We start from the raw sequence: 126,781 nt of genomic DNA, 5'->3' as shown, positions 1-126,781 counted from the left end.
GATCCTGGGCTTCCTCTAGAGGTGGTAGGGGTTCAGTCCCTGCTCGGGAAACGAAGGTCCCGGGTGTTGCATGGAGTGGCCAAAGATGAAAATTTAATAATTAAGTGATTTTTTTTTATCTGGATTTTTTTTTAAGTATTTATCAATTGGTTGCAATCGGTCTTCTTTGCTGCATGTGATTTCTCTACTTATGGGCGTTGGGTCGGGGTGGCGCTCTTTAGTGATGCTTGGGCTTCACTGCGATGCTTGATGTCCCTGCGGTGTCTTCTCTTGTGAAGTCTGGGCTTGCAGGCTCAGTGGATGCGGCCAACAGGTGGACTTAGCTGCTTAGCAGCATGTGGGATCTTCCCAGACCCGGATGGAATCCTGCATTGGCAAGCGGATTCCTATCCACCGTAGGGACCAGGAAAGTCCCTTCATCTGGATTTGGCATTCATCCATAGAAGAGTAAAATTCACCACCCCAACATGTCTCTTTTGCACGTGCATTATTTCCATCTGAAAACAGTCACAGTCCAAAAGACATTGAAAGAGACTTGACCTTCCCCTTCTCTGTCTAGCAGAATGTAGCCAGAGGACCTGTTCTAGGAAGGGAGCTGTCACCAGAGATAACTATAGTATGAACTAGGTGTGGTGGACAAGAGGGAACCTACCAAAGTCTGTTAAAATTCTTCTCCGTGTCCTATTGTCTCTGAGGAACCCAGCAAGCATTTATTTGTTTACCAAACATTTGCTTTTTATCTCCATGTCAGTTGCCTTCCTGGCCTTTGAAGTCTCAAACCAGCGTGCAAAACAATTTTTTGTCTTTAGCTAAAGATGGTATTTGGACTCCCCACATGGCTCAGTGGTAAAGAATCCACCTGCCAATGCAGGAGACTTGGGTTCAGTCCCTAGGTCAGAAGATCCTCTGGAGTAGGAAATGGCAACCCACTCCAGTGTTCTTTTGGCCTTTTCATACTATTCTTGCAGGAGAAGAAGGAGGTGACAGGGATGGAATGGTTGGATGGCATCACCGACTCAGTGGACATGAATTTGAGCAAACTCTGGGAGATAGTGAAGGACAGGGAGATCTGGTGTGTTGCAGTCCATGGGGTCACAGAGAGTCAGACACGACTTAGTGACTGAACAACAACAAGCAGTATTCTTGCCTGGAAAATTCCATGGACAGAGGAGCCTGGTGTGTTACAGTCCATTGAGTCCCAAAGAATTGGACAGGACTTAGCAACTAAGCAGCAACAGCAATGATGGTATTTAAGGTGAGGGTTTCGACTGTTTTCCTGCGTTGTATTCATGTTCAGTTCAGTTCAGTTGCTCAGTCGTGTCCGACTCCTTACAACCCCATGAATTGCAGCATGCCAGGCCTCCCTGTCCATCATCAACTCCCGGAGTTCACCCATACTCACCTCCATCAAGTCGGTGATGCCATCCAGCCATCTCATCCTCTGTCATCCCCTTCTCCTCCTGCCCCTAATCCCTCCCAGCATCAGAGTCTTTTTCAATGAGTCAACTCTTTACATGAGATGGCCAACGTACTGTAGTTTCAGCTTTAGCATCATTCCCTCCAAAGAACAACCAGGACTGATCTCCTTTAGAATGGACTGGTTGGATCTCCTTGTCGTCCAAGGGACTCTCAGAAGTCTTCTCCAACACCACAGTTCAAAAGCATCAATTCTTTGGCGCTCAGCTTTCTTCACAGTCCAACTCTCACATCCATACATGACTACTGGAAAAACCATAGCCTTGACTAGACGGACCTTTGTTGGCAAGTAACGTCTCTGCCTTTGAATATGCTATCTAGGTTGGTCATAACTTTCCTTCCAAGGAGTAAGCGTCTTTTAATTTCATGGCTGCAGTCATCATCTGCAGTGATTTTAGAGCCCCCCAAAATATAATCTGACGCTGTTTCCACTATTTCCCCATCTATTTGCCATGACGTGATGGGACCAGATGCCATGATCCTAGTTTTCTGAATGTTGAGCTTTAAACCAACTTTTTCACTCTCCTCTTTCACTTTCATCAAGAGGCTCTTTAGTTCCTCTTCACTTTCTGCCATAAGAGTGGTGTCATCTACATATCTGAGGTTATTGAGATTTCTCCCGGCAATCTTGATTCCAGCTTGTGTTTCTTCCAGCCCAGCGTTTCTCATGATGTACTCTACATATAAGTTAAGTAAGCAGGGTGACAATATACAGCCTTGACGTGCTCCTTTTCCTATTTGGAACCAGTCTGTTGTTCCATGTCCAGTTCTAACTGTTGCTTCCTGACCTGCATATAGGTTTCTCAAGAGGCAGGTCAGGTGATCTGGTATTCCCATCTCTTTCAGAATTTTCCACAGTTTATTGTGATCCACATAGTCAAAGGCTTTGGCATAGTCAATAAAGCAGAAATAGATGTTTTTCTGGAACTCTCTTGCTTTTTCCATGATCCAGCGGATGTTGGCAATTTGATCTCTGGTTCCTCTGCCTTTTCTAAAACCAGCTTGAACATCTGGAAGTTCATGGTTCACATACTGCCGAAGCCTGGCTTGGAGAATTTTGAGCATTACTTTACTAGCGTGTGAGATGAGTGCAATTGTGCGATAATTTGAGCATTCTTTGGCATTGCCTTTCTTTGGGATTGGAATGAAAACTGACCTTTTCCAGTCCTGTGGCCACTGCTGAGTTTTCCAAATTTGCTGGCATATTGAGTGCAGCACTTTCACAGCATCATCTTTCAGGATTTTAAATAGCTCAACTGGAATTCCATCACCTCCACTAGCTTTGTTCGCAGTGATGTTTTCTAAGGCCCACTTGACTTCACATTCCAGGATGTCTGGCCCTAGGTGAGTGATCACACCATCGTGATTATCTGGGTCGTGAAGATCTATTTTGTACAGTTCTTCTGTGTATTCTTGCCATCTCTTCTTAATATCTTGTGCTTCTGTTAGTTCCATGCCATTTCTGTCCTTTATTGAGCCCATCTTTGCATGAAATGTTCCCGTGGTATCTCTAATTTTCTTGAAGAGATCTCTAGTCTTTCCCATTCTGTTGTTTTCCTCTATCTCTTTGCATTGATCGCTGAGGAAGGCTTTCTTATCTCTCCTTGCTATTCTTTGGAACTCTGCATTCAGATGCTTATATCTCCTTTTCACGTCTCTTTTCACAGCTATTTGTAAGGCCTCCTCAGACAGCCATTTTGCTTTTTTGCATTTCTTTTCCATGGGGATGGTCTTGATCCCTGTCTCCTGTAAAATGTCAAATTGCCAACATCCGCTGGATCATGGAAAAAGCAAGAGAGTTCCAGAAAAACATCTATTTCTGCTTTATTGACTATGCCAAAGCCTTTGACTGTGTGGATCACAATAAACTGTGGAAAATTCTTCAAGAGATGGGAATACCAGACCACCTGACCTGCCTCTTGAGAAACCTATATGCAGGTCAGGAAGCAACAGTTAGAACTGGACATGAACCTCCGTCCATAGTTCATCAGGCATTCAGTCTATCAGATCTAGGCCCTTAAATCTATTTCTCACTTCCACTGTGTAATCATAAGGGATTTGATTTAGGTCATACCTGAATGGTGTAGTGGTTTCATGTTAGTACACTTTTATTTGATTTTTCTCATATTAGTCTGTCTTATGTCAATTTAATTCTTAAACCAGCCAAAGGAACCTAGAAGGGTAGAGAAAGATTTTTTTCCTTCCTGGCAATTCCACTAAATAAGGATATTAAAAAAAAAAAAAGTCCTAAGAAAAAAAGAGGAAAAGTGATCAGGAATGAAGTGGATTTGAACGTGATATCTTATGAGATGGGTGTGTGGCAGTATTGACAGTCACACCCCCTCACTTATGTATCATTTTCAGAAGGTTCACAACCTTCTCTGCTGATCATCCAGTTACTTAGAGACCTGCCTTTACTGTTGCCTAGATCTGAGGACTTAGGAATTCTTGGAGTAGAATATTTTTCTCATTCTCCTATGCTTTCACTGTACTGAATAAATGCCTTTTTTTAGTAGATTTTTATTACCAAAATACACAAAATCCTACAAATAATAATCAATGTGGATGGCATGCTATGCTAGATGCCTATTCTTGGCAGTTTCCTTCAGGCACTGTTTTCCTTTTAAGTCACAATCTCTCAAGGCTAATTAAAATGTCATTTTTTAAAAAATAAAGCCCATAAAACTTCCTTTCTTTAAACTTGGGATGGGCTCCTTTTTAAAAATTAAAAAACTAATTTCTAAATTTTTAAAGGTTACTATGAAATACTGACTTTTATAATTGTTTGTAGTTTGCAGTTATTACAAAATATTGGTTATATTCCCCATGTTTTAAATGCATCCTTGTGCCTGTCTTACACCCAGTGGTTTGCGCCTCCCACTCCCCCACCCCTCTATTGTCCCCCATAACTGATACCCAGTAGTTTGTTCTCTCTCTCTGCTTCTTTTGTTACAGCTAGTTTGCTGTAGTTTTTAGAATAAACATAATACATATATAGGCAACATCATACGTATTTATCTTTCTCTGACTGATTTATTTCACTTAGCATAATGCCCCCCAAGTTCTTCCAAGTTGCTGCTAATGGCAAGGTTTCATTCTTTTTATGACTGCATGGTATTCTACTGTATGTGTTGATGGACATACACACACACACAATTTATCTGTTGATGAACCCTTAGGTTTTTTCCATGTGGTGTAGAGTCCTTTTGAACGTGTTCTTCACCCTGTTTTCTTTCTACCTCATTTATCATAGAGATTTTGTATTATGTATTTAGAAGTATAATAGTGTATTGAACTCATATATGTAAAACCCAGTGTCAACAATTCACACATGAACCATCATGTTTCAGCTACACCCTCACCATTTCCTCATCCTTGGATTACTTTGAAAGATTTGAAGTCAGTCCATGACAATTACCTCTGTGGGTTGTAATGTACTTGTCTGACCACCCCTTCCATCTAGATGTGATGACAAGTCTGGGGCTTAATTTATCTCTGGATTTCCTGGGCCTACCCCAGTGCCTGGCACATAGCACACTCTCGTAAAGATTTCTTGATTTAAAAATGTATCAATTGATCATTCCTCAACCTGACCCAAAGTCCTAGTTATTTGTTACCTACCTTTTGGCCTTTGGAATATTGAAAACAGCACAGCTCTCTGACAGATGATGGTTGTTTCAAACATGCCCAGTTATACACCTTGTCTCTGCAACAAGAAATGTCATAGCTTAGAGTCAGGAAACACACTTGAAGGAATGCAGTGCTTTCTGCCAGATAGAACAAGGTGTTCTCGGTCCTCCGTGCCAGGATGGTGCCCTCCCCGCAGTCACTGGCCTGAGGGTTCAATCCAGTGTTTTATAGGGTGGAACTACAAAGCAGGTGCTGCTTCTCAGGTGTTTCTAGTTTCATCTCTAACACAAATATCAGTCATTAGAGTGGGATGAACTTGAATGTAGTGCTTTATTCAATACCTATCCTTGGAGCTAAGAGCACAGACTTTAAAGCCAGACTGCCTGGATCCAAATTCTGGCCCTACCACTGACTACCTGGATAGAGACTGGAGAGAACAAGTTTTGTAATCTCTCTGCCTCTGTTTTCCTCATTTGAACAATGAGGATAATTATAGAATCTACCTCAGAGGGCTTGACATAAAGATAAAATGAGTGCATGCCATAAATCATTGAGTCCAGGATATCTATTACTTTGAAATCAGGATGTGTCTTGTGTGTCAAGCATATTTAATTGACAGTAATTTTTCTTCTAATAGTACATGGGATAATGGTGCATCTTATAGTTAATGAGCTTTTAGAGTCAATAAAATATATATGGGGCGCTTAGAACACTTCCTGACGTAGTAAGCCCTATGCTCTAGTTGTTATTATTAATGCTGGGGAACCAAAACATTAAAAACAGTTTAAGAAAAAAAAATCAAGTTGTAGACTCTAAATAACCTTAAATGCTGTGTTATTAGTTGCCATTCCAGAAACCTTCAAGCAGCCTTCAAGATCCCTCTCCCAATTCCTTACTTCCACAGCCCATTCATACCCAAATCCTTTTGATTCTACCTTTCAGATGTCGATTTCATTCTTCTGTGTTCTCACTGTGAGACGAGATCAAATCTCATCCTCTCCCACCTGGCCCAACAAAATCTTTTTGTTCTGATCTTCGTGCCTCAAATCTGACTCTCACAGGAGACAAAGTCATGTCTCTAATAGGCAAACCCAATCACGTTAACACTCCACCTCAAAACTTTTTAGTTCTCCGCAAACCTAGAAGAACACATATGAACAACCTGGCTGCCCCCTTCTGACTTGCCCAGCCACCGCACCTGGTGCTGGCCCCTCCCCAGCACCTCTCTTATCTGCACCCTCACTCCCTAGACTCTCCGGGCTGAAATACATACAGCTTGAAAAATATGAGACCCCCGAATGGGACTGACACACGTACACTATTGATATGATGGATAAAATAGACAGCTAACTAGAGCCTACTGTATAGCACAGGGAACTTTACTCATGGCTCTCTGGTGACCTAAAAGGGAGGGAAATCCAAAAAGGGCGGAATATATGTATATGTATAGCCGATTCAATGGCATCACTGACTCAATGGAGATGAGTTTGAGTAAACTCCGGGAGTTGGTGATGGACAGGGAGGCCCGGCGTGCTGCAGTCCATGGGGTTGCAAAGAGTCGGACACAACTGAGCGACTGAACTGAACTGAACTGGTAGCCGATTTGCTTTGTCATACAGTAGAAATTAACACTGCAAAGCAGCTCAACTCCAATAAAAAGTAGAAAAATGCGAGACCTTCTCTCACGCCTCCTTCAAGTCTTTGCACCTGCTCTTCTGACTACTTCCACCCCCTCCCCATGTACCTCAGTAACTCCCACTCAATCTCCTTCATCTCCAGGAGGCTTTAAATAATCTAGATTCTCATCATACATTATGTGTAACATCACTGCAGTGTTTTCTTAAACTAGGGCTTACAGATGTATTTGTAAAATAGCATCTCGGGTGGTTTTTTTTTTTTTTTTTTCTATTTCAACAATAACCTTTTAAACAGTTGATGTAAGCATATCTAATTCTCTGATTGGCATCTTCTGAAAAGTACTACTGCTCGTACCATCACCAGGTTTGTGTTTAAGTTTACAGTTCACTGGGTCCACCTGCCACTGCTTTTATTATCTCAGTTCAGTGGTTGGAAGGAGAGGCGATAGTGTGAAAAAATAGAGTAGGGGCGAGTCTGAGCCTACTGAAAACCCAATATGTCATGGCTTGCTGTGTGAAATAAGGTTTTGCAGTTGACCAAATAGATAACAGTGGTGGGAAGAAGTAAATAGGGTAGGGACAGAGAATGTGAAAGCCCTCAGGCCGTAGCAGTGCTGCATACTCATTTAGCAAAGCAACAATTGATTTTCGTTTAAAAAAATAATCATCATAGTAAATTAATTTGAGTTATATTGGTTTTAATTTTTTTTTCAGTTTTGCATGAAAATAACTTATGAGTTTGTTTTGGTGTACAGTAATACAAGAGCTAAAAGCCTAATAAACTTACAGCTGGGTTTACATTTGTGCATCCTTAAATAAAACACTAGAAAGAATTAAGTCCTAAATGCAACATGACAGTGTCCTGGATTCGATCTTGGAACAGACAGATGACGTTAGTGAAAAAACTGGTAAAATGTGAATGCAGTATGTAGTTTACTTAATAAAAACTGCACCAACGTTAATGTCTTCAGTTCAGTCGCACAGTCGTGTCCGACTCTTTGAGACCCCCATGGACCACAGCACGCCAGGCATCCCTGTCCATCACCAATTCCCAGAGTTTACTGAAACTCGTGTCCATCGAATCGGGGATGCCATCCAACCATCTCATCCTCTGTCCCCTACTGCTGCCCTCAATCTTTCCCAGCATCAGGGTCTTTTCAAATGAGTCAGCTCTTCACATCAGGTGGCCGAAGTATTGGAGTTTCAGCTTCAACATCAGTCCTTCCAATGAACACTCAGGACTGATCTCCTTTAGGATGGACTGGTTGAACCTCCTTGCCATCCAAGGAACTCTCAAGAGTCTTCTCTAACACCACAGTTCAAAAGCATCAATTCTTCAGCCCTCAGTTTTCTTTATAGTCCAACTCTCACATCCATACATGACCACTGGAAAAACCATAGCCTTGACTAGATGGAAGTTTGTTGGCAAAATAATGTCTCTGCTTTTGAATATGCTATCTAGGTTGGTCATAACTTTCCTTCCAAGGAGTATGCGTCTTTTAATTTCATGGTGGCAATCACCATCTGCAGTGATTTTGGAGCCCCAAAAAATAGTCAGCCACTGTTTCCCCATCTATTTCCCATGAAGTGATGGGACCAGATGCCATGATCTTCGTTTTCTGAATGTTGAGCTTTAAGCCAACATTTTCACTCTTCTCTTTGACTTTCAGCAAGAGGCTCTTTAGTTCTTCTTCTGCCATAAGAGTGGTGTCATCTGCATATCTGAGGTCATTGATATTTCTCCCGGCAATCTTGATTCCAGCTTGTGCTTCATCCAGTCTAGCGTTTTTCATGATGTACTCTGCATAGAAGTTAAAAAAGCAGGGTGACAGTATACAGCCTTGATGTGCTCCTTTCCCGATTTGGAACCAGTCTGTTGTTCCATGTCCAGTTCTAACTATTGCTTCCTGACCTGCATATAGGTTTCTCAAGAGGCAGGTCAGGTGGTCTGGTATTCCCATCTCTTTCAGAAGTTTCCAGTTTATTGTAATCCACACAGTGAAAGGCTTTGGCAGAGTCAATAAAGCAGAAATAGATGTTTTTCTGGAACTCTCTTGCTTTTTTGATGATCCAGGGGATGTTGGCAATTTGATCTCTGGTTACTCTGCCTTTTCTAAAACCAGCTTGAACATCTGGAAGTTCACGGTTCACTTATTGCTGAAGCCTGGCTTGGAGAATTTTGAGCATTACTCTACCAGTATGTCAGATGAATGCAATTGTGAGGTAGTTTGAGCATTTTTTGGCATTGCCTTTCTTTGGGATTGGAATGAAAACTGACCTCTTCCAGTCCTGTGGCCACTGCTGAGTTTTCCAAATTTGCTGGCATATTGAGGGCAGCACTTTCACAGCGTCATCTTTCAGGATTTGAAATAGCCCAACTGGAATTTCATCACCTCCACTAGCTTTGTTCATAGTGATGCTTCCTAAGGCCCACTTGACTTCACATTCCAGGATGTCTGGCTCTAGGTCAGTGATCACACCATCGTGATTATCTGGGTCGTGAAGATCTTTTTTGTACACTTTTTCTGTGTATTCTTGCCACCTCTTCTTAATATCTTCTGCTTCTGTTAGGTCCATACCATTTCTGCCCTTTATTGAGCCCATCTTTGCATGAAATGTTCTCTTGGTATCTCTAATTTTCTTGAAGAGATCTCTAGTCTTTCCCATTCTGTTGTTTTCCTCTATCTCTTTGCATTGATCACTGAAGAAGGCTTTCTTATCTCTCCTTGCTGTTCTTTGGAACTCTGCACTCAAATGGGTATATCTTTCCTTTTCTCCTTTGCTTTTTGCTTCCCTTCTTTTCACAGCTATTTGTAAGGCCTCCCCAGACAGCCATTTTGCTTTTTTGCATTTCTTTTCTATAGGGATGGTCTTGATCCCTGTCTCCTGTACAATGTCACACACCTCCGTCCATAGTTCATCAGGCACTCTGTCTATCAGATCTAGTCCCTTAAATCTATTTCTCACTTCCACTGTATAGTCATAAGGGATTTGATTTAGGTCATACCTGAATGGTCTAGTGGTTTTCTCCACTTTCTTCAATTTCAGTCTGAATTTGGCAATAAGCAGTTCATGATCCAAGCCACAGTCAGCTCCCAGTCTTGTTTTTGCTGACTGTATAGCGCTTCTCCATCTTTGGCTACAAAGAATATAATCAGTCTGATTTTGGTGTTGGCCATCTGGTGATGTCCATGTGTAAAGTCTTCTCTTGTGTTGTTGGAAGAGGGTGTTTGCTACGACCAGTGCGTTCTCTTGGCAGAACTCTATTAGCCTTTGCCCTGCTTCATTCTGTACTCCAAGGCAAAATTTGTCTGTTACTCCAGATGTTTCTTGACTTCCTACTTTTGCACTCCAGTCCCCTATAATGAAAACGACATCTTTTTTGGGTGTTCTAAAAGGTCTTGTAGGTCTGCATAGAACTGTTCAGCTTCTTCAGCGTTACTGGTCGGGGCATAGACTTGGATTACCATGATATTGAATGGTTTGCCTTGGAAACGAACAGAGATCATTCTTCGTTTTTGAGATTGCATCCAAGTACTGCATTTCAGACTCTTTTGTTGACTATGATGGCTACTCCATTTCTTCTAAGGGATTCCTGCCCACAGTAGTAGATAAAATGGTCATCTGAGTTAAATTCACCTCAAATTACTTCAGAATAAAAGTGTTTTATTTGCTTGCCTGCTTGTCTTTTAAGAATTGGCCGATATTGAGAGTCATCCTGCTAGGACCAGAATACTTTAAAAAAATTTATTTTTATTGATTTGTGGCTGGGCTGGGTCTTTGCTGCTGCGTGAGCTTTTCTCTAGTTGCGTTGAGCAGGGGCAACTCTCTAGTTGTGGTATGCATGCTTTTTTTTTTTCAATGACTCCTCTTGTGGAGCACAGGCTCTAGGGTGCAAGGGCTTTAGTAGTTGCTGCACGAGCTTAGTTGCTCTGAGATGTGCGGGGTCTTCCCTGATCAGGGATTGAACCCGTGTCTCCCATATTGGTAGGTGGATTCTTTACCACTGGGCTACCAGGGAGGCCCAAGAACGAGAACTCTTGATGCCTCTCACCCCTGGCCTCCCTGCTCTCACTCCTACCTGGACTCTTAGCCCTGAGAACAACCTTTTAGAAACACCACATCAGATGATTCCCTTCTCCTTCTTAGAACCCAGTGCACACACATTTAAATCCCAGCTCCTCCCTGATGCCGATGCGATCCTCCACCGCCTGTCTTCAGCCTACCTCCTTCTCTCCAGTGACTTGGCCACATTATTTACTTGCTTTTCTGACCTCAGGGTTTTTGCACTTGCTGTTCTCTCTGTCCAGAATGCTCTGACCTTACCATCTTGCCACTTTGCACCATCTGGATCTCATTTGAAATGTCCCTCCCCACCCCCGGATGCCTTCTTCGACCCCAGCAGTCCCACCCCTACCTGGCTGCCTCCTTCACATTCATGTGCTTCATTGTCTTTCTTGCATTTATTACCTGGAATGACTTTGCTCTCAGACACTGATAAAAGTTTTTTTATCCTCTGGTTCCTCCATGCTCACTAGCATGGAAGCCCCTTGAGAACAGGGACCTTATCCATCTGACTGGTATACATATATGTAATTACATGCAACACTGAGAATAGAACAAATATAAATTTGTTGAATGAAAGAGGACGATGTTATTCTAAGTGATTCCCAAAGATAATGCTCTGTCTTTCAGGCTCTTGCTGATGGCATGGTCTTCTTCCCGCCTGTCAGACCCCGTTTCAGAATACTGAAGTTCCTGGTGGCTGGCCACACCTTGCCCAGCCCAGGGTGCCAAGCCCACCTATTTCCCTGTTTCTCTAAATCATCGCTCGGGCTTCCCCGTAAACTGCACAGGAATTTCCCACACCTTAAAAATATCATCAACAACTGGATTGGTTTTCTGTTGCTAATAGGAAATTACCACAAACGTAGTGGCTTAAAGTGAAGTGAAATTTGCTCAGTCATGTCCGACTTTTTGTGACTCCATAGGCTGTAGCCTGCCAGGCTCCTTTGTCCATGGAATTCTCCAGGCCAGAAGGCTGGAGTGGGTAGCCATTCCCTTCTCCAGGGGCTGTAGTGGCTTAAAACAGTATCAATATTGACCCACAGCTCTGTCTGCCAGAAGACTAATATGGCATGGCTGGTTCTCTGGCAGAAACCATGGTGTCATCCAGTCTGGCTGGTCTGGAGGCTCTGGGGAGAAAGCGGCTTCCCAGATCATTCTTGCTTTTGGCAGAATTCAGTGTTCTGCAGTTGTAGAACTGAGATCCCTTATTATTTCCTTGCTGGCTGTCAGCCAGGGGCCACTCCTAGCTCCCAGAAGCTGATCACAGGTTCTTCCCCTGTGACCTCAGCTGCCCCTCCCGCCACAGGCAACTCGTGGAATAGACACTTGTAGTCTTTCAAGCCAGCCAAAGCAGGTCTCAGACTTCCCCTCTGCATCCAACAGAGAAGGACTCATGTGAGTGGGTGAGCCCTATCTTAAGATCAATTGATTAGTAACCTTAATTACATCTGCAAAACCTTTTTGTCATGTGATGTAACATAATATTTACAGAGGAGGGAATTATGCAAAGGTGAAGGACATTGGGTCATCCGGGAATTCTGCCTAACCATGTGCAGCTTGTATGGTCGTCACCATCACCATCACTGTCATCACAATCGGCATGGACAGGTTGTCTTTCCCACCCAGAGAAGAAGAGAATCCCTCCTGAGATACAGCGAGGATTTGAGAAACTAAATTAAGTACACGTGTATTCAGATTGAAATGCCTTTAGGACTTACCTATAAAATGTTTGTATTCTTTTAATACTTTGCTCTTGATTATGTGTCCTGTAACCATATTCACTCATATACTCATTCAGCAAATATCTATTGAGGGATGTTCCTGGTGGTCCAGTGGTTAAGAATCCACCTGCCAGTGCAAGGGACAAGAGTTTGATGCCTGGTCTGGGAAGATTCCACATGGTGCGGGGCAACTAAAGCCCACGTGCCACAGCTACTGAAACCTGCATGCTCTAGAGCCCGAGCTCCTCGACAGGAGAGTAGCCCCCACTCACCACAACTAGAGAAAACCCATGTGCAGCAGTGAAGACCCCGTGCAGCCAAAAAAAAAATGTAGCTTTTGAGTTACTACTATGTGTTCAGGTATTTGTCAATATGTCTGCTTCAGGTTGTTGGGTTCTAGAAGGCATATTTGAAGTGACATTACACCTATGAAAATGCTTTGCAGATGACATTATTATATGAAAATAAGATACTACCATGTAAGTCTTTCTCTGTGGGCTGAATTGGCACACAGATTCCAGAGTCAATATTACGAGATAATGTTCAAGTTTTCTGGAATGCACATGCAGTTTGCACATTGGTGCTGCCCTGCTTTTTCACATGGCCTTGTGTTATGCTTTTTGTCCATTTTATATAGCTTGGTCAAGAAAGAGAGAGAGAGGAATAGACTTAATATTTTTACTGTTAAAAAGATTTCCTTTTTAAGTATGTTAAATCCACAAATGGATGATGGTGAATTATAGAATGTTTGATCATGGAAATCTGTTCCCTAGGTAGACACATAATAAACAGTCCATGTCTGTTGAATAAATAAATGAACAACTAAATTAAAAAAGTCAAAGTTACATACATGTTATTAAGAAAACAACTTTCATAAATGTTATCGATATAAATCTATTATTGTTTCTGCTAGTTTTTAAATTTTTTTGTTTTCATTTGTATTACATATATGGGCATTTAGCTATCTTAAACCGAAATGAGTTATTACCTACATTATGGACAAACTTAAGCTGAACTTTAGATTAAGTAAGGCTGTGTTTTGCTTTATTGTCTGCTCTAGGTGGTGGTGGTAGGGGGTAATATAAGTTATCTTATTTCCACAAGATAATATAATCCAACCCTGAAATCTCCCCTCTGATTCTTTCCCTCTTTTTTTCCTCCCTTTATGTTCCATTCATTAGCCATTTACTGGACCTATTTCCAGACCTCATGCGTATTAGAGATAAAAGACTGCATAGAGCACAATCCATGCTGAAAAGGCGTCCAGAGCAGGAGAAACTAAGCCAGGGGAAGTAGCAGTAAGTCAGACTAGAAGGCTTCTTATACTTGACCGTGAAGACTCTCACTAGGACCTGAGAACAAAGCAGATCACAGCAAGCACCCCATACTTTGCCCCAGACTGTGGGATGCTACCTCGCTGCACATTTCCCCCTTCAATCACACACTTACACTTTGTGTAAATAACATTAGATACACATAGGCATGCATTTCCAGTCTATTTAAAGGAGCTTTTTTGGAAAGTTTAATGTATTTGTTGTTTAGTCACTAAGTCATGTCTGTTTCTTTTGTGATCCCATGGACTGTAGCCAGCCAGGCTCCTCTATCCATGGGATTTTTCAGGCAAGAATGTTGGAGTCTGTTGCCATTTCCTTCTCCAGGGGATTTTCCCAACCCAGGGATCGAACCCACCTCCTACATTGGCAGGCGGATTCATTACCACCGAGGCACCTGGAAAACCTGAGTTTCATGTGTAGAATCCTTTGCATAAGAACAGATGTTTACTGAGAATGAGCACAGGCTGGTTATACTACCCCAAAACTGGTGACTTCTGTGCCTGAAGGTTTATCACCATCCCCACCTTTGCAGTGGGGTCACTGGCTGACGACGAAACCACAGGCAAACTCATTTCATCTCGAAATACCCTGATCACAGCTGGCCTCATCAAACGTAATTATTTGTTGACTCAGTTGTCAGAATTAAGCAGCTAGACTATAATAGTAGCCAATGTTCTCTGATCTAAGAGCAATCAAAGTGATCACAAAGGAACAAAAGCCACTGGTTTTGGAAAAAAGCAACTCACTTCACAGATGACCTGCCCGGGCTCTTCAGAGCTCTAGGGCTTCCTGCTCCATAGAAACAGAGACACTGACAAGCATGGGATATGCAAAGGCCCAGTACAGTCATGAAGAGCCCTGTGCTCACAAGAGCCTCACTCACACCTGGTTTAAAACTCTGCTGTTGTATCTTGAAATTCTTAACAATTTTTGAGCAAGAGACCCTGCCTTATGTGCCCAGTCCCATGTACCGGGCATGATGGGTGCATCAACAAGGGGCCCCAACTCATTCAGGGGGTAGGGAGGCTTTCAGGAAAAGGAAGGGGCAGTGGATATTGGGAAATGCTGCCAAGAAGGTACAAAAGAGCCAGATAGTGAACTGGTATATGTCAAGTTAAGCCAACTGGAAATTCACCCTGAGCTAATGAGTGTCAAGCTAGATGGGTGGGGTCAGATTTGCAAAAGCAGCCTCTCAGGCTGATATGTGAGTTATATTTGCTGGGTCCAGCTATTAAGCAGTGATTGCAATTATCTGAGTGAGTAATGAGGAAGGCCTGCACATGGTACCACTAGAGACAAAGAGAAAAATCAGCAGACCTTCATGATTGTCGTTAGGGCTAAGGGAGAGGGCAAGGTTAAAGGTGCCTCCCAGTTTCAGGGTCAGGGATGATGGTAGATAACACAAGAGCAGGTCCTGGTGGTGGGGGAGGGGTGGAAGGTTGGGGAGATAAATAAATGAGAAGATGTTCATTCTCACCACCCTAATCTGTAGATTCAATGCAAAACATCAGCAGGCTTTTTTTTTTTTTTTGGTAGAAATTAACAAGCTGATTCTAAAATGTGTAGTCGTACAAAAATTATTTTCAAAACACTTTTAAAAAACCACAAAGTTAGAGACTATTTAAAGGCCTACTATAAAGTCACCGTAATCAAGATGGTGTGCTTCTGAAGGAAGAATCAACAAATATATCATGGAAAAGAAGACAGGGTCCAGAAACAGATCCCAATTTATATTGTCATCTGATTTTCATTACCACCCAAAGTTTGTAGTTTCTATTAGGTTTCATCCTTGGTATTCTATGGGTTTGGACAAAAATGTATAATGACATGTATTCATCATTGTAATAGCCTTGCTGCTAAGTCACTTCAGTCGTGTCCGACTCTGTGCAACCCCATAGGTAGCCTCCCACCAGGCTCCCCGTCCCTGGGATTCTCCAGGCAAGAACACTGGAGTGGGTTGCCATTTCCTTCTCCAATGCATGAAAGTGAAAAGTGAAAGTGAAGTCGCTCAGTCGTGTCCAACCCTCAGCGACTCCATGGACTGTAGCCTACCAAGGCTCCTCCATCCATGGGATTTTCCAGGCAAGAGTACTGGAGTAATAGCATTGGGTTGGCTCAAATTTAAATTTCAGTTTTCCCATTAGATGTTACAAAAACATTATATAATACAAAGTAGTTTCACTATCTTAAAAATCCTCTGTATTCTATCTACTCATCCCTTCCTCTCCACTACACTTGAATTTTTAAAAGTTATGAAGAACAAGTAGTTCCTGTGGAAGTGGATGAAATAACTCTGGGAAAGTGTATAGATAAGGCTTCTTAATCTGGAATCCAAGAGTCTAGGTGGACCCGCAAACCCCTGGATGATATCATATGAAAAGAAACCTATGTACAGGTAATATACACATATTTTTCCTGGGAGGAGAGATCAACAGAGGATCAAAGGGTTCTGTGAGCCCTCAAAAGCCATGAACCTCCAGTGTAGCTCAAGAGAGCAGTGGGTAATGAATGGAGACAACAAAAATAAAGGGAGGTCAGAGAAAAGACACACAGGAAGGAGCCTGAGTGACCACATAAGACAATGGACTCATGCAAGTCCCAAGAAGGGGTGATTCCAGAGGAGAGTGTTAAACGATTTGTGGTGCTAGAGAAGACTCTTGAGCGCCCCATGGACAGCAAGGAGATCAAACCAGTCAATCCCAAAGGGAATCAACCCTGACTATTCGTTGGGAGGACTGAGGCTAAAGCTGTCCAATACTTTGGCCACCTGATGCAAAGAGCTGACTCACCGGAAAAGATCCTGATGTTGGGAAAGATTGAAAGCAGGAGGAGAAGAGGGTGACAGAGGGTGAGATGGTTGGATGGCACCACTGAGTCAATGGACATGAATTTGAGCAAACTTTGGGGGATGGTGAAGGATAGGGGAGCCTGGCGTGCTGTACTCCATCGGGTCACAAAAGGTCGGATATGACTTGGTGACAGAACAACAACCTAGGTAGGGGAGCACTAATAAACATGACCACACCCGTTCCCTGGGCTGAAAAATGAGAGGAGGATTGTGTTTGAGGAAGTGGTGAGGACAGAGCCAGATGGGGGCGGCCTGCAGAGGGAACAGAGCCCACCTACACACACTCAGCTGGGAGATTCCTCCTACCAGGTGCGGCTCTTCCTGTCTCCATCCCTCATGAATCTGGGCCACTCTAAACTTTCAAGGCCCTGTCACTTCTCCAGGGAGAACCCTATTTGAAGTGGGTTTTCCCAGCTACTCTCAGTCTCATTCCCCCTTTTGATCTTCTTTGTAAGAACTTAAAAAAAAAATGTGAATTTCTTATTCTTATTTATCTGTTTAATTGCATCTGACCTGCTTTCCACACTAGAATGGAAGCTGCCTGAGGCCAGGGCCTGTGTCCCCTGTGGTTCCCCTAGCCATGAGCACAGGCTTGTACACACAGTAGGTCCTCCGCAGGCAGGGGAACACAGGTGTGCCTGGCGGTCGGGATGTGAACACAGCACTGGACATTTAGAATGAAGGAGAGAGACCCGGGGTGGGCGAGGGGGCAGTGGAGTAGGGCTCAAGGACCAAGGAAGGAGGTTTAAAGAGAGATGATGATTAAGGGAATTCCCTGGTGGTTCAGAGGTTCAGATTCAACACTCACCATGGTGACCCGGGTTCAATCCCCAGTCAGGTAACTAAGATCCTACAAGCTGCAAGGCACGGCCAACAATTAAAACAACAATCCAGAAAGAAAGAAGGCTGAGTTTGCACGCTGAGGGGAAGAATCGTAGAATGACGGTGTGCTGGATGCTGAAAGACAGCTAGGAGATAACTGACAGAGGAGATGGGGGAGACTTTGGTGATGAGCCGGGGAAGGGGTGCCAGCCTCAAAGAGGGGGACCTGTCACATCCTCTAAACAAGAAAAACAAGGCAGCAATGGGGTGAAGGACTACATAAGATGGTAAATCCATAGACTGGCAGAATTAGAAGCAACATTAACATCTGAGGGTATCACTTTCCTGGGGAGTGGGGGATGAGGTCATCTTCAGAATGAAGGCTGCAAAGCCTCCAGGAGAGACTGCAGCCGAGCAGCAAGGCAGACCTGGCTGAGTCACCACAATGGTCTTGGGTCAATTTACCGTGTCCCCCACGAGCAGGGAGGTCTATGAGAGCAGGACCAGAACTAGCTTTCACCACTCAGTCCCTGGCACCTTGAACAGTCCTGGCCTGCAGTCAGCGCTGAGTGCATATCTGTTGAAAGAACGGATGGGTGAGTGACGGAGGGAAGGGACAACCGGACAAGGAGCCCACGTGTGGAGCCGGGCAGCATGGGGGCGCCTCTCGGGCACTGCTGGGCTGCCCGGGGGGTGGGGGGACACTGAGCACCAAGGGTTTTGCTGAAATGAGGTGAGGTGGATTCACGGGAAGGGCAGGACGTAAGAGCATCAGAGGTGCTGATGAGAAGGCAGTTCAGACCGTTTACCTGGTATGAAAAGAAGCCACATTTGGAGGAGGTGACCAAGCAGGGGAAGGCAGAGGTGTGTACGTGTGTGTGTGTGTGGGCGCGCTGAGGGCAGTGCAGTGGGAGCTGGGTATGAGAGTGGGATACTGGTATTTAAGCTTTCCGGGGTGGGGTAGTTTCAGGTGATGACAAGGCGCAGGGTGCGGCTACAGGAGTGGGCAGCTGAAAAGACAGATGGAAGGTCCTTGGAGTGGAGGAGCTTTGGAGGCCGGGGATGGACATTGTCCATGGGACACTCAAGCCACCCCACTCGAGCTGAAGAGAACCACCATACCAAAGTCAGATGCTTGGGTCCTCACGGAGGAGGGGGGGAGGGGCTAGATGATGATATTTCACTCATTCATCTTCATTCATTCATTCAGGAAATACTCACTGTCAATTTGCTTTGCCTTCACAGGCAACCAGGCAGACAGGGGTCTTTCCCTGACCTACTCCACCATCTCCAAGGACCACGCGTCTCTGCTTTCCCCATCCCTTCCTGGGAGGAGGAAAGGGCGTTGCCCTGCTGGAGCTTTCGCCACAGGGGCTTCTCCACACACACAGAGGCCTCTGGTCTGGCCGCACTGGTTTCCCCTCCCCAGGTGTCCTCGAGGTGGGGTATCAGCACGAAGGAGGCAGGTTGACACGCAGCCAGTGTGTTTGTCCTGGAAGATGTCGCCAAGTTGCCTCCAGGCTCTGGGATCAGGGGGAGGACCTGGAGTACCCCGGGCAGGTGGGGAGTGAGGAGAGCAAGGCACAGAGAAGCAGCAAGTGCCCAAGGTGGGATGAGATGGGCTGGCCGAAGACATGAAGGTCCCCAAGGGCCTCCCAAACTCAGGCATGTGGCTCAGGGTCATCTCCCAACCCAGACCCATGGCAGTCTCCCAAGGGATTTCAGCAGCCAGTCTCACTAACATCTGGCAAGTCCTGCTTTGTGTGTTGCTTCATCAATCTGGTTGACTCTTCAGCAGGTTTCCAAAACACAGAGACTTGCGGAAAATTCATGCTGCTCCTCACGGCTGTTGCGTGTTGGGGACCCTCATTCCTCTGTGACATTCTTATTCAAAACTCCTTAGGAGCCCAGTGCTCATTTTCCAAATGGATACCATCCCGGTGTCACTGTCACCAGATAAACCTATGGAGAGAGAAGATGGTCAAAGGGACCTTGACAACCTCCCTTTAAAAACTGCCAGGCAGGAGCCTCCTCTGTAGAACCAGAGGAACGCCTACGCCGTCCTCCCCACAGGCCCAGCCAAGGGGCCGGCCGCAGGCTCTCAGTGGAATGCCAGGACGAGGAGGACAGGACCAGCCACTTCCTCCATCACTGTCACCTGCTGGCCAGGCGCAGGTCTCCAGGATCAGTTCGGGAAGAAGAGCTCACAGTGCCAGTCTTGGTGACTCAGATATAGGGTCTGGATGCACTAAATCATCTCCAGAGCTGGCTGCAGACTGAAGGCCGGAGAGGGGATGGAAGCACCTGGGCTGGGGCATTCCCACTCCAGCCATGAACCCAGCAACTTGCTCCGCAACCCAGCAAAATGTTGGCTGCACAGTGCTGAGATCAAAACAGAGTTCAAGCACTCCGGGAATCTGACATACTCGACCTCTGAGATTATTAAGCACAGCGTGCTTCTCAGAACCTCAGGTTCTGCAATGTTTATCAGATGCTGATGAAGCCAAGGTTCACGGCTATGAATATTTATTGATCAAACTATTAGCTATCTGTTTGTTCTGTTACAGAATGTATCAAGGTGATTATGAGAATTCACTCATTACACAGACCTTTACTGGCAGCCGTCCTTGTGAAGGTGGAGATGCGGACAAGAGTGAAGGCTGAGATGAGGACAGACAGACGGATAGCAGGCTCTTGGGCCACGGTTCTGAAAACCCTGAGAGAGGAACGAGTGGGAATCCAAACAAGGATTTAGAAAGGTTTCACTGGCAGGTCACGCTTGAGCGGCCTTGTTTGTTTTCGGTTACTTTTTTGGTAAATGGTATGTTTACCATTTAGAAACCATGGTTGGTTTCTATATTTTAACAGCTTTATTGAGAAATATTTCACATAGCATACAATTCATGCGTTAAATTACAATTCTGTTTTTACACAGTTGTGCAATCATCGCCACACTCAATCTCACCTTTGCGTCATCCCTCAGAGAAACTCTTAGCAGCCGCTTTCCATTTTCCTCTAACTCTTCCCCACCCCCTTGCTTTCCCCCAAACCCTACACAACTACTCATCTGCTTTCTGCCTTAATGAATTGGCCTATTTTGGATATTTCACCTAAAGTGAATCATGACAATTTATGGTCTTCAGTGACTGGCTTCAGTGTTGTCAAGGTTCATCCATATTGAAGCGAGTATCAGCGCCCCACTCCTTTCTGTTTGTTTTTTGCCTGGTTATCAGTTCCCTGACCTGGGACTGAACCCTGGCCACAACAATGAAAGCCCAGAATCCCAACCCCTAGTCCACCAGGGAACTCCCCACCCTTGCTCATTTTCATTGCCAAATAATATTCCATTGTGTGGATATGCCACATTTTATTTACCTGTTCATCAGTCGATAGACATTTGAATTGTTTTGGGGTATTATGACTGATGCTGTTCACATTTTTGTCCAAGTTTTTGTGCGTATGTAGTTTGGATTTCTTCACTGTATACCTGGGAGTGAGGTTGCTGGGTCATCCGGTAAATGTGTTTAACATTTAAGAAACTACCAAACCGTTTTCCAAGGTGGCTGAGCCATTTTTTATTGCCACCAACAGTGTATGACGGCCCCAACTCCTCTCATATCCTCATCAGCACTTGTTTTCCTTTTTAAATTATAGGTCTCTTGCTGAGTGTGAAGTGGCATCACATAGGGGCTCAACTTGGGTTCATGGTCATAAACTTAAAGTAGAATTGTAAGAGGGGAAAACTCTCTTCAATCGTATTTGGGTCTCCGGCTGGGCCTAAGAATTAAACTGACACAGAACAAATTAACAGGAGAAAAGCACACAATTTTTAAAAACAAGAGCAGGAAGCTTTTACATCTTTCAGACAAGCACACAAGGAATCTGTGACAAATGGAGAAGACAAAGGGGCTTATGTTGAGGGGTAGTAAATGGTGAAGAAGTAACCTTGGAAGATAAGGGTTAGTTTAACAAGGATGTTGGTACAGATCTTAGTCCCCAGCTCCCCCCAGCCCCACCCCCAACCCCGCCCATCTCTAGTGATAAGAAAGTCTTTCTTCCCCCTGGATCAAGGAGGACACTTTCATACGGGAGCTTTATCTCCTGCTTTCAGGAAAAAGAGCAAAATCAGTGTCCTTCTTGCCCCTGATGTGTCTCAAGTGCCTTTCATTCAAAGTAATCAATATGCCAAAGTGGCCTGTTTGGGGGTGAAATATTCCAGTCTCTGCCTCTATCTGCATGTCTTCTTGCCCATGTGTCTCTGTGTTGTCTCTTATGATAAATCCAGTATGATGTCATCCCAACATCCTTAACTAATTATATCTGCAAAGACCCTTTTCCTAAATAGTGTCCATCCCATAGACAGAAGAGTTGACAGCTACAGTCCATGGGGTCACAAAGAGTTGGACATGACTGAGCGAGCACGAAACTTCTGCACCTGAGATTCAGGGTGGATGTGTATTTCTAGTGGGGAGAACACTATTCCATCTGCTACAGGAGATGAGAGTAAAGATGATAATGACGTAGAAGAATCAAAAGAAAGAAGACAAGTAGGCAGATATAAGATATATTTTAATTTATTTATTTTTAAAATTTTTATTTGAGTATAGTTGATTTACAACGTTGCATTCATTTCAGGTGTACAGCAAATTGAATCAGTTATATTAATACATATACCCACTCTTTTCTTTTAGATTCTTTTCCCATATAGGCCATTACAGAGGACTGAGGACTGAATAGAGTTCCCTGTGCTACAGAGTAGAACATGTAAGATATGCTTTGGATTGGCTATTAGGAAGCTACTGAAATGAAGGAATGAAGAACAGAATGGAACACAAGAAAACATTCACTTCATGTTTTTCAAAGGTTGTAATAAAGCTAGGAAAGTCCTTTTGGGTTGCAACAGATGTTTATTTATTTCCACATCTAAACATTTGAATATTTGGCCAGGCCATTTTTGGGCTTCCCTCATGGCTCAAACGGTAAAGAACATGCCTGCAATGCCTGAGACCCAGGTTCGATCCCTGGGTTGGGAAGATCCCCTGGAGAAGGGAATGGCAACCCACTCCAGTATTCTTGCCTGGAGAATCCCATGGACAGAGGAGCCTGGTGGGCTACAGTCCATGAAGCCACAAAGAGTCAGACATGACTGAGTGACTAACGCACACACACACACACACAGGCCATTTTTATTTCCATTTTTATTGAACTTCTGGTAGCTCAATGGTAAAGAATCCACCTGCCAGTGCAGGAGATGAAAGAGACGTGGGCTCCATCCCTGGATTGGGAAGATCCCCTGGAAAGGAGAATGGCAACCCACTCCAGTAGTCTTGCTTGGAAAATTCCATGAACAGAGGAGTCTGGTGGGCTACAGAGCTGCTGCTACTGCTAAGTCACTTCAGTCTTGTCCGACTCTGTGTGACCCCATAGACGGCAGCCCACTAGGCTCCCCCGTCCCTGGGATTCTTCAGGCAAGAACACTGGAGTGGGTTGCCATTGCCTTCTCCAATGCATGAAAGTGAAAAGTGAAAGTGAAGTCGCTCAGTCGTGCCCGACTCTTAGTGACCCCATGGACTGCAGCCTTCCAGGCTCCTCCATCCATGGGATTTTCCAGGCAAGAGTACTGGAGTGGGGTGCCATTGCCTTCTCCGGGCTACAGAGCAGGGGGTTGCAAAGACTAGGGCACGACTGAGCAATGAAGCACATACACAAGGAAAACCACAGGACCTTGATGTCCCCATTTTATAGGCGAGGAAACCTGACTACAGGAGCTTGTACTTGGAAAGGGCACAGCTGATCCATGACAGAACTGGAGACTTGAGGTCAGATCCTCTCAAGTCCAAGGCAGAGCTTGAAACAATGGTGGGTTCTCTTTGCTGGAGCTGGGAGACTCCTCCTCAAGCACTGGCCACTCCTTCCTTCCTCCGGGATTAACTGCATCAAAGACATGTTAGAAGTGACTGAACGCAGGAGTGACAGATGGGTCACGTGTTTACAACTGGGCAGAATCAGGATCTTCCAAAAGAACCCAGGAGTGGGGGAAAGGAACTTGGAAATGAGAAACAAAAGGAGAAAAAGAGGCCAAGAAGAGAGAGGTGCTTTTTAAGGTGGCTGATACTCAGAGCACACCTTGAGCGATGACTGGTACGGACCAGTCGCTGAGCCCTATTGTTTAATCTTCAGAAAAAAGTTATAAAACAGGAACGATTATTATTCCCACTTTACAGCCCCCTGAGCCCTAACTGTGCAAGTTCACTTGGCTGATGAGTGGAAGAGCCAGGAATTGAACTCCACATAGTGTGTTAGAAGCTGCTTCTCTGGGCTGGAGGAGTCGTTTAGATATTGTGTAACACTCAGAAGAATGGAGTTCAGGTCCCAGGCCTGCCATTGACTGTGCTCTCAGTTGACTCACTTAATCTCCCTGGGCTTGTTTCCTCATCTGTAAAATGAGGATCATGGCACTTCTTGAATGTTTATATCTCATTTTTATGCATGTGCCACATCCTGCTCCGTGTTTTGTATTCATAGCTTCATGAGTTGGGACAGCTCGAAATTCTGTTTACCATGCTTGTTTTGCTCTACCACGGGTCTGAAAACTGATTTATTTTTGCAAACTCCACGGAGGCTGGAAGATACTGGAGAAAAAAATTAAAAAAAAACTTGTTAAATGAAATGAACACTTATCTCTGTGTACTTGAGTAAAGGAATCATGAGAATTCCTCGGCCTTATTTTCTTCAAGAAAAACAATGAACACCATCAGGATGCTGTCCTTAAAATCACAAGGGTATTGGCTATATGACAAAATGAAGATCAAAGTACTCTGAGTCCCTAGAGAAAAATGTTGGGCAATAACAAGGGATTCTTATACTATACAAACATAATGGCAAATAATATGCCAAACATAAACCCCTAGAGACCTTCTAAGAAAGCAGAGGGAGTGAGAGATGAAGGGAATGTTTACTGAGCACAGCTGGTTCTCAGGCTCCGACTGTGGTGCTTCGAACACTATTTTCTCTCATCCTCAGAGCAGGCCTGAAAGGCAAGCATAATTGCCCTCCTTTTTATTTTTATTTTTTTTTTTTGTTTGCCCTCATAGAAAAACTTTATTGGAAAGCAGGGAAAACTACCAAGATATGAATGAAGACAAAAAATAAAAAAAAAGTTCAGACATAAAGTGTACAACCTTGGTTTAAGTGGAAATGGAACCGTTTGGTGGTTTGTAGTTAGTGACCTATATTTTCACTTTGTGGCACTGCTGCTGCTGGCTAAGCTGCTTCAGTCGTGTCTGACTCTGTGCGACCTCATAGACAGCAGCCCACCAGGCTCCTCTGTCCCTGGGATTCTCCAGGCAAGAATACTGGAATGGGTTGCTATTACCTTCTCCAAGGCATGCATGCTAAGTCGCTTCCGTTGTGTCTGATTCTGTGCGACACTATGGACAGCAGCCCACCAGGCTCCTCTGTCCACAGGATTCTCTAGGCAAGAATACTGGAGTGGGTTGCCATTTCCTTCTCCATGCCCTCCTTTTTAAACATAGGAACCCTGTAGCTCAGCGAGGTTAAGCAGTTTATCAGATTATCTGATTCCAAAGCCTAATCTCTTCCTACAACACCATGCTGACACTCCAGGGACAATTGGGCTTGCATTTTTCTCCTCTAGAGACCTGTCCCTTCAGAAAAACTTCCCTGGATCCTTCTCAGCAAAGTCTAAAAAAATCACCCAAGCCGATTGCAGGTGGAATCATGCATCTTTGAGAAGGGTTGTCTCCATCCAGTAAGGAAGAGGGCACCGTGTGGGAGAGGCCAGTGGACAACAGACCAAAAAGACCAGCCTTGTCCTTCTAGTTCCCGAACCTGATGGGACTGTTCCCTTGTGCATGATTTAGCTGGCTCAGTGCACAGCCAGTGACAGCTGCAGAAATACTTCTGGAATATTTAGCCAAAGCCAAATTCATAATACGCTAGAGATGATTCAAGGCTGATGGCATTTCCTCCCCAGCCTTTTTTTTCCCAGGAAGAGATAGCATTCTTTAACCTGGGTTGCAACCTGGGTTCTTCCAGAACTGTGTCTATAAACCTATTTTTATTTTCGTAACCTGGGGGTATTTTATAAATGTTGGTCAAGGCACTTCAACTTAGTGCAGCTTTCAGAGACTTTGGGAGTGGGGGTGGAGAATTTGAACATGGGTGTTAAATGCTGCTTCAGGCTAATATATGGAAGGAAACCACTTTTGTTCTATTGATGTATGGGATGGGAATGCTGTTTTATATTCTCCTAATAATCTAATGGGGGCTTCCCTTGTGGCTCAGCTGGGAAAGAATCTGCCTGCAATGCGGGAGACCTGGGTTTGATCCCTGGGTTAGGAAGATCCTCTGGAGAAGGGAAAGGCTACCCACTCCAGTATTCTGGCCTGGAGAATTCCATGGACTGTATAGTCCATGGGGTCGCGAAGCGTCGGACACGACTGAGCGACTTTCACTTCACAATATCCTAAAGGATCAGGCTCTACAACTTTTGGTTGATGCCTCTCTCTTTCTGTTAAAAAGTGATCTCACTTTATAGAGAAACAGGAGAATAACACCTTGATTCAAAATGGATAAGTACATATACTGTCTTGAAAACTGTAAATCAAAAAGCCCTGGGCAAGACAAGAGTTGTTTCTGTCTCTGTCTTTCTCTCTTTTTTTTCTTTAAGATGTAAGTTGTTCAGCAAGATCTCTTTATTTGCCTTTGAAATCAAATGTATCTGACTCAAGTTCTGGTGTGGTAAATTAGTGATAACATAGACTGATAAATTTATTTTTATCTCCAAAAAGCAATCCATAGCAGGATGCCAAACTTTATGTATAACATATAACCTCTGTCATGTCCTAAAGCCCATATTTGTATATATGAATATACATTTAAAAAAATAACAGAGGCAATTTGAATGTTAACAGTGGTTATTTTTAAATTGTGGAAATATAGCCTTCGAGCTCTAGAGCCTGTACTTTCAACAAGAGAAGCCATGGCAATGAAAAGCCCAAGCACCACAACCAAGGATAGCCCCTGCTCTCTGTAACTAGAGAAAACCTTCGCAGCAACGAAGACCCAGCACAGCCAACAATAAATAATTAAGTGTTTTTTTTTTAAATAGATGCAAAAGACCAGAAAGATTGCAGATTCTGAGTAAGATGAGCAAGACTACAGTTCTTATTCTTTTCTTTATCAGATATCCTGGAGTTAATTCATGTCAGACTTTTATTTCACCAAAAAAGAGGAAATCAGATTTATAAAAAGAAAAGGATTCATAAGCAAAGTTGGGGACACTTCTAAACACGCTGCCCAATCTCTGAGAAGCCAGGTCTCTGAACAAGGAAGGATGGGAAAACCTGGACTGAGATGGAAAGCACAGGTTCTCACAGTGAGGACCAGGCTGCAGGCTTTCTGGGAGCAGTCGGAAGGACATGGGGTTTGGATCAGAGGCCTGAGTTCCACTCACAGCATTGCCACTTGTCAGTCACGTGACACCAGCAATTCCGGCAACATCTGTGGGCATTGATGCTGCTGTTCATAAAAGAGGTCTGCTCCCAACTCTGTGTGTTAGTTGCTCAGTCACGTCCAACTCTTTGCAACCTCATGGACTGAAGCCCACCAGGCTCCTTTGTCCATGGGATTCTCCAGGCAAGAATACTGGAGTGGGTTGCCATTCCCTTCTTCAGGGGATTTTTCTGACCCAGCGACCGAACCCAAGTCTTTTGCGTTGTAGGCAGATTCTATACTGTCTGAGCCACCAGGGGAGCCTGACTCGAAGGGATCTGTCTTCCCTGGCTGGAAAGAACGGCATTCCAGATAAAGTCCAAAATACTAGATCCCACGTCAATGTCCAACCAGGCCACTCCTTCCCTGGAATTGCCACTTAACCTTCCTGTACACACTGGGTTTCCTCATCCTTGGTTTCAGGTGTCCTCCCTTGGGAGGAAATGTCGCAAGGACTGACTAATGTGCCCACATGTCCCAATCACGATGATGCAGTGGACAGCTGCTGGGAGTTCCGACCTGCCATTCCCAGCTCCACAATAGGATTGCAGGGCCACCTGCTGTGACCTTAAAACTCACCTTTCCATCCTGCATCTGGGGCTCCTATGCCTTAGGCTTCTTTCCAGTGGTCTGAAAGCATTCCCTGTAGCAGGTGGCCAGTCTGGCTAACTTCAGGTGGCAAGGGGGAGCCCACACTCAGGGACACACTGAAATTTCTTCAACATCCTCTCCCCCCTAAAAAATAATTTGGAGATTTTAATCTTTCCCAGAAACCACTGAAAATACCATGCACGAAGAAGGATGCACTATAGTTTCCTCCTAGCCTCCAGAGAAAATGAATTCTTAGAGGTGTTTTTGTTTTTCTTTAAACATTCACACGTTAAGTTTTGGGGGGTTCCCTCTCTTGTTTTCAAACAGCACGGATTATGAGCTCAAGCCGCGGTACTACGCTGTAGTTTTATTGATAAATTCCTACTATAGTCACTGCAATTACAAAGGCGGTCAAGTCCGGTGGGCGCGCCCTGCGGTGGACAGTTTCCTTGGCAACCGAGGGCAAGCTCACGCCCACGTCCAGAGCAAGACTGTTCCTCTGCCCAGGTGAGTGTTCCAAAACATATACGAACCTGTCGTGGCGCTTTCCAGACACCAACAGACAGGTCAGTTCTGTCTCTTGGTGATCCCCCTTGAGACCCGGTCCCCGGTTGCTGTCCAGGGATGGAGTAGAGGGTGGAGAGACGCGGGGAGGGCAGGTGTCCGGGTCCCCAGCGCCTCCCGTGTTTCTCTCGGTCTTCCGCTCTGCTCCGTTGCGGGGTTGGGACCCCCGTCTGATGCTCTCCAGAATCCCGCCGGTCCCCAGCCCAAGGCGATCGGGGATCGGGGATCTGGCCAAGACGCGAAGGGAACATCCGCCTCTCCCTCGCGCGACACGGTGGCCCCAGCTGCCCCGCGCCCCCGGCCTCGGCGGCGGCTGGAGGCGGGCTGCCGGGTATGCAAATACCCGGCGGGGCGGGAGCCGCCTGCCGCTTGGATAAAAGCTCAGGGCGGGGCGCCGCGCAGAAGCCGCTGCCTCCCGGGAGCCGGCCGTGCGCTTCGGCCCCGTGCTCGCCCGCTGTGTGCTCGCGCGGCCCGCGGGCTCCCGGTAAGGACGCGCGGCGGCTCGGGGAGCCGAGGCGGCGAGGGGAGAGGGCGCGCGTCGCGACCCGGGGGACCAGAGCGCGCTGCCCGCGTCCCCTTGGTCCTTGGTCCCTGCTCCTCCTCGGCCCACGCGCGCCCTCCACGAGTTTTCTCCGTGGGAACCCGGGAGCTGGCGCCTCTGCTGTGCCCTCCCAGGGGCCAGGGCAGGTGGCATCTCCTCGGGGCCAGTTTGTCCCCAGGCCATCAGCGATCGAAAGCGAAAGGAACTGCGTTCGGTGTGCTCGAGGTTAGGAGGGGTGAAGATTGTCTTGGAGTGGAGGGAGACGGGGGTCGACCAGAAGAGCCTGCATGATGGGACTCTGGCTATTATTATCCAGGGGTTTTTCGTGGCCATCCCGGGAGCTGCTTTGGGAGGAGATGGAAGGGAAGAACAAGCCGAGGGGAGAAAGGTGTGGGTGTGCACACATTTGAATGAACAGAACGAATCGACTTTAGACGCTGGACAGAAACTTCCAACCAGACTCTCAGCATGTTACCCACCTCTGCAGAATAGACACCTAGTCTTGCGGAAAAATGACTTTAATAGTCCCCTCTCTTTCCCTCCCCCCCAACCTTAGTTTACAAAAAGAGAGGTTTTTCTGGAGTCTTTTTTTTTTTTTTTCGTATTTACTTGGCTATACTGGGTCTTAGATACAGCATAGTTCACCAGGCCCCTGGCCCACCCCCCTTCACTGGGAGCGTGAATCTTAGACACGGGACCACCAGAGAAGTCCCTTGAAGTCTTTTAAAACTAGCTTCAATGTCAAGGTTGATCCGTTAAGATCTGGGTTTGCCCAGGCTGCCCTTTGTGGAAGTGCCTCCTGTCTGGTTCCTGCATCCTTGCACACACACACGCAACCCCCACGGCCCCCCCTCCCATCCTGCATCCCAGGAAAGGGAGAAAAATAGTCCAGGAGGTGCCCAAACCCAGGCTACTGTCCCCGGCTTTGTGATATCTGGTGTGGGTCTTTCTCTGAAATAGGAGAGACAGAAACCGCAGTCCTCCTCCTCCTCCCCTCAAAACCAGTCAGAATCACCCGAGGGAAGGAGGATTTTTGGGAGTCTTTGTGAAGACCCGAGGGCTTTCCAGGTGGAGATAAGCCTGGGGCACATGGCTGTCCTTGGAGCTATAGAATCTAAACTGGAAGGTCAGAGAAGGAACAAATGGGAAGTGGGAAAAGCGGAGAGGATTAATTTTGAGGGAAGGGAGTGGTGAACTGGTAGAGATATTTGACTCTTGTTTCCTCCTCTTTCTGTTTATGTGTGTTGCTGTGGTCCTGGTTAGTAGCTGGATCAAAGAAGACTGGAAACATGTCGGAGTTTTGGTTAATTTCTGCCCCCAGAGATAAGGAAAATTTACAAGCCCTGGAGAGAATGAACACAGTAACCTCCAAGTCTAACCTGTCTTATAACACCAAATTCACGATTCCTGACTTCAAGGTACAATTTCCTGGGGAGGAGGAAGGAGGTCATGGGCTGGGGTGGGTGTCTTCTGGAAAGCCAAGAAGAAAAAATATATCAAAGCCAACAACGCTAAGGTTCAGCCTGGGTGTGAGGCTGGACAGGGGGGTCCGGATGGGACTGGCCTGGGTGGGGGCTTCACGAACAGTCCCAAATTAACTGTGGTAACTGTGGACACAGAGCCACGGACAGAATGAGCAGGAGACAAGGGTGTGGCTTGTCTTCAAAAGATAGAAAGGGTGTCTTACACACTTGGGTCCTCAGGAGTTGTTCTCAGATCCTTTCTGTCTTCAACATCTAAGAAAACCAACATGGTTTAAATGTGCAGGCTTGGAGATGTTCATCCTTGATTGCATTCTTGGGCTGGGAGCAAGATGGGCAATCCAGCATCCCTCTGGTTCTGGTGGAGAGAGAAGGAAGGAGGTTCAGCGATAACTGCGTAGATGGTGGAAAGAGATTTTAAAATGAAACAGACATGACAGGATCAAGATGTGAAATCGTAAAAAAAAATAAATTTGGTAATCCTTTAAAAATTTATTTATTTGGCTACGCTGTGGGATCTTTAGCAAACTCTTCAGTTCAGTCGCTTAGGCATGTCCGACTCTTTGCGACCCCATGGACTGCAGCACGCCAGACCTCCCTGTCCATCACCAACTCCCGGAGTTTACTCAAACTCATGTCCATTGAGTCATTGATGCCATCCAACCATTTCATCCTCTGTTGTCCCCTTCTCCTCCCACCTTCAGTCTTTCCCAGCATCAGGGTCTTTTTCAAATGAGCAAACTCTTAGATGTGGCAAATGGTATCTTAGTTCCGTGACCAAGGACTGAATCCAGGCCCCCTGCATTGGGAGCATGGAGTCTTAGTCACTGGACTACCAGGGAAGTCCCTGTGTAGTCTTCTTAACTTCAAAAAGAGTAGACTGTTTGCCATGCTTCCTCCAAGAGAAGAAGTGTAAGGCAGTCTTTCTGCCCTACAAATATCTCTTGGGGTCTGGAGTGCGTGTGTGCTAACAGTCAGTCCTGTCCGACTCTTTGCAACCCCATGAACTGTAGCCTGCCAGGCAAGAATGCTGGGGTGGGTTGCCATGTCCTCCTCCAGGGGATCTTCCCAACCCAGGGATCGCACCTGCATCTCTTATGTCTCCTGCATTGGCAGGCAGGTTCTTTACCACTAGCGACACCTGGGAAGCCCCAGGTTCTGGAGGGATGTTGCTAAGCTCCCAGAGGCAGTTCTTTTAGTGAATTGCTATATAATCCTCTTTTAAACCTCAGTTTGCCTGTCTGGTGAAAGAGCTGCATCCTTGTTGATGAGGCTACTGCATTTGCTAGAGTTTATGGAGCAGTACACTGGAGGCCTGGACACAACATCTTTAAGTGCATCGTCACCACTCCCACATTATAGATCAGGACGGGCTGAGGAAGGAGACTGGGGCTGTGGAACTGTTAAGCAGCAACATTGGCTTCTAAGCCCATTTCTTGCTGATTTTTCCAGCCTGCCATTGTTTGTCCATGGTCACATATGTGAAGCTTAGTAAATGAAGCATCCACTCATTGCTTACTTACTACATGTGAGGCATTGTATTAGTCCAAGGGTACAAAGATTTAAAAAAGACATGACTTCTGCCTAAAGTTACTTAAAATCAAGTCCTTTGAAAAGGAATAACACTTCTAGGAATATCCAGGCTTCATGGTTTCCTAATTACTTCTCAATGTCTGATGAGTGGTTGAGGATGTGAGAACGAACTGTTTCCTTCTGATTCTGTGAGTAGACCTTTAAACACAATTTTGGACACGGTAGCAATTTCCACATGAAGAAACAGGTCATCATAAGTAATCTATCCTGAAAAGAAAAGGACTTTCCTAAATGAGAGCGGGAGGAAAAGCTGGGCTTGCCCCAGAAAGGTCATTGTTAATAACAGCAGAGAGGGCCAGACAGAAGGCTTGGCCGTACTAACTTGGAGGAGAAAGGCTTTCAGAAATGGTAACTTCCTTGATTGGCTTTTTGTCACATCTTTTCCTCAGCTCTGAGGATTAATCCCCTGAAGAGCAGACTGTCTTTCTCTTTTTCTGTCTTTTTAAAAAAAATTTTATCCCACTCAGTTATGTGGGATCTTAGTTCCTCAACCAGGGTTCAGACCTGCGCCCCCAACATTGGAAGTGTGGAGTCTTAGCACTGGACTGCTAGGGGAGTCCCCCAGACTTCCATTCTTAGGGGACAGTTAGCTGAGACCAGGACACATAGTCACTCCTTCCTGTGGCTGAAATGACAGTTTATCCTCTTGGCCGAAAAATAAAATAATAGTAATAACAATAATATTCCCAAATCCACTGGTTTCTCTTGAGAGCCCTTCTCGGTTTCCAGTCTGACCATTGACCAAGGAAAACTAAGCCAGGATGGAAGTTAGAGAATTCCCTGCCCTGGAGTTGAAAGGGCACTCCCCCACCCCTCTGCTACAAAGTCTGAGCCCCTGACTGCTCTCCCATCTTTCTAGGTGGGGACCTTGGATTCCCTTGTCGGCCTCTCTGATGAGTTGGCGAAGCTTGATGTCTTTGCTGAAAGGTAAAATATTTCTTATTTACTACATACAAGTGAGAATGTGCCAATGTTGTCAGAAGACACAGTGCTTTTGCTTTGGCTGGCCCTGGACGTCACAGGAAGAGCTGGGTGGGTCTTCATGAGGGTGCTGGAGACCTTGAGGAGATTTGCTTGCTCAGGCAGCATGTTTTTTTAGGGGGCTGCCATTCAAAGGACTATGGAATAAGGTGCTGAAACACTTAGAAAAATATGATGCAGCTTACCCCCGCCAAAAGCTTTTTGGGTTTTGTTTTTTTTTTTTTTGGTTTGGGTTGGTTTTTGTAGGAACATATGCACATGCACATCATTAAAAATTCAAATTACAAAGAAAAGCTGTCCAGTAAAATCTGCTTTCTTCTCACCTGTTTTCCAGTTTCCTGTCCTCTTGTTTTCCCTTTTTTAAGGCAATATTATTATAATTTTTAGGAAAGGCTTCCAGAGACAGTCTGTACCTGTACCCATAAATATGAGCATATTCTTAAAAATAATTTTATACAAATGATAGCATATATCCTGCACCTTGTTTCCCCGCCCTGAATCCCATTTCTTAGAGATAATTTCATGTCAGCCCATAATTATTAAAAAAAAAAAAAATGGCTGTATTACCTTGACTAAATGTAACCTAATTTATTTGAATTTTCCTATTGATGGACATTTAAGTTTTCTAGTGTTTTGCTATTGTAAACAACGCTGTAATGACCCTCCTTTTTTGTACTTCTTTGTGTGCATGTAGGAGTGGGATAATTATTTTAGAACCTTAAAATCATTTATTTTAAAAAATTATTACAAATCTGGTACATAATCATTGGGAAATATTTTAGATCATTATTGTTGTTAATTCACTAAGTGACATCCAACTCTTTTTGACCCCATGGACGGTAGCCCACCAGGCTTCTCTGTCCATGGGATTCACACATTTTACATGCTTTTCCCTTTGTATGTTGTACTTTGGATCTCACCATTAACTAGTCCGCTATAATGTTACACCAGATGGAGTTGCCATAATTTATCTTTCAGGTAGGTTTTAAATAATAATACTACCTTGTCTTCGTGTAGATGAAACTCTGTGGTTTAACAACCGTTTGCACTTGGTTCTAAGAACAATACGGATGAAATGGGTGACAGAAGAGTCTTCAGGGGCCAGGGCGTACACCTACCACTCTGCATGTCCAAGGGAGACCAGGTTTTGGCTGCTTGATCCTCTGTAGAGGGTTTCCTTTTTTTTTTTTTTAATTTTATTTATTTTGGCTTGTGCTGGGTCTTCACTGCTGCGTGGGCTTTTCTCTACTTGCAGCTTGTCGGGTCTATTTTCTAGTTGCAGTGCAAGACCTTTTCATTGCCGTGGCTTCTCTTGTTTCGGAGCACAGGTTCTTCAGTACTTGCAGCGGGTAGGCTCGGTACTCATGGCACGGGGGCTTAGTTGCTCCCAGGCATGTGGGATCTTGCCGACCCAGGGATCAAACCCATGCCTCCAACATTGGCAGGTGGATTCTTTACCATTTAGCCACCCACAGTTGCCTATGTTCAGGGACTGTGGACATGTGCTTTTATTACCTTCTCAGGGGAATGGTGATTTGGATGCTATGGCCTTTTCTGATTCATTTTAATGGAAATTGAGAACTAGGATTTCTAGTGATCATACTAGAGGTTTCTGATCTGTAGCTTGGTGCCATGGGCTAGAAATTACATTTTCTGTGTTCTACTTCCTGTTCAGCCACCCATCACCTAAGAATAAAAAGAAGCCCTTTGTTAGTAACATCTTGCTCTGCGTGGGATGTTGGACTAACCACAAAAAGGCAATCCTAATCATCAGGCAGTTTGTAGCTCACAGTTCTCGAGAAAGAAAACCTTCACCTTCCTCATCTGTAAAATGGGATAGTAGTGATCATCTCTGTGCTTTCAGGGAAGAGTGAAGGGGAGTCAAATCATGTTGAATCAAGAGTGATCAAATCCCGGGACGTGTTCTAAGAATCACTGACATCCAAGAAACAAGTGGGTTGGTCCCTTAATATCGGCTCCTTTCGACGGCTGCTCCACCCCATGGGGAGGTGGGTCTAACAAATACTGAGGCGCCTGGCCCCCTCTCCTGGGCTGGCGATGCCTTTTATTGGCAGCCCTGACAAACAGCAGGATGCTGTGCAGTGAAGGTACAGCAGCATTGGCCTAAGGAGAGTAAATTGTTAAAAAAGAGAAAAAGAAAGGAAAAGTGTGAAATGTTCCTAGGCCTGCTACAGAAATGACAGCTAGTCAACATTTTAATTTTTCTAGACCTTTGCTACCAGTTTTCTTCCTTAAAAAGGTGCATGTCCTTAAGTTCTTCCTTATTCACCAGAGCCCCTTCTACCTCTCATAAAATTCTGTGACCTTAGATTATTATCACTTCCACTTTCCTTTTTTGTTTGTTTTTTGGTTTGGTTTTTTTCAGTAAGCATTAGAGTTTTATCCTGTGCCTATTGGTTACACAAATGACTTGTGTTTAAGAAAATAATGAGCAAGGCAGATTAAGGCTGTAATTGTGAAACAGCATCTGAATGAATGAAAGAGTTTTTTCATTTAATATATAAACAGAGTGAGGTATGGCAGAATGAAAATCACTGTGCCTTGTTGTATTTTTTTCCTTGTGGGTACATATTCCCAAGAGCCTTCCTATCAGGAGAAGAAAAGTGGTGTGGACTGAATACCCTGAAATTCTTATTTCTAGCATTCATCCAGTCTAGAGGTCAGATAACTTTTGTTTGGGGATTAATGCTGGAGCTTGGGGTAAAATAATGGGAAACACTGATAAAATACAAAGATCAGCTTCAGTCAGAAGGACGCAAGTATTATTAGATAAATAAAGGCTAGCCGGGAATGTAACCCAGGCAGCATGAACCCGTCAGCACTGCTTCTGGTTAGGAGAGCAGAGTAGGATCAGGAGTTTTCAAGGTGTACTGTTTCCACATCCTTTTATTATTTATTTACCTGGGGCACTAGAGTGTTTTTCCGTGTAGCTGGAAGGCAGCTTTTGCTTGCTTACTGGAGCCTTCCTTTTATTTTTGATTGATTGCCCCGTACCGTCTTTGGTAATTTACCCTGTGTTTACATTTTGATTCACGAACATTTGAGAAACCAAATGATTTTCCCTTTGAAAGAGCCCTCCTTCCTCCCCTCCCCTTTTTTTTTCCTTTTCTGTTTGAGGTCTTCTCAGTATCTTAGCCTGTTTTGTGGTGCTGGTTAAGGTATTACATTTCACTGGCACTTGGGCTGTCAGAGGCACCTCATGAGTTTCTTTGGTGCTTTGGTAACTGTCACCTGCCCCTGAGAGCATTACCTGGTCTGCAGAGTCACTGGTGGATTTTCTTTAACCACATGGTTCTGTGAAGCTGACTGTGCGGGCTGGCTGATGAAAGATTCCATATCCAAGTGTGGATGTCTGTTTAGTGATGCAGGTCTTAGAGAGTCAGCTCTTCAAAGGGCATTCTAGAGACAAACATGGAGAAGGCAATGGCACCCCACTCCAGTACTCTTGCCTGGAAAATCCCATGGACGGAGGAGCCTGGTAGGCTGCAGTCCATGGGGTCGCTGAGAGTTGGACACGACTCAGTGACTTCACTTTCACTTTTCACTTTCATGCATTGGAGAAGGAAATGGCAACCCACTCCAGTGTTCTTGCCTGGAGAATCCCAGGGACGGCAGAACCTGGTGGGCTGCCGTCTCTGGGGTCGCAGAGTCGGACATGACTGAAGCGACTTAGCAGCAGCAGCAGCAGAGACAAACAAAATATATTACCCAAACTTCTCTTCTCTGCCCCTGCAAGAATATCAGGTCAAGATTATCTGCATTGACGCAGCTTAGATTGGCTGGACAAATAACAGCTGAATGCCTGTTTATGCTTTCCTCAGGGCTCGGTCGTCCTACTGCATGTGAGCTGACTTCCTGCTCCCTGGAATGGCTAGCCTTCCCCACATTCTACTCTCCCTGTTATTGCCTGTTTCCCCCCTTTCAGCTCCCCCAGACTCATCTCCCAACCTCGGCCGCCACCTTCAGACTCTACTAGTATTGGGCTGGCCAAAAATTTCATTTGGGTTTTTCTGTAAGATGGTACAGAAAAACCCGAATGAGCTTCTTGGCCAACCCAGTACCAATGAGCACACCTGTCCCCTCCTTCATAACACCCTCCATGGCGCCCTTGTATATTTTCTTGTGGCATCATTGGAAGACTGTCTTCCCAGCTAGACTGTAAGCTCCTGAAAACCAGCTGAATGAATGAACAGAAGAAAGAATCCTGGAATATTAGAGCTGACAAGGTCTTTAGAGATCTAATCTAACTCTTTCATGTTCCAGATGAGGAAACATGCCCAGACAGAAGGTTCTGGAAAGAACTGGGTGGGCTGGGGGAGTAGAGGGGAATAGACCTTTGATCCAAATTCAACAACTCGCCCATTAATGGTCAGTCTGTTGATCTGTGTTTTGTTGTTTAGTCACTAAGTCATGTCCAACTCTTTGCGACCCCATGGACTGTAGCCTGCCAGGCTGCTCTGTCCATGGAATTTTTCAGGCAAGAATACTGGAGTGGGTTGCCATTTCCTTCTCCAGGGGATCTTCCCAATTCAGGATCAAACCTGTGTCTTCTACATTGGCAGGCAGATGCTTTACCACTGAGCCACCAGGGAAGTCCATAAAATATATTTTAAAAATCAATTTAGTTTCTTTTATTTTTTAAAATGTGGCTACTAGAAATTTTATATGGTACATCTGGTTCAGTTCTGTTTCTATTGCACAGCCCTGGCCTAGAGTTGTAGATGTGCTAAGTCGCTTCAGTCGTGTCCAGCTGTTTGCAACCGGATGGACTGTGGCCTACTAGGCTCCTCAGTCCGTGAGATTCTCCAGGCAAGAATACTGGAGTGGGTTGCCATGCCCTCCTTCAGGAAATCTTCCCAATCCAGGGATGGAACCCCCATCTCTTCGGTCTCCTGCACTGATAGGCAGGTTCTTTACCACTAGCACCACCTGGGAAGCTCAGACACCTGAGTCCCCTGGGGATCTTGGCAAAATGCAGAGTCCAACTCAGCATGGGCTGAGCCTAGGATTCTGCATTTTTTCCCAGCTCCCCAGTGATACTGGTGCTGCTGGAGACTACCCTGGGTGCAGCACATTTGAACAGGGGCTCTCAGAGTGCCGTGTGGGTCAGAATCATATGGAAGATTCTGGGCTTTCCTTCCAGAATTTCTGATTCAGTAGCTGTGATGCGGGACCTCAGAATCTGCATTTCTGCAAGTTCTCAGGTGATTCTGATGCTGCTGGTCTCGGTGCTGAGACTGAGAACTGTTGCTTTAAATGGTGACGGGATGATCCGTTTCTGGAAAGTTTAAAATACGTCACTCTGAGGTATTGGGGCTTACTGCACTTTTAGGAGTAGTTCTGTTCCTCCAAATTTCCATGATTTTCAAGTTTCCTCTTTGGGAGAAGTGTATCAATTTTGGTAAATTTTCATCTTCCTCAAAAATAATCCACATTGTTGACTTTTCCAAGTTATTTGCATAGAATCAGCTACTTTTGTGTTTTGTGATAGTCTCTGCTAATTTCTCTCTCTCTCTCTTTTTTTTTTTTTTTGGTGTTTTCTTTGATAAGGCCATCATCCAACAGTTTACCTATCTCACTCTTTATGAGAAGCAGCTTTTTTTCCTCAATTTTTAAAAATCAATCTTACACTCTTACGATTTCTAATTTTCACATTTCTGCATTTATCTTCCTTCCTCTTGTTTTGTTTGGGTTTGTTTTCTTGCTCTTTTCTGCAAACATAACTGGTTTATGTGCTGCGTTCATTTATGTTCTTTTTGTTTCATTCTGTGATGTTTAAGGTAATGGATTTTTCTCGGCATATTACATAATTGTTGGCATGTGGAATTTTCATTATCAATTTTTTTCTATGTGTTATGCAATATTATAAAATTTCTAGACTGTTGAGTTTTTTTGTTGCTGTTTCTGTTTTTGTTTTGTACTTTTGTTGCTTTGTTGTTAGAGAATAAAAAAATGAGATAAGTGCTACTTCTATCTTTGGAAATTTGAAGTTTTCTTTGCTGCTTTTTCTACGTGTTATATGGGTGCCTATATGGATGCCTTATACGGATGTTGTCTCTAGTTTTCCTTGTATAGAGTTGATATATATCTGTTGGTGCAACAGTATCAATGATTTCCATAACCGCTGTTTATGTTTCTAATCTTGGTGCACTTTGCTACTCTTATTGCTGAATCACAAAGGTCTGTGATGGTTATGACTCCCTGTGATGTTCTCTGGTGCTTCTGTTATATTGTTCTGGTCTTGAGTCCCCAGAGAAGTGTCTGGGGATGCTTCTGGTTGTCACTTCCCTGTTTTGCTAGGCTCCATGCTTTGAGTAATATTGCATAGGAACCTGGAATGTTAGGTCCACGAATCAAGGCAAATTAGAAGTGGTCAAACAGGAGATGGCAAGAGTGAACATCGACATTCTAGGAATTAGTGAACTAAGATGGACTGGAATGGGTGAATTTAACTCAGATGACCATTATATATACTACTGTGGGCAGGAATCCCTTAGAAGAAATGGAGTATCCATCATAGTCAACAAAAGAGTCCGAAATGCAATACTTGAATGCAATCTCAAAAACGACAGAATGATCTCTGTTCGTTTCCAAGGCAAACCATTCAATATTATGGTAATCCAAGTCTATGCCCCAACCAGTAATGCTGAAGAAGCTGAAATTGAACAGTTCTATGAAGACCTACAAGACCTTCTATAACTAACACCCCCAAAAGATGTCCTTTTCATTATAGGGGACTGGAATGCAAAAGTAGGAAGTCAAAGTCTGTTGCCTGGAGTAACAGGCAAATTTGGCCTTGGAGTACAGAATGAAGCAGGGCAAAGGCTAATAGAGTTCTGCCAAGAGAACGCACTGGTCGTAGCAAACACCCTCTTCCAACAACACAAGAGAAGACTCTACACATGGACGTCACCAGATGGTTGACACCGAAATCAGACTGATTATATTCTTTGTAGCCAAAGATGAAGAAGCGCTATACAGTCAGCAAAAACAAGACCGGGAGCTGACTGTAGCTCGGATAATGAACTGCTTATTGCCAAATTCAGACTGAAATTGAAGAAAGTGGAGAAAACCACTAGACCATTCAGGTATGACCTAAATCAAATCCCTTATGACTATACAGTGGAAGTGAGAAATAGATTTAAGGGACTAGATCTGATAGACAGAGTGCCTGATGAACTATGGACAGAGGTGTGTGACATTGTACAGGAGACAGGAATCAAGACCATCCCCAAGAAAAAGAAATGCAAAAAAGCAAAATGGCTGTCTGGGGAGGCCTTACATATAGCTGTGAAAAGAAGGGAAGCAAAAAGCAAAGGAGAAAAGGAAAGATATACCCATTTGAGTGTAGAGTTCCAAAGAATAGCAAGGAGAGATAAGAAAGCTTTCCTCAGCGATCAATGCAAAGAGATAGAGGAAAACAACAGAATGGGAAAGACTAGAGATCTCTTCAAGAAAATTAGAGATACCAAGAGAACATTTCATGCAAAGATGGGCTCAATAAAGGACAGAAATGGTATGGACCTAACAGAAGCAGAAGATATTAAGACGAGGTGACAAGAATACACAGAAGAACTGTACAAAAAAGATCTTCACAACCCAGAGCCAGACATCCTGGAATGTGAAGTCAAGTGGGCCTTAGGAAGCATCACTATGAACAAAGCTGGTGGAGGTGATGGAATTCCAGTTGGGCTATTTCAAATCCTGAAAGATGACGCTGTGAAAGTGCTGCCCTCAATATGCCAGCAAATTTGGAAAACTCAGCAGTGGCCACAGGACTGGAAAAGGTCAGTTTTCATTCCAATCCCAAAGAAAGGCAATGCCAAAGAATGCTCAAACTACCTCATAATTGCACTCATCTCACATGCTAGTAAAGTAATGCTCAGAATTCTCCAAGCCAGGCTTCAGCAATACGTGAACCGTGAACTTCCAGATGTTCAAGCTGGTTTTAGAAAAGGCAGAGGAACCAGAGATCAAATTGCCAACATCCGCTGGATCATCGAAAAAGCAGGAGAGTTCGAGAAAAACATCTATTTCTGCTTTATTGACTATGCCAAAGCCTTTGACTGTGTGGATCACAATAAACTGTGGAAAATTCTGAAAGAGATGGGGATAGCAGGCCACCCAACCTGCCTCTTGAGAAACCTATATGCAGGTCAGGAAACAACAGTTAGAACTGGACATGGAACAACAGACTGGTTCCAAATCAGTAAAGGAGTACGTCAAGGCTGTATATTGTCACCCTGCTTATTTAACTTATATGCAGAGTACATCATGAGAAACGCTGGGCTGGAAGAAGCACAAGCTGGAATCAAGATTGCCGGGAGAAATCTTAATAACCTCAGATATGCAGATGACACCACCCTTATGGCAGCAAGTGAAGAGGAACTAAAGAGCCTCTTGATGAAAGTGTAAGAAGAGAGTGAAAAAGTTGTCTTAAAGCTCAACATTCAGAAAACTAAGATCATGGCATCTGGTCCCATCACTTCATGGCAAATAGATGGGGAAACAGTGGAAACAGTGTCAGACTTTATTTTTTTGGGCTCCAAAAGCACTGCAGATGGTGATTGCAGCCGTGAAATTAAGAGATGCTTACTCCTTGGCAGGAAAGTTATGACCAACCTAGACAGCATATTAAAAAGCAGAGACATTACTTTGCCAACAAAGGTCCGTCTAGTCAAGGCTGTGGTGTTTCCAGTGGTCATGTATGGATGAGAGAGTTGGACTATAAAGAAACCTGAGCGCCGAAGAATTGATGCTTTTGAACTGTGGTTTTGAAGAAGACTCTTGAGAGTCCCTTGGACTGCAAGGAGATCCAACCAGTCCATCCTAAAGGAGATCAGTCCTGGGTGTTCATTGGAAGGACTGATGTTGAAGCTGAAACTCCAATCCTTTGGCCACCTCATGTGAAGAGCTGACTCATTTGAAAAGACCCTGATGCTGGGAAAGATTGACGTCAGGAGAAGAAGCAGATGACAGAGGATGAGATGGTTGGATGGCATCCCCGACTTGTTAGACATGGGTTTGGGTAGACTCTGGGAGTTGGTGATGGACAGGGAGGCCATGGGTCACAGGGGTCGCAGAGAGTCAGCCACGACTGAGCGACTGAGCTGAACTGAATGCTCTGGTTGCCTGTTGTATGCCATATGCCAGGCACTGTGTTAGGTGCCTTCCATTTCCCTGGTGGCTCAGTGGTAAAGGATCTGCCTGCCAATGAAGGAGATGCAGGTTCCCTCGCTGGGTTGAGGAGATGCCTTGAAGAAGAAAATGAAAAAAAAAAAAAAAAGAAGAAAATGACAACCCACTCCAGTGTTCCTGCTAGGAGAATCCCTTGGACAGAGGAGCCTGGTGGGCAACAGTCCATGGGGTCGTGAGAGTCGGACTCGACTTAGCAACTAAACCACCACCACCATTTCTGTGTTCCCTCATGGATCCTCACCATGTTCTAGATGAGAACCCTGATGTTCTCAGAGTTCAGCCACTTAGCTGATGAGCATCAGGCCTTCACCTGGTCAGTCTGCTTCTCTCTCTTCTGGGCAGATGGCGGTTAACTTCTTGCCTTCCTGCCCTGGCTCTCCCTCCTCCTTCAGGCCCTGCTGGGACAGTCGCTGCTTTGACAGCCCCCCAGCCAGCTCCCAGCAGCTCTCACCAAGCCAGAAGTCACCTGAAGGGAAGGAGGGTTGTTGATTTCTGTGTAGGAGGCGAGCGCCAGCCTCAAGCAACGCTGTGAAACTCACAGGGTGACTCTCTGGAGGGGAAATATAGCATCAGGCCCTTTCATTTTAGACCCGGGCCAGCTCCTGGGAGCCATGACGCAACGGTTCTCCAGACCTCAGCCCGGCCCTGTCCACATCACACTCTTCACGAGACTTGTTTTCAGGGGCTTCAGGGGCAGCTTTAAATGGTTCTTTTTTGGGCACTGGCTTCATGTCATTCTTGATGGACAGCTTATATATGTCCTTTCTCCTCTTTTGTGGTCTCTCTCACCTCAGTCAAAGGCTCCTGGGGTCCAGGCACCTGTATTCAAGCAAACAGTCTGGGCATCTCGTTTCTGACCATCCCCTTGAGACCCCAGTGAGGACTGAGCCCTATGGCCTACGCCTCCCAAACCTGTCCTGTATCCATCCACTGCTCTGCCTTCCTCCAGTTCACCTTCAACGCCTTCTGTGTTTTTGCAACAACCCCTTGATGTGTCTCCTGCCCGCTTTTCATCACTGCCCACACAGCAGCCCCAGTTATCTTTTTTAAAAAACAATATGTGACTTTTTTTTTTTTTTTGCTGGAAGACCCCTCGTGGTTTTCCAGTGCCCACAGTAGAAAACACATACACTTGACTGGCTCCCAGACCCCTAACTATCGGATCCTGGGTGTCCCCTTCAAGGTTCACTGGCCCAATCACCTCCCATGATGCTGGCTCCATCTGGTCTTGCACAACCCGTTCCCCCAGCCTACAAGGCCCCCACCTGCCACTCCACACTGAAGACGGTGCGGGGGGGGGGACCCTGACCTCATCCCATCTCAGTTAGAATGTCACCTCCTCCAGAGGCCGAGTCCCTCTAGGTCCTTTATTTTAATTCTCTGCCTTCCACGTGTGCATGCATGCTGTCACTTCCGTCGTGCCTGACTCTGTGCGACCCCATGGACTGTAGCCCACTAGGCTCCTCTGTCTGTGGGATTCTGCAGGCAAGAATACTGGAGTGGGTTGCTGTTTCCTTCTCCAGGGGATCTTCCCGATCTGGGGGTCGAACTTCCTGATCTGGGGATCGAACTTCCTGCATTGGTAAACAGGTTCTTTGCCATAAGCGCCACCTGGAAAGCACCACTATTTAATACTCTCCTTGTTTGTGTGTCTAATGGAATATCTGCCCTAAGGAAACAGGGGTGGTATTTCTGTGTGTATCTCCTAGAGCGGAGCCTGGCACAGAGCCGGTGCTGAGTCAATATTTACTGGGTACACGTCCATCTCACGGTAGTGGGCCATCTCTTCTAGCACCTGTTCTATCCGCTGGGGAACCTGAAAAATTTATGGGTCCTGGGGCACCACCTCCAGGGATGCTGATTAGGTTCATTTAGGGTAGGACCTAGGAATCTGCATTTTAAGGAAGTACTCATTGTAATCCTGAGTCAGGTGGGCTTCTGACTTTGAGGACCTGTGTTATCAATAGCATTTATATGGCTATTAGCCCATTGGATCCTGACATACTTCTAGGAAGTATTAAGGCCAGGGATTCTAAATTTATATTTAAAAGATAAAATATCTTTTAATATAAATATAGATATTTATATTTAAAACAACCTTTATAACAAGGTTGTTTTTGTTTTCTGAACAGGTAATACATTCACATGTATCAAAGGCAAAACAATATAAAAGGTTTTACATGAGAAGTCTCCCTTAAACCCTGCCCATCCAAGCCCTCCCCAGCCCCTGCTTAGGAAGCCGCTTGTATGAATTGCTTGGATACATTTCTGATGCTTCTTTATGCAAGTAGAGGCAAATTCCAGCATATATTTTTATTTTTTCCCTTTTCAAATACAATGGAGAAGGAAATGGCAACCCACTCCAGTATTCTTGCCTGGAGAATCCCATGGACAGAGGAGCCTGATGGGCCTGTGGGATCCATGGGGTCGCACAGAGTCAGACATGACTGAGTGACTAACACACTTTCAAATACAAAGTCATAATCCACATGTTTAGCATCTTGGTTCTTTTTCACTTAACAGTATATCCTGGGAGAGATTTCTCCATCAGTGTATAGAGAACCTTCTTGGTTTTAAACTACCATGCATTCCACGTGGGGGAGGTTTATTAGTCAGCCCTAGAGGTGGACACTTGGCTTATTCACTTTTATGGAGAAGGGGGCCTGTTACCAACAGTGCCGCAGGGTATAATCTTGCTCCTGCATCATTCCTTTGCACATACAATTATGCATGTGTATCTCCAGGATGAATTCTTGGAAGTAAATTGCTGGGTCCTGGGTCAGATGGCTCCGTAATTTTAATGGACGTTATCAGATTTCTCTGACCATTTTGAATTTCCATTAGCAGTGGAATTAAGAGTCCCCCATTTTCCTACAATCTTTCTAATGAAGTGTGCTGTCAAATTTTGGGATCGTTACGAACCTGGTAGGTAAGAAATGCTGCCTCAATGTAGTGTGGGCTTTTTTTTTTTTTTAAGTGGCTTTATTTAGACATAAATGATGTGCAATAAATGGCAGGTTTTTAAGCTGTACAGTTTGAATGAAGAGTTTTGACGTATATACACCAGTGAAGCCATCACCACAGTCAAGGTAATGAACATATCTGTTACCCTAAGAAGCTCTTTGCATCTCCTCCTTCAACACTAATCTGCTTTCTACCACCGTAAGAGTGCACACATATTTTAGACCTTGTGGAATAATATGGTGAGTATTCTTTTTTTGGTTTGGTTTTTCCACTCTGCTTCATTATTTGAGATTTTTCTGTGCTGCAGTATGTATATTAATGTTTCCTTTTTTTTTTTTTTTTACTCCTGAGTAGTATTCCATTTCATAGGTAAACCATAGTTTATTTATTTACCCATTGGAAGATTTCCAGTTTTGGACTGTTTAAGTTGTGAATACCCATGTATTATGTGCTATTTTTGTATTGACAAATTTTCATTTCTTTTGGGTAAATACTTACCCCTTGAGGCAGCTAGGATCTTGCTACCCAGACTGTGACCCTTAAACCTTTGCATCGTTTCCTGACCCTGGGGGATGGGTATGGTTTGGAGGAGGGCCAGATCAGATCCTGGAGTCCCAGGCCGTGGCCCCTTTGCTTGGACTAAGCTTGAAATAACAGCTGCATTGAATACTATTTTGTATAAATAAGGAATACTGATTTTCATTTTAATTTTTTTTTACCATGCCACAGCTTGCAGAATCTTAGTTCCCCAACCAGGGATCGAACCCTTTCCCCCTTATGTGGAAGTATGGAGGCAGTCCTCATCACTGGACCAGGGAATTCTCAAGAATACTGATTTTTTTTTTTTTTAAAGAAATGCTCATTCTTTGCAAAGGTCACATTCCGGGAGATGAGGTGAAGGAGTAAAGAGGCCATCTGGATCCTAGGTGGGACATGAGTGAAGCAGGAAAGACAGGGAGCCCTGTGGCTCTGAGGAGCGCTGGACTGATGTCCTGCTTCATATCCTCAGGCACTTGTCCAGCTGGGCAGCCAGGATCTGCTGGTCATCTGTGTGTTTTCTCGGAGCCCCTGTATTTTGCAGCAGCTGACGGTAGCGGGAGTAATAAACTTTCAGAGATCTCTTTGCTTAGTGGCGACCAGAGCACTTTTGCATGGTGATCATGTATATGGAGGAGGGAGGTTCCTGGTGTCAACCCCATGAGGACAGCAGCTGTGGTCTGTTTGTTCACTACTGTTTCCCGTAACAGTGCCTGGTGCTTAGCGGGCGCAGTATGTTTTTTTGCTGAGTGCAGAAAGCAACCAGTTTTGGGTGGGGGTGTTTGCCAATGCTGACTGTACTTGTTAGGGGTGCCTTGCCTTGAGGAAGGGGCACTTGGGCTGTTAGAAAGAGTTAGTAGCATCCAAGTGGCTCCAGAAGGCTGGCCTGGGAAGGGCAAGGGAGAGGAGGAGGGTGGAGAAAAAGGAGGCCAGACAGGGCGGGGTGTTCTTGTAAACTCTGCTAAGGAGTATGAACGTCAATATTTGAACTTCTTGGGAAATCACTGGTAGAGTTTAAGCAATACAATGGCATGCAAAGATGTGTATTTTTAGAGATCCCCCTGGCTGCCGTAGGAGGGATGGACACCTGGAGGCTGGGTTGGGAGAGGCAAAGAAAGCCCAGAGTTGGGTGCTGGAGGAAATCTGGACAAAGACAGCATGACCTGCCTAGGACAGTGACCCAGAGCCGGGCCTGGGCTGATTTCTGGTAGCTAAAATATAGTGGTGATGGGAAAGAAGAGGGTGGAGCCAAGGAACTCTGGGGAAGGTGACAATATCCAGCATAAGGGGCCAAACCAGTCCTTGACATTCTCCAGGCTGGGTCTCTACCCTGGAAGCCAAGAACAAGGCTGAGACTTTTTTTTTTTTAAATTGAGGTATAATTCACACACTGTTACATTCACTCCCTTAAGGTATGAAATTCATTCATCTCTAGTGTGTTTACAAGGTAGTCCAGCCATTGCATGCATGCTCAGTCTCTTCAGTCATGTCCCACTCTGCAACCCCATGGACTGTAGCCCACCAGGCTCCTCTGTCCATGGGAATTCTCCAGACAAGCATACCGGAGTGGGTTGCCATGCCCTCCTCCAGGGGCCCTTCCTGACCCAGGGATTGAACCATGTGTCTCCTGCATTACAGGTGCATTCTTTACCCACTGAGTCACCTGAGAAGCCCAGTCCAGCCATTGCCACCATCACATTCCAGAATGTTGTCTCAAAGAAAACCCAGTACCCATTGCAGTCCCCTCCCAGGGAGGATCAAGCTGTCCTAGAGGCCTTGTTTCTGTCCTGGTCAGTTCCCATGGAGCTGTGCAATCTTAGGCAAGTCCCTACCTCACCTTGGTCCCTAAAGGCCCTTCCAGCTGTGACTCCATGCAGTGATTCTGGGTGGGCAGATTATGTTATGGTCATACTCCCATGACTCTAATGTTAAGGATTTTTAATGGGGGAGGAGGGCTTGTTTCATTTTATTTTTTATGGTAATCAAGCACAGATGATTCTACTATAATTACCACCTTAATTAGCATCTTGGCATAAATCTCTGTCTTCATTTTTGGTTACCTCCTAAAGTTGCACTTCCAAAAGTGGAATTACTGATTCAGGGGATGGAGACATATTTAAAGTTGTTTGTATATATTGCTAAATTGTTTTCCAGAGAGGTTGCAAGAACAGGTCATTTCATCAGACCCTTGTCAATTGAGTGCCTTTAGAAACCATTGTTCATTTCCCTGGCAAAATGAAAATGATGTGCGATTGTTTGAGTATGGATTTATTCCATCACCAGCTTGAGTAAGCACACTTACAGGCAGTTCTGAGTCTTCTATCCTCCCATTTGTGATCTGCCCTTCTGCTGTCACCCTGGTGTCTTCTGGGAGGGCTGTGGGTTGCACCATTCTGGTGACACTCTTCACTTGTGAGTCCTGGGATCCCTGCGGTTGGGCACGATGACTGGGCTGCTTGATGGGTGACTTTCTAAAATGGTTTGAATTTATTTGTTTTTGCCTGCACTGGTCTTCACTGCTGCCTGGGCTTCTGTCGAGTTGCTGAGAGTGGGGGCTGTTTGTTGCAGCGTGGGCTTCTTATTGCAGTGGCTTCTCTTGTGGAGCACAAGCTCTGGAGTGCTTGGGCTCAGCTGTTGTGACTCCGGGCTCTAGGACACAGGTTCAGTAGTTGTGGCGCTCCGGCTTAGATGCTCCACAACATGTGGGATCTTCCCAGACCAGAGATCGAACTTGAGTCTCCTTCGTCTCTTGCGTGGGCTGGCAGATTGTTTAGCACTGAGCCACTAGGGAAGCCCTTAGTGGGGTTGACTTGTAGCAAACTCTCCAGAACTTAGACATCGTCAGGCCCCTCTGCCTATGGATGTCAGGCGAGTGTATTCTCCTTCTCCTCGGTTCTGTCTTGTCTCAACAAAAACTTGAAGCCATGAACGTTAGAGCCCACAGCGTGTCATAGCTCTCGGACAGACCCTGTTATAGCTCTCAGGTCTCGAACAGACTGTGTTATAGCTCTTAGACAGATCAGTGTTACAGGTCTGTGTTACAGCTCAATTTTATTTAGAAAATAGCAGGAAAATCCATCCTTGAGGCACGAGGGCATGCCGACCCAAAGACGCTCGAAGAGAAGAGAGGGGGTCCCTGGCCCTTTGGCTCCTCTTTTTATATGTTTTTTCCTCCCACCCTGGGCCTGCCCTATGTAAATTGGGCTAGCCAGGAGTGCTGTTTGTTCTACCTGAGGTCCTCACTCCTGTCTTCAGACCTTCTTTTGATCTATTTTCCAGGCTTTTTACTTCCTTGTCTTTTAGCCACGGCCATTCTGGACTCCTGTTTCCTATTCTAACTACCTAACAGTCTCTTGCGTTGGCCGGCAGATTCTTTAGCACTGAGCCACTAGGGAAGCCCTTGGTGGGTTGACTTGTAGCACTCTCCAGAACTTAGACATCATCAGCTAAGTATTAGCAGAACTGCCCAGTTACTCCTATAAGACCTCAGAGCATTTTAGCACCAATTCAGAACAAGGAGCCTTCCCCCTCCATGTTCCACTAGAAGGCAAATTTTCTCTGAGGGTAGGTTGGCTTTTTGAAGAGGACCAATAATTTCTTGATGGCTCAGCTGGTAAAGAATCTGCCTGTAATGCAGGAGACCTGGGTTCGATCCCTGGGTCAGGAAAAGCTTCTGGAGAAGGGAATGGCTACCCATTCCAGTATTACTGCCTGGAGAATTCCATGAACAGAGGAGCCTGGTGGGCTACAGTCCATGGGGTCGCAGAGTCCAACACAACTGGGTGACTAACACACACACTCACACACACACACAAAGAATGTCTATGCTGTGATGTGGGAGAATCAAGGTGCCCAAAGCTAGAGCAGGTTCTGGTTTGAGTGATGGGGGAGGGGATGGGTGACTCTGCTGAATGGAATTGCTCTAAAGATGGGAATATCCATCCATTATTGAAACTCAGAGTTTCTGTCAAGCAAGGATAGGATCCACAGTAAGCCGTAAATGGGGCCAGAGTCCCCAGAGCAGGGACCTCCCAGAGGCCTCACGGGGGATCTTTTGTTTCTAAAAACAAAGTCACTGAATTGCTCTGCTCACATTTTCCTGATGACTTTGCTGCGGGGCATGTCCCCTGACTGAGGAGGAAGTGGAGAGACAAAGGAGGGGGTGAGGTGCCCTGGGAGGGGGGCCCTGAGTCAGCAGCGGGGGGGCCCGCTTGAGTGGGAGCTTCTAGGCCTCTCTCTCCAGGGCCTCAGTCTGGCTGCAGGCAGTAGCTCTGTGTATGGGGAGGTTTGGGGTATGGGTCTTCCACAGAGGGTCCCGACAGCCCCTGGTGTGCTGACAGCAGCTGGTGTGGAGGAGGGAGGCTTGCTTTAGAGGCAGGGTGCAGGGTTGGTACGGCCACCAGTGAAGGGACCAGGGTGGGGAGGCTGGAAGCAGGCAGGGGGCGGGGCAGTTTTTAGCCTCCCTGAGCCTGTTTGCTCAGCTCCTGGGGCTTCCCCTCCTTTGTCCTGTGGAGCCAGGTGAATCTTACATGTGTCCTCTGAGTGGGCTTTAGTTTGGGACTTCAACCCATGTGGCTGGGACGCAAACCCAGCCAAAACCCACGGTACCTGGGTTTTCAGGACCTAATCAAGCTCTGATCCTTGATGTCTCATTGCAGAAAAAATTCAGTGAGAGATAAAGTGATAGGTACGAAGTGGATTTAATTCAGATTTGGAGAGAAGCACACTCCACAGACAGAGTGTGGGCTATCGCAGAGGGCGAGTCAGTTCAGTCACTCAGTCACATCCATCTCTTTGTGACCCCACGGACTGAAGCCTGTCAGGCTTCCCTGTCCATCACCAACTCCCAGAACTTGCTTAAACTCATGTCGATCGAGTTGGTGATGCCATCCAACCATCTCATCCTCTGTCATCCACTTCTCCTCAACCTTCAATCTTTCCCAGCATCAGGGTCTTTTCAAATGAGTCAGTTCTTCACATCAGGTGGCCAAAGTATTGGAGTTTAGCTTCAGCATCAGTCCTTCCAATGAATATTCAGGACTGATCTCCTTTAGAATGGACTGGTTGGATCTCTTTGCAGTCCAAGGGACTCTCAAGTGTCTTCTCCAACACCACAGTTCAAAAGCATCAATTCTTTGGTGCTAGCTTTCTTTATAGTCCAACTCTCACATCCATACATGATTACTGGAAAAACCTTGATTGAGGATCAAGGTCTAATTACAGTCAGCTTGTCTGCCATCTTGGACCCATTTGGTTCTAATCGGTTTATGTTGTCCCCTTGGGCTAGGTCATTCTTTCAGAAAGTTGTGCCCTGTCCCCCTCCCTCCTGTTACATGAGGACTCAGGACAGCTCGCTAGATGGAGCCACTGTTTTCCTCTGTGTCAGAGGCTATGGAAATGGCCTCTGCCCTCCCTGTTACCCGTTGGCCCTCTCCTCCCAGGCTTGGGGTCATTTCTGAAAACTAGACCAACCCTAGCCTGCACTGCCCGAATTATCCAGAAAACCCTGGAGTCGGGTGGATACCCTCTTTCGTGTCCCTGTAGACCTGTGCTCCTTACCTCGAAACCTGATAGCCACGCTGTCCCTACAAGGGAACTGGGTATAGGAGACCCAGTCCCTCCTTCAGAACAGGGGCGAGGCAGGTAGGTACAGATGGCCCAGCTGAGTGCCTGGATGGAAGCGTGGCCCACGGGGATGCTCTGCTATGCACGGTCTGTACTGGAGACGCCATTTAGGAAGCATCTCATCTGGGCTTGAGCCCCGGGGAGGGGGAGTGGGCTCAGGTGCATGGGGATCAGCGGCCTCCTCCACTTCTGTCTAGTGAGGCCAGCCTTCTCCCAACCACAGCCCCATGCCTGGAAGAGCCCTGGGACCCTGCATGCTGGTCAGTCAGATGAGTTCCAGGTTGCAGGAGGGTTAGTTGGTGGACACAGAAACCTCAGAACACCTGCCTGGCAGTGCTCCCAGCTCTTGAGCCACCATCCACCTGAAGGGGCAGCGGGAACTCTGGGTGCCCTTGGAGCCCAGAAATCAGCAATGCTAGGGGTGCCCCAGAGTGTTTGCAGAAAGGGAGGACAGGACGTGTCCGTCATACACCTGGACACAGGCAACTCCGTCTCTCCCGACTCTTATCCCTGCTGTTCCAGGTGTCCGGATTCTGCCTGCTCAGCTCCTGAAGACCCCCTCCCTTCTCTGTTCCCTCCCTGCCCTGCCTCACACCTGGAGGGAGAGGGGCTTGCAACAACACAACGCAGGGAGGTTGCAACAGGGGTGCCCACCCTCTTTGTCTGCACCTCTGGGATCAGAAGCAGCTATCAGAGCACAAATTCTTCGCTATTTGGAGGACAGTGTCCTTTGCCCACCCTGGCTCCCACAAACTGTGTGCAAATTGCTCCAGGAACACACAGATGCCTGCCTGTGGCTGCGGGTTCTGAGGGCTTGCTGCCACTGTGCTAAGAGCTGAAAGTGACCAAGATTAACTGCAGTTTTATGGTCCCCCTGGAAGTTGCTGGCCTTCAGTAGATTCCAGAGTTCCGAAATGGCTACATCAGACAGACTCGGCGAGTGTCCTTGTTGTCTAGGTGGGGAGACAGTTTCCTGGTGCTTGCGACACCTCTGTATGCCTAGAATTCTCTCCTATTTACAACCATATTAATCATTTTTTAAATAGTTCAGTGGCATTAAGTACATTCACATCGTTGTACAACTGTCATCACCACTTCAGAAGTCTTGCAAAACCGAAACTCTGTTAATCCATTATATATAACTCCTTATTCCCTCCTCCTCCAAGCTCCTGGAAACCATCATTTTACTTACTGCTTCTATGAATTTGATGCTGGCTACCTCATATAAACGGAATCATACCGTGTTTATCTTTTTATTTCACCTAGCATAATGACTTCAAGGTTCAGCCTTACTGTACCATGTGGCACACTTTCCTTTCTTTTAAAGCCTGAATAATATTCCACTATTGGGCTTCCCTGGTGGCTCAGCAGTAAAGAATTCACCTGCTATGCAGGAGATGCAGGGTCTATCCCTGGGTGGGGAAGATCCCCTGGATTAGGAAACGATTACCCACTCCAGTATCCTTGCCTGGGAAATCCCATGGACAGAGGAGCCTGGTGGGCTACACTCCATGGGGTTTCAAAGAGTCAGACATGACTTAGTGACTAAACCACGACAGCGATATTCCATTATATGAGTAATACTACATTTTATTTATCTATGCATCCATTGATGAGCACTTGGATTGGTTTTTTTTGGCAATTGTAAATAATGCTGCTATGTTTATTTATTTTCATTTATTTTTCTTTTGTTTTCTACTTACCAAAGTAATATACATCTTAATCACTTCAAGCATGACATTACAGAAATACATTTAAAGGGAAAGTCCCTGTTATTGTACACCTGAAAAAGAAAAGAAATAAAGAAAGTTTAGTTGCTCAGTCATGTCTGACTGTTTGCGACCCCATGGACTGTAGCCTGCCAGTCTCCTCCGTCCATGGGATTTTCCAGGCAAGAGTACTGGAGTGGGTTGCCATTTCCTTCTCCAGAGGATCTTCCCCACCTAGGGATCGAACCTGGGTCTTCCACATTGTAGGCAGGACACTTTACCGTCTTGAAGGGAACCAGTATTAACAGTTTCATATTACCAGAATCGTGTCAGGATTCTCATTTAGGTATATACTGACATATAATTTTTAAAAGTGGAATTAGGTACTGTACATGCTTAAATATTGTTTAATGTTTTATTCTGAGCTAATTTCCAATTTCCAGAAAAATTGCAAGACTATTCAAAGAATTTCTCTTTACCACATTTACTTTATCTTCTCTCACTTGTTTTTTCTGAAGTCTCCTGGCAGATATAATGTCCCTTTACTTCTAAATACTTTATATTTTCTAAAAACAAGGACTGCCACTAACATTGTCCCTTAATACAATGATCAAAATCAGGAATACAGTATTATTGTAATTTACTGATTTAGTTGGATATCACCAATTAGCCAATAGTGTCCTTAATAACAAAAGAAAATCTCATATTTTTCTTAGATAGTGGTAAACATTAAGTTGTCTCCCTGTTTTTCACAATTAATTGTCATGTCTTATTCGCCTTGTTTAAACTAGAATGGTTATTCAGGCTCTGACTTTTACGTTGAGTTGCTTTGACAAGTACAAGTTGGTTATTTTGTAAAATGCTTCTTAATTTAAACTCGTCTGATGTTTCCTCATGATGAGATACAGATTATGCACTTTTTTCAGGAATACCCCAGAAGTGAAGTTGTGTTCTTCTCAGTACATCATATCAAGAGACACATGCTATTCATCTTCCCATTACTGGTGACTTGAACAGATAGTATCTGTTGTAAATTTTCTTTCTTTTCTTTTTTTTAAGGTTGAAGTTTAATTTAAAATACTATGTTCATTTCAGGTGTACAGAAAAGTGGTTTGGATTACTTTCCATTATATGTTATTACAAGGTATTTAATGTAGTTCCCTGTGCTATATATTAGGTCCTTGTCATTTATAATTTTATATATAGAGGGGTGTATATCTTAGTCCCAAACTCCTAATTTATCCCTCCCCAACTCCCTCCTCCCTTGTGGTAAGCATAGGTTTGTTTTCTATGTCTGTGAGTTGGTTTCTGTTTTGTGAAGAAGTTCATTTGTATCACTTTTTAAAACAGTTTCCACATATAAGTGATATTATATCATATTTGTCTTTCTCTGTCTTCACTTAATACGATAATCTCTAGGTCCATCCGTGTTGCTGCAAACGGCGTTATTCCATTCTTTTTCGTGGCTGAGTAATATTCCAGCAGATATATATGGACCACACCTTTATGTATTCATCTTTTGGTGGACATTTAGGTTGCTTCCATGTCTTGGCTATTGAATAGTGCAAACACTGGGGTGAGTGTCTATGTTGAGTTAGAACTGTCTCCAGATATATGCCCAGGTGTGGGATTGCAGGATCATATGGTAACTATAATTTTTTTATTTTATTTTATTTTTTGCCTGTACTGGGGTCTTCACTGCTGTGTGCAGCTTTCTCTAATCACAGCAAGTGGGGCTACTCTAGTTGCAGTGCACAAGCTTCTCACTGTGGTGGCTTCTCCTGTTGTAGAATATGGGCTCTAGAGCGTACGGACTTCAGGAGTTTTGGTTCACAGTCTTTATTTATGTACTTGGCTGCAACAGGTCTTAGCTGCAGCATGTAGGGTCTTTAGTTCTGGCATGAAAACTCTTAAAGAATTTAGTTCCCTGACCAGGGATCGAACCAGGGCCCACCACATTGGAAGCAGGGAGTCCTCGTCACTGGACCACCAGGGAAGTCTATTGTAGACTTTATAACGATGGCCATGCTGACTGGTGTGAGATGATACCTCATTGTAGTTTTGATTTGCATTTTTCTAATAATTAGTGATATTGGGCATCTTTTCATGCTCACATGCGTTTCATGTGCCTGTTGGCGATCAAAACAATTTTTTAATCAGGTAAAATGTACATAGAGTGAAATGTGCACATCTTGAATTAACTGGTTGATGAATTTTGTTGGGTACGTCAGTTTAACCAACACCCCAGTCAAGTTATATACTGTTTGCAGTTTGTTTTTTTAATTAAGATATGATTCATACATCTTTGGAGAAGGCAATGGCAACCCACTCCAGTACTCTTGCTTGGAAAATCCCATGGACGGAGGAGCCTGGTGGGCTGCAGTCCATGGGGTCCCGAAGAGTCGGACACAACTGAGTGACTTCACTTTCACTTTTCACTTTCACTCATTGGAGAAGGAAATGGCAACCCACTCCAGTGTTCTTGCCTGGAGAATCCCAGGGATGGGGGAGCCTGGTGGCTGCCGTCTATGGGGTCACACAGAGTTGGACACAACTGAAGTGACTTAGCAGCAGCAGCAGCATATATCTTCCCTTATGGGTTAGAATAAGTTTTTGCCCAGTATTTTAGAGGAAGGAGCCAGAGTTTAGCTTTAGTTTAGTTTAGCCAGACTGCCACTAAAGAGCACGGCTTTAGAGTCATGTAGATTTAGGATCAATTTCTGCTCTGACACTTATAGTTCATATAAGGTGACTTTTAGCTCTCTAAGTATTAATTTTTTCATCTTTAAAATGGGGATGTTACCTAGCTCAAAACAGTGTCTCAAGAATTGAGTCCCTGAAACACCTAAGAGCCCTTATAAATAAGTTTTTTTAATGAAGAAACCAGTAGAAAAACCAACACAAGATATGAACACTCTATTAACAGAAGAAAACAGTCATTTGTAGAGTCAATAAACCTATCAAAAGCTGTCCAGCCACACCGATGATCAAACAGATGCAAGTCAGAGCAACAGTGACAGAATTTTTCAGCTGTCAGATTGGCAGGGATTAAAAAGGTACATAATCTGTCATGTTGGCAAGGGTTTAAGAGGTAGGCACTTGACAGTACATTCTACATATGTTGAGTTGCTAAGTCATATCTGACTCTTTGCAACCCCATGGACTGCAGCATGTCAGGCTTCCCTGTTCATCACTACCTCCTGGAATTTGCCCAAACTCATGTCCATTGTGTAGATGAGGCCACCCAACCATCTCATTCTCTGTCGTCCCCTTCTCCTCCTGCCCTCCATCTTTCCCAGCATCAGGGTCTTTTCCAGTGAGTCGACTCCATATCAGGTGGCCAAAGGATTGGAGCTTTAGCTTCCACATCAGTCCTTCCAGTGAATCTTCAGGACTGACTTCCTTTAGGATTGACTGGTTTGATCTCTTTGCTGTCCAAGGGACTCTCAAGAGTCTTCTCCAGCACCACAGTGCAAAAGTATCAATATGCTGGTGCTCAGCCTTCCTTATGGTCCACTCTCACATCCATACAAGACTACTAGAAAAACCATAGCTTTGTCTATATAGACCTTTGTGAGCAGAGAGATGTCTCTGCTTATGTGCCTGTACAAATGGGCAAAGTGTGTGTTTTGTTGCAAAATCCATCAAAGCATAAGCAACCCTCAATAGAGCAAATTAGTTATGACTCACGTTTGCAATGAAATACTATGCAGTTAATGAAAGGAATGAGGAAGCTCTAACATGACATGTTAAATTTTTACAATAAACTGTATAATGAAAAAAAAAATTTAAAACAGCATCTAGACTCTCATATTCCTTTCCATGAGAAAAGTGTTCTGATTTAGCAATACTCAGTTCACTGATGCCTGTGGTTAATGATCACAGCTAAGTCAGGGACATTTTTGTTAGGTGCAACAAGCAATTCTTCCAGCAGTTAAGCTTCGTCGGACCATGCTATTTTGAGATGTTCCGTGGTGGTGTACACGCCTGGGGGCAGGTGTGCCACCATACTTGTTATGGTTAAAAACTTCATAGAGGCTAGAATTGGAAACAGCAAATAGTCATTAACAGAGTGGCAAGTGGGTTCTCCTTTTAGGTCTACTGAGAAGGAGGCCCGTGTGTTATTTAGGTGCTCGAAGGCAATGGCACCCCACTCCTGGAAAATCCCATGGACGAAGGAGCCTGGGAGGCTGCAGCCCATGGGTTGCTACAAGTCCGACACGACTGAGCGACTTCACTTTCACGCATTGGAGAAGGAAATGGCAACCCACTCCAGTGTTCTTGCCTGGAGAATCCCAGGGATGGGGGAGCCTGGTGGGCTGCCGTCTATGGGGCTGCACAGAGTCGGACACGACTGAAGCGACTTAGCAGCTTAGCAGACATTCATTATTCATTCAACAAACATTTCCTGAACAGCTGCTATGCACCAAAATATTGCCCTTGGGGCTGGAGTTAGAACCCTCATGTAAGGACAATACTCAAAATATGACTGAGGATATGATAATAAAAGACAGCAACCTGCATTGTCACTATAATGATGATAAAGAGGAACCCTTGACAGCATCAGAAAGAAGTTCTCTGAGAGCAGGGGCTGTATTGTTCACAGCATCTGCATTCACAGCACTCTAGTCCGTGCTTGGCACATAGCTGGTTAATATCTGGAATTTGCTAAATGAATGAGTGAATGAACAAATGAATTGATAGAATCAGGGTTCTAACAAATAACAGAAGAGGGACTTCCCTGGTGGTACAGTGGATAAGAATCCACCTGCTTATACAAGGAACACAGGTTCGATCCCTGGTCTGGGAAGAGTCCAGGTGCCGCAGAGCAACTAAGCCTGTGCACCAGGGCGTCTGAACCTGTGTGCCTAGAGCCCGGGCTCCACAATAAGAGAAGCGACCACAATGAGAACCCTGCACCCTGCCACGAGGAGTAGGCCCCTCTCGCCACAACTGGAGAAAGCCTGCACACAGCCACCAAGACCCACTGCAACCAAAAATAAATACATTGTAAATAAATAACAGAAAACACACTCCAATTAGGATAATTTGAGGAAAGACTCTTCATGAAAGGGCATGTGAGTGCGTGAGGACTGTTGGAGAAGCACAGGGGATGGTACAGAAACCCAGGTAGACGGATGTTGTCACACCTGTAGGCTGTAGGAGGCGAGAGGAATTGGGTCACCGGAACTGGGAGGGAACCGGATTCACAGCCTCCTCAGCTCCTATTGAATCGCCTGGGGAGCCAGAGGGCAGGGAGCCTGAATGTCTCCATCAGGCTGCACACCTGAAGGTATTTATCACACACTCCCAGGGGCCTGGTTCTTTACACGCACTGTTCCAAACTCTGTGAGAGGAGGGGTGTCACGGCCATGTTGCCGAGGAAACAGGATGAGATTAGCTCGGTCCCTTGCCCCAGCTATGATTAGGAAGAGGCAGAACAACTATCCTAAGAAATGCCAACATCTGTGGAGATTTTAAACCCAGGTGGCCCAGAGCTGTGGGGCCCACAGACAGACTGGATAGTTGGGAGGCAAATTATTAATACTACTCTGGGCCTCAGTCTCCCCATCTGGAAAAGGGAATGATACCTATCTTCGAGAATTATTGAGATGATTCAATAACAGTGATATAGAAATTGGCACGTGGTCAACAAAAGGAAAATGTTGACGTGCAAAGAGTATGAAACATGGTTTTGGGTGGGAGAGTATGGTTGTTCATTTCTGGTTAATTACTTTATACTTGTATTCATCAGTTTTTTGGCCCCAAACAGATAATGGTTAGATACCAAAGCAAGTTGCTTTCCCCACTACTCTGTTCTTTTTTTCCCTCCCTCCTCTGTCTCTTCCTTTAACCTGGGGCCTTTCGGGGTCCTCTGCCTCAGTTTTGTGTGTTGGACCCTAGGCCCCTGGGCCATCCTCTGAGTGGCCACATGGCCAGTGCCTGCCACAGCTGGGGAGTCGTCCTCCACTTGGAATTCAGGGACCTCTTCCTCCTCCCTGCCTGCAGCCGCTCCCTCCTGGGAGCCAGGAGAACCAGGAGAGGGCCCGAGGCAAAGATGTGGATCCTCAATGCGACTGGCCTACTTCCTCCTGCAATTCTAACTGATGGGCTTCCAGAAGCGGACACTCTTTGCTATTTAGTCTATTAACATTTATAACAATTCCTCAAAATGGATATCATCCCATTTTACAAAGAAGGGAACTATGGATCACAGAGATTAAATAAATTTGGCCACAAATCATACATGTGGCAGAGCCACAGCAAATGGGAATGCCTCTGCATCTCCTGTCTTATCCTTTCTTAACCTTTCTGGAGCCTCCAGTATGTTTTCTGAAGACTTAAAGAGCTTTAATTTTCTAATTATAAAAGCAATTTGTTGTTGTTGTTTAGTCGCTGAGTCGTGTTTGACTCTTTTCTGACCCTATGGATTACAGCCCACCATGCTCCTCTGTCCACGGATTTTTGCACGCAAGAGTACTGGAGTGGGTTGCCATTTTCTTCTCAAGGGAATCTTCCTGACCCAAGGATAGAACCTACCTCTCCTGCATTGGCCGGCAGGTTCTTTACTACTGAGCCACCAGGGAAGCCCTATAAAAGCAATACTGGATTATAATAGAAAATATGTAAAGTACGAGGGACATTTTCACATAGCTGCAGCCGTACGGTCTGTATAAGTTTGCGGCTTTTTTTCATGTAACATTATAGTACATGCCTCGTTCCACAGTCCTAGAAATTCTTTGTAAACCTTATTTTCAGTTCAGTTCAGTTCAGTCGCTCAGTCGTGTCTGACTGTTTGCAACCCCATGGATCACAGCACGCCAGGCCTCCCTGTCCATCACCAACTCCCGGAGTTCACCCAGACTCACGTCCATCGAGTCAGTGATGCCATCCAGCCATCTCATTCTCTGTCGCCCCCTTCTCCTCCTGCCCCCAATCCCTCCCAGCATCAGAGTCTTTTCCAATGAGTCAACTCTTCGCATGAGGTGCCCAAAGTGCTGGAGTTTCAGCTTTAGCATCATTCCTTCCAAAGAAATCCCAGGGCTGATCTCCTTCAGAATGGACTGGTTGATCGCCTTGCAGTCCAAGGGACTCTCAAGAGTCTTCTCCAACACCACAGTTCTAAAGTGGCTGCTAATAATCCCTCAGCTGGGTACACTAGCATTTACTTAAACAATCGTCTATTGTCAGACCATCCGGTGGTTTCCAGTTCCTTGCTGTCAGCAACATGGCTGCAAAGAGCATCTTTTTATTCAGAAAGCTTTTTCTGTTTGTCCTGTTTCCTTAAGATGGTTTCTCAGAAGTGGAAATACTGGTTCAATTACCAGTTTGCGTTTTATGTTTCTTTGTACATATTGCCAAATTGTTCCCCAAAGGGTGGCCCCGGCAGAGTGGAGAGCATTTTGAGGGTAGTTTTCTGCTCTTAACTGGCTTTGTATTCCTTCCCAAAAGTCTCATAAGGAGAATGGCCCAGAGCGTGGTGGAAGTGATGGAAGACTCCAAGGGAAAGGTCCAGGAGAACCTTCTGGCCAACGGAGGTAGGTCCCTGAAGCACGCTTATGATGGTCCTTTCCCAGCTTATTCTAGTCCATTCGTGGTCCCAGCTGTGGCCACACAGGAGGGCTGAAATGACACGGCACCGCGGAGGCTCCAAACTGACATGCCAGGCAGAGGCTGTCCACGCCGCTTAGAGCACAGTGGCACCGCTGTTTGGAAGACTCAGTCTCCCTTATATTCCTTCTGTCTCATTTCTAAAGCACCTGGCTTTTCTTACCTGTGGCTGAGCTCCTCAGTGAAATTTGAGATTAAAATGGATTCAATGGGGTTTAGGGGTTAGTTGGCCCATGCACCTTCTCTGTCAGCCTCCCTTCTATCCCCACACCCTAATTGATTTAATCCTATCCCCAAAGGAGGCTGGAATACCTCCAACTGGATTCTTTAGCTGTGCCCAGTAATTAGATGAGGGTTAGACCAAAAACACTTTGTGTAGCGGGTTTGCATTTGGAATTTCTGTCTCCTACGTTGATAGGACAAGCCTGTAGATTCCAAGCATGTTTTGGTCTATGTATTAGGGCACAATTTGAGTGCCTTTAAAATGTGCAAGACAAAAACTCTGAGGCTTTGGGAACCTTAGAATTAGATGTTTCAATATCTGTAGAGATAATTAAACTCATGGCTCTATGCATCAGTATACTGAAAATGAAAGCATATATTCTATATTTAATATGTCATTTAGTACATATTATTAATATTATACATGAATATACATATATAATATTATACATTACAATAACATAATATTATGCATAATTACACACATATAATATTTAAAATATATCAATATTATAAATTTATTACGTATATATTCATGTTTTTTCCCCCCGGAACCTTTTTTTTTTTGATTGCCACATGCCATGCAGGATCTTAGTTCCCCAACCAGGAATTGAACCCGTGCCCCCTGCGGTGGAAAGGCAGAGTCCGATCCACTGCACCATTAGGGAGCTCCCATCTGGGAACCTTGGAAACCATTAGTTATATTTGCTTGATTAAATTGATAAAGAGAAATGTTCGTATTCCTAAATCAGAACTTAGTTTTGTATATTACTGCAGTCTAATGACTCCATCCTCTAACGTTGCAGGTTTGAAAGAAAAAATGAAGTGTTTAAAGAGTAGGTTGTGTGTCGTTTGCTGTGTGTGTTCAGTGTGATGCCTGCGTGCCCCTGGGAAGGTGGAATCTCAGTCTGGTTGTAGGGATACAGTGACCAGGTGACGACGGATTTCTCAAGTAACAACCTCATGGCTTGGTCACAGTGTCCATATAACACAGACAGCAACTGTTTCTTCCCTTCCCCCTCTTCCTCGCGTCTCCCCTGCCTCCCCCAGCAGCACCGCATGCTTCCTGGAGTTCAGTATTGACTTTGGCATCTTTTTGTTTGTGGTTTGCTTCTTGCCTTGATGGCCATCCCCAGCATCCTCCTGCCTGCGAGGGCTGGCTGTTGGGTGGACCCTGACATCCTTAAACGCCAGGCTTAGCTTTGTGTGGCCTCAATGGGGGTCTCTCATACACTCTTCGAGCCTCTCCTGGGAGAGCCTCTGTGCTCTAACAGGCCATTTCTGGTTTTCCCGTTAGAAGGTGTTGTTTGCATTGGTTTTTCTCCAACCTGCTCAGACTGGTGGAATTAAAACCAGCAAATCCCATTAGGTAGGACATATACAAATCTTGGCAGACCAGAAGTCGCCAAAATGCCTTCCCAAATGCAATCTGTTAATTACACTGAGATTCCTCGCCTGTGTGCTAATCCAAAAAATTGTTTTGTTGAGTTGATGAACTGATTTATTTCCCAGCAGGTAACTCATAGGGCCCTAGACGGAAATGCTGACTTAGGACTACTTTTCTATCTGAGAAACCTGGTCTTTAGGATTCGAGAACTGACTCATTTGAAAAGACCCTGATGCTGGGAAAGATTGAAGGCGGGAGGAGAAGGGGACGACAGAGGATGAGATGCTTGGATGGCATCACCGACTCAACGGACATGAGTTTGAGTAAACTCTGGGAGTTGGTGATGAACAGGGAGGCCTTGTGTGCTGCAGTCCATGGGGTCACAAAGAGTAGGACATGACTAAACGACTGAACTGAACTGAGGATTCGAGAATGTGAGCTCACTTGACAATAATGATCAAAATGCTTGCATTCTATTCAAAATTCACGTCAATTAAAATTAGGTGTCATTATTACATCGTATCCATCCTCAGTCTCCTCTCAGGAGGAGAGAATCCAGCCTTATTTGTTTCCATCTATTTCGTTATCTCTAGGCCTCCTGGGAGTCAGGTCCCCATGATTTTCCAAAGCTGGTCTGGTACCCAGCCCTGTGCAAACAAAAGTCAAGGACCCTCGGGTAGCGTTCATGGCCCGCTCTTGAACATTCATCACGCACAGCAGCATAGGAAAGTCTCTGAAAAGTACTGCAGTCAAGACACCTTTGAGACAGTTTGGCTCAGGCTCTCCTGATAGTCTGCCTGCAATGCAGGAGACCCAGGGTGGAGCCCTGGGTCAGAAAGATCGCCTGGAAAAGGGAATGTCAACCCACTTGCCTGGAGAATCCCACGGATAGAGGAGCCTGGTGGGCTACAGTCCATGGGGTGGCAAAGAATCAGACACGACTGAGTGACTAACACTTTCAACTTTCTTGATATTATTCGGATGGACGAGGAACTATTTTTCTTCTAGAGAGCACCCAGAGAGCTAGTGATAGAATTAACTGCAGGAGCTCAGGGTTTCTCCAGCAGGTGAGATTTTAATCTGATCTCTCTGAGGTTACCCCCCAGGTCTTCTGGGCTATGTTTCCTGAAGGGCCAGGAGCCCCGGCCTCGGAGCGGTCAGCCTTGGCCCTTTGCGACCTTGGCAAGTCACCTTCCTGGGTCTTAGTTTTCTTGCCTCTATGGACTTAATCCCTTTACGGTTCTCGGCCTGGGCACCTTTTGTTTCCATCTGTTCTTTGCTTCTTGCTGCGCTTGAAGCGGGAAGGACACAGGCGTGTGTGATTGCAGCAGAGCTGAGCAAACATGCCCTGGTCTGGCTGGGGCCCTGGAAGGCTCAGGGTTGGAACCACCTGACAGTCTGTCTGGCTGTCTGGCCTCTGTCAGTGTGGTCACCGGTCCTTTGTTCCTCTGCTGCCGGGAAGGCTTTGTTTAGGTTCTTGGATGACATCACTTGCTCAAGGGCAGCCATCTGTGTGTTTTGAGTGTTTTGATTCAAAGTGAGCCCGCCTGGGTCATGGTCTGACCTCACAGGCCTTCGATCCAAGCACGCACTGCTTCCTGGAGCCCAGGCTTCTGGGATTTCAGCCAGGGGACAGGAGGGGAGGGGAGCCTGTCGTTACAAGCAGGCAGAGAGGAGGCTGTGGTTTGGGAGCACCCAGAGGATCCAGGGCTGCCACTTTCTAAGGCTGAGAACCGTCCTCGGACCACACTCTCACCAAAGGCAATGTGCGAGGGGTAAGGTCCTCGTCTACGTGATCTGGGCAAGGCGCAGTGTCTGGAACTGGTGCTCCCAACTGGGGAGAGGCGACGTCGGAGGAGGAAGTCACAGTCACAACCCAGAGGTCTCTGGAGCCTTCTGCAGGGAGCTCGTCACCGTCTCCTTATCTTCCCTCCTCCATCAGATACTCACACTTGGCCATTGAGCACCAGGCGCTGTGCTGGGTTCTAGGCATCCAGAGATGATCGCCCTCCAGGAGCTCGCAGTCCGGGGATCAGACCCGCAGCGCCTCATGTGCTGTCATGGAAACCAAGGTCTTGGGAGCCTTCACAAGGAGAGGGGCTAAGTTGTAGAGGAATTATAGGCGTTCTAGTGGACAGGAGGATGCATTCATTCTCTTTGGGCTGAATGCTGGAAAGCCCGGAGTTAGTAAAAAATGCATGGAGACAAGAGCTTGTCTAAAAGGTACCTCTTCTAAGCAACCTGGCTAGTGTTAGGACAGTAATCAGGGTTATTAGGAAGTTCTCGTATGAAGCACTTGCCGCTTGCTGGACACTGTCACAGAGCTCTGGGGACACAGAGATAGTCAACTGCCCTCAAGGAGCCTGAAAGAGCAGGGGAATCAACCATGGTTGTGTAGCGTCATTAGTGAGAAGGAGTTGGCCAGCGTCCACAGGCTCTGGCTGGCAAGGGAAGGGAGCGTTGGGCAGGCTTTCAGGACTTGGTCTCCATCCTGATGTTTAGGACAAGGGCAGCCATGAGAGGGAGAGTGAGGGGCTGGGGGTGGCTTGGCTTGGGTGGTGTGGTGTGCCCACGGGGTCTGGAGGGGGCAGTGGTGGGGATCGCCAGAGCACACATCTGCCTGGCATCAGCCTAGGGGGATGTTCCCTGGTCTGTTGTTGCGGGGAGGTGTTGCTGGCTCCCACCAGGCAGCGAGCGACCAGCATGGGAGCTGTGTGACGGTCATGCCTGTCCAGTGCCTGGCCCACAGTAGGGTTCAGTAGCAGCATCAAGGGTGACCACTGACACAGGACAAGTCCTTTGTGACCTTCGGTTCTGCCACTGACCATGCCCCTGCCATCCTCCAGACCTTAATTCAGCTCCTCACAGGCCTGGATCCTCCCTGCAAAGTCACCTCCCTGCCCTAGTGTGGCAGTCCCCCAATCCATATTAATATCAAATTAGTACCAAAATCCTGTATGAGTCAACTCAGGCTACCATATCAAAATACCCAGACTGGAGCTTACACCGCGGACATTTATCTCTGGAGGCTGGAAATTCAGGGTCAGGGGGATGGCAGGGTTGGCTCCTGGTGAGAACCTGCCTCCTCCGCTGTGTGCTCACACGTCCCTTCCTTGGTGGGAGCACACACACACAGGACGGGGCGGGGGTGGGGGCGGCTCTCTGGTGCCTCCTTCTAAGGGCACTTAGTTCGCTGGGTCAGGACCTTGCCTTTGGTGCCTGCGGGGTACCCTCGGCAATCGCAACACCATTAGAATCTGAAAGTGAAAGTCGCTCAGTTGTGTCCTGCGACCCCATGGACTATACAGTCCCTGGAATTCTCCAGGCCACAGTACTGCAGTGGGTAGCCTTTCCCTTCTCCAGAGGATCCTCCCAACCCAGGAATCGAACTCAGGTCTCCTGCATTGCAGGCGGATTCTTTACCAGCTGAGCCACAAGGGGAGCCCTTGGAATCTGAAGGACCTCTCTAAGTCCCGAGACCAGATGTATCAATGTGTGGTTCTCAGGAAGGCACCAACCCATGACAGCTTCCCTGTGTCCCCCCACCCCCCACTGCCTCCGCCACTGCCTCACCTGCCCAAGGGTGGGGCAGAGAAGGAGCACCCCCCACCCCCAGGTCCACGTTCCTCGTCTCCTTTTCTGGTGGGGGTTACATGACTTACTCTGTGCCAAAGTTTCCTTATCTCTAAGCTGGAGATGATGATAAGACCCAACAGGGTTGAAAAGTAAATTAACTGAAATATCGGGTTGGCCAAAAAGTTCGTTCAAGCATTTTGGTATCCTCTTATGGAAAAACTCAAATGAGCTTTCTGGCCAATCCAATATTTCATGCATCCAGGCCAGGGTGAAGCACCAACCAGGGTCAGCTGGCTGTGAAGGTCGTCACCAGCATCGTCATCCTTATGTTGAGTGAGTTAGTGAAGTCGCTCAGTCGTGTCCGACTGACTCTTTGTGACTCCCAAGGACTGGTAGCCTAACAGGCTCCTCTGTCCATGGGATTTTCAAAGCAAGAGTACTGGAATGGGTTGCCATTTCCTTCTCCAGGGGATCTTCCTGACCCAGGGATTGAATCCGGGTCTCCCACATTGTAGGCAGACGTTTTTACCATCTTAGCCACCAGGGAAGCCATCCTTATGTTAAAACCCATCTAACAGCTCTGCTCTCAGACCTCTTCCCTCCCCCAAGCCCCACTTCATTTCCATCTGCTCCGTGGCGACTCGTCAACCCCAGCTGTCCGACTCAGACTCATCTCGAGCTGAGCCCGTCTCCTCTCGCCTCTGCTCTGGCCCAGGCTGCCACCTCCTGGCTGCCTGCCTGAGTGAATGTCCCCTTCTTTCATGCCCCCATGCAACCTGGAAACCCAAGTGTCCCCCCAGGCTCCATTTTGCCCTGGGGTCACTATCCCTGCATCCTGTTAAGCTGACCTCCTGCCTCCACCCGCAGGGCTTGGGCCCCCAAGCTTTTCCTTCTCTATTGCAAACCTGAGATGACTGCTCAGGACACAGGTGTGCTCGCCTGGCTACGTAGCCCCTGGAGGCTTGTGTCTGGACCTGCTTTGCTGAGCTTTCAGCTCTGCTGTTGGAGTCGGAGGGATGTGTGTCCAACTCCCGGCATACATGAGGGGCTCAGTAAACGGGCCCGGAGTCTTGATTGCCACAGGAGAAGGTGTAGACGAGACTTGACCCCACTCCGTCCACAGCCCCAGCCCGTCCATACCCCTGGCCCATCAGCTTGACCCAGGGATTCCCCGTGCCCAGAAGTGATGTTGGCCAGTCCACCTGGTCAACACCCAGCCCCCTCCTTCACTGGCCACATGGCAAACTCTTGGCCCCCTCAGGACCCATGTGAATACAGGGTCTCCTCAAAGCCTTCCGAGCCCCCTAGCCCCCAGGGCAGGAGGCAGGTGCTGGCTCCCCTCCTCCTGCAGTCCTGCCCTCCTCGCATCATGCATCTCACTGGGGTATCAGGTTAGACCAGAGTCCCCAGGAGACTGAGGGCGAGCAGGCTATGACCTGCCAACCCTGGCATGGTAGCGAGCTGCCTTCGGTCATGGTGCCTGAATGTCGAGGGATGGTGGCCAGTCCCTTTCCATCTGTGTGAGGGTAGGCTGGGAAAGGCTTGCGTCCACCTAACCTGGGGTGAGAATCCAGGCCCTTCTTGCTGGCTTCGAGGAATTCGGGGGCCCTCTTAGCATGCCATACACGGAAGGGGTGACTGACTGGGGTGTAACCTGCAGTTGGCCCCCAGGTAGCACCTTAGAGGAGTGCGGGCCCTCCCCTAAGGAGAGTGGGCCCTTGAGAGACTTCCCCTGGTGCTCCCACTGCTCAGGTAGGGAGACTGAGGTGCAAACAGGATGGTTACTAACATGTTTCTGTGCCCCACCGCCCCCAGCACTGACCTCCAAGCCTCTTCCTCTGCCCTCAGCTCATTAGAGACAATCGCAAACACCCTGGGGATGCGAGGTTTAGTTTGCTTTTGAAGGAAGTGAGGGAAAAAAGGAAACGTTGAAAAGACACGGATTTGTTCTTCTCACTATAGACTTTATACAAAGGAGATACCCTGACAAAAGCACATCTGTGCCAAGTGGCGAAAACCACATACGCGAACACTAGTATTTTGCTAATGTTGAAAATGCCTTCATTAAAGCAGACGTGCATGGCGCTGGCCTGTCTAATGCTGGGCGTGGGAGGCAGGAAGATTGCTTGTCTGCTGGGCAGCTGGCACCTGTGACAGGCTGTGTGGTTTGCAGAGGGTGGCTTGGGGCTCTCTGGCATGCCTTTGGGGTACTTCTAGCCAATAACTCATGGCAGGGCATGTCCGAACCTACTGGAAAGGGCGGGGAATTCTCCCAGTGTCTGAGTTTCTCCTAACTCAGGGTCCACCTCCTGCAAAGGCAGGGCCTCTCACGCAGAGCTCTGGGGCAGCTGTCTGGGTTTGAGTCTGGGCACAGGAGCTCACCCTTACAGCATCCCGGGTGATGGGCTTTTCTGAGGGGCTTGGGAGCTGCCTGCGGGCCTGGCTGGTGTCTGGCCCGGCTTCTGCTGTCCCAGAGAGGGGGGAGCCCCGAGTCTGTCCTTCAGTTTCTCTAATTCATTGGTTTAAGTGGGGACGTTGGCCTGGGCATGGCGCCTGGGTCTCAGGAGAGAAGGGAGGCCCACTGTCTGCTGAGATGCGTCTGTCTCTTGCAGTTGACCTAACGTCCTTTGTGACCCACTTCGAATGGGATGTGGCCAAGTATCCCGCCAAGCAGCCGCTGGTGAGCGTCGTGGACATTCTGGCAAAGGTACAAGGAGGGTCTTCTCTCCAGGGGGGTCGCACATCTGTGACCCTGACCGTCTGGGGACACTGGGGTGAATCTACATGGCCTTTGGACCCTGATGAAGCAAGGAGGCACTTTCCAGGATGCCAGAGGCAGAAGGCGGGGTGGGGTTCAGGGCACCCTGGAAACAGGTTGATGACCACCTGCCCCCCTATACCTCTTCCAAAGTTACTTGCTCAGTTATGTTTGACTCTTTGTGACCCCATGGACTGTTGCCCGCCAGGCTCCTCGGTCCATGGGATTCTCTAGGCAAGAATACTGGAGTGGGTTGCCATTCCCTTCTCCAGGGGATCTTCCCAACCCAGGGATCGAACCTGGGTCTCCTGCATTGCAGACAGATTCTTTCCCATCTCAACACAGGGAAACCGTATGTACCTCTTCCAAAGTGAAAAGTGAAAGTCGCTCAGTTTGTCCGACTCTTTGCGACCCCATGGACTATACAGTCCATGGAATTCTCCAGGCCAGAATACCTCTTCCAAACCTACCACTCGACAGGATGGCTTCATCTTACAGGACACTCCCCTCCAGGGGCACTCTGAGCCCCTTGGTGTTCTGAGCCCAGACCCTGGAGTCCGTTCACTGCGCCCCCCTTTGAAAGATGCTGATGGAGAAGTCAGCCCCTCCCTGACACCCCTACCCCCAGGGTGGTTGTTGACGTAACAAAAACTGTCAGCTTCAGTGCAGCGTTGGGCTTAGGAGCCCTAACTCCTGCAAGGCATTGCCCAGCGTGCCACCCCTGATGACACTGGGGAGCCGGGAAGCCCTGGCCCCACAATTCAGCCTTCTTGGTGAGCCGTGGTCTCCAACTTCTGCTCCATGAATGAAAGTATCAAAGTGGTATCAGCTTCCTCACCCTGTGTCTGCCCCAGGATCACTGGAGTGATGCCCTTGGCACTGGCTCGGGCCTGTTCCCCAGTGGGAAATGAAAATCAGTTAACTAGAGATATCCTGGTCAGAGAAACTCCCTTCTAAAGTGACCAGTGTCTTTTGGGTGTCCAAGCAGGTCTCCCCACTGGGAGGTGCCCCATGCTGACACGGGCAGGGCTGGGCCCCCGACCCTCCTGCCAGCTGAAAGCTGAGCCCACCTGCCTCCATTAATGAAAAGGAGCAGGGATGGGGACCCAGCCCATGACTGCGGCCATCTCTGTGGGCTGGGCCACACTGAAGTTGTTAAAGGGCCTCTAGATCTCACCAGCCTACAGTAAATAGCAAAGGTTCTTTCTTCGCCATATGCGTGTCCACAGTGGTTAGTGGGAGCCTGCTTCTTGTCCACTCACTCAGGGCACTGGCCCCTGGTACCTCCACCACCTGAAGCATCCCTATGCAGGGAGGTACATGGTGTCTCAAGGCTCTGCCTGGCACACATGCCTTCAGTGGTGGGGAGTGCATGCCAGCCAGAGGCCAGAAGGAGCAAGGCTGGGAGTATTTGGTCCTGGACACATTCTTGAAGCACCGCCAAGTGCCAGCCACTCTGTCCAGAACTGCAGAGTTGACCCAGGTGCAGACCCACCCTCAAGGGGCTCAGTCTGCTGGAGAAAGGACTCGTCTTCCTGGGTAATCTGCTCCGTGGCATCGAGCTCAGAGAGGTTCAGCTGACACCAGGTCATACAGCCAGAGCAGGTAGGCACCTGAGGCCAGGCACCCGGGGAACCGGGTCTTGGCCTCGGTGGTCTCATTTCCCTGCCCATTGAGGAGGGGAACTTGGATGTGCTCCTGAAACTTCGAGAACAAGGGACATCTCCCTGTGGTCAGACTGGTGACCTCTCTCCAAACTGGAAAGAGCCTTCTTCTCTGTGCAGAGCATGAAGGGGCTACTTGGGGCACAGCTGAGCCTGGAAACCTGGGCACTGGTCAGGGCTCAGCCACAGCGGGTACTTAGAGGGGCCAGGACGAGGGTCAGACAGAATTGACCTCCAACAGAGCCTGAGGGACACAAGCCTCTTATCCTTCTCCATCAGAGGGCAGAAAGAATGAAAACCGCAATCACAGAAAACTAACCAAACTGATCACGTAGATCATAGCCATGTCTAACTCAATGAAACTATGAGCCATGCCATGTAGAGCCACCCAAGATGGATGGGTCATGGTGGAGAATTCTGACAAAACGTGGTCTACTGGAGAAGGGAATGGCAAACCACTTCAGTATTCTTGCCTGGAGAACCCCATGAATAGTATGAAAAGGCAAAGGTTGGTAGGTGCCCAATATGCTACTGGAGATCAGTGGAGAAGTAACTCCAGAAGGCAAGAATGAAGAAACGGATGTGACTGGTGATATAAGTAAGGTCCAGTTCTATAAAGAACAATATTGCATAGGAATCTGGAATGTTAGGTCCATGGATCAAGGTATTTGGAAGTGGTCAAACGGGAGTGGCAAAAGTGATGGCAAGAGTGAGCATTGGCATTTTAGGAATCAGTGAACTGAAATGGACTGGAATGGGTGAATATAACTCAGATGGCCATTGTATCTACTACTGTGGGCAAGAATCCCTTAGAAGAAACGGAGTAGCCCTCATAGTCCACAAGAGTCCAAAATCAGTACTTGGGTGCAATCTCAAAAACAACAGAATGATCTCTATTCATTTCCAAGGCAAACCATTCAATATCACAGTAATCCAAGTCTATGCCCCAACCACCAATGCCGAAGAAGCTGAAGTTGAATGGTTCTATGAAGGCATACAAGACCTTCTAGAACTAACACAGAAAAAAAAGATGTCCTTTTCATCGTAGGGGACTGGAATACAAAAGTAGGAAGTCAAGAGGTACCTGGAGTAACAGGCAAATTTGGCCTTGGAGTACAGAATGAAGCAGGCAAAGGCTAATAGAGTTCTGCCAAGAGAATGCACTGGTCATAGCAAACACCCTCTTCCAACAACACGAGATGACTATGCATGGACATCACCAGATGGTCAACACTGAAATCAGACTGATTATATTCTTTGTGGCTGAAGATGGAGAGGCGCTATACAGTCAGCAAAAACAAGACCGGGAGCTGACTGTGGTTCAGATCATGAACTCCTTATTGAAATCCATACTGAAATTGAAGAAAGTAGAGAAAACCACTAGACCATTCAGGTATGACCTAAATAAAATCTTAGAATTATATAGTGGAAGTGACAAATAGATTCAAGGGATTAGATCTGATAGATAGAGTGGCTGAAGAACTATGGATGGAGGTTCATGACACTGTACAGGAGGTGGTGATTAAAATCATCTCCAAGAAAAAGAAATGCAAAAAGGCAAAATGGTTATCTGAGGAGGCCTTACAAATAGCTTAGAAAAGAAGAGAAGCTAAAGGCAAAGGAGAAAAGGAAAGATATATCCATCTGAATTCAGAGGTCCAAAGAATAGCAAGGAGAGATAAGAAAGCCTTCCTCAGTGATCAGTGCAAAGAGATAGAGGAAAACAATAGAATGGGAAAGACTAGAGATCGCTTCAAGAAAATTAGAGATACCAAGGGAACATTTCATGCAAAGATGGGCTCAATAAAGGACAGAAATGGTATGGACCTAAAAGAAGCAGAAGATATTAAGAAGAGATGGCAAGAATACTCAGAAGAACTGTACAAAGAAGATCTTCATGACCCAGATAACCACGAAGCTGTGATCACTCACCCAGAGCCAGACATCCTGGAATGTGAAGTCAGGTGGGCCTTAGGAAGCATCACTATGAACAAAGCTAGTGGAAGTGTTAGAATTCCAGCTGAGCTATTTCAAATCCTAAAAGATGATGCTGTGAAAGTGCTGTACTCAGTATGCCAACAAATTTGGAAAACTCAGCAGTGGCAACAGGACTGGAAAATGTCCGTTTTCATTCCAGTCCCTAAGAAAGACAAAGCCAAAGAATGTTCAAACTACTGCACAATTGCACTCATCTCACACGCTGGCAAAGTAATGCTCAAAATTCTTCAAGCTAGGCCTCAACAGTACGTGAACCGAGAACTTTCAGATGTTCAAGCTGGTTTTAGAAAAGGCAGAGGAACCAGAGATTAAATTGCCAACATCCGTTGGATCATGGAAAAAGCAAGAGAGTTCCAGAAAAACATATACCTGTGCTTCATTGACTACATCAAAGCCTTTGACTGTGTGGATCACGACAGACTGTGGAAACTTCTTCAAGAGATGGGAGTACCAGACCACCTGACCTGCCTCCTGAGACACCTGTCAAGAAGCAACGGTTGGAACTGGACATGGAACAACATATTGGGAAAGGAGTACATCAAGGCTGTATGTTGTCACCCTGCTTATTTAACTTATATGCAGTGTGTGTGTGTGTGTGTGTGTGTGTGTGTGTGTGTTAGTCACTCAGTTGTGTCCGACTCCGTGTGACCCCATGGACCCCAGAGGCTCACCAGGCTCCTCTGTCCGTGAGATTCTCCAGTCAAGAATACTGAAGTGGGTTGCCATTTCCTTCTCCATTGTATTTGAAAAGGGAAGAAATAAAAATATATGCTGGATGTACTTCTGGATATTTGTATATGATGAACTCCTTTCCCAAACTGGGAGTACATCAAGGCTGTATATTGTCACCCTGCTTATTTAACTTATATGCAGAGTACATCATGCGACAAGCTGGAATCAAGATTGTTGGGAGAAATATTAATCACCTCAGATGTGCAGATGACACCACCCTTATGGCAGAAAGCAAAGAAGAAGTAAAGAATCTCTTGATGAAAGTAAAAGAGGAGAGTGAAAAAGCTGGCTTAAAACTCAGCATTCAGAAAACTAAGATCATGCCATCTGGTCCCGTCACTTCATGGGAAATAGATGGGGAAGTAATGGAAACAGTGACCGACTTTATTTTCTTGGGCTCCACAATCACTGCAGATATTGACTGCAGCCATGAAATTAAAAGACGCTTGCTCCTTGGAAGAAAAGCTATGACCAACCTAGACAGCATAATAAAAAGCAGAGACGTTACTTTGCAGACAAAGATCTGTCTCATCAAGGCTGTGGTTTTTCTAGTAGACATGTATGGATGTGAGAGTTGGACCTTAAAGAAAGCTGAGTGCTGAAGAATTGATGCTTTTGAACTGTGGTGTTGGAGAAGACTCTTGAGAGTCCCTTGGACTGCAAGGAGATCCAACCAGTCCATCCTAAAGGAAATCAATCCTGAATATTCATTGGAAGGACTGATGCTGAAGCTGAAACTCCAATACTTTGGCTACCTGATGCAAAGAACTGACTCATTAGAAAAGACCCTGATGCTGGGAAAGATTGAAGGCAGGAGGAAAAGGAGACGACAGAGGATGAGATGGTTGGATGGCATCACCAACTTGATGGACATGAGTTTGAGTAAGCTCTAGGAGTTGATGATGGACAGGGAAGCCTGGCTTGCTGTAATCCATGGAATCACAGAGAGTCGGACACAATTGAGCAACTGAACTGAGGGCCTGTGGAGTGGGGGCTGGAGGGTTGTGAGAGTCTGAGATGGGCTTGAATAAGAACAAGACTCCACTCACTGAGTAATGCTAGAAAAGCCATTTATATCTCAAGCCTCCTGTCTGCAACGTGGGGCTCTCTGTAGGGCTGGGTTACCAGCAGTCTGTGAGAGCAGAAGGAAGAAGAATGTAAGCCATTCCAGCAAATGGGCAGGGTGCAGTTTTTCCTTAACTGCACCAGGAGCAATTTGCGGCAATTTTGAGAAGTTAAACCAACTTTTTAAACTCTCTTTTGCTTTTCCAACTAGCAACTGGCACAGATCGAGATAGACCTGAAGTCCCGAACAGCTGCCTACAACACTCTGAAGACAAACCTAGAAAATCTGGAGAAGAAATCCATGTGAGTATTCGGGCCCTGGGCTCCTGGCGGCCTCAGGGCCTGGCTGAGTTGGGGTCCAGGCTGGGCTTATACCCATGCGTTTGAGATCATTGGCTGAGCCAAGGTCTGTATCTGTCCGTGTCTGAGCGGGAAGGCCAGAGGCACTCCTGCATGTTCATGAGCTGTGTGCTGGGTGGGGAGGTCAGCAGTCACAGTGGTTGATCCTTTGAGCATATACACTGAGTGAAGGAGCTGAGGGTGAAGTGGGTCGGTGTCTACCTCCCTCTTCTGTTAATTCTTTCGAGCAATGGGTTTTTTTGGGGTTTTTTCCGGCCACAGCTTGCATCTTGTGGGATCTTAGTTCCCTGACCAGGGACTAAACCCAGGCCACTACAGCGAAAGTGCAGAGTCCTAACCATTGGAACCACCAGGGAATTCCTTGCTCAATTATTATTATGTACCTACTACACTCAGGCCTTATGTGTGTGTGCCATCAGTGGCTCAGTCATGTCCGACTCTTTGTGACCCCATGGACTGTAGCCTCCTCTGTCCATGAGATTTCCCGGGCAAGAATATTGGAGTGGGTTGCCATTTGGTATTCCAGGAGGTCTTCCTGACCCAGGGATTGAACCCATGACTCTTGCATATCCTGCATTGGCAGACGGATTCTTTATCACTGGGAAAGCCCACTCAGGCCTAATATTAGGCCCTGAAGGTACAAAGCAGAATTAAGTATCATTTCTGCACTTGGAGAACTCACAATTATTCATTCAACGAACATTCATGGAAAGTGTGCTTTGCACAAGGGGTACGGGTATAAATCAGACAGATAAGGTCTAATAGCACAAGGAGTCCGGGACAGGAAGGCACGTGCAGGGGGCCTTTGGAGAGGGCCCCTAAAGGCCTATTCAGTGATGGCTGGTTGGCAGGGGGAGGAGAGAGGTGTAAGCTCTGGGGCGGGGTAGGCTAGAGAGCCTCTGCAGGATGGCTCTTCAGCCTTGACTGAGGGCTTGAGAACGCTTTCCTTGGGAAGCATCTGTGCTTAGGTATAAGTTAACATCACAGCCTGTGCACTGATGCAACAGTGACAGACTGCGTTTTCTTGGGCTCCAAAATCACTGTGGATGATGACTGTAGTCATGGAATTAGAAGACGCTTGCTCCTAGGAAGAAAAGCTATGACCAACCTAGACATCACGTTAAAAAGCAGAGACATCACTTTGCCAACAAAGGTCCCTGTAGTCAAACCTATGGTTTTTCAAGTAGTCACGTATGGATGTGAGAGATGGACCTGAAGAAAGGTGAGCACCGCAGAATTGATGCTTTTGAACTGTGGTGCTGGAGAAGACTCTTGAGAGTCCCTTGGACTGCAAGGAGATCCACCCAGTCCATCCTAAAGGAGATCAGTCCTGAATATTCATTGGAAGGACTGAAGCTGAAGCTGAAGCTCCAATCCTTTGGCCTCCTGATTCGAAGCGCCGGCTGACTGGAAAAGACCTTGTTGGAAAGATTGGAGGCAGGAGGAGAAGGGGACGACAGAGGATGAGATGGTTGGATGGCATTGCCAACTCGATGGACATGAGTTTGAGCAAACTCCGAGAGATAGTGAAGGATAGGGAAGCCTGGAGTGCTTCAGTTCATGGGGTCACAAACAGTTGGACACGACTGAGCAACTGGACAACTATGCACTGATACCACAGAGCATCTCAGGAACTGTAATTTTGGCCCAATTGCTGGTACAATAGCCTTGGTCCCTGTTCTAGAAAATACCATGACCTCAATGAGACTAGGCTCCACTGGACACACATGCAAAGCTATTTCAGGTGAATGTCTCCTGGCTGCTGGACCAGCAAGGCGTGTAATGTGCAACGGAGCCCTCATCAGGGCTGGTTTGCCCAGCACAGCCCAGGTGGCTTCTTGGTCCAGCCACTGCATTGCCACTTGCGTAACTTACGCTGCCTGCCACCAGCGATCCCCCCCCAACAGCCGGTGGCTTGTGCCAGGGCAGCGCCGGCAGCCAAAGTGTTGAATTCAGCTCAGGTGACTGGTGATGGCACCTGGGGTCCTGCCAGCCACTGCAGTTCTGGCCGCCCAGACTCAGAGCCAGGGGACACTTGGCCCAGGGTCCCCGCCCCTCCCTGGGGAGTATCCCAAGCCTTCCTGTCCCCCGCGGCCCTAGGGGTGTGCCCAGGGGTGCCTCCATGTGCCTTTCTGCTGACCCCACCTCTTTGTCCCCCGTGAATCCAGGGGAAACCTCTTCACTCGGACCCTGAGCGACATTGTGAGCAAAGAAGACTTCGTGCTGGATTCCGAGTACCTGATCACACTGCTGGTCATTGTCCCCAAGTAAGCGGGCCAGAGTGAGAGGGGGGTTGGGGGTTTGGGGCTGGGTTGGCGATCACAAAGGAAATCGTCCTGCTCAGTGGAGAGGAAGGGAGAGCCCACCACGGCCAGATGCCAGGGCCCTAAATGGCAGCTGTGGAGTTGGTTTCAGGAGCAGCTGATAGAGCTGTGGTGGTCATAGTGACAGGAGTGGCTGTTTCTCAGACATCCGTCCACCGTTGTCAGATGCCATACAGAGGAGGCATCTCACACAGGCCTGGGGGCTGCTATTGTTCCCTAGTCCTAAAACCCGAGAGCTCAGCTGGCCTGCCCAAGGTCACACAGGCCTGGGATTAGAGCTCCCAGCTGGAGTCTCCACTGAGTCCTTCCCACGGGCCCCTCCCTGCTGCCTGGGGCCTCCTAGGGAGGTGAGCATTCCAGTGTCCATGGCAGGGCCTCGGGGGATGTTTGGGGTGCTGTCTGGCCCCCAGCCCTGCTCCCCCCAGTCCCTCAGGGAAAAGGGCATGCAATTTCCTAGACACTCAGGACACCTTACAGCCTTTTCTTCAAAAATCATTGAACGATTCTGTACTCTTGCAGGCCGAGTTACGTACAATGGCAAAAAACCTATGAATCCCTCTCAGACATGGTGGTCCCACGGTCAACCAAGTAAGTGAGGCCTCAGGTCCTGGGTTTGGGGGGCCATGTATGGGCACTCTGGGACACCCAGCCACCAAACATATCCCAGAGATGCAAGGGCCCTCAGCCCTCCACACATGTTCGTTCATGGCCACACACTCAGCCACAGGCCAGACTCCCTCCATCTTTCAGAAGTCTGCTCCCTTGCCGTCTCCTCCAGGAAGCCCATCCTGACTACCTTCTGGCCCTCAGCGCTTGCAAGACCTGAGCAGCAGCACTCTGTTCTGCATGCTTATCTTGGCTAGATTCTTCCCCCCTTGCGGGTCAAGCAAGGGCCTGGCCATGATAACCACAGAGCATGAGTAGGGAAGGAAGAGTCTCGGCGTGTGGCCTGCTGGGGTCAGAGCAGGAGCGGCCAGTGAGGGCTGGAAAAGTGACTTAGAAGAGATGGAGGAATATATTCAACCCATGAGTGCCACCCAGTGGGGAAAACCAAGGATTTAGTGCTGTAGGCTGGAACAGGCATAGATCTCACTGTACGATGTGAAGTGGAGAGAAGATTGTAGAAGGGGACACACAGCATGAAGGCATTTATTATTTAAGATCTCCAAATGGACAGACCAGACGGTATGTGACTTGAGAGATGCAGGTGCACGGATCACGGGATATTTGAGGATGAGAAATGCTGAACAGCACAGCAATGACCTGGGGGTGAGCCGCAAGATGTGGTTGGGAGGGCACGTGGGTCTTCAATTGTTTGAAAATTGTTCTATGTCTTAAGCTTGATGGGGGAAGGGGGGATACATGGATATTTGTCATTCTCTATACCTTTCCCTGTATCTGAAATAGCTTGTCATTTGAAATGATTTGACAGTGAGTCTTGTGGCTCAGAGGGTAAAGAATCCAACTGCAGTGAAGAAGACCCAGGTTCGATCCCTGCATTGGGAAGATCCCCTGGAGAAGGGAATGGCAACCCACTCCAGTATTGTTGCCTGGAGAATCCCATGGCCAGAGGAGCCTGGGGGGCTGCAGTTCATGGGGTCAAAAAGAGTCAGATAAGACTGAGCAATTAACGCACGTGCGCGTGCGCACACACACACACACACACACACACACACACACACACACTTGGACGCACATAGAGCTCAGCGTGGGGGCAGCCCTGTCCACTCCCAGGCCTCTGGCCTGGCACCTGCTGTAGGGCTGGCTCTCCCTGGGTCACAGGCTCTCAAGCAATAGCAATCAGGAGCTAAACTGAAGGGTACAGGGAACAGGACAGTCACAGCCTGAGGTCGCAAGAGGAGGCTGAAGGAGTGAGCCGGGGGCAGCGTACCTGCAGGAGGTGGAGGAGGGGGTGCAGGCTGGCAGAGGAGCTGCCTTCAAAACTGGCCTGTTTGGCCGGAACGTTCACTTTTCTCCAGGGCTGGCTGTCCATGGCCACATGCAGGGAGAGCCTTCTACCAGAGGCAGCTTGGCTTCTCAGATTAGAACCCCCAGGCCCTTCATTGTCAGGGGGTACCTGCGAGCCTCTGGAGATGACTGTGGACAGGTTCCTGGATCCTGGGTCAGCTCCGATGGGTGGCTTGGAGAAGCAGGAAAGGTGATCCGAGACCCTGCCCGGGCCCATGGTCAGGTCATGTGGTCAGCAGGATGCCAAGGCCCTTAGAACATGGGTCCCAGTGACCACAGCACTCCTACGTCAGGGTGTACCAGGGAGGCCGTGTCTAATTAGAACAGTGTGACACTGGACATGAAATGCCCATTGTGGGATGGTTTTTACCAATGGGAACTCTGCCCTGCTTCATTGCACCGTGGCATTTGAGAGCTGGGCACTTGCTATGCATGGCAGGTGATTAAGATCTGTGATCAGCTGGGTCTTGGCTGGTTCATGTCCGGACCACCAGCCCAGATCTGCGCGAGTCTCCAGCATTTTCCTCCAGGGGCTGTGTTCAGATCACCCACAGGCCTCTGCAGCCCTAGCCTGGAGAGTGAGTGAAAGGAGTCGGAGTTAGGCTGCTCACAACACACTGCCTAGAGTTAGGACGCAGGAAGGGTGTCCTTCGTCCGGTGCCCTCGCTCCTTCCAGGGCCGCTGCGCCTGGACCACCGGGCCCCCACTGGCAGCAGCCCACCGCCCCCGGAGAGACGACGGACTCTTTCCCGCCGGGCTCAGCGGCCTGGTGGTGCACCCAGTGAACGAGACTTTCTCTCCAACAGGTTGATTGCTGAGGACAAGGAGGGCGGCCTCTTCACCGTGACTCTGTTTCGAAAAGTGATCGATGATTTCAAAACCAAAGCCAAAGAGAATAAGTAAGGGCCAGCCTTGGGTTTTCCCAGAGGTTGGTTCGTCTGCCCTTGGAGGGGGTGATTTCTGACCCGCCTGGAAGCTTCTTAGCCACAGCCGCTCGTTTGCTTGTTTTAAGGTTCACTGTACGAGAATTTTACTATGATGAAAAAGAAATTAAAAGGGAAAGGGAAGAGATGACCCGATTGTTGTCGGATAAGAAGCAACAATATGTGAGTATATGATACTGGCCGGGAGGGTTCTCAGGAAGGTTCTGGGTGGCCCCCACCCCACCACAACCTACCTCCCACCTATGCACCACAGGCCTGGAGCACAAGGGCCCTGCCCAGTCCCCACCCCCCAGTGATCTTCATCCCCCTCCCTCCAGTGCATACCCCCAGGGACGTGTCCTCCTGGGGCTGCTGGAGCAGGTCTGGGGGACAGTGACAAGCACGGTAACCTGGAGGTGGCACGTGAGCCCTGCAGTGGCAGATCTCACCGAGCCAGTCCCTGCCCTCCGGGAAGGGACTCCGGGCTCCGTCCTGAGGATGAGAAAGTGAGGCTCTGAGAGGCGAGCGAGCACGAGCCCAGGGAGAGGACCTCGCCAGCCCCTGGAGGTTGGGCGAGGCTGTTGGCACTTCAGGCAGCAGCACTTGTGCCAAGAGCGGCCACCACTTTGCAGAGTGCAGCCAGCGGTCACCTGAAGGCCTGGCCTGCGTGACCTCCAGGAGGGACGTGACCAGTCACCAGCACCTGTACTTACCTCCCCCAGGCTTTTAGCAAAGAGTGGGTGCTTCTCCCAGAAACTTCCGACCACTGCCACTCAGAACCTTCTCCTGTGTGAGGGCAGCTGAGCTCAAGGGGGAGAAAAACAGGTTTTCATTGTTGACGTGTGAGTGGTGCGGCTGTGACTCTGTAAAATGGGCACATTCGGGACTTGGAGTGAGCCTGAGCCCCGTGGGATGTTTTCAGGTCCCCATCCCCCACCGGCCCCACCAGGGAGGGTTCTCAGAGAAGCTTCCAGTTCAGCCTCTAGTATCGAGAGGAGGGAGGAGAGGGAGGTCCAGTGTGTAAACACGAGGCTATGTGTGTGTTTGGGTGACGTGCGAGTGCCTTCCACGGGCCGTGTGTTTGCCCAGGGCCTCCTCCGGCCTCGGGCTGGGCATTCTGCGTGTCCCACCTGACCTCTCAGGTCAGTGACCTTTGCAGAGGGACTGCAGACACATGGCCTCCGAGTGAGAACCAGGCTCAGGGCCCCCCATAATGGGGCCTCCCGATCCCCACCGGATCAGCCCATCCTTCTTTGAGGAGGAAACGGAAACTGATGACATAGAAGTACCTGTGGGGGATTTCAGCCCCTGTCCCCTGGAGGTGGGCATAGCTACCTGCTCCAGTATTCTTGCCTGGAGAATCTCGTGGACTGAGGAGCCTGGCGGGCTACTGTACACAGGGTCGCACAGAGTCGGACACGACTGGAGCGACTTAGCACACACGCCCCTCGAGGAGAAAGGCACGAGCACACAAGGGAACACACACTTCTTAGATCTATAATCTGTTGGGCTCCGGCCGAGGCGCCAGGGCTTGGCGCCCCTTCCTGAGGCTAAGAACTGAGCTGGAGCCCTAAGCCCCTTGTCTCAGACCACACTCATCAGCAGAAAGGATGATCACCAGCCGGAGCTGAGGCCAAAGGGTGTCCTCCTTTACCCCAGCCCACCCGAAACCAAAATAACCCAAGGGCGTTCGAGCCCACTCTTTAGCTGAGGCCTCTCCCCGCTTGCCTCAGTCCTGGCCCCGGCCCCCCATGGCGTTGCTTGATGGTGGCACCTTTCACGGGTGTCCGGGGCCTTTGGCACACATCTCCAAGCTGGCACAGACCCCCCTGGGGATCATAGTGATACACCTGAACCTGACGCCTGCACCTCCGCCTCGGGTTGCTCACTGGCGCTTCTTCATGTGGTGTAGACTTCTGCAGCCCTGGCTGCCCCGGGGAGCCCTGCCCAGCCTCCCTGGAGGGGGAACCGGAGCCCCAAAGGAGACACACTGAAACATTTAGTTCCTTATGAGGCTCTTGCGGTGCGCCCTCGAGCAGGGTCAGCTGGGGTCAGCCCTACCCCAGCTTAAGAATCTCTTCCCGCCTTTAGCCTTCTTTGAGGTGGGACCAGTGTCCTGCGTCTCTGTCGTTAACTTGTTAACCGGAGAGACCGGGTTGGATCCCGGGTTTCAGCCCCCTTTGAGAGTACAGGCCAGGATTTTCCTGGGCTTTGCCCGTTTGCACAGAAAGATGTTAAAGGGTGCTTGACCTATTTCCTGCCTGCAACATGCCTAAGTGCACTCCGATTGCCGAAGAGGCGATTGTGGGCTGACCTTGGGGGAGACACCCTGACGGAGCCCACACAGCCTGGCAGGTGGAGCTGGATGGTGCCAACATGGAAAAGCTCCTGGCTAGGCCGAGGGAGGGGCTGTGGACTCTGCCCCTGAAATGTGGAATCCCAGGTCTTTAATGCCCTCTGCCACCCACCCCCCCATCCCACTCCCAGCAGGCCAAGGGCATCATCATGCCTTCCAGTCCAACCAGCACGCAAGTTCCCAGAGGGTGGGCCGGCATTCCTGAGTCGCTAAGCACGTGCTTTTCAAGCCGTGAGAATGATTTCTGTTTTGTGCTGCCTGTTTGCTGAAAGATTAATAAATAATTTCTGTGCCCTTAGCAAACTTCCTGTGTTGCTCTTAAAAAGGGATCATCCACCTTCCCGGACCACAAGGTTAAGGTAACCCCGCTAGGGAACCCCGATAGGCCCGCTGCGGGGCAGAGCGACAGAGAGAGAGAGAATGAGGGCGAGGGTGAGGTAAGCAACCCCCCCGGGAGCCCTGGGGTTCCCCGGCTCGCACATCCTCGCCCGCCCGCGCAGGCACCTTTGGGAGAAAACAAATCCTCGCCTTTCCTGTTACCTACTGTGGCTTTCGAGGTCTTAAATTCAAGGACCCCCAGAATCACGCTTCCTCCTAATCTGCAGGGCCTCTTGGGAGCTGCCCTCCGCTCCCCCAGCAGTGATGGGTGCTTGCTGGCCAGGGTGCCTTGGTTCTGGCTGGAGGTGGCTGGAGCTGGTGATGGGGCACATCCTGGCTGGGGCCGGGGGGGTGGTGGTGGTTGGGCATCTCAGCTGTCTTCCCTGGATGCCCCAGCTGGACCCACCCCTGACCTCTTTGGGCATCCGTGGAAGACAGCCATGCCAGCATTAGTGATAGCTGCTGTGGCTGATGGGCTGTGGCCCCGTGAAGTGGGGCCGTGAGGAGACCCCTGAAAGCGGTGGCCGGTGGATGATGCCAGGACCTGGCAGAAGGGGGACTCGTTGGCAGCGCAGTGTCAGACAGAGAAGTCTGCCAGCTGCCTGCGGAAAGCCCTGGGTCAGCTACTGCAGCTTGGTTGGCAGTGGCCCCGTGCGTGTGCCAGGTGGGCTGGCCCACCGAACCACCCTGGCACCGGCGGCCCCTGGAGAACACACAACCAGGCCTGGCCCTGGGCCTTGTCCGACCGACCTGCTGCTTCTGTGGGCCACTGGGCATTTCTTCTCGGCTTGGGGCTCGTTCTGCCAAAACCCATGTCCCTCTGTTGGCCAGGCGTCGGGTGGAGTGGCCGGGAGGGGTCACCGCTCTCCTATCCTCTGCAGGGCCCGCTGCTGCGATGGCTCAAGGTCCACTTCAGCGAAGCCTTTGTTGCCTGGATCCACATCAAGGCACTGAGAGTGTTTGTGGAGTCTGTGCTCAGGTGCGTAGACGTGATGCTCTGGGGCCACCTGGGCTCTGCCACCTTCCTTCCAACCAGGACACCCCACCCTGCCAGGCTCTGGGACAGCCCTGGCCTTCCTACCCTCTTCTGCAATTCTTGGCTCTTGGAAACAAGCTTAGGGATTCCTGACTCCAACAAACCTTCCCTCAGTCCTGAGGCCCCTGCTCTCCTGTGCTCTGAGTCTCCTGTCAGGCTGGCGTCTTGCTCCTGCAGGAAACACCAGCACTGTCTCCGTCCTTGAGTTTTGAGGCCTAGCCCTCAAGGCAGCACAAAATATAAAACCCAAACAAACCAACAACAACAAAACTTACTTTACCTCTTTTTTAACAAATGCAAAATAGGTTCACTCTTTTGTGGAAAACTTGGCAACTACAGGTAAGCACAAAGAATGAAGAAAAATCACCTGTAACTTTAACACCAAGAAGAAACACTGCTAACTCGCTGGTGTTCCTAGCATCCTTCAGGCTTTTTGAGTTTGTTTTTTTAAATTTGCAGATATGCATGATTTTTATAAAATGTTTACAAAAATGGAGTCAAGCAGGAAACTTTTCCTGAAGCCCATTTGAACATCTGTGTCCTGAACTATTGGTGTGTGTGTGGGGGGTCTTGGCAGCACTGCATGTAGCTGACTGCACCCCCATTCCCAAAGCTTGGTTTGCTCAGGCCTGCAGGTCCAGTGGCCCCTTGGCCCCTCTGGGTGGTCTTGCTGGGCCCCTTCCGTGTGCACACCAAAGGCGTCCTCAGGACCCCATCCCACACCTGCCTGGTGGAGTGCCCCGCTCTCTTTTCCTTGCCCAGGCTTCCTGGATGCCCCCTGCTATTCATTTTCCCAGAGGCTTCCCCTGGACTCCTGGCTCATCTTCCCTCCCAGTCCTTTCCTCCTGATCCTCGTATCTGCCAATGGCCTCAGGTTCCTCCCCAAACTTCAGGGCCCCCTTGGACGCCTCCCTCCCCTCATCCTTACGGCCTTCCCCCTCCCTCCACATCACAGCACCCCTGACAAGCCTCCATCCTGCCTTGACCCTTGCTCTCTCTCTCTGTCTCTCTCTTTCACCATCTCCTTCCCAGCTGTTCCCAAAGGCTCTTCCTTGGTCCTCTGCCTCCAGCTCATCCTTCATGTGGGTGCCAACGTGGTTTTGTCCAAGCACAAGCTGGGTCTGACGTGGCTCCTCGTCCTCTCTCAGACATCTCAGACCTCTGTCATGGCAAGCATTGTGACAATGGGCTGAAGGGCAGACTCAGGATAACCCAGAGTGTTCCAGACATCAACAGGCCCCAGTCTGTCCCTGCTCACCTTGAAAATCATTGGTCCTCAGGCTCAGTACAGCAAAGCCTGCCATCCTTACTGGAGGCCCATTTTGCTCAAGAGTGAGGTCCAGATGGTCCACAGAGGTCCCAAATATTGTGTTTAAGCTCAATAAAAGGGAAGTATATGCAAAAACAATTCTATTCAAAACTATAAATGTATGACATTCTTAAAACCTATACTTTTATTTCTCCTGAATAGTTGTAATACATCACTACTGTTAAAAAAAAATTCAAGTTCAGAAATAGGTACTGTGGAAAGTAAGTTCCTGTCAGTTCCACCACCCATGGATTAACCCAGTTAATGGTTTTAAGACTCTTCTTTCCCAAGTTGGGTCATTTATACTTGATGTTCTACAATTTTTTTTTTCATCTACTTATAGTCTCATCACTATGCATAGAGATACTTGATCTTTTTTCATGACTTTTTCATATTCCATCGTATGGAGCACGCATAAGCTAAGAAAACAGATGTTAAAGCAACTTGATTAGAGCAGATGGCTACAGTTCACCTGTTATCTTATTCCTCCGACCCCTCGGCCTTGCCCTCAATTGCCCTCAATTGCCCTCAATTGGTCCTTGGTCTTTCCTCAGAGTTGGTTCTGTCCTTTTTCCCTACTCTGGGAGCTGGAGGGGAGGGCCGGGGTGACTTGCCTCTCTGCCTGTCACCCAGCCCGGAGTCGGATAGAGAGGAGGTGTTGTACGTTTGTGGGCTGAATGACATCAAAGAGAAGTGGACCAACCCTCAGTGGAGGAAGTGCTGGTTCATTGTCAGGCGCTTAAATCACCCAAGATGAAAATGGAAATGGGCCCTGGGTGAGTGGTGGGACGGTGATGAGACTGGAGAAGCCAGCAAGGTAGCTGGGTAATTAATTAGTCTGGATCTTGGGAGAGGACTTGGTGGAGAATGGATGTTAGGGAATGACCAATGACGGTTGATGTGTTTGGATGAGCTCACCTACAGAGGGTCATTCAGAGGGTACACCAAAGGGGAGCCCAGCCTCTAAGGAGTTGGGGCAGAGAAGCCCATGGGGATGTCAGAGGCCGGAGGAGGGAGAGATGGGTGAGTCAGGAAGCAGACGGTTGAGGCTTGACGTGTCTCTGGAATGGGACCACTGGGCGTGAGCAACTAGTAACTGAAGGATGCTCCGGTGACATAGGACCCTGGATGCTCTCATAGGTGGGATGAGAGCTGGGGAAATTGGTGAAAAGGGCACAATGGTGGCATGTGAGCAGGCAGGGGTGGTGACTGCGACTTTCTTACTACAGAGGGCACAAGTGGAGGGCCCCCATTAGGGGGCCTCGAGGGGACGGAGGCTCCTGTACTGAGTGGTCCAGAAGTGGGCAGCCTGGTGGCGGCTGGAGGAGAAAGGAGTGGGAGAGCTGACCTGGAAGGCCTGTTCTGAGCAGGATGGAGTAGGTGTTCGAACTGACCAGGAGGGACAGCTAGCATGGAGAGGACTGGAAGGGTCTAGGGAGAATGTGGAAGCCCTGAAACCAAAAGGAGGGTGAGATGAGGAAGGGGTACAGAGCGTGGAGGCTGGGCGAGGGGCAAAGAGCATTCCTGTAGCCAGTGTCTAGCTGGGGGTGTCTGTTACTCACCAGACACAGGGGTAGCACCGTGAACAAGGAGCTCACAGCTGGTCAGGGGAGCAGAGCTCAGCAGATGGCCTCTTGGTTCAGGGGAAAGGTAAACAGCCTCCCAGAGCAATCTGGCGATGAACGTGGTGGGGTGCCCAGTCGGAGGGTGGCAGAGTGATGATCTGGCTACTGCGTCTGTGAGCTGGAATGCTGTCTCCAGACACACATGTGCCCTGGGCTCTGCATCAGTGACTGTCACCTTTTGAGAAGTCTGAAGTCTGGTGCTTGGACTTCCCTGCGGTGGGCAGGGTCAGCTGTGCTGGTGAGGTCGTGGGTGTGCGGTGGGGTCTCTACCCAGGGAATGGGAGTGGGGTGGGACGTTCGGGAGGGAAGGCAGGGTGAGAGCCACTACTCACTCAAGCGACAGGGACTCTCCAGGAAGCACTACGACCTTCTACTCGTTGTCCTCTGGGTAGCCGGAGCTTGGACGACAAGAGAAGGAATGAGGGTGTCTGCTGGGCCATCCTCTCACCCCATCGAGCCCAGGGGCTCCTGCTGTTCCCTGCCAGCATCAGCGGCCCCTGTGGCCCTCCTCCTCTTGGCTCTGGTGGGGCCCCGCTCGCTCAGTGTCCTAAGGCCTTGCTTGGTTACAGTGAGGCAATTACAAATGGCCCTTTCATTTTACTTTTCTATAGACCCACTAGGAGACCTCAGGACTTGAGTGAACACTTTGCACCATTAACAGCCAGAAATGAGGACCAGGAAAGTCAGGGGCTAGTTTATGAGCCTTGATTGTGAAATAAAAACGAAGTAATACTAACAGGTTAGGCAGTAAAAGGGCATCTCGAGGCCAGCTTTCACATGCCTGACTCGGGCGTGAAGCATGGGTAAGTATTGAATATCCAAGCATTTGCGCACTGGTAGTATATATATATATATATTTAAAACACTGACCCATTACAAAATGCACATTTACTTAATATATGGGCTTCCCTGGTGGCTCAGACGGTAAAGCATCTGCCTGCAATGCGGGAGACCCGGGTTCGATTCCTGGGTCGGGAAGATCCCCTGGAAAAGGAAACAGCAATCCACTCCAGCACTCTTGCCTGGAAAATCCCATGGACAGAGGAACTTGATGCACATTTACTTAATATAGTACTCGGTGTAAACATTTTTGTTTGCACTGGGTCTCCATTGCTGTGCGCGGGCTTGCTGTAATGGTAGAGAGCAGGGGCTACTCTCTAGTTGCCGAGCACGGGCTCTAGACCCACGGGCTTCAGTAGTTGTGGCGCACAGCCCCTTGGCTGCTCTGTGGCAGGTGGGATGTTCCTGGACCAGGGATGGAATCCGTGTATCCTGCATTGACAGGCGGATTCTTACCCACTGGACCAGCAGGGAAGTCTCAGTGTAAATACGTTGTTGAGATAACACAATAGGAAAAGCTGCCAGCAAGTGGTTTTTACATGTACACCAGCATCCACAGTCCATTTAAAATCCTGTCCACCCAAAACTCGGCAAAAGGAATGAACAATCTTGATAAACCACATCTGTGTGTGCTGGTCTTTCAGTGGAGAAAAGTAAAGCCACTAAGTTGCATTTTAGACAAAGGCTTTGGAGTCAAAGTATTTTTTGGACGGCCTCAACTTGAGCCCTTACCACCTGACAATCACACATACCCAAGGGACCCCTTGGCTCTTAGTCAAAGACTGTCACCATCAGAAGCTGTTGAGCATGTTGTAGAGATTTTTCTATGCAGAAAGATCTAATATTTAGCCTCACTCCTGACCCTTGACATTCTGCTCAACTGAGTTTTCTTCTCCTAAGCTGTGTGGGCTGATGTTTCACTCTTACTAGGATTTACTGTCAGGTTCATTTTACCCATACTGGCAGTAACTCGTTACACACTTGCTCTGCCTCAACAGGTATGGACTGCCAGTGAACTTCCAAGCGGTTCTCCTCCAGCCTCATAAGAAGTCATGCACCAAACGTTTACGACAGGTTCTGAACTCCGTCTTCAGGCATCTGGATGAAGTTGCAGCTGCAAGTATATTGGATGTAGGTATATCATCCAGAGAAAGCTGCCTTTTACAGTAAGGTCAGCCTCTCCACATGGAGCTATTCCCCCAAAACGGTACCTGCCAGACTATTAGAAAAATCTACACTTCACAAATGTGAAAGGTTAACAAGAGACTGCGTTGAGTTGGGGTGGACTGTGGCAGGCAGAAATTGCGGCCAATGCCTAGAGAGCTTTCCTCACACGGAAACAAAACGAGATGAGCTTATGCACTAACGTGACATCTTTTGCAGGCATCCGTGGAGATCCCTGGACTCCAACTCAGCAACCAAGACTACTTTCCTTACGTCTACTTCCACATCGACCTTAGTCTTCTCGACTAGAAAGATGACCTGGTACCGCTAAACTTCAGTATCCCTGTGAACTACTGCAGACACTTCTTTCCTCTAGCCCGAGAACAATTTAAGTATCCTACAGATTTTAGATTTTTAGAGAAATTGCTCACAAAGATTAGAGACAGTTGTATTTATTTTTTGTAAGTTACAGTAAAGAAATGTTCTCAGTCCTTTGAATTGTCTCTTCATTTATATTCTAACGTATTTCAAAAGTTCCATTTTCTGAATGTCTCACATGAATGGGGACTTCCTATCAATTGGTAGCCTGCGACTGTACTTCATGTCTTAACGGGACATGCTGTGAGGGTTTAATAACAACATATCAAAAACCCTGGGCTAAGTGTATACCCAGCTCTTTCCCCTAGTAGTTGCTGGTGAGGCCCAGACACAAAAGACGGCCTGGAGGGCAGTTCCCACTTGACGATCCACACTGTTTTTCATCCTTCTATATAAACTCGCTTTACATTTCACATTTACAGCTGGAACCTGGCCTTGTGGGTCACAGGTAAGACCTGTGTGGCAGCAGGCATCCAGACGGTGTCACGTGAGCCGCAGGTTATAGGGAGGACAGACGTCAAGGTTGTCCCTTCACAATATTTATGTACAGGCTAAACACCACACTCTGAATTTACCATGTGGACACTGATTTCATACATTTATTGGCATTGTCCAAAATATTGTTTTATTCTTTAATGGAAAAAAGCTATTAATATTCAAATGAAAAGGGTCACATTAAAAAACCTGTATGTAAGAAACAGCCTCCAAGAACATCCAAGCAGCAAGTCAGAGGGAGAGAAAAACGCTTCAACAGCCCATCCGTTTTCTTCAAAATATTACTTGACAGGATACAACTCATTTCACTGGCTACGACAATTCATAGAATTTTTCATTGTTTTCTTGAGACGCAAAAGTTCACTGTTGCAGTGTTTTCAAATGACCAGTCAAGGGTTAACTTCTCGGTTAAAAAGGCCACTGGTAGGTTCCTTGGACTGGAAAGGACGTTCCTTCACCACAGGAAAATCTGCTCCCAAGAAAAGAAAGCTGAAGTCTTTGTGGAGCCTCTCACAATTCATCTTTCTCCAGGTCGTCCAGCTCCACGTCACTCAGGTCAATGTCATCTTCCACGGGAAGCTGTGGGACAGAAAACCAAGGTCAGGCCCTGCAGGGTCTACACAGAGCCACAGGCAGGCGACCCTGAAGTCTGACGTCTCCCTTCACACAGTCAGGCCTGCAGGGTCTATGTAGAACCACAGGGAGGATGACGCTGAAGTCTGACGTCTCACGTCACAGAGCAGTACACTTCTAGCAGTGCTCTGAGCACAACAGCTTTTGCTCACCCAGCTCCTGCTTTTAACCCTGCCTATCAGTACAGAGAGAAAACTAACAGTGATTTAACTTGTCCTTTGTGGAGGATGGGCAGAAATGTACTGGAATATATTTAATTTCAAAGCCTGAATTTTGCACTTCTCTCAGAGTTACTGAATTCCAAGTTAAATGTTCACTTGAGGGCTGGTGGGAAAGCAACCTCAGTGAATTTCTCCGGCTGTTTGAGGCATGAACATCCAGTGCTGCACCCGACGACAGGGAGGACGGGACGAAGGGCCTACAAGCCCAAGAAACCGACACTTCAAGGCCAGGCTCATGTCAAAGCTCAGGTCTGAGGGAGGGGACTTGGGTCACAAGCAGCAAAGCTGGGTCGGGAAAGTCAGAGGCAGGACGGAAGCCCCGAGTCCTGCTCATGGCTCAGCTGCCCTCAGGACTCACCTCACCGTCCTTGCCATCCCAGGGCTCCCTGGTGCTGATGGTGGGGAAAGCACCACCGCCTACAGGCGCCGTAGATCCACGCCCGAAAGACAGCTCCCTGAGGGGAAGATGAGAAGATGTGTGTTAACAATGGACGGTTGGTGCCAGTGAAGAAACTACTCTTTGCTCCTGAGAAGTACTTCACGAACTATCTTTTCCATCAGGCACAACAATGTCACTGTATGACAATATAATGCAATTCCTGAGGAAGGCTCTGGCAGCAGATAAAGCCCGTTACTACCAGTAATTTGAAAAACAGCGCAAACGTATCTTGCCAAAATACAAGTAAGTAAAAAACGATCAAAGTTGATCTAGACATGGGTTAGACCAGAATAATACTTGATTAACAAAATTCCACACTAACTTTAGAACCCAAGAAGGTTTCTCAGTACGGCCACTTTCCAAGTTCTGGGCCAGGGAGTCACTTTCCCACCATTCCCTGAACTGCTGTATGGGCAGAACAGAGGGCTTCCGCACAGTCAGTCAGACCCTGCGGGTACCAGACTCACGCAGGCTGGTACCCAGGATGGCTCAATGCCAAGTGCACAGGATGGCAAAGGGGCCCGAGAGGAGAAAAGTGGTAGGATCACTTGCTAAGTAAAAGACTTCCATTGCACAGGAAGATGATTCCAAAGCTCTAATTTATGTACATTTATGCTCTGAAATGTGAAAGAGAAAATTACTCCACTTATTGCATACTCTAGCATAATCTAGTTTGGAACCATTACCACAAAAGAACCAAGTAAACAGTTTGACAAAACAAAAACAACTCAAAGAAGGAAGACGTTACCTGAGAAACTCATTAATGCCTTGCTCACTGAACGATCCCTTTAGGAGAGCAAATTTCATCTTGCGTGCGTTAATAGCTGCCATAGCAGGGTATCCAAACCCTCCAATCCCCAGCGCATTCTCTAGTTCAGATTGGGCTCCAGCTTCTGTCCACAGCCACCTAGAAAAGTGGATTGATTTTTAGGGTAAAGATCCCTTTTGAATTAATTAGAACCCTATTAGCAGACATTAATTAAAGAACAAAAGATTACACATCAAATCATTTACAGAATGAGATGGGTATAGAAAAAAAAAATCAAAAACTAAAGATGAGTTTTTTAAATAACATGTTCCAGATGTGCTCCTAAGTAACCTTGGTTCCTCTCCTGTTTCCTACACCCTAACCCTAAATGGACTGGTCTACCTACAGGACCATTTCTCCTCCCAGTCCAATAAACCTGATGAATTTTCTCTGTTACCTGAAATCCTATCAGTATCATTTGGGGTTATTGATGTTCTTTGGGCACGTAACAACTTTAAAAAAAAAAAAAGTTAAGGATATGTCATAATTCACACATGTAAAAAATGCTCAACCAGACTTCGTGGGTAGCACAGTAGCTAAGAATCTGCCTGCCAATGAACACAGGTTCAATCCCTGGTACAGGAAGACACCACATGGCGCGGAGCAACTACGCCCATTGTCACCACTACTGAGTCTACATGCTGCAACCATTGAAGCCTGTGTCCCTAGGCTCGTGCTCCCCAACAAGAAAAGCCACTGCATTGCGAAGGCTGCCCACCGTCAGCTCCCTCTACTCATACAGGGGTGAAAGACAAGGAACCTGGGCACACGGCCTCCTGCAAGCACACGCTAAACTAAGAGAGGCTGTGCAAGGCCTCTGTGTGAGACCTGTACCCACGTGGTACCTGGGACAGCAGTGGAGATGGAGTACATAGAGCAGAAAGATGATACAGTGGAAACAAGAGACGAGCTTTGTTCTAAACATTTGCCAACGTCCGGCCCTCACACAGAAGAAGGTAAAGAAACATGCCTCTATTTCTGTCTTTATCTAGCCTTCAAGGCTGTGCTAGAATTTAGAATTCAGCTGTTACTAATTGTTTTTGCTTGCTAGCCGAGGACTCCAACCACCATTAGAACATGATTCCTATAAGAAAAAAGTGTACCATGGTACAAATAAGATACTTGCGTTGATTTGTTTCTTCCTAGGTGGTAATTATTTTTATATACTAAAAAAACACCGGAAGATGAGCCCCTCAGGTCAGCAGGTGTCCAATATGCTACCAGGGATGAGAGGAGAAACAGCTCCAGAAGGAATGAAGAGGCTGGGCCAAAGTGGAAACAACGCTCAGTTGTGGATGTGTCTGGTGGTAAAAGTAAAGTCTGATGCTATAAAGAACAATATTACATAGGCACCTGGAGTGTTAGGTCCATGAATCAAGGTAAACTGGATGTGGTCAAGCAGGAGATGGCAAGAGTGAACATCAACCATCTTAGGAATCAGTGAACTAAAATGGACTGGAATGGGCGAATTTAATTCAGATGACCATTATATCTAGTACTATGGGCAAGGATCCCTTAGAAGAAATGGAGTAGCCATCATAGTCAACAAGAGAGTTCAAAATGCAGTACTTGGATGCAATCTCAAAAACAACAGAAGGATGTTGGTTCATTTCCAAGGCAAATCATTCAACATCACAGTAATCCAAGTCTATGCCCTAACCACTAATGCCAAAGAAGCTGAAGTGGACCAGTTCTACAAAGACCTACAAAACCTTCTAGAACTAACACCCAAAAAAGATGTCCTTTTCATCACAGGGGATTGGAATGCAAAAGTAGGAAGTCAAGAGATACCTGGAGTAACAGGCACGTCTGGCCTTGAAGTACAAACTGAAGCAGGGCAAAGGCTAACTAACAGTTTTGTCAGAATACACTGGTCATGGCAAACACCCCATTCCAACAACAAGAGACAACTCTACACATGGACATCACCAGATAGTCAATACCAAAATTAGACTGATCATCTTCTTTGCAGCCAAAGATGGAGAAGCTCTATACAGTCAGCAAAAACAAGACTGGAAGGGACTGGCTCAGATTATGAGCTCCTTATTACAAAATTCAGACTTAAACTGAAGAAAGCAGGGAAAACCACCAGGCCATTTGGCTATGATCTAAACCAAATCACTTATGATTATACAGTGGAGGTGATGAACAGATTCAAGAGATCAGATCTGGTAGACAGAGTACCTGAAGAATTATGGATGGAGGTACTATATAATACTGTACAGAAGGTGATGACCAAGATCATCTCTAAGAAAAAGAAATGCAAGAAGGCAAAGTGATTGTCTCAGGAGACTTTACAAATAGCTGAGAAAAGAAGCAAAGCAAAAGACAAAGAAGAAAAGGAAAGACAACCCAATTGAATGCAGAGTTCCAGAGAATAGCAAGGGGGAGATAAAAAGCCTTCTTAAGTGAAGACTGCAAAGAAATAGAGGAAAACAATAGAATGAGAAAGACTAGAGATCTCTTGAAGAAAACTGGAGATAACAAGGGAATATTTCATACAATGATGGGCACAATAAAGGACAAAAACAGCAAGAACCTAACAGAATGAAGACAATGTGGCACGAATACACAGAAGAACTATACAAAACCTTAATGACCTGGATAACCACAAGGGTGTGGTCATTCATCTAGAGCCAGGCATCCTGGAGTGTGAGGTCAAGTGGGCCTTAGGAAGCATCACTATGAACAAAGCTAGTGGAGATGATGGAATTCCAGCTGAGCTATTTCAAATCCTAAAAGATGATGCCGTGAAACTGATGCACTTAATATGCCAGCAAATTTGGAAAACTCAGCCGTGGCCACACGACTAGAAAAGGTCAGTCTTCATTTCAATCCCAAAAAAGGCAATGACAAAGAATGTTCAAATCATCATACAACTGTGCTCATTTCACATGCCAGCAACGTCATGTTCAAAATCCTTCAAAGGCAGACTTTGGCAGTACATGAACCGAGAACTTCCAGATGTACCAGCTGGATTTAGAAAAGGCAGAAGAACCAGAGATCAAACTGCCAACATCTGTTGGATCACAGAAAAAGCAAGGGACTTCCTCTGCTTCATTGACTACGTTAAAGCCTTTGACTGTGTGGATCACAACAAACTGTGGAAAATTCTTAAAGAGATGGGAATACCAGATCACCTTACCTGCCTCCTGAGAAACTTGTATGCAGGTAAGAAGCAATAGTGAGGACCAGACATGGAACAAAGGACTGGTTCAAAATTAGGAAAGGAGAACGTCAAGGCTGTATATTGTCACCCTGCTTCTTTAACTTAAATACAAAGTATATCATGTGAAATGCCGGCTAGAGGAATCCCAAGATGGAATCAAGATTGCAAGAAGTATCAACATTAGATAGGGAGATACCTAAGATACCACTCTTAAGGGCAGAAAGTGAAGAGGAACCAAAGAGCCTCTTGATGAGGGTAAAAGCGAAGAGTGAAAATGCTACCTTGAAACTCAATATTCAAAAAACTTAAGATCACGGCATCTGGTCCCATCACTTTAAAGTGTAAACAGTGACAGATTTTATCTTCTTGGGCTCCAAAATCACTGTGAAATGTGACTTCAGCCATGAAATTAAAGGACGCTTGCTCCTTGGAAGGAAAACTAGGACAAACTTAGACAGTATATTAAAAAAGAGAGATACCACTTCGCTGACAAAGGTCCATATTGTCAAAGCTATGTTTTTTTCCAGTAGTCATGTAGATGTGAGAGTTGGACCAAAAGAAGGCTGAGGGCCAAAGAACTGATGCTTTCGAACTGTGGTGCTGGAGAAGATTCTTCAGAGTTCCTTGGACAGCAAGGAGATCAAACCAGCCAATCCTAAAGGAAATCAACCCTGAATACTCATTGGAAGGACTGATGCTGAAGGTGAATTTCTAATACCCTGGCCATCTAATGTGAAGAGCTAACTCACTGAAAAGACCCTGATGCTGGGAATGACTGAAGGCAGGCGGAGAAGGGGATGACAGAGGATGAGATGGTTGGATGGCATCACCGACTCGATGGCCATGAGTTTGAGCAAACTCTGAGAGATGGCAAAGGACAGGGAAGACTGGCGTACTGCAGTCCATGGGATCAGAGTTGGATGCGACTTAGCAACGAACAACAAAAAACACACCAACGTGAGCAGAGGAACACGGACTACAGGAAACACTGAGGGAACCACGTTCAGGCAGCACTACACTCTCCTTCCCAAACGATCCTGGGACAGTTTGATAACTCACCCCCACATTTTCTTCTTGTATTTGTCTGCCAACTTCAGAAGAACTTCCAAGTAAGAATTTCTGCCCGCAGCTCCTGATTTAAAGACAAAGATTTTACAGGTAAAAAGAAAGGAGTTGGTAAAGTAATTCCATCTATTAAGTGTTCTCTATTAAGTGTCATCTATTAAGTGAGCAGGCAGCACAGAACTAATGGAGAGCGAGCCCCCACTGGCCATACCCGTGTCAAGAATGTGCGGCAGCACAGCCACAACGCAGAGCTGATGCTCCTCACATGTCTTCTTGGCGACGTCCTCGTTGATGATCTGCGGGGCCCAGAACACAATGGGTGTTGGAAGACCATGTGACACAGAACCCACAGGTCTGCTTGAACAGACTGGGCACCGTCATGCTTATTGAAGAGCAAAGTAATTCAAGAGCTAGATAAGGCTCTTCCCAAATAATACTTCCTGTGTGTGCTACAGAAACACGAACCAGAATTCCGTTTTTATCTCTTAGCCATCTATCTGCAGTGGGGGTGAGCCATTTGTATGCACACATGGTCTCTGAAATCAGGATGCCTGGGCACAGCCTTGCTCTGACGTTTAGTTGTTTAGACAGGTAAGAAAGACATTAACATGTATTATATATTCTCATGGATTTGAGGCTTTCTTTGCTTCTTCCTCATATGCAAAATGGAGATAAAAACAGTATCCACCTGTAAGTGTTCACAGGAGAATTAAATGAGAAAAATCTACATAAAGGAACAGTGCTCATCACATGGCCAGGTGCTCAATAAATGTTAGCTATTATTTTGAGAATGATAAATGAAAGACTGGATTTAATTTTAATGAAGCGAAGGTACCTGTTGCTTACAGTGCAATTACTTTCGTACTGAAAGTTATGAAAAGCTGCCAATTTACAAGACAAGTTCTCCCCATCTGAAAGTACAAAAACACTCTGAAGAGAACAATTAAAAAAGAGAAAGAGCTAATTGGCAAAGACAGAAAATGTCTTTACTGCTTTAGTGTGGTCTTTCATCAGACTGGAAAAACTCTCCTTAGTACAGGAGATGAAAAGGTTTACCTCAAGCAGCTCAGGAGGTGGAGCGTTATCAGAAAACAGATCAAGGGCCCGGGAAACAATGTCGGATCTCGTGCGTCCCCCGTCGTAATCCACAGGAGACTCACCTTTCTGAAATATCTTGATTGTAGGGAATCCCCTAATCTATTAAAAATTAAAATTTTGTTGCTGTTTGTTACAAAGTCATGTCTGACTCTTTGCGACCCCCATGGACTGTAGCCCGCTGGGCTCTGTGGTATTTCCCAGGCAAAAATACTAGAGTAGGTTGTCATTTCCTCCTCCAGGAGATCTTCCCAACCCAGGGATCAAACCCACATCTCCTGCATTGGCAGGTGAATTCTTTACCACTGAGCTACTAGGGAAGCCCCCAAAATAAAATATCAGAGTAGAAATCAAATTAATATTTAATAATAAATAAGATGATCTTTATGGCTAAAACTACTTTATAGGTAATTTAATGTAACAAAAACACTCCCTGGCCTGCATCAGTGTCTAAGGGGCAGCATGGTCTATCAGTCAGGGGATATTAACAGTCTCACTGCCAGGCTTAGCCAAATCTTATTCAAACGCTGGACATACATCAATATAGTAATATATGTGCTCGAGAACAAAGGGACCAACTTCAGAAGCTGTATGAGTAACCTGTGAAAGCCTGGGGTCACATTAAGCCCATAGGCAGTGCAATGCTGAAAGCAAAACCAAGAAACCTCAACAGTCTTGAGTCCCAGATTTACTGGTTAAGATAGTGAATGATTTCATTTCTTCATTACAAAATGGCTAAATTCCCCTCCCACCTCCTAGGGAAGCCAGGAATACACGATGGAGTGACAGTTGAAAGCAGCGTGTTTCACAGAGAAACCAGCCTCCCAAGCACACTCACCCCGTATCGGCTGGCGAGAACCTGGTTCACAGTGGCATCCACAGCTGCGAGTTTCACTTTGCCTTTGGTTTGCTCTTTCACCTCTGTAGCGGCCGCGGCCCATTCTGGCTCTAGGCTACAGAAAACACCCTGCACTTTAAAAGGGTATGCCAACTCTAGGCACACATACTTTAACTGCTGCGCACATTTCCATCCAGTCCAGTGAAATCACACTTGGGAAACACTCCGTGTGCAGCTTTATGAAAGCTGTGACGCCCCACCCTCCCACATTCACTTCCCCATCCTTCATCCATCATGCCCCTCCCAACCCTGGATGCCAGCTCCCTGCTCATCTCTGAAAACATGACAGAGGAAACACTCGGCACAAATGCTGAGGGTTAACATTCACATAGAGCCGGAACTTTGGGGGAGAACATCTTGGGGATCACCTATGACCTGATTCAGCTCTTCAGAAGTGAGCCAGGTGAAGAGACTAAAAGCACTATGACTTAAAAAAGTATCTGGTACAAAGCACTTACTTTTTGCAGTGTCCACACCAGGGAGCATAAAACTCAACCATCCAAACATCTTCACTGTCAAGGACATTCTTGTCAAAGTTGTCGTCTGTCAGCTCAATCACGTCCTTCTTACTTGAACTGTCACCTCTGCCCTGTCATTTGTGACATTAAACCTTAGGTTACAACTTGGCCAAAAAGAACACTATCACCATTCTAAATATACATATAGCAATAATCAATTCTACATCTTAACAAAGTTTTGAATTCTTCTTTCAAGTGAAAACTATTTTACTCAGATAGGGAACATTCCTTAGTATTATTATTCTTTTTACCTGGCAAACAGTATTTACTTTCAAAGAATTACCAGTACACTGAGTATCACATCTAACGTGCACCTGAACTCTGTTTTTGCTACCTTCATTAAGAGAAACCCCAGCGTGGCTCACAGAACCACCGTAGTAACACTGTTCTCATTCAGAACCACACTGGTTCATCCTGGATACCTACAGTTCAGATAAACTCCCTACTACTTGAGAAAGCTAAAAACAACACTTAACCCTCTTATCTTTTCAAAGCATTTTCTTTAATACTAAACCTATAAAGCAGTCAGAATTGATATAATGCTTTCTGTTGCCTGGATGAAAAGCCATCAGTGTTGGAAAGACAACCTGTGCTCATTAAATGTCTTAAGTTTGAGAAAAAAGGCATGAAATCTCTGGTAAGCTAGGTCTGTATAAAGAAGCTACTCTTACTGGTCTCCTAGGAGTGAAGGGCTGTTTTTATTATGTGTGCAGGCAGACCTTGGAGATCCTGTTGGTTTGGTTCCAGACCACTGCAGTAAAGCAAGCATCGCAATAAAGCAACTCATGAATTTCTTGGGTTTCCTGGTGCACATAAAAGTTATGTTCACACTATATTGTAGCCTATAATTTTCATATCGTAGTCTATTCAGTGTGCAATAGCATTATGTCTAAAAGACAATAAATATCTTAATTCAAAAATATGTTAGTGCTAAAAAATGCTAACCCTCATTTGAGTCTCTAGCAAGTCATAAACTTCTGTGTAATAGCAACATCAAAGATCATAGATGACCATAATTATAACAAAAAACTTTTGAAATACTCCAAGAATTACCAAAATGTGACAGGATGAGCAAACGCTATTGAAAAAATGGCACCGATAGACTTGCTTGATGCAGGGTTGCCACAAATCTTCACTTTGTAAAAAATGCAATGATTTGAGAAGTGCAATACAATGAGATGTGCCTGCATGTGTCAGGAAGAATTCAATGCCTTTTCACAAAAACATAAGTACATCATGGTTAAAATCCACATTTCATACAAGGAGATCTAATATATCCATCTATAGAACAGGAATCTTCTTCCCTATCCAACTGTGTATGTGTGTGTGTGCATGCATGCTCAGTTGTGTCTGACTCTTTCTGGCCCCAGCAGGCTTGCTTCTCTGTCCATGGGATTTTCCAGGGAAGAATACTGGAGTAGGTTGCCATTTCCTACTCCAGGATATCTTCCTGACTTAGGGACTGAACCAACATCTCTTGTGTCTCCTGCATTGGCAGGCATTCTTTACCACTAGCACCACCTTGGCTCTCTATCCAATTATGTATGAATAAAACGTCCAGGGATTTCAGCCTGACTGCCCCAGACACAGGCCAAGAGGCCATCCAAATTTCATCCGTGTTTGCCCTGGACGAGAGCGTATCTCCCTCTCACCACTTTGGAACTACAAACACCATGGAGGCCCAAGTTCAGCTTCTGGGGCCTGAAGCTCTTTCTTGCTGTCTTCCAACTCTTCTACTTAGGCCCAGGGCTAAGGAAGCCATTGCGGGGCCTGGTTCTTGGCCTGCAGCTCAGCTGTGGTGGACACCCCAGGGCCGACTGGCTAGGAACAGAGACCTCAGTGGGCACACGAGCAGCTCTGACTCCCTCTGCAGTCAATTGACTCAATCTCCTCTTATTATTATTATTTTTTAAACTCAAAGTCCACCAATTTAAACCACTTTTAAAAACAATCATCTTCTTTGCAGAGTTTCCTTGGTGGCTCAGCTGGTAAAGAATCTGCTCACAATGTGGGAGACCTGGGTTCGATCTCTGGGTTGGGAAGATCCCCTGGAGAAGGGAACAGCTACCCACTCCAGTATTCTGGCCTGGGGAATTCCATGGACTAGTGCATGGGCTTGCAAAGAGTTGGACACAACTGAGCGACTTCCATTTTCATGCCCAGTTTACAATCAGGCTTCAAGATCGTGACACACGTTAAAAACTGACATTATACAGAGACTTACTTGTTTTCCAGAGCTGTAGCCACTGCCCCGGCCGCCAAGGCGGTCTTTCACAAGCTGGCGCAGAGCACTGAGGGCAGCGTCCACGATGGCCTCACCAGTTCTGCCACCTGCAGGGAGATAGGGGCATCAGGTGAACAGCAGTGGGCAGGCTGAGTGTTTATATCTGATGCTAGCTAAAGACTGGAACAGACATGTCTGTCAGCTTCATCTGGTGTTCAAATAGACCTAACAACTCGAGTGTCTTTAAGACAGGACCAGTTTCTTCTAGGATGTTATTTCCTGCTTAAACTTTACCCTGGGAAAACTAATTCCTCTTCTTCAGTTTTAGGTTTATTAGTGTGAACAAGGACATTCCGTTCACCCACAAACACCATCTACTATTGAGAACAGTTCACTACAATGTCTACTGAATGTGTAACATGTACACAGATTTAAAAGGTTATCTAGTTAACAGAGCAGGATAAATTTCTAAACACAAAGTACCAATGAGGGGAATGGAAAAAACTATTTAAATGAGACTAATGGACAGAAAGGACTGGACAAAGGAGGATACGAGGCATCTGAAGCTAAGAAACTAGAAAGCAACCTACTTCCTTCTACCTTGTTTAAAACACAGTTATTCTGGGCTTTGAGGTTCTGTAGCTGAACTTGCTCTTAATTTCAATCCCTGTATTTCCAACAGTGACAACAGCCTTGAGAAGTTTACCAAAAGCTATGTGCTCAAGAACAAGTCAGGAGACTCTTGATTTACTCAGAAGAAAGTGGACAATATATGCCTTGAAATTATCAGAGTTCAAAGGCAAAACTAATAAAATCGCTTCAGAAAGTTTTTTCTTTCTTCTTTATTAGAGTTTTCCAATCAAACTGCCCAGGAAGAGATAAAAACTTCTAACACTTCAGACCTGACATTAGAAAGAAAATACAGCACAGCAGCACTCAAGAGTGTGTTCAGATCATCGTCTACTACATCCTGGCTGAGATGTAGTGACCAAGCATGTCGATTACTAAGATAGGCAGGCAGGCAGGCAGACCTCAACATAAAAACAGCCTTCTGCTCCTTATCTACTGCAGACACCCCACTTTCTGAGTTAGTGCCCTTCCCAACAATCTCTACCTAGAAGTACACCAAATCAAGAAATACACTAGGGGAAAAGAGAGGGTTTTCGCATTCCAGACCAAAGGTGAGCAAATTCTTCCTGCAGAAGATCAAACAGTCATTATTTTTGGCTTTGCAGGCCACACTGCTTGTTGTAGCCACTTGACTCTGCTGTCTTACTGTGGAAGTAGCCATAGACAACACCAGTGAAAAAGCATGACAGTGTTTTGAAAACTTATTTACAAAAACAAGCAGCAGACCAAATGCTAACCCCTGCTCTAAACATTCAATTTTCACAAATTAGCAAAATTAAAAAATTATATTCCAAAGCAGAAAAGCAGGTGTTTACTAAGAAAATTGAAACTTTGTTTTATGGAGTTTTAGAGCTATCTTCAATAGGATACCTATTTGTGACCTCTTAAATAACAGGCCAACTCTATAAAAGAACAGCTGACTAAAGTAACATTTAAGTCTTGACAGTCTGGAGCCAGAGTCCTCTCCAGCTGCTTCAGTAACTCACAGCAGATACAACTACCTCATCTATAAAAAGGAGAACATGCAGGACTCCTTCATTATCAACAGTTTAAAAGACTAAATAATAGCTTCAATAATTCAAATACTATATATGTTTACAAGACTTGAAGATTCATGGGCAAAACACTCCACGGTAATATCAACAGTTCAAACTGACTTTCCAGTTACAGGACTTTCTTTTCCCACTCTTATGCTCGAACTCCTAACAGTGAAGGGATGAGCAATTGGAGCAAGAAAACACTTGCAGATCTTTAAAAATACTATATAATTATAGAAACTTATTAAACAGTAAGTAATGAGTAAAATATCTTCTTGTTGTTTAGTTGCTAAGTTGCGTTCAACTCTTTGCGACCCCATGGACTGTAGTCCGTGAGGTTCCTCTGTTCATGAGATTCCCCAGGCAAGAATACTGGGGTGGTTTGTCATTTCCTTCTCCAGATAAAATATTGAGTAACTAGTATTTTTTTTTAAAAACTAACGAGAAAGAGGAAAGCACAAAACATCACTACTCTACCATTGCTAAGACCATGTGGTCTAAGCTAGCATAAACAATAATAATAAAAAAAACCTCTCACCTGTTTGACACGTTTAATCTCTGAGCAACTCAGATGATGTAGGAAATCACAGATCAGGAAATTCAGGCACAAGGCAGGTGAGAAACTTGCAGGCAGCAGGACCAACAGGTTACAGAATCCCAGGTTCTCTATCTGGTCCTACCCACTCATTAGAATTCCAACCAAGGGCATGAAGTAATTAGGAAAAGTTCTTACCCTGATAATCTTCTGGTTTGTTTTTGTTGGATCCAAAAATCTTAATGGTAGGAAATCCCTGAACACCATACTGACCCCCTAGGGACTGATGTTTGTCTGCGTCAACTGCACCAACTTTGACAACATCCTGTGGAAACACAGAAGGAATATCTGTTTTTCTTTCAACCAGAGCAGACTCCACAAGAACCCATCATCTGATGATGCAAACTCAGAGATGAGATAATAAAGGGCAGGGTCCTATTTGCCAACAGAATTGATGACAGCTGTAGCCTGGGAAATCAATCCTAAATGGAGGACTGGACAACAGGCAAGTCAGCCTGTGAGGAAACTCAGCTGCTCCCAGAAATAGCCCGACTAAGCACAATTATGCCACTTCACTGGGAAACAGAATTAACGAAAATAGACAAGACAAAAATTAGAATGTACAGTATCCCCTTGTTCCCTACATAATCTTGGAAGCAGAACAAGAGTACTGGGCTTCAACATGCAAACTGACCTCCTACTGTACATTAAGCCCATTTGCTTAAACTTATTTCAACATACACAGGTGAGCATGAACATCCCAGAAACTCACTTTCAAGGCAGTTGCTGCTTTCTTCCATTCTGGTGTTAACCTCTGGCAGTGGCCACACCTTGCGGGGGATGAAAATACAAGGAAACAGTCAGTCTTTGATTCCAATTCGAGAAACACTCCCCAATGGTCTCCTGAGTGCCATGGACTGGGGGTAGGGGCTTTCAGGGAGAACAGCACTAAAAAAAGACATGATTGGTGACCAGAAGGAGCTCACTGTTGTGATTTCACTACAATCCTTTTTTTTAAAAAATCATAATAAAAAACCTTCCAAATTACTGCTGAGTTAAATTATACTTAAACGGTTTAAACAAATACTATCATTTGTAACTCCATCTCTGAGGGGGAACATCAGTGTTTACCTTGCCGAGTGTGCCTCAAGTGTGGTCTGAGGTCTATGCTAAGCAAAATACAGATTCTGAGACCCCAAGGAATCAGAGTTCCTAGAGAAGGGGTTCAGGAACCTGTCTTTAATAAGTCCCACTAGTGATTCTTCAATCTATTAAGGTTTTATAGCCCCGATATAGTCCAGAATTTTCATCTTTATAGATGAGACGACTGTTTTAGAGCCTGGATCTGTGGGGCCTGCGTCTTAATGTTCTGTAGCTCCCACGGCAGCTTGTGGAGATAAAAGGCACATGGAATCTCAAGTCAGTAAGGCTAAGGAGTGAAAACCTTGACACCACAAGGTGGTGTTAAAAGAACAAGAAGAGTGAGACAGTGACACACAAGGAAAAATATTCTTCATCTTTTAGGTACTAGTACTTGGGAAAAATTACTGTGAAATGTAACACACAGACAAGTGCTTTAAAAAGAAATTATATATACAAAAACCTATCGGTCATCCAGGTTACAGACAGCTGTATTATTTTCATCACTGTGTAATATCCATGTATGAAGACAGCATAGCTAGTTTAACTACAGGTGACTACTTCCTTTTTTAAACAGTCAATTTTCTTCTAATTAGGTCTCTAAGCACCTAATGAGCCAATGCACGTGCCAGGACCATGAAGCGCATTCTTCACACAGGATTTCATTTCATCAGCACAGCCACCCTGCAGGCAGGCTTTGTGGTCATTTTCATTCTACAGATGATGAAACAGAGCCTGAGAAGGTAAGAAACCCTTCCAATGTCACCCAGTGACGGAGCTGCCCGACAGGTCTTCCTGGCTGCAGATCCCACGCTCTTAGTCAGTATGTAACATCACCTTCCATGGGGGCCTAGGCATAATCCAATAGTTTAGAAGTCAAGATCTTTCAGCAAAGTGCCCTGAAATGCTGATTCTACCCACTACCTACACAGTACATTTTGCTATTCAGGTAAGCTACTTGGAAATCGAGGAGTCAAAATTTTACAGGACTTTGTGCCTCTTTAATTTCAATTTGTTCTAACGAAGGTAGGACTTAAATCAGAGATTTTCAGAGTACATACACCCTGTAATTTCAACGTTAAGCAATATAAAGACAGATCAAAATGCCACAAATATAAATATAGCAGCATACCCTATAATTCAGGGGTTTTTCACTGGGGTCCACGGATCTCCAAAGGGCCAGTGGACAAAAACTTAAGGGCTCTGTAAGCTTTGATGGGGGGGAAATCCTCTATTTTCATTAACTTATAATTAAAATTTAGGATTTCTTTCAATAAACAGTAATAACATATCATAGTGGGTTAGTACTTGTGACTCTGTCAAAAATAAAAATCACAGCTATTTTCTCACCACCACTATAGTTGGTGCAAGTTTCTTTCAACATCATTTACGTTCATCACCATTTCAGAATTATGGTAGCTAGCTGTTAAAATCGGAGAAGGCAATGGCACCGCACTCCAGTACTCTTGCCTGGAAAATCCCATGGATGGACGAGCCTGGTAGGCTGCAATCCATGGGGTCGCTAAGAGTCGGACACGACTGAGTGACTTCACTTTCACTTTTCACTTTCATGCACTGGAGAAGGAAATGGCAACCTACTCCAGTGTTCTTGCCTGGAGAATCCCAGGGACGGGGGAGCCTGGTGGGCTGCCGTCTGTGGGGTCGCACAGAGTTGGACACGACTGAAGCGACTTAGCAGCTGTTAAAATCTACTGCTGGACCTTGGTATTTATAGTCTCTGTAAATGAGGACTACAAAACCATACCAAGATTTACTTTGATAGTTTAATAATCTTATTCCAATATTTCAGGTTTCCTTTGTGATCCCATAGCTTTTATTCTATGCATGTAAAACTTTTATTCTTAGGAGGAACTCATAGTCTTCACCAAGCTGCCAAAGTTCAAACACACTGAGAGGTTAAAAGCACACTCTCTAATGAGACATTCTCTCATCCAGGACACTATGAAGCAAAACTTTGCCAGTTAACAATAATAATTAACTACTTGATCCAGAACCTTCTCAAGCATGCTGACCGGTTTTGTTTTGAAATGAGGTGTATTTTCATATACTGCAGCTCCCCCAAAACAAGGTAAATTACTAATGCCATAAATGACAAAAAATATCAAACTTATAAAAGCTGCATACAAAGGCATTCAACAATATTAAGCCTGTAGAACTGCCATTTGTACCTTTACTAAAATGAACGAATCTATACAGAATTCTTATTTGGATAACAAAGAAAAACAAAAGGAATAAAAAGAAAGGTATTAAGATGAACAGTATTTTCATAATGTAGTAACTTAAACTTTTAAAGTAAAGGATTTCACCATGATCTGCTACACTGAACTGGTACTAAGTTTCTAAAACTGTTTTCTTTTTCCAAAGAAAAAACTGAAAAGCAATAAAGGAAAACCTTTCATCAGGCATTGCCTAAAAAGTGCCTGCGCAAGGACGGTCTGCATGAATTCCACTCACTACTCGCCCTGCCTCTCCGAGGACCACTCTGGACCTCCAGTCAGCACCCAGCGCGCCTGCAGATACAGCTGGTGGTGCTCCACCTCCTCCAGGCGCTTGTCACCTGCAGTTTGTAGCAGTGACAGTCTCATGCCTATTCTGCACTGATTCCATTGATCTGTTGCTACACGTTTATTTGTTGGGGCTTTGGTTTTGTTTTCAGTAAGTATTTCAACTACATAAACAAGCAGTGCAATACTGTGTATTTTGACCGTGTAGATGACCCTTGAATAAGGAGAGTTACAGGTGCTGCTGACCTGCTGCAGTCGAAAATCCACATGTAACTTTCTAGTCAGCCCCCTGTATCCACGGATTCAACCACAGCGAATTGTGTAACAATGGAGTACAAATTTGTTGGGGGAAAAAGAAAAGCCCACATTTAAGTGACTTGCGCAGTTGTATCTTCACTGCAGAAGGTTTCTTTTTTCCCCTCAGAAGTAGATGCAAAGCAAGAGAAGAATTTATCTTCAGCCCACTTACATTGTCCTAAAGACCAGCTAAGTGTGTCTTCCTAAAATTCCTTCTTTCTTGCAACTATTAGCTACTTCCAGCATTTTTCTGGAACTGACTCAAACTCTGCACCCTTTAATAGTCAATCAACCTTTTCCCTCTTATGTCTTTTACTTTTTACCATTATGAGATTTCTTTTCATTCGCATTACCTGGATGTGTCCTCTACCTCTTTTAAACCATCAGTAAATTAGGTAAACAAGATGGCTCAACCGACAACTATTTCATAATTACTTACCATGGAGCATAGAATTCTACAAGCCACAAACTGTCACTCTGAATAACTTCTCGGTTGAAGTTTGAGGGAGTTAATTCAATTACATCATCACTAGACGAATACAGACCATTAACTGTTATAAAGAGGGTACAGCTCATCAGACCTGGAATGACAAGAAACGTACCATCAATAGCAGGGTTCACGCTCTGACTGGAAAAGTTCTTTTCACCTAACCTAGGCCGTTCACACAGAGGACAGCTTGGGTCAGCTCTCTCCTAGCCGCCTCCTTCCTCCACTCCCCCACTTTCAGCCTGGCTACTGTTGGAGCTCCTGGGATTTTACTCTCTCTGGGGCAGTGCTAAACAAGAAGGGAACAGACGGCCCACACCCTCATCTCTTTGAGCTGTGTTGGGAACAGATTTAAATACTATTCTTGGTGCCTTCCCTATGCTAATACCTTCATTCTGTACAACCACACTCTATGAGGCAGGACTATTACTGCCATCTTCTGGGCAAGGGTGCTGAAAAACTGGGACGTTCCATCCAACTCTGAAACCCTGGGTAATCCACCCACTATTTCTTGTGTTATTCAAATGCATTATTAGCATGCTATTTTTATTAAAGCTTTTTGACGGGAAAAATAATTATTTGACTCTTCGACTAGACTGTGACTCTCTTAGGGACAATGATTTTTTTTTAAAGTATCTTTCTTGCTACTAACGTTATCCATGGCATATCATCAGGCACTCACAGCGCTGCTGGATGAGCTCTGAAGGTTCACGTGAACAACTGACAAAGGGAGGGCAGACAGTCTACTGCATTATTAACAATTTAGCCACCCTGTGGACCAAATATATTTCTCTGGCTACTCATATGCCACCTTAGTCACAATTTCATATGCTTACTTTGTAGACAGGATTTAGATTTCATGTGGAACTTTTTAAATAACCCAATGATAAACTTCAAGAATGAGTGCATATTGATGTCAACTGTTATGTTGCTCAATCCTCCACTAAGGCATTCTGAATTTTCAAATCGCTTTCAAATACATTGGATCCACTTGATTTTTCACAGCACTACGAACTAGAACGTGGGAATCATCCTGATTTTGGAAACACTTGCAGATAGAGATTAAATGGCCCATCCACAGTCACACCTAAAACTGGTGGAGCAGCTCTGACTCCTATTTCCAGCTCTATCAATTAGACCATGTTGTCTTTTCAGTTCTCATGCCATGGCCATGAATAACAATCACACTGCTTGAGAACACTGCATCAGAATTACAAATACGACTAGCACTGTAGGAACTTCACCGTGAACTCTACCACATTGTAGGAACTTCACTGCAAACTCTACTAACAGTGATGTGATGCCTCTAAAGGTTATCATGCAATGGGTATGCTCAGATTTGCTTTCTACAGAGTCTTCTGGCTGCAATGTGAACAGGGGATGGAGAATTATCAGGAGAGTGGTTTCACATAAACCGAGGGCAAGATGAAATGAATTATAGTAACAAAGGCTACCGGGAGGTCAAGAAGCCACGGCTGAAAACTGCCTACTGGATATATAATGACAGAGAGGTCCCCAGGGGCCCTGGGCGGTCATGGTAGAGAAGCAAAAGTAAGCAGCAGTCAGGCTGCACAAGGTTAGAGAAAGCAGGAGGGAACAAGCTGGTGAAAACAATACAGTATCTTTTAAAATAGGTTTCTTATAAAGAGCAGGAGACACCAAGTCAACGTGGGATAAAAGGAAGTTTTCTTTTCAAGGATGGGAGTGATTTGAGCATGAAGGGAAGAAATATGTGGAGCAGCAGAGACTACTACAGGGAATAATGGAACAAAATGCCTGAATTACGAGGAGGGGAGTAAACCCAGAGTCAGAGAGAGGGGTATCTTGCCACAGGATGAACTCCTCTTCCATTTCAAGAGGTGGGGAAGGGTGAGTGTGGACGGAGGTCAAGCCAACCAAAGAGAGGCTCCCTTTATAACTGCAGGTCAATACAGCAGCCACTAGCCACACGGGGCTACCCCAAAGGGAGGCGTGCTGGAGGTATAAAAAGCACACTGAATCTCAGAGACTTGATAGGGGAAAAGAGCAAATTATCTCAGTATTTCTGATATTGATTTCCTCGAGATATTTTAGATATAATGAATAAATAAATATATATTAAAATTAATCTCACCGACTTCTTTTTGTCTTTTAAATATGGCTACCAGAAAATTTTAAGTTACCACATAAATTTAGCATTATATTTCTATTGGGTGGTGCCACTTAATAATCTTTTCTTTGCTGCAGAAAAGATCAGAGATGGACACATTCGCTAAAGCAAGTAAATCAAGAACCTAAGTAGAGACCATCCTAATTGTCAGTAAGCTTGAGAATAAAACTGGTCTTGGAAAATCTTATATGGATTTTAAATATATTTATCTTCTTTAAAGAAAAAAATCTGTATGAATTGTTATTTACTCAATATATTGAGCTCCTTGCAAAATTTTCAAAAATAAAGCAAGAAAAAAAACTATCAACAGTCCTGCTTAGAATGAATTATTAATATTTTGGTAGATATTGTAGCTGACATCTCTCTACATCATACAGAGATTTAAATTTTTATATAAATGTCATCTTATTATACATTCCTTTTTGTAACCTTTTTCACTCAAAATAAGTTACATTTTCTACTAAGTAGCCCCCATGTAACCATTTTTAATGGCTGTATCATGTTCCTAATCCACTACTGACATAATTCGATGGTTTCAATATTTTTTTTCTAGTAAGAGGCTAATGCTAAAAATTCTATTTATTCTCAAATAAATTTGATTATTTCCCTAAGAAAAAATCTTATAAGGGAGATGGGGTATGGCTACCATTGTGGTATATGTATCTGTTTAACTAGCCTCCAAAAATTGACACCTCAACTACGAATAACACTTATAAGACACTACATACCGTTAACTCATTTACTCTACATGGTATGTGTCATCATGCCCATTTTTAGCCCAGGAAATGGAAACACAGAAAAGATAACTTGCCTAAGGCCACATAACTAAAGAGTAACTAGGTACCCATCCCCAAATTTTAACCAAAGGACTGGACTCTGCAGGAGTAAACCCCAGAAGGGGCATTCTACAGACTGTGCAGGGGAATCAGGTTCTTTCTCTTCTCCTGTCAATCGGGAGGAACAATGAAGAAGGCACTCTCCTCTTCATGCTGTTCCAAGAAGGTTGGAGTCATTACAGGATGTTTTAATGACTGTTTCACTCATTAAACAGTGATTTTTGTTTAATTGTTCACCTCAGGAATGTGGTAGGAAGATAGGCATGCCTAATGACACTCAGTATAACATAAACTTCAGCTTTTTTCCCTCTAGTAATGGTGCTGGACTTTGGTAACTTTCTATAAAGCGGCCTGGATCTCACAAGAGCACCCTCCCACTATAATGGGTATCAGTGGTAATGTCTTGATAAAGGTTCAATAACTAAATTCTTTAAGAGGCAGTAAGACCTAGTAGGGTCAGAAGGAAATCAAACATGCTACTCCAAAAGCATTAAAAGGTGTACAAAACCCAACAGCAATAACAGCAGTCAGTAACTACCTCCTACAAAAACACTCAGGCCACTTAAAATGATAAGAGTAGGTCAATGTTGATCGATAATGATCTGTTTCTAATATTCACATGGTCATTCCACTCACTGAGAACGAGCACCAATGGGAAATTGGAACATCCAAGTATCTAGAAGCTTTGTGAGCAGATGGTTTTGCCATCTGTGGCCTCCCACTATTCCCCAACAGTAGTTAAGGATGCTATAAATCTACATCAGTAACCTCTCTGTACCTCACCTGCTAGCAAGAGTACATGGTCCCAAAAAAGTCATCTAGAAACCTAGAGGGCGCCCCAAAAGGCTGACTACCTTAAAATGAGTCAACTGAAAGAATCATAGATGCTTTCAGAGCCCTGTCTGAATTCACTTGCAGGCAACTAAACAGAAACTAAGTTTTCGCTCCTCATCTATTATCTCTACAGTAATACGGCAAGTATTTCTATCTTGCTTTCTCTCTTTAGGTGTGTATATATGTGTATATATACACACATATATACACAAATTCTTTAATCCCGAGAACAACGCTAGGGAGTACAAGCCCAGAGTGGTTAAGTAACTAGCTCCCAGTCACCTAGCTAGTAGATTCGGGGGACCGAGGCTGGGACCCATACCTTGCTCTCTGGACCAGCGTGCTCAGGTACCCACTGTTACAGCGCCTTGATTGGGACTAAGAGGGCCCAGGGAAGGAAGGGGATCCTCCATTCACTATTGAAGTCGCTAAGACATTTACCTTAGTCTGGGTTCGATTTAGTTCTGAAAAGTTCAATCACATCTAAAGCGCTCTTACATCGTGAAACCCGCTTTAAGAAGGTACTGGGGCCTTTGAAGGAAACTTCTGATCGATTTCAGGACTGGGTTTTGATATTTCAGGTTTTTCACAAGTGGGAATTCCATAAAACAGGTGGTGAGGGCAAGCTGCAGTATGAGGAGCCTGTGACTCCCCCCGAACACTCGAGGCCCAGAACAAGGTCCCCCTTCCAGGTGCCCCACCCCCATCCCAATACCCAGCCACGGTCAGGGACGAGCCATAGTCGGTCTCGGGGGGCTCGATCGCAGCTCCCGGCCTTCGCTCATACCCCGCCCGCCCCTTCACAAGAGCCCGGCGTCCGGCACTCGGACCCCGGCTCGGGGCTGAACCCAGCGCCCCGGGTTCGCGCTCAGCCTCGGGGCTCTCTCGCGCATACGCTCCACCCCCCACCCCAGCCCAGGTGGGATGCGGTCGCCCCCCGCCAAGGGCTCCCTCACCTTCCCGCGCGCCCCACACGTCTGCTGGAGGGCCAGCGCAGGGTGGGGGCAGGGGAGGGGAAGCTCGGGTCAAGGACAGTCTCAGCTCGCGGAGTTCCCCCACCGCCGCCGGGGCTGCCTCTGCGGCATTCTCCGCGAGGACCCGGCCCGCGACCCTCCTCGCCAGCGCGGGGCCCGGGCAAGGCCAGGCGCCCGCTTGCTCCCCGGGCCTCTCAGGCTGTTCCCCTCACCTCACCCCCCGGCCTCCCAGACGAGGAGGCCCAAGCCTACCAAGCACCAGGCGAGCCATGCTGAGCGCCCGCGCCGCCACACACTTCAGCCGCCGCCTCACCGCCGCGCCGCGCCCCCACCGCCCCTCGTACCGCCCTCGGCTCGCGAGGTAAGCGCGGGGCGGGGCGGCAGAGGCGGGCCGGAAGACGCTCGCCAAGCCGTGGCCGCGGCTTATTGGTCCGGGCAGACTTCGTTCATTTGCATAGCCAATGAGAGGCGGCCGGGTAGAGGTTACCGGTTTGGGTTTTTGCGGGGGCGGGGGTGATGGGCGGAAGGAGGGACTCGCTGGAGGGCGGGGCAAACCAGCTGTCCGCCCCGCCCCCCACCCTTGTGCCTCATGTACCCACAGCCCTGCTTTTCCGTACTTGTTCTTTTTGGGAGTAAAGTCGTTAGTATTGTTTTTCTCTCGGATCCTTACGGTTCTGTCTTTTCCCCACTCGCTTCTAACCAGTCCCTTTCCTTCCTTCATCCCTTGCTTCCCTCCACCTCCCTAATCCTCCACCCATCACCCTCTTTGTCCCCAGGGAGGAAAAGTTTCTTTGGGCCGTCAGCGCATCTACGACCTTACTAAAAATGACATGTTAATTTTTTTCACTCCTTGTGCCTGAACAAGTATTCAGTTATTAAAAAAACACTTGGTAAGCACACACTGTATAGAACACAATTCAACAAGTTTTCCTTTTGTTGAATTACTTTAAAAGTTCCCACGACCAGGGCACAAGACTGCAAAGTTTTTCACAGACAGGCCCTCAGTTCTCTGTGGAAACCCTGTCGGGGTGAAGCCTCATGCCTCCTCATTTGCAGGGTTTACTTCCTCCTCCCTGGAGGGACCCTAGCAATGAGTTTACATGGTCATGTGTTTTGTAACATTTGCAAAAATGAAATATTTTCAGCATTACAGGCTAAGATCTCTGCATCTTTCCACTCTGATATCCTTTCTTAACGTTTAGAGCAGACTCAAGCATTTTGGTTTTGTATTACTAATGTATTATCACCATGGTTTATTTCTCTGTAATGCTTAGTGCATGAAACAGCTCTGATTTTGGCCAAAGCATTTATGGGAGTAGTGGAGGCTGGTAGGGCTTCCTGGAGGAAGTGGCACTGGAGCTGAGTCTTGGAAGAAGGAGAAAGTCTGTCAAGGCACAGAGAGCAAAGGGAGTGATGCGGGCACAGAGGGGTGAACTGACACCCCGAAGAGGAAGCTGGCAGCAAAAAGCCAGATGAAGGGATGGTGCTAGGGGCCGTTTGACATGGTGAGACTTTAAGATCATATGTAGACTGAGCCATGTAGATTTCTGAATTTTGATTCTGTGAGATCTCTTTGAGTTTATTGATGCTTTTGTAAAGTCTAGGATTTGGTGTGTTGGGGTAAATTTTAGGGAAAACTCTGAAATTCTACCATAATGGTTTGTTTCTTACTCTCATTGCTGCCGCTGCTAAGTCGCTTCAGTCATGTCCAACTCTGTGCGACCCCACAGACGGCAGCCCACGAGGTTCCCCTGTCCCTGGGATTCTCCAGGCAAGAACACTGGAGTGGGTTGCCATTTCCTTCTCCAATGCATGAAAGTGAAAAGTGAAAGTGAAGTTGCTCAGTTGTGTCCAACTCTTAGCGACCCCATGGACTACAGCCTACCAGGCTCGTCCATCCATGGGATTTTCTAGGCAAGAGTACTGGAGTGGGGTGCCATTGCCTTCTCCCAGCTTTTCCTGTGGTGATTCAGGAACTCTGGGTCCTCACACCCTACAAAGACACCATCCTCTAAAACATGTGCTTTCAACATGGGAAATACCAGGGGGCAAAATTGAATTTTGGCACAGAATAATGAGAAAATCTTAGATATTACCAGGGCCACAGTACAGAAACAGAAATTTCATGGGAGAGAAGAAATTAGGAGAAGAGACATCTAAAAGTTTTCCTTAGGGGTTACTGTTGTTCAGTTGCTAAGTCGTGTGCGACTCTTTGTGACCCCATGAACTGCAGCATGCCCGAGAGGGTGATGATGAAAAACCAAGTAGAGAAACAGTGCTCTAGGACAGGGCTGTCCAACAGAAATATAATGTCAGCCACGATCATACACGAAATTTAAAAAAATTTAGGAGCCATGTTGAAAAGGGAAAAAGAAGAGATTAATTTTAATAATACAGCTTAACCCTAAATATTCCAAATTTTATCATTTTAACATGTAACCATGAAAAAATAATGGATGAGCTATTGACATTTTTTTCATACTAAATATTTGAAGCCCAGTGTATATTTTATGCTTGTGTGTGCGTGCTCATTCACTTCAGTTGTGTCCGACTCTTTGCGATCCCGTGGACTGTAGTCCACCAAGCTCCTTTGTCCATGGGATTCTCCAGGCAAGAATACTGGAGTGGGTTGCCATGTCCTCCTCCAGGGGATCTTCCCCACTCAGGGACTGAACTGGCATCTCCTGCGTCTCCTGCATTGCAGGTAGATTCTTTATCCACTGGGCAACCCGGGAAGCCCGTATTTTATGATTATAGCAAGCCTAAAGTTAGGGTGTCTGGATGATGTGTCAGTCCCGTGTCAGGAGGTGGGTCCTCATGGTGTAGAGCTCAGGAATTAGAAAGAACTATCCTCTCTACCCCAAAACTCCCAGTGTACAATGTTGGGACAGGGCAGGAGAATCATAATAAATGGTCCCTTTCAGAAAGGAAAGTGGTAGGAGATACACAGAGGTCCCTGGTTTAGGGCCATTCTGAAATCCTGATGGGTGGACACTGGTGGTTACAGGTGCAAACAAAGGAAAAGTTCACTGTTCACTCACTCATTCACTCAACGGATATTTACTGACTATCCCCTTATTTTCAGCACATTGGTAGGTCCTGGGGGTACTAACGTAATGAACAGCTGTTCCTTGCCCAAAGGAGCTCACAGTCCAAAGTGGAAGGCAGGTCAATAAAAAGTTACGGTGAAGGTACATACAGAGAGTTCTCTGGGGTCATAAAATGAGCCATCAATCTGCTCTGCTTGAAGGAGTCTGATGTGGAAGAGGGTTCCTGGCATGGCAAGGAGATGTTCCAGGCGAGGGCAGATTCATGACCAAAAGCACAGAAGTGGGGAAATACATGGTGCATCGAGAAACCTGACCAGCCCTCCGTAGCGGGTCGACTGGGACCAGTCTCAACAGTGACACTTTTATCAAAACTATGAGTTTTAAGAACAAAAGATTAAAGCATTTTACAGAACTAAATTTCTTGAATTCTAGAACTTTGGGCTGACATTCTGTAGGGCTCTTTAGGTGCTCAGCAGTTAAGGATGGAGCTTTCCAGCATTGGGTGGCTGAGATTGGAGACAGTTTCAAAAACTCTTGCTGACCTTGGCTGGAAGCCAAGCTGATCAAACACCAGCTCTGGGCCATCGTTCCCAGAAAAGACAAAAAGGGCAGCCATCATATCTTCTGAAGTACAGCAGGTTCCTCTTCTTGTTCTGTCCTCAAAGGCTTGATCTCCAACCAGAAAAGAATAAAACAGATGATTTAAGTAGCAAGAGAAGACTGTCCAGAAATCCTCATTTTTTTTTAATAGAACAATGAGCAAAGTTAGTGACTCAAATTCCCATCATGCTTCATATAGTTAATAATAACTATAAAAATAAATAATAGATGATAACTTTGTATGTGCTTGCTTCAGAACTTTTTAAAGTGGGAGTGGTGATATTGATGAACAAACTGGACACTTATTTTTCATTTCATTTTCTATGATTTCCAGCCCCTGATGCTTAGCTACCGTGATTGCAGCTTGTCTGCCCTTTTCCATCAACCCCAAATTTCTGCAGCAATCTTTCTATCATGGAAAGAAAAGAGAGGAAGGCTGTGGGGCTAGATGAGAATATGTACCTCTCACATGGATTACATTTGCTCAGAAGTGAGTGATATGAAAACCCCGAGGAAGAAACTGGAATATCATCTCACCTCTCCTTGTTTGACACTCATGTATGTGTTAGTCCCTCAGTCATGTTCAACTCTTTGAGACCCAATGGACTGTAGTCCACCAGGCTCTTCTGTCCATGGGATTCTCCAGGCAAGAATACTAGAGTGGGTTGTCATGCCCTTCTCCAGGGGCCTCTGATGTTGTTGCTCAGTTGCTCAGTTGTGTCTGACTCTTTGTGGCCCTGTGGACTACAGCATGCCAGGCTTCCCTCCTTCACCATCTCCCAGAGTTTGCTCAGACTTATGTCCCTTGAGTCGGTAATGCCATCCAATCGTCTCATTCTCTTCTGTCCCCTTCACCTCCTGCCTTCAATAGTTCCCAGCATCAGGGAACACACAGGGAAGATGTGTGTTCCCAACACATCTTTTCTAATGTGTTGGCTCTTCACATCAGGTGGGCAAAAGACTGCAGCTTCAGCTTCAGTGTCAGCCCTTCCAATGAATATTCAGGACTGATTTCCTTTAGGACTGACTGGTTTGATCACCTTGCAGTCCAAGGGACTCTCAAGAGTCTGCTCCAACACTACAGTTCGAAAACATCAATTCTTTGTTGCTCAGCCATCTTTATGGTCCAACTCTCACGTATGTACACGACTACTGGAAAAACCATAGCTTTGACTAGACAGACCTTTGTCAGCAAAGTAGAGTCTCTGGTTTTTAATATGCTGTCTAGGTTTGTCATAGCTTTTCTTCAAAGGAGCAAGTGTTGTTCCATGTCTGGTTCTAACTGTTGCTTCTTGACCTGCGTACAGATTTCTCAGAAGCAGGTAACATGGCCTGGTATTCCCATTGCTTTAAGAATTTTCCACAGTTTGTTGTGATCCACACAGTCAAAGGCTTTAGCACAGTCAATGAAGCAGAAGTAGATGTTCTTCTGGAATTCTCTGCTTTTTCTATAATCCAGCAGATGCTGGCAATTTGATCTCTGGCTCAACCACACACAGGCTCTCAAATCTTCTGTTTGTAAGTCCTCACACTTGTAGAACCAAAGCAGGACCCATGAGTTTAACTAGTGGGGACTGAATTAGTTTTCTAGGGCCATCCTAACAAAGTACCATAGGCTGAGTGGTTTAAATAACAGGAATTGATTTTCTCACATTTCTGGAGGCTGGAAGGTCAAGATCAAGGTGCGGCAGGATTGGTTTCTCCTGAGGATTCTTTCCGTAGCTTGTCGACGGCCACCTCCTCTCCGTGTCCTCCAGGGGCCTTTCCTCTGTGTGTCTCTCCCTCTCATTAGGCAACCAGTCCTGCTGGCTTAGGACCTCACCCTTATGACTCCATTTAATCTTCATTACCTCCTTAAAGGCTCCATCTCCAAATACAGTCCCATTGGAGCACAGGGCTTCCACCTATGAATTTGAGGAGACACAATTCAGTTGGTAACAGTGATGGGTCATTTTCCCATAGGGAAGAACATCCTGGGGAGGGTAAGGAAACATGTGGCAGAAAATTTATATAAAGTCCACATAGATTCTCACCCAGCTTCTGCAGTTCCAACATCCAGTAAGGAGCCCTGGCTCAGAGCCTTCTGCTCTGGTCACAAGCTCACTGAGGAGTGGGGCTCACCTAGTCCTCTCTCATCCTCATGTGGCCCAGCTGCTGGCTGACCGCACGTCATGCCCAGTGCCTTCCTCAAATGTATGCACCATTTTCATTTTACTATTAGAATAATTCACATTCCTTGATAATAGGGCTATCATTCAGGGATCGTACACCCTGCGTCAGATGCTGTGTGACTGCTTTACTTGGACTGTCTCATTCTGGACTGGCAGCCATCCTGGGATGAAGTCACAGCTGTGTCCCTGTGTTCCTTGGAGCAGACTGAAGTTGGGAGGTGGAGTGCTGCGCCTGAGGGCCCACAGGTGATGAGAGGAGCAGAGATCCTGCCAAGCTGGTCTGCCTCCAGGCCACGCACTCCACTCCACGCTGTCCTGGGGCTCTGGATGCTCTCAGGAGCATCTCATTGCTCAGGCCTGGCCCCCATGGCCCTCCAAGCCTTTCTCTGTGGAGGCCCCAGCCTCATCCCTGGTTGCCCCAGTTGTCTACTCCACTTACAGCCCCCAGAATTCTCATGCAGTCCTGATGTTGTATATGCTTCAGGAACAGAGAGCACGCGGGTCATGGAGGGCCATCTTTCTTACAAGGGCTGGACTCAGCACAACTGCTGCCCAGACTCAGTGGGCCAGGAGAGGCTGGTGCCAGCCTGCATCTGGAAGGTGACAAACGCCATCATCCTCTCTCTGTGGAAGCTCTGATGGCCTCAGGTGCTCCCAGGGGGCAAAGAAGGGCATGTCCTTTGTTGGCCCATTAATGTTTCTTTAAAAAAAAAAAAAATTCCCCCACCCTCACTTATGGAATCTAGTCTACAGTCAGGTGTTTAATTAAGTTGTGCTGTGTCTTGAACAGGCTTCCCCTGTTGTTCAGCCGGTAAAGAATCCGCCTGCAATGCAGAAGACACAAATCACAGGAGATGCTAGTTCAATCCTTGGGTTGGGAAGATCCCCTGGAGGAGGAGAATGGCAACCCACTCCAGTATTCTTGCCTGGGAAATTCCATGGACAGAGGAGCCTGGTAGGCCACAGTCCAAAGAGTCCCAAAGAGTTGGACACAATTAAGCAAGCGTGTGTCTTAAACCTCTTTTAATCTGGAATATTCCCATGATTTTTCTTTGCCTTGTACAGCATTGGCATTTCAAAAAAAATACAGTCCCTCTGACCCACTTCATGTTGATAAAACCGTCCCCATTTGGACTTATCTGTTGTTTTCTTGTGATTAGATTCAAGCTGCATTCCTGGCAGGATGACTGCGTCAGTGACTGATTCTTCTCTGTGAATTCTTCTTCTTGTTCCATTCATTTCGCACCCCAAGATCACAAGGAGTGAGGTTTTACATCACAGATTCGGATATCATTGATTTGGGGAGGATACTGAGTTTTAATTTCAATCTTTTGCATTCAGTATTGAGTTTCAACCTTCCATTTATGGGAGCAGCAGTGGATGTGACCAACAAGGGGGGCTGTCACATGATCTGTCCAAGGACACATCTGCGTGTGTGCTTCTGGGCATCACAGGCTTTCAGGAAATGTGCTCATTCGATTTGGTTAGTGGCAGATCAAACATGAGAACCCGAGCTCCTTGAGTCTCAGCTTCATCCTTTTTCCCTTGTAACTTGCTGCCTATTCTTAGACTTCATTGCCTTTTCAGGCCTTCATGCCAGAAGTTCCCTGCTGATATTCCTCAGGGTAAAACTCACACGTGCAAACACACGTCTGACAACTCCAGGCTGCTGAGCCTCACTGCGCCTTTCCCTCCCATTCAGGAAGCCCACGGGGTTTCTCTTGGGTGATAGTGCTGCTGTTGGAAGGCTAACCCTGTTACTCTGTACAGCAAATAGTAAACGGTTTGCAGACGTGAGTACTTTATCATTAGCAACAAGTTGCTTTCCGCACCCTCAGCATTGATGGTAACACTGTCATGACATAGTGGATAGAGTCATGGCTGTAAACCTCCATCTGGGTCCCTCTGGGCCCAAGCGTCTCCAGATACTAATTCTGACATCCTATTTGTCCTTCTGGATCAGAGCAAAGAACTCTCCTCAAGTACCAGGGTGGGGCTTCCCTGGTGGTCCAGGGGTTAAGAATCCCCCTTGCAGTACAAGGGACACTGGTTTGATCCCTGGTCCAGGAACATCCCACATGCTGTGGAGCAACTAAGCCCATGCACCAAACTACTGAAGCCTGAGAGCCTTAGAGCCCGTGCTCAGCAACAATAGTAGTGTTAGTAGCTCGGTTGTGCCTGACTCTTTGTACCCTACAGACTGTAGCCTGCCTGGCTCCTCTGTCCACGGGATTCTCCAGGTAAGAATGCTGGAGTGGATTGCCATTCCCTTCTCCAGAGAATCTTCCCGACCCAGGGATCAAACCCAAGTCTCCTGCATTGCAGGCAGATTCTTTGCCATTTGAGCAACAGGGAAGACCGCAACAAGAGAAGCCACACCAATGAGAAGCCCACACACCGCAACAGAGAACAGACCCCACTCTCGGCAACTAGAGAAAACCTGTGCACAGCAACAAAGACCCACCACAGCTAAAATTAATCTTAAAAAAAAAAAGTACCAGTGCGGTGACTTGTTTTAGAGTTACTCTTGGTAAACACTGCTATTGAGCACAGCACCAAAACCTGTACCATTCTCCCTTCATCTTAATAGAATTGTAGCTGGATACATGGCTGCCCAGGGCTTCCCTGGTGGCTCAGATGGTAAAGAATCTGCCTGCAATGCAGGAGATCTGGGTTTGATCCCTGAGTCCAGAAGATCCCTTGGAGAAGAATGGCAACCCACTCCAGTATTCTTGCCTGGAGAATTCCATGGACAGAGGAACCTGATGGGCTACAGTCCATGGGATCACAAAGAGTCCAACATGACTGAGCGACTAACACTAACACGTGGCTGCCCAGCCTCCCTGCCCTGCCCAGCTGCCTTGTACCTGACCAAGTCCTTGCCAATGGAGTGAGAGAGCAGGTGATGCCTCAGTGACTTAGCCTGGGACTCCCTTCTCTCTTCTAACCTGCTACTTAGATGTGGGGCACCCCCACTTCCACCATGCGGACCACCTCAGTACCCTTGGGAGTGTGGGACAGCGATTGGAAGGAATATGAGTTCAGAATGACCGTGGGGCTCAGTGCCGCCACTGTGGTACTGATGCTACTGTGAAAGTGACAAAGTGAAGTTGCTCAGACATGTCTGACCCTTTTGCGACCCCATGGACTGGTTTCTCCTTCCATGGGATTCTCCAGGCAAGAGTACTGGAGTGGGTTACCATTTCCTTCTCCAGGGGATCTTCCTGACCCAGGGATCAAACCCAGGTCTCCCACATTGCAAGCAGATGCTTTACCCTCTGAGCCACCAGGGACCAAAAAGATCCTATAGCTCTAAGCTGTTGCTTTTTGAAATTGAGTTGCCACAACAGCTTAGCTTTGCTTTGACTAACACAGGGCTTAACATTGTCATGGTGGAGATTTTGGCTGATGTATAAAGGAGGGGACTGGGGCAGACTGCTGCAGGGGGCACGAAGGTCTTCCTAGGGATGCTCCTCTGAGTTTCTCATTCATTCTGAGGCTGAGAGCACAGCAGGGCAGGGTCTTGTTCTCAGTTAGGATAAGTGAGGGGAAGATATTTTAAAAATTGTAGTAAAATATACACAATATAAATTTACCATTTTAACCATTTTTAGATATATGATTCAATGGCGTTAAGAATTCAATGGCGTTCACATTGTAATGCCATCACCACCATCATGTCTGAAACATCTTCCATCTTCCCAAACTGAAACTCTATACCCATTAAATAATAAACCCCATTCTGCTCTCCCCCAGCCTCTGGCACACACCCTTCTACTTTCTGTCTAATGAATCTGATTAGTCTGCTGCTGCTGCTGCTAAGTCACTACAGTCGTGTCTGACTCTGTGAGACCCCATAGATGGCAGCCCACCAGGCTCTCCCGTCCCCGGGATTCTCCAGGCAAGAACACTGGAGTGGGTTGCCATTTCCTTCTTCAATGAATGAAAGTGAAAAGTGAAAGTGAAGTCGCTCAGTCATGCCCGACTCTTAGGGACCTCATGGACTGCAGCCCACCAGGCTCCTCCATCCATGGGATTTTCCAGGCAAGAGTACTGGAGTAGGGTGCCATTGCCTTCTCCCTGATTAGGTACCTCAAATAAGTGGAATCGTAAAAACATTTGATCTTTTGTGTCTGGCTTATTTCACTTAACATAATGTTGCCCATCCTTTACAGCCTTGCTGAAATCTGCCAACTTTCCCCCAGTTTTCTCTCAGTTAGAAGTATCAATGCCCACCCCTCTTCTACCCCCAACTCACCTCATCTTGCTCCCTCCATCCGTCTCTATCATTACCCCATGAGAAGTAAGAAGTGGAGGGCAAGATTTAGTCAATCAACCATCACTTGTCATGGAGCTGGACAGGGTACCCGCTGCAAGGCAAGCCCCCAATAAGTGAGTGCTGAATAAATGAATGATAACTGGGAAGCCAAAGGGGCAGCGAGAAGAGAGAGGTCAGTGAAGGCCCAGTCCCAATGCCCCTGGGGGGAAGGCTCTGGGTGTGCACTTGGGTGTCACCTCCTGCTCAGCATATCTGAACTGACCTTAAGAAAACATCCAGGAAGCGGAAGCCTGGCTCAGGGAGTCAGCGAGCATTTTCCCTCTGCACCACTGTGGGTATTTCTGTGGCTTTGAAGATCATAGCCAAGGGTGATAATGAAAGGTTTTCAGTGTGGTTCAGCAAACAGAGGCAACTGGGCACAGGCCCCTTTATCTGGGTGTCTTTGTTAAGGAGGCCTTTCATAGACCAGCAGATAGCTCCACCCTCTACACCTATAACACATCAAACAGGAGGCTCAGATATGGACCCAGTGCATTTGGTTCATGATCTGGCCTGGCTTCTAGGTAAAGCTGAAACCAAAAAATAGGGAGGCCACTTCAGGGGGTGAGCCTTAGTTATAGATTTTGCTGTTCTAGCAAGACTCAGGAGAGCTTCCTGAGGACAGAGACCAGGGCTCCTCTTTCTGAATCTCCTCCCTGACCAGTCTCCCTCTGGAACTTGAGTATCAGCCATGGACTGTTTTTATGCTTTGCGTCCCCTTGGGGCTTGTCTGGGGCTGATGTAAGAACACTCCAGGGTCTCAGGTTAGTTTGTGCTAATCTGGGCCGAAACTAGCAGGCACTGTCCCCTCTCCCCACTCCTGGCTGATATCACTGAGGCTCTGTCGCCTTCTCACGTGCACAGGACGTAGGAGGCTCCCCACGCACCTAGACGGCACTTGGGAGGAAAGGGGGCTGGCAGAAAGCCACGGTTATACTTGATCGCTGCCAGGGAGGTTGATATTGAGCCTGATCAAGACTTTCTCTGTTTTTCCCCCTAGTCTGATTCCTATGAGAACCTCTGAGAACTAGGGGGCCCAAGCATACTCCTAGGAAACCCCTCCTTCTGGGAAGAGCACAAAGGCAAAATGACCTTCTGCCCTGGCCCTGCAGGGCCTGGCAGTGGTCCCCCCAGCACAGGCGGCTCCTGGGGGAAATTCGCAGGGAAAATTCCCTGCACGCTGCTGAGCCCGGGTCCCAAGATCAGTGAACTAGGACTCCCTCCTCCATGCTTGTGAGCAGGACAACTGTGCTTAGATTCACAGGTTGGTGTGGCCTGGGGATATTTGATTGTATCACCTCCCAACAACCTGGCTCTGCCGCAAGAATTTAGGTCATCGGAGGCAGAAACTGAGGATTCACCCTGGATGCCTTCCTCTCCTCTCCTGGGCCTGGGTTTCCATTACTGCACTGACCTCAGCAGGTCTCAGAATTCCCTGTAGCTAACTATACAGGTGCCTTCTGGGCCCCCTGGTACCTAGGGACTGTCCTGCAGAGACCCGCCCTGGGCAGCCCCTAGGACCGCTGGAATGTCCACATTTTACATCCCCACTCCCTTTCCTGGTTGAGCAGTTTGGCAGTGTCCTGCTTCTTCAAGTTCTCACCCCCACACCTCCCTTGTCTGATACTACTCGTAACTCTGCCAAGAGCTGTAACGCCAGGGATGTTGACTTTCTGCTCTCCAAACAAAAGGTCCTATGATTGCCAAGATCTGCCCTCATTAACCGGCACAGGGGATGGTAAACTTTTTTTTTCCCTCTTTCACAGAAAGCGTTAATCGCTCAGATGTGTCCGACTCTTTGTGACCCCATGGACTGTAGCCTGATAAGTTCTTCTGTCCATGGAATTCTCCAAGCAAGAATACTGGAGTGGTTTGTCATTTGCTCCTCCAGGGGGATCTTCCCCACCCAGGGATCGAACCTGGGTCTCTTACATTGCAGGCAGATAGATTCTCTACCATCTGAGCCACCAGGGAAGCACAGAATCAGTCACGAAATCCTGCCAAATTTGGAAACTAAGCAGCATTTCTCCTCTCCATCCACACAGATCCAGGCTCAGCCCACGTTCTCAGGCCTGAACTATTACATATACCTTCTTGCTTCCCCTTCTTCTGGTTCTCTTCCATTCCATCCTTCCCCAGAACTTTCTAGAGCTTTTCAGAGACTTCCAGAGGTTGAGAGAGGCCCAGGACCCTTCTTTATTTCTTTTTTGGAGCCACTAAACCCAGAGATATGTTAAAGCAGGGTTATAAGATTATGATAAAATTTTACATGTTTACTTTTAACAGAATTAATGCTTTAAATTTTTAAAACATAATGCTATCTGGTTGTGTTAGTCACAAGATGGTTGTAGAATTTTTTAAAAAATTAATACTATATAGCACATCCCAAGTGGTGTGACCTGGTATTAATAATAGGATACAAGTCGAAAGTAGTTTCACAAACTTCTCATTTTTTTCTACCCTGACTGTAAGTCCTTGGGGCTAAATATTGAATGTCATTTGCAGACAACCTCGAAAGTCTAACTGCGGATTTGTTTAATTAGAGGCCGGGTAAAATGGTTGGCACAAATCAAATGTCATTGGCGGGGTGGCTACACTGTCAAGTTCAAAGGCCTTCATGGCTGCAGGGTTACCTGTGCACCTGGGTATAATTAGAAAGACCACCAGGTGGCGCTAGGCCCCCGTGCTGGAGAGTGCAGTTCATTTCCTCCTTCGCAGGCCCAGAAAGGACCCTGATGCTGGGGAAGATTGAAGGCAGGAGAAGAAGGGGAAACATGGACGAGATGGTTGGATGGCATCACTGACTCAACGCACATGAGTCTGAGCAAGCTCAGGGCATTGGTGATGAAGAGGGAAGCCCGGAGTGCTGCAGTCCATGGGGTCGCAAAGAGTTGGACACAACTGAGTGACTGAACAACAACAGGCCCAGAGAGCGTATTCCAAAGGGACTGAAGGTTATTCCAGATTGTTTTCTGGAAGGAGTATCCATGAGCTCACTCTGAAATCCCAAATCCAGCCCATGGAGGCAAAGAAATGTTGTGAAAGATATCTAAATTTAGTTAAATGGAGGAAAAGAGTTCAAGTTAATATGCAGGATGTAGCCTGAGCTGAAGTGACAGACTTCACAGCACAGACGAGAGCTCGAGTCCACTCCCCAAGGTGACCCCCATCGGCTGACCGTTCAAGAGGCAAATGGACTGGCTGGTGCGGCCTCCTCCAGACACGAGCCACTCAGAGCAGCTCTTTAGGAGAATATTCATTCCTCCCCCAGTGAACCTCTCAGCCTCCTCTGGTCACTGAGGACTCTGTCCTACATCGGCGCCAACCAGCCTCTGCCCTTCCCTGAGCCATGGTCCTTCTCACTTCCCATGTTAACTCTGAGGGCCCTTGGGGAAGTGCGGGGACCTCCGCTCTGCTTCAGGCCCCTGCTGAAACAATCCCACCACCAACCTCTTTCTTTCTGAATTCCTTTCACTTCCAGTTCACTTGGGTTAATTTCAGCTTAATACTTGGAGCCAGAGATGAATCTACTGCAATAGGAAGAGTATGGTGAGCTGGACAGAGAGGCTTTGAGTTGATTGGCCCTGTGACCACTCTCCCTCAGCCCCCACAAGGCTTCCCTTGACCCATGTGGCTGGGGCCACAGCCCTGCCCAGTCTTAGGGGCCCTGTTTATATTGTAGTCTATGTAAATGGCACACAAGCTGGAATCAAGATTCCCCAGAGAAATAATATCAACAACCTCAGATATGCAGATGACACCACCCTTATGGCAGAAGGCAAAGAGGAACTGAAGAGCCTCTTGATGAGGTGAAAGAAAAGAGTGAAAAAGCTGGCTTAAAATTTAACATTTAAAACACTAAGATCATGGCATCCAGTCCCATCACTTCATGGCCAATAGATGGGGAAAAAATGGAAGCAGTGACAGATTTTCTTTTCTCAGGCACCAAAATCACTGCAGACAGCGACTGCAGCCACAAAATTAAAAGATGTCTGCTCCTTGGAAGATGAGATATGACCAACCTAGACAGCATATTAAAAAGCAGAGACGTTACTTGACTGACAAAGGTCTGTCTAGCCAAAACTATGGTTTTTCCAGTAGTCATGCACAGATGTGACAGTTGGATCATAAAGGCGACTAAGCACTGAAAAATTGATGTTTTCAGACTGTGGTGTTGGAGAAGACTCTTGAGAGTTCCTTGGTGGACAGCAAGAAGATCAAACCAGTCAATCCTAAAGGAAATCAACCCTGAATATTCATTGAAAGGACTGATGCTGAAGCTCCAATTCTTTGGCCACCTGATGTGAAGAGCCAACCTGTTGGAAAAGACCCTGATGTTGGGAAAGATTGAGGGGAGGAGGGGAATGGGGTGACAGAGGATGAGATGGTTGGATGGCATCACCGACTCAACGGACAAGAGTTTGAGCAAATTCCAAGAGATGGTGAAGGACAGGGAAGCCTGGATTGCCGCAGTCCCTGGAGTTGCAAAGAGGCGAACACAACAGAGCAACTGAGCAACAGCGTCAATGTAAAGAGCACCCTCTCGACCTGTGGAAACCCCTGGCCTGGCTTTTCTGCCAGGACTCTCCCGCCTCTGCAGAGTGACTCGGTGTGGTGAGCATACACTGAAACCAGCTACGCTGCCCAGGGAGAAGGTGACACTTCTTTTCTGGCTGAAAGCCTCTTCTGGCAGCGTGGCTACAGCCTCTCACCTTCCAGCTGCAAATACGATGCTTTATGTGACAGTTCTGTACACAGGGTGGAGATGAATCCCTGCCAGCCCTCCCTATAGCCCCGTAGCCCATAAACAGGATGCATCACCGGTGCTGATCCAGGTGCAGTAAGCAGCCTTCAGATCACACCCACACCCAAGGCTGCAACCAACCTCACCCAGCCTGGTGGGCAGGCCAGCTTCGCTGGAGGGGTGGACGTCAGACCCAGTCTGGTCCAGGCTGGATCCTGCCTGAGGAGTTTCGGGATCTCCTTCCTTCTGCCACTCACTGCCCCCTCCTTTCCCCTGCCCCACACAGCTGCCACCACCTTGTCCTTCTTTGGGATTCCTGGGAGCGGGATGTCCAGGAAGTAGGTTCTCAGGGCTTCTT

At 46.7% G+C, this 126,781-nt stretch overlaps 2 protein-coding genes and 1 long non-coding RNA gene across 14 annotated transcripts; 1 reads left to right on the top strand and 2 right to left on the bottom strand.

Moving 5' to 3' along the window:
• Nucleotides 1-22,094: 22,094 nt before the first annotated feature.
• On the bottom strand, nt 22,095-28,503 carry LOC109565808 (uncharacterized). Of its 2 annotated transcripts, none has more exons than XR_002181700.2 (3): nt 28,177-28,503; nt 27,632-27,787; nt 22,095-24,168 (listed from the first exon to the last, which is right to left on the bottom strand). It is a non-coding gene; the product is annotated as an uncharacterized lncRNA (long non-coding RNA). The 2 variants fall into 2 exon arrangements; XR_011569407.1 differs by having other exon boundaries at nt 22,095-23,467.
• Nucleotides 28,053-88,651, top strand: ATP6V1C2 (ATPase H+ transporting V1 subunit C2). Of its 11 annotated transcripts, XM_070799133.1 has the most exons (15): nt 28,588-28,691; nt 30,012-30,166; nt 32,682-32,749; nt 60,310-60,395; nt 61,497-61,526; nt 68,266-68,360; nt 74,082-74,173; nt 76,399-76,497; nt 77,074-77,142; nt 79,329-79,421; nt 79,535-79,628; nt 82,101-82,238; nt 83,061-83,158; nt 87,988-88,120; nt 88,373-88,651. In XM_070799133.1, exons 2-15 carry the CDS (start codon nt 30,038-30,040, stop codon nt 88,460-88,462), a joined length of 1,314 nt encoding a protein of 437 aa, XP_070655234.1. In that variant the 5' UTR covers nt 28,588-28,691; nt 30,012-30,037; the 3' UTR covers nt 88,463-88,651. The 11 variants fall into 11 exon arrangements, 4 of the variants coding, with proteins under 4 accessions (XP_070655234.1, XP_070655236.1, XP_070655235.1 ...); XM_070799135.1 differs by lacking the exon at nt 82,101-82,238; XM_070799134.1 differs by lacking the exon at nt 61,497-61,526 and having other exon boundaries at nt 28,589-28,691.
• Nucleotides 88,652-89,101: 450 nt separating this feature from the next.
• On the bottom strand, nt 89,102-111,925 carry PDIA6 (protein disulfide isomerase family A member 6). The gene is made up of 13 exons (XM_070799137.1): nt 111,793-111,925; nt 106,700-106,841; nt 103,071-103,128; nt 102,497-102,623; nt 100,097-100,203; nt 97,813-97,943; nt 97,295-97,409; nt 96,418-96,558; nt 95,573-95,657; nt 95,356-95,428; nt 91,068-91,226; nt 90,239-90,335; nt 89,102-89,605 (listed from the first exon to the last, which is right to left on the bottom strand). The coding sequence occupies exons 1-13, from the start codon at nt 111,809-111,811 to the stop codon at nt 89,537-89,539; spliced, it is 1,323 nt and encodes a 440-aa protein (XP_070655238.1). The 5' UTR covers nt 111,812-111,925; the 3' UTR covers nt 89,102-89,536.
• Between the last annotated feature and the right edge of the window lie 14,856 nt (nt 111,926-126,781).

This window comes from Bos indicus, chromosome 11 (genome assembly GCF_029378745.1).
Source record: "Bos indicus isolate NIAB-ARS_2022 breed Sahiwal x Tharparkar chromosome 11, NIAB-ARS_B.indTharparkar_mat_pri_1.0, whole genome shotgun sequence".
Classification (NCBI taxonomy): Eukaryota; Metazoa; Chordata; class Mammalia; order Artiodactyla; family Bovidae; genus Bos; species Bos indicus.
This window is presented reverse-complemented; position numbering and strand designations above follow the sequence as displayed.

Coding starts and splice junctions, on each gene's coding strand:
- PDIA6 (XM_070799137.1), bottom strand. Junction 95,429..95,572: donor GCCGCACATTCTTGACACGG/GTATGGCCAGTG, acceptor TCTTTAAATCAG/GAGCTGCGGGCAGAAATTCT. Junction 89,606..90,238: donor GGGATGGCAAGGACGGTGAG/GTGAGTCCTGAG, acceptor TCTGTCCCACAG/CTTCCCGTGGAAGATGACAT.
- ATP6V1C2 (XM_070799133.1), top strand. CDS start 30,038: ATGTCGGAGTTTTGGTTAATTTCTGCCCCCAGAGATAAGGAAAATTTA. Junction 79,422..79,534: donor ACCAAAGCCAAAGAGAATAA/GTAAGGGCCAGC, acceptor GCTTGTTTTAAG/GTTCACTGTACGAGAATTTT. Junction 83,159..87,987: donor TTTGTGGAGTCTGTGCTCAG/GTGCGTAGACGT, acceptor CTGCCTCAACAG/GTATGGACTGCCAGTGAACT.